This window comes from Amblyomma americanum, chromosome 1 (genome assembly GCF_052857255.1).
Source record: "Amblyomma americanum isolate KBUSLIRL-KWMA chromosome 1, ASM5285725v1, whole genome shotgun sequence".
Taxonomy (NCBI): Eukaryota; Metazoa; Arthropoda; class Arachnida; order Ixodida; family Ixodidae; genus Amblyomma; species Amblyomma americanum.
This window is the reverse complement of record NC_135497.1, coordinates 45,072,298-45,216,476: the sequence shown is the minus strand read 5'-3', so window position 1 is coordinate 45,216,476 and position 144,179 is coordinate 45,072,298. Positions and strand designations below refer to the sequence as shown.

Sequence of the window (144,179 nt, the reverse complement as noted above, 5' to 3'; positions counted from 1 at the left end):
CCGTTCTTAATGGCATGACATATTTTTGCCTCTAACGAGTATTAGGCATGACAGCCTGTCTGTTCTAGCTGTCTTTTTCTTGTCCTCAATTAAGTGAGCATTGTATATGCTGGTTTGTTCTGTACAGGTTACCACACTCCTCATTAAATTTGGTCTGGTACACATGAATAGACACAACTACGTTCAAAAGTATTTTCTGTGGAATAAGCCATAGCCATAGTAATGTGCAGAATTAATGCCCTTTCAGTATACTAATGCGAGGTGCCACGCCACCCCAGTGTGGCATCAAAATCGAGTTGTAAATCTTGCTCTCAGACCCCGTCAATCTTGTAGGCTGTTGCAGAAGCAATCAAATAGAGGCTAGTTTCTCTGCGGTTCGAGCTGTGATGACGAGGTCGTAAAAAGCTGTTACTTTTTGTGGAAATCGCTTGGTGCTTGTCCTTTGGCATTGCTGCTATCGAAAGGGATACCGGAGTGTGCCCTCATTTGAAAAGCAGTGCTTCTCAGTGATGAGCAAACCAATCTTTGTCAGCCCTCTTCTTCAAGGGCTCCTTCTTGAAAGCCTGAAATATTCTTTTGCATTACAATGAGCAGAGTATGGAGCCCCTGAAAGCATGCAGAGTGTTCCGTTTAGACATTTTCCAGAATTTTCTCAAAGTAGAGTTGTTTGTTTCTTTTGTGAAAGCACATGTAATGTCAGCACATATAGCCACCACTCTTATGAACCATTAAAAGAAAGCAAAATCTTATGAGCATAACTTTAACAAACTTCCAAATCTAAGACTCCGGATCAGCCAGGCACTTTTCGTCTAGTGATAAGGGAAACATCTGCTCAAATGCCTGCACAGATTCCTAGTTGAAATGTGCCAGCATCTGTGGGTCCGTTATGGCCAGGGATTCTAGTGTGGTGAAACCCATACACAAGAGTTAAGCGGGCCATGTCCCGTCAAGAATGCTGCATCTGGGGCAGCATTCCACAGCTGGAGGTGTCACAAGGTAGTGTGGAAGAGGTCGTCTTGTTAATGCTCTCACTCTTGTTTTAGCTTATGTTGCTGTTCATCGATTTTTTTTGTGTCATTATTGTTTCTCAACAATGCCACATCACGTTATACACATTTTTAGTGTCTGAACTCTGACAAGAAGAGCATCTCCACCGCAGCCGTGGCCTCGTGCTTGAGTGCTCACCTCGGCTACGGGAGGTCGTGGGTACAATTCCCGCGGCCTCCCATCCACCGCCAGCCGGTTAATCCAATGGGAACAGGCGGTCTCCGGCCTAGTGCTCGGCTCTCTAGGGGTGCACTGCGTGGGAAGGATAGCCTGCGCCTCAAAATTCCCGTCAAATGCGGGCACAAAAACGACTGCACGTGGTTAAAACCCACAGTCCAAAACTCTCGCCTTGTGCCAGTTACAAAACTTACAACGTTCAAGAAATGTTCACTTCTCTAGCCTCACGAGAGATGTGCCATAGAACTCTCCGCTCACAAACCCCCCTTCGAGCAAAGTGCAGCGGTATTTGCTCGCTACCGTTGTGGCTGGCTCACACGCATCGACAGGTGTGCATGACGGGTTAAAAAATATTGGCGGTAATTAGCTTTGCTTAAACCAGGAGTGATGCGACAGCTGCAGCTGGACGAGTGGAACTTGGCCACGTGACGAACGACGTGATCAGCCACGGCACCACGCCGCCGGCAGCTGCTCTGCACCACGTGACAGCATGGCGGCGCCACCACGCTGAGGGCTCGAAATGCTACCGTAGTGCAGCTATCACTACAAAAAGATGGCCTTCTACCGCACAAGGCGGATTTAGGGTTGCTTGGCGGCGGAACTTCTCAGATCCTTCAAGGCAACGGTTTGCTCGAAGACACTTTTCCTCAGCATCTCACCCTAGATCAACCGAGCACCATGCCGGGGGAAATCTTGTACCCATTAAAAAAGTAGTGGGTACCCGGCGGCACTGGGAATCGAACACAGCGCCTCCCGAATGTGAGGCGGATGCTTTACCACAAGGCCGCGCTTCGGTGCTATGATCTTCGCCAAAAGGCCAGGAAGTGAAACGCCGAAAGATTGTCGTTCGGCAGCATACAAAGTCAAGCTGTCATGTTTTTTTTTTCCTGAACACAGTTGTGGCTCAAACAAACTACCATTCTACATCATTTCCCCTCATTCATTGCGATGCTCAGTAAGCTTTGGGATGTGATAAATGATGAGGAGGAATAAAATATTCATGTGAAATGTTGCTTTTCATCATTTCATTTTGTGGAAACATGTTTGTATTGTAATTTCAAATATCTGCCTAAATATTTGAACTACACGAAAAAAAGCATATCGCAGTACTGGCCGGCATTTCAAAAGACCCTGGTATGCACAGCATGTGTACGAGAGCAGACGATGCAGCGGTCCTTGTGGCACTACTTTTGGAGCCCACATGACCAGGATTGCTGCTCTTCCTTGGGAGTGACGTCATAGCAGACCCTGACAATCAGAGACCGAAATCGCTCAGTATAAATAATGCGATAATATTTAATGCGCATATTTGAATCGCGGAGCACGTATCACGCGCCTGGTTGGAGTATGCTATGTTTGAAACTAAGAACACTGGAACCAAAGATTTGGTGTCTCCACCTCTTTAAGGCTTTGGGTTTAGCATATGGAGCCTGTGACCTCCGGTGAGCCAGCGTCAGAAGCATTTCAGAAACCCTTTCATTGCTTGTCTTGCCTATTTTTTCTTCATTCTTGGAGCTCTGCCTTGTACACACTTCTTTTTGTGTGTGGTTTCTCCGCCACATCTTGAGCAATGTTTCTTTTATCATTTTTTGAGGATCTTTTTAATTTCCATACGCAAAGCCACTACAGAAGTGCGTGGGCTGCTGCTATAATTAGCAATGTTTCTTTTATCATTTTTTGAGGATCTTTTTAATTTCCATACGCAAAGCCACTACAGAAGTGCGTGGGCTGCTGCTATAATTAGTAGGCAGATGTCCTTATCTTTTTCTCTCATATGCATTCCATTTTTTGTGTATTTGTTTGTGGGTTTCTCTCAGTGGTTTATTAGTTGCATTTTATTGTTCTGAGCTTGCATACTTTTTTCTCTTTTCATGGCATCCAATCCTGTGTATAACTTACACTAGTGGAGGGACTGCAGCAGCCGAGCTTGCATGGCGCGGCATTCTGTGGTCCAAGGCACCTATTTCCCGTTCCAGGCTACTGGCTCAAGAATGTGCCCACAAGTCTGCACCTTGGCCTACAGGCAGTTGCATTAGGCCCACGTCGGCCAGGACTTCTTGCCAAATAAAGTATACCTACCGACACGCCTTGTCAGTAATTAATGAAATGTATGAATTAATGAGTAACAACTTCCTTGGCCGTATCGGAAAACCGTGTTACAAAGCAGCTTTTTTTAACGACCATACCCATCCACCACATTGTTTCCTCTGAGTAACCTACTCATATTTGAGTTAAGTGCTTGTCGTGTGTTGCATCACAGTCTGAAGTGTTGCTGCAGAACCACTTATTGCCTTCCTATTTATACCATTGCAGTAGAAAGAGCTCCACAAACTAATGAGGAAAAGAAATTTCGCCAACATACTGCTTTGAGACAACTGCTAAAGGGGTGCTGAAGCCCACTGAAAATGTAAATCAGGTAATGAACAGCATGGTTGTGGGCACTGCACTGCACATGCCTACTTTTAATGCATGGGAGGGGCCAGTTTCATTCAACTCTTTTACAGGTGGGCAGGGCCTTATCTAATTACATCACCACTGAAGGTTGGATGCTTGTACCCATACCACCACCTTACTCAGCACTTGAGCATTGGCAGTGCTAGGGAAGCTCTTGCTGAACATTGTAATCGAGGCCCTATGAATTGAATGTTATTTGTAGGTATTTTACAACGGGAAGGTAACTGTCCTAGCAGTGCTACTGGGATTGCAACTCGCTGCAAACGAGGCGGATTCTGTAGCACTGGGCTCTTGCTGGCAGTTTGTGAAATTGGTACTACCCGAAACTGCACTGTAAGAGAGCATAAAAAAAACGATGTCTTCCACAGTAATACATGACATAGAAGCCATCACTTGGCTAGTGTATCCATTGCCTTCAGATTCAAGACATCTGCCAGTTTCTATACGGTAGCTTCAGACTTGCACTGGAAAACTACATTTCCTTTGAAGGCACTTTTTGAGCAGGAATTGGACTTAACCTGATTTTCATGATTTATGCTTCGGGTGCACAAACGGGGTAATATCAATCTTTAACTGCTAACAAGAGGCCCTAAATATTTGCTAAATTTGTTTTATAGTCTTCTCTTACTATTGTGACCGATCTTTCCTCAAGCAGAACAGTGGCCTGAGCTAGGTCGCTGAGTGAATTTGCATCACCTGTTAAAGTCAGATTAACTTTTGTTGTTCTATCTTTCTCAGCTGCTGAGGGCCATTATTGCCAGAGAGGTGTGTAAGGTGCGTACTGTATACAGACAGTGAAATCGCTTAATTCAAACTGCGGTATTTACAAACTGGCACTTTGCTCCCGTCAAAATCGCTTATTTCAGTGCGACAAAGCTGCCGGTAATATAAGCGTACGCAACGGCCGTACAGCTTAGCTGTCCTGACTAATGAAGTATGGCAATGCAGCGTGCTGCATGCAGCCATCGTGGAGAACTACTATTCTACTAGCCCCGTCACACGGTGCTTTCGAAGTGTAGTTTCTCTCCCCAGCTGCACTCCTGTTCCTGTCACGACGTGGGACCAGCTTATTTTAGCACATGCGGGGCCGATAGAGTGGAATCTGTGAGGCGCCGCTATTAACGCTGTCAATGCTGATGAGCGGTCGCAAAAGAATGAATAGACCTCTACCGACCCCTCTGGTCGGGCTCCCTTTATTCCGAACTCAGCGTAAAGAACTATTTTTCGGTCCCCTTAACCTTCGTTTCTAATCAGCATAGTTTGAACAAATTTTCGTTCGCTTAATAGTTTGAAGTATCGAGACGTCGAATGCCTGACCATAGGTACGATGCCATATATATATTTTCCATCCATGGCGCGCGCATAACTTGTCCCTAAATGTAATGATCGTTGGATATATTGTCTTCATCCTCGAAAGACTTGTCGCAAATCTTAAAAGTTTATTATAGCGACAAATTTATATAGAACACTGCTCAAAGAGAGCACGGCTACAAAACCACCGCCGCACACCATACGTTCACTCTTGGCGCTATTAATTCAGTTCCAATAGATTGACCGAAAGTTTTAGCTATAAAAGCGAGCACGAAACAACGAGAGTTCACTGTGTAAGCGTGTGTTACAGGAAGGATCGCGCATAAAAGGTTTTACCACAAAACGCTCTGATCATGGTGCTTGCATGCGGCACAGCGAAACGGCGATATCATTACGAGATAAAATTCCGCAGCTGGCACTTCTAGCCCTCGCAATGAAAAGATGGAGGATTGATTTTTCCGTTTCCAAAACAAACATCCAATAGAACCCCGCTGTTAAGTCTGCGGTTGCTGCGTTTTCCCGGTGCTACGTTTCTTTCTCATATGAGCCAGGTAGTCCAGCTGCCACAGAAACCAGTGCAACTGAAATTTGATCGCCTATATCTGTCACATAATGCAATTTTTGCATAATTTCTTTGTCGTACGTCGAGAAAGTCTTCTCACGATGGTAGTTTACACCGTCCCGGAATTCGTTCAATGCGCGCGTAATGGCGAAGCCGGTCTCAAAAAGCGAGACTATACACGTACGTACACTCTATATAGGCGCTTTTTCGCCGCTGCGTTCGGCGACTTCTGGAAAGAAGCACCCAGGCCAACGCCAATACACTTACAGACTATGTGATTTTTGTGCGTCTGTTGGCATAGTTACATCACCGCTGCGGCGCTAGCACGAACGACCCAAAGCACAAAAACGAAACTATGTCGCGGCAGACGGCACTATCAGCGCTGTACGAAATGCGGTTGAGTGAATTGGCTCCGACAATTTTGTTTCTACCATCCGCTTTATTCTTGTCACCTGCACCTTAAAATACACAATTTCTAGATTCCAAAAGGCGATGATTTTAGGAGATTAATGCGGCCACCGCGATAACAGCGAAGAAGCGCACGTGTAGCGCATCTTCGCACGCGTACCGCATCTTCGCACGCGTATCGCATCTTCGCACGCTCTAGGCATGCTCCCTCTTAATTGCTAAATTCCTTCCAAAGAGAGTTGCTCAGGCTAACCGAGACTCATCGCAGTGCGTTTCTGAAGTTTTGCGCATGCAGAACGATCGTGAGAACCACACAGCCTTGCTAATTCCAGAGAAGCATATGGTGCATATGTCACAATAATAAAAAACTGCAGGCAACGCTGCACATTTTTTTTCACGCTAAACATTCGGCTACCACGTTTCCTGACTGTTCTGTTTTTTTTTTCGCCGTCCCATGAAAAATACGACGGAAATATATTGCATTCAACACTATAATGTTCACATGGCAATATAGTTGGCAAAGTTGCATGCAATCGTTACTTGTGTGTTCAAAAAATGAATTGAAATATAGAAAACACAGTCTTTAAACAAGTGATAGTTACGCGATAAAATGTATGGCTTATTCTAGTGCTCATGAAAAGCTGAATCACTGCACAAGCGGAAAAAGGTAATGTTGTAAAAAAAGAAAAAAAGACTGACTGTAGTGTTCAAAACTGAATGGTAAAAAAAGAAAACAGGAAAAAAATTTACAGTAACGCAAAAAAAATAGCAGTATTCAGCCATGACAAATTTTCCGCCAAAGGACATTCGAATACTAAGAAAAGAAGCGCCAAAAGAGACAAGACGTAAGAAGTGACACGGACAAGCGCTTACTGACAACTGATTTTTATTCAGGGAAACACGCAATATACAGGCGAACAGTACCGGTGATAATCAGAGACGGTAAACGTCACATGGTGTATAGGGCCATAAAAGCGATAAAAGACTTGCATGGTGAATATTTAAAAACGATAAAAAGAGCAATGACACGTGGTGTACAGGCCACATGAAAAGGAAAGTATAAAAGGTTTTTAAAAACAAACATGAATTTCAGTTTTTTAGGCATGCGCAGATGCCAGCTTTTTACACATGTTCCAAATTCACCCGCGGCCTTCTAGGAAAGCCAGTTCACTTTCATAGAGAAATTTTGACGGGTCACTTACGCATTCCAAGCCCTTTCGTTTGATAAAAAACGCCTCTTTTAACTCGCGAGCTAAGCTGTCTCGACTTCTGTCTAAAACAACAGTATCTTCTAAGCGAGGCATGCACTTACATTTTTTACAATGAATCGGAAGACTAGATCCAGTGCCCTTGTCAAGTGATCGATCATGTTCCTTCAAACGCTAGTTTTCTAACGTTGGTGGAATTCTACCTAAGTGCCACGGTGGTCAAATTTGAAAATCGGGTCTACATTCAAAAGAAAGGTATTTGCATAGGTTCTTGTGTGGCGCCTATTTTAAGTAACACTTCTCTCTCAGCTGTTGATGAAGTTTTGGACACTGTTCTGGACAAAGGGAAAGTTCTGAAGGTATTTAGGTATGTCGATGATTTTCTAGTCGTCTTAAACAAACAGGACCCATCGACATACCCTGACACCATGAATGATATTCTAGAAGTATTTAGACAGCAAAGCCATGGATTGGAATTTACCTGTGAACATCCCGAAGGCAAAAAGTTGCAGTTTTTCGACATGGAACTCACCTTGGTACAAGATGGAAATTGCTGGGTGTACCACCCACGGGCTCAAAAAGACCTGTTGTCATATAAGTCATTCCACTCAAAAATAGTCAAACGAGCCATAGCCATATCAGCATTAGAATACTCGATTAAGAGGTCATGTGAACATTGTATGCAAAGGAGCTTTCAACTCCAGATCGAACGGCTGCACAGGGCAGGATTCCCGCAGACCGTCTTGTCGGCAGTAACTGAGTCCTTGCTTCAAAAACTAAAAGGCACAAAAAGGCATCACATTCCCGAGGATTACAGGAGGGTAAAACCTGTAGTCCCGTATTCGCACCGTGTGGCACATAAATTGATGAAGGTGGCGAATAAGCTCAAGGTCCCTGTAGTTTTTTCCGCCCTTTGTAAGCTGGCTTCCTTGTGTCCTCGGATTAATAACCAAAAACCAAAAAAGCAAACTTGTAGAACCAAGCATGCTCGAATGTTTGTCGGATGCAAGGAAGGGGTGGTGTACCAGATCCTGCTCACATGCGGCAAGGTTTACATTGGCCAAACAGGAAGGTGTCTTAACGAGCGTTTGAAGGAACATGACCGATCACTTGACAAGGGCACTGGATCTAATCTTCCGATTCAATGTAAAAAATGTAAGTGCATGCCTCGCTTAGAAGATACTGTTGTTTTAGACAGAAGTCGAGACAGCTTAGCTCGTGAGTTAAAAGAGGCGTTTTTCATCAAACGAAAGGGCTTGGAATGCGTAAGTGACCCGTCAAAATTGCTCTATGAATGTGAACTGGCTTTCCTAGAAGGCCGCGGTTGAATTTGGAACATGTGTAAAAAGCTGGCATCTGCGCATGCCTAAAAAACTGAAATTCATGTTTGTTTTTAAAAACCTTTTATACTTTCCTTTTCATGTGGCCTGTACACCACGTGTCATTGCTCTTTTTATCGTTTTTACATATTCACCATGAAAGTCTTTTATCGCTTTTATGTCCCTATACACCATGTGACGTTTACCGCCTCTTATTATCACCGGTACTATTCGCCTATATATTGCGTGTTTCCCTGAATAAAAAATCAGTTGTCAGTAAGCGCTTGCCCGTGTCACTTCTTACGTCTTGTCTCTGTGGGCGCTTCTTTTCTTAGTAACATGCACCAACAAGCCCAGCAAAAAGTTCTACTTGAAGATATTCGTAATGTTTAAAACATTTTGGCATCCTAATATCTCTTCCAAATTTCCGCAAGAATTGTGGACAATATTAGAATATGCGGTAAAATAATATTATTTTGATCCATGTTTAATATTAGTCTGCTGCTTTGCCAATGCCAAAGACTGACAAAATTTTTCTCAAAACTTGTAATATCTATAAGTACAGTTTGAAACACTTTACGTATAACATAATCATACTTCTCAATTGTCAAGTTGAGATTTTAGGGCATCGTCAAAGGTGTCTACCACTCATTTAATAAGAGAAAGAGCTGCATTACAACTATCTAACATTAAAATAATAATTAAACTCCAAAATCAATGGCCCCAGTTGAAGGATGCATTGTGCTTCTGTAAGTTCCAGTTGTTCCCGTTAAGCTGCTCCCATGACGTGATCCCAGCTCTTTTAACAGCGGTTCAACAAAACTTGACAGAAGCATAAAGTTAGTGTACCTAAGTGCCATGAAATTGTGGCTGCCCATGCGCGTGTCGAGGAGCTCGTTCGAATAGCCAGTACCATACATAAATATCGACACATTAGCAAGATTTATTACAATGAACAAAAGCTTTTCCTTGATGCCAACCAATATGAATTTGCCAATTTTGAGTATCTTTGTGACACTTATGGCAGAGTGAAACGTGCCTTCACAATTACTTCTGCTTATATGCATAGCTTTCAATGTGACTTATTATTGTGAAAGTTGGCTTAGATCTGAAGAAATCATATCAGTCTGAGCAGTTAAGGGCATAGGGTAAGCCCTATACTTCCCATGCATTTTAGGCCATGTTGAGGTACATGTTTCTCACTAACTAATAACAGTAGCCTAATAATACATATATCATTGTTTGCCAAATTTTGTGCTCTTTTTACTGAACTAGAATATTTGAATTGTGTTGAAAATTCGATTTTTAATAAAAATTTTTCCGGTAGTACACAAATATGGCCTTTTTTTGCGCATTTCAAAATTCATAACAGAATAACTGCTCAGTGAAATTCCTTAATTCTAGTTCAGTAGTTGGCAACACTTATGTAGATGATTGCAAAAAAAATCAGCCGTCTGTCTTGAAAGGCATTGAAAATAATGGTACCTTTGTAAGAAAAAACACTGTTTTGAGATAATAGAGCGTAAAGAGAAAAAAGATGTGAAAAACCATTTTTTATTCGCAGAAACGCCTTCATAGTAATTGGTTAATTAGCCCCCTGCTTCGTAGTCACTGTCGCTGTCATTGTTTCGCTTTTCGGCTTGTCGTTTTGACTGTCGGGCCTCTTTTGTAAGCTGTCGTGTTGCTCGGTCCGCAAAGTACATGCGCTTATGGTCAGCTTCCCTCAGCCACTTGATGGTGTTGCTCCCTGGGTTCAATCCACACGCCTTCAAAACGTTGGCCCGTGCGATGCTACCATCATTAAATGAAAGAACAGCATCCAGTGTTGCCATCCGTAGGGTCCGAAGCCTAACAAACACATTCTTTGGCGCGCGTTCCCAAACAACATGGTTGAACGAGTCATTTGCATTTTGAGTTCGCCCATGCAGGCACTTCTCTAGGAGCTCAGCCTTCGATAGCTCCCTATAAATGGGTTTGATAGCCTCCAAGACAGATGCAGGCAAACTCTCCTTGTGGAAAAATGGCTTGCCCTCTGACCGACTTCTGTTGAAGGCACACCACGTATCAGGTCCCTTTGGGCAAAGTCCATGGCATGGGTCATCATCTGTGGCCGATAAGTGGAAGAAGGTTGCCCAAACGGCCTTTCGCATTTCATCCAGGTTTCCTACATTTCTTCTGATGGCCAAACCATAGTACGTCTGGAGCTTGTCTATTACTGCATCAGTCAGTCGGCCTCGGCCCGAGAGGCTCTTTCCATCAGAGAGTTTTCCTGCTTTGTTTCCTTTTTTTAGCCTTCGTAACCTTGTGCCCATCCTTTTTTGCACGTGCCCTATGCACTCAACCTTGGATATTTCAACGGAATCACCATATGGCATTTGTGCCTTCACAGCCATAAAAGCCTTGCTGTCCCCATCCCCAAGGTATTTGACGTATCGAACGCCGTGAAGCTCCTCACTCCTGCCGAAAATTTTCAGTGCTCCTGCGACTTCCATTCCACCGCTGGTGTCTTGGTAGTTGCTTTGGCACACCTCTCTATGAAGGGGGTCACTGTTTGTACCCTTGATGCTGCACTTTGGACAACGTTTAGACAAAACCTCCACATCCAGCACTTTCCCAGAGTCTACACTGGTCGCAGAGACTATGCCGTTATTGGAAGTAAGGCCTCGCTTCTGCCAGCTTCCATCAAGAGCAACTGCGATGTCTTTATCCCCCTCATTCAGCTGCACAGCTTCGTCAGCTGCCCTTTTCATCGACTCCTGAACAGCAGCTTCGATGTGACCTAGAAGCTCTTGATTGTATTTCGCAAACTTTGTCGGCGGCTTAGGAAGGTTTAGCATAGCACAGACTATATTTCCTGCAGCCATTCCCTTACCAATGGACCTCAAGGCATACACTAACCTGAGGTTGGCTTCATAGATGCCAGAAGTAGTTTTCTTCGACGTCTCAAATCGTTGTGCGGCGCTACACACTTCACAGTTCAAACTGTAAACGCTTGCAACACCTACCCGTTTTGTCACAATTTCGATGAGCTCAACACTTCCACCGCACTCTCTGCACACACAAATCTGTGTAATTGCGGCACAAATGCCGTCCATGTCCATTAAGGCATATTGGCTGCTGCTCTGTAGCACATCCTCTTCCTGGAAGCACAGAGAAAATCTTGAAAGCTTCGATGTCGAGGAGCTGGCGCGTTCGGCGTTCGGGATCTCATTCGGTCGTGGACATCCTTTTGCTTTTTCACGATGAGCGTAGCGGTTGCCGTGAAATTCACGCCTGACGAAGGCCTTCTTTGCCCTGGGCATCTCAACTTATCAGCAGCAACCAACACCGGCACAATTTACAATACTGATCGAAAGGGATAGCACTCGGACGCAGCTGCATGAAGGTTGCAGAAACGTGGAAAAAACGTGCAAAGCGTCTCAGGATTGTCTTGGCTAAAAAAGAGGAGCTGTACAATAGTTGCCAGACAATTTTTTATATGTAGCTGATTTTAGACAAGTTTTGAAATCACGTGGTGGACTTTTTGGTTGAAAAAATTGACGTTAATCCTGAAAGGGGGCGTGGCCGCTCACTACTTGGTTTCGGAAAATGCGTTTTTCAGCCGTAAATATGGCTTTCTGAGGAAAGTGCGATCATGGAACATGTGTAGAAAGAATTGAACTTCTAAAATTCCAAAAGAAAAAAAACGATTTTTTTCTAATTTCACCTTACCCTGTGCCCTTAAGACACACAAACAAGGAATGAAAATATGATAAATGACCTGCAACAAACCAATTTATTTCATAATGAGACTGAGCACTCGTGTCTCGTTGTCCTCCTATGTGGTGTGATTCCCTTCTCTAGAATTTAGCCCTTCCCAGTCTCAGTATGCATGACCAACTATCCCCCTACAAAGCTTAACTGGCAATTTATTTCCTGCTCATATTATTACGCAATGATACCCTGTATTCTAATCTTTTAAAAGAAGTTCAATCTCACAGGCAAGTGAATGTGCTTTAAAGGGTGGGGGGGGGGGGACATACTCTGTTGAAATGCTATCTAGCATGACCTACTGACAGAAGTATCCCCACAGAACACCACTGCAGTACACCAATTTTCTGGAAGGTTTTTTCTGCCACCCGTGCTTTCTGCGAACACAAAAAGTGCGTGGATTCAGGTAGGGCAGTTTAAGAGAAGTGGCACAAAATGGATTCCGAACCTGCTGGCGAACCTGCTTTTTGACGTCAGTTGTGGAATATATTTTGGGAGCAGGGCACAACTGCTGTTAGCTTAGGCGCATAGGGCACCCTTTGTCGGTCGTGGAGTTCCCACTTTGCGTTAAAGGTAGAATGAAACTTCGGTCCCTGACCATGCAAACACGATGATTATATTTCGAAATCCTTACAGGTTTCTTGTCCACAATGAAGGACCGATCATGAAAGAAGCTTATGAAGCCTTAACTAATCAGCGCAATGACTTTGCATAGGCCTGGTGAAGGTTTCCCTTTGTTCTGTTCAGTGTATTCAGCATGGTCTGTAGTATTAAGGATTCAAGGTCCAGCCACGCTTGCGAATTTCTTTCAGTGGCAATGATTTCCACATCATCGCAAGCAATTTTACGCCCTATTCGCGCATGCTCTGCCAGAGCACTTGAGGTTGTTTGTTTCCTGCCGAAATCATTGCAGCGCTCTTAGCCGCCTTAGTAGATTTCCTGCCTCCCGATGTAGACTGAGTTACAATCGTCGCAGGATATCTTGTAAACGATTCCAGGAACTTCAAACAAGGCAGAGCATCTTTAACATTTGCAAGATCCTCGTGCAATTTAATAGTTAGCACGTGGGCGACATTCACCTAGTTCCTTTCGAAGACTCGTGCCCTTCGCTTATAACTACAATGTACAGGGCCTTCCACCCTTAGTATGAATACAATGAATGGATGGATGGATGGATGGATGGATGGATGGATGGATGGATGGATGGATGGATGGATGGATGGATGGATGGATGGATGGATGGATGGATGGATGGATGGATGGATGGATGGATGGATAAATGGATGGATGGGTGGATGGATGGATGGATGGATGGATGGAAGGATGGATGGATGGATGGATGGATGGATGGATGGATGGATGGATGGATGGATGGATGGATGGATGGATGGATGGATGGATGGATGGATGGATGGATGGATGGATGGATGGATGGATGGATGGATGGATGGATGGATGGATGGATGGATGGATGGCCTAGCCATGACTTGTGAAATTTTACTCTTGTCCTGATTTTAGCCACCAACCAGATATCCTTCGCTTCGGTACTTCTATCCGCTCAAAAACTACTTTCCCTTCAACGTGCTTAAACACCAATGTTTGAAAAAACAAACCCCGCTGCTAACCACTACAGGGCGAAGCCCTTTACAGAGAAGTATCAAGTGTTCAGCCATTTCCTCCTCCTCTCCGCACGCAATGCACAACATTTCTATCTCGTGGTACCTGACTCTATATGTCTTAGTCCGCAAAACTGTCCTGGGCTCAAACAACAAAGAGCTTCCCCTACAATTACCACAGATATTTTCTTTGGCAATTTTCTGCTTAAAGATCCTGTATGTTTTCAGTTGAGTTTGCCCTTTCAGGTGGCGATGAGAGGAAACACCTTGTTGATGATGAAATCGAGGTTTCTTGATGACCCGGTGGTTCTAAATCGCAAACATTCACATTACTCGCGGAATAGAAAAGGTTAACTGTTTATTTACAACATAAATAAAACCAGAAGAAACAAAGCAAGGAGAAAACAATTTACATGACTAAATCGTTGATCAGACAAATTCAGCCCCCGTTGTACACAGCGCGCTTGTTTTTAAACCCTCTGTCTCCGCCCTTAGCGGGGACAGACACCAATAAGATTACAAGTGACACATCTCACCAATCAGTGGTCAGGGAAAGGAAAATAAGGTTTCCGCCAACTAATCACAGGTTTGAGAAAGAGTGCTGAATAAACATTTGGGAAAGGAGAGGTTGCAATCAAATACCCAAACAGCACAAACGCGACAACACTCTCCCACGGCACCCACGGCACAGCGGTTACCACTTTCCTAACATATGTTTTCTCTTTCGCATATGCCGACGAGACGATCACTAAAGTTGTTTACAGAACACACCGAAAGAGAAGACAGTCGTTACGGTCCGATCTCTCGGCTAATACTCAGCCGCATCTCTTGCATTCCCGAAACCTCGGCGACCCCTTGACAACGAACACATGTCGACACCTGTACATGGTTAGGCTTCTTAAGACGGGCTATGCCCGTGACGGCGCGGAGTAAACGAGGATGTCCGCCGCAAGCAGGGGAGGCCGAGACGGGGACGGATCCCTTTGTTGGCAACTTCCGACCCCACTGGAGCGGCCTTCATTGAGAACACAAGACCAACGAGTTCACGGAAAGGTCAGGGAACTCCACATTCCCAGTGCCGATTTCGTCAGCATCCCGGTTTTCCACAGAGCTCTCTCTGTTCCTTTAACCTTTTTCTTAACCGATAATTGCTGATTTGTCCCCCTACTGCTGTCCAGATATTTGCTTGTCAATTTTCTAGTTCGCTTTCTCCATTTCGTGTCAACACGTTCCTTATGTACACGTATCTGGAAACTTTCCTAGCCCACTGCTTTTCCCCTATTTTTCTCAGCCGCTCCTCAAATGTCATCTTATTGCTAGCTTCTCTGCTCTCGAAGGACGCCCATCCCATATCACCCTGTACCCCCCGATTTGGTGTATTGCCATGTGCTCCCAAAGCAAGCCTCCCTACGCCGCTTTGTCTGATTTCTAACCTTGCTTGAGCATCTGGTCTCGTGCACAGGACCGCATTGCCGAAAGTAAGACTAGGCGCCATCGCCCCTTTACAGATCCCTCTTACCACTTCATACCTATTGTAATTCCACAGGGCACGATTTTTCATGACAACTAGCTGCATTCCTACTAGCTTTATTCATTCACCGTTTCGTCACCCCTTTATTCATCATTATTTATCCACATCCCAAGATACTTGTACTCATCCGCGACTTCTAGTGCGAGAAATATATTGACTAGCGCATACACAGATAGGGACCAAAGTAAGAGTAAGAGACAGGACACACGCGTGTGTCCTGTCTCTTACTCTTACTATGGTCCCTGTCTGTGTATGCGCAAGTCAGTATGTTTGACAGCTACAACTAACTAGCCCAAATGAAAGCCTCAGCATTTTCTAGTGTGAACTCTTCTATTGTATGCTAGCCGCCCTCAACATTAAATATCATGACAGCATATTTTTCCTTGCAAAACTTCAAACCTAATCTCCCTCGGTACCACAGATGGTAATCAACTTCTGACAATCTTCCTTATGTCAGCCATTAGCACTACATCATCTGCGTACATTAGTCCCGCTAATGACGTTTAATCCATTCTCCTTGCTTGAAAAAAAGAAGGGCAAACAAGTTGGTTTTGTTAATGTGATATAAAACACAAAAACTTGATAAAACTTATCTCTAGTTATTAACACAATTTGCAATATATTTACTCTTTGTCCAATCATCAAGCTCCCGCTAAGTGATGTCATATCCGCTGCTAAAAACCGCCACTGTATGGTGACACGGTCAGCGCCACAAATTTGTTTTTGCGACCTAATTAAATATCAAAAACCGCAGTATACGCGGTATGACCGATGCTAATAGCATCACTATAACTCATTCTATGCAACCAACAGGGAAAACAATGCACTGAAAATGTGTTTCGGGGCCCCATTAAAAAATTTGGCAGTGGCTTAGCTGTGGTTAAGCCTGGATATACAAGCGAAAAGCCAGTCGTACCACTAAGCCGTACCACGTGGTCATTGTAACGGCGAGTCTTGGGATTTTCCTCTTCTGACTCTCTTGTTTTCTCTTCCTCACTCGGTTGGCTGCTGCTGGCTGATGATGCGACCAAAACACGCTTTTCGGCTTCTTTCGGACATCGTTTAGCAAGGCGTATTTCCCGTTGTTCAGGCGTTTCGGCTGCACGTTTAGCTTTGCACGTGGCGCGTGTTTGTTTTTGTGCTCTCCTGCTGTCCTGTCACTGGATCTGCCCCATTATTTCGTTAAGCGTTTAGCTTTGGCTTTATCATTTTTTTCGCTGTTGTGCAGCCAGCTCCCAAGCGAGTACTTCTGGGTCGGACGAATTTAGTTTCTCAGCTTTTCTGCGTGGTCTAGCAGCAGCCTCACTCTCCTTCCGTTCCATGTCGAAGTGCGCACACCTATTCTCTGGCAAGCGGTTATATAGTCGACCTCCGCGATAAACACGCGCTCGCAGCGAACTTCAAACGATGACGCACAGCTCATGGCAATGGCCACCTGCGCCGCGCGTGACGTCACGCGTGGCAGTGGCGAAAGGTCAGGCGACGGAGTTGGCGGCGGCCACCAGCGCCGTGCGTGACATCACTCGTGCTCCGGCATACGCCGGCTCGCACGAAGCGCGGTGTTTACTAGCGTAGTGAAGCTTTTCGCTTCAAAAAGGACAAAGACAGAAGAGAAAGCTAGATGCAATCGTGGAGGGCTCCAGATTAATGTGGGCCGCCTGGGGCTCTCTAGCGGGTCCTGAGATTGAACAACACACGGGTGTCATGCATTTTGCCTCCAACGCCAACGCGGCTGGCATGGCCGGGATGTGACCTTGCTTGATATAGAAATCCAGGTAAATGAAAACTAACGCGGAGGCCTGCGTTACAGCCACTCGTTATCTCTTCTTTCATTCCTTCCTTCCTTCCGATTTTGGGGCGGGTGAGGTGTTGACCGAAAATTAGTTAGTTACTGCGTATTTCCTTTTCACATAACCGTATTTGTTTTGCAGTGGGCTGGAAGCGAAGCGCCCGATGCGGCGGGCATCACCCACATGTATTTGGCTCGCTAGCGCATGAGAAGATAGCACGTACCGAATCTATGCCGGCTAATAATGGTCAGCTACTAATCTGTAGCTGCAATCAGGCGCCAATATATAACGGTAAAAAAATTCGAGGGGGCGCTTAAGCTTCGCCTAAGGGTATACCACGACAGCCTAATTGTTCAATTTCGATATATGCAGAACGTTATACTGCTCTTGGCGCAGTGGTGTAGTGGCTAAACGATTCACCACTGCTCTACGATGGTACGTGCTCCATGCCGTACCATCCATGGGCCTACTTCGATGCATGTTACTCTTTCAGAGCGACAAATCGTTAGATTAACCGGCACCTGTAACGGTGGGCAATTTGTTAACTACCGTCTTAGCAGATTGCGATGACGCTGCAAGGTCGCGTGACCTATGTGGCCCGCCTGCTTCCCGTGTTCCTCTCTGACGGCTACCTGCTAGACCCATGCCCGTGATTATTACCTTCATTAATAATAATAATAATATTAACTGGTTTTTGGTGGAAAGGAAATGGCGCAGTATCTGTCTCATATATCGTTGGACACCTGAACCGCGCCGTAAGGGAAGGGATAAAGGAGGGAGTGAAAGAAGCCGACGCGCATTTTATGTGAACGGGGCCTAACGCTATCGTGTTAAAGGTTGGCAGCCTTCTTAACCACAATATTTAAGGAATAAAATTTCTATAGCCTTTAGGTGCGTGCTATGTTTTCTACAACGAGTTTCTAATGTTCTTGCGATTTTCCCGCCAAATCTCGGATTGGAACTGGTTTTCTTGACATGCTGTCGTGGTTCGCTCGTCTACTGAGCCGGATAACAAAGATTCGAGCCCGACCGTGGTGGCCGCGTTTCGATGGAGGCCAAACGCAAAAGGCGGCGTGTGTTGTTTGATGTAAGTCCACGTTACAGGTGCGCAGGTGGAAAATTAATAAATGTAATAATAATTGGTTTTGGGGGAAAGGAAATGGCGCAGTATTGGGCTCATATGTTGTTGGACTCCTGAACCGCGCCGTAAGGAAAGGAATAAAGGAGGGAGCGAAAGAAGAAATGAAGAAAGAGGTGCCGTAGTGAAGAGCTCCGGAAACATTTCGACCACCTGGGGATCTTCCGGTAGCCGGTAGCCGAGCGCCCTCACCACTGAGCCATCGCAACGGGTGGTGAAAAATTAGAAAAATGATTTTCGGGGAAAGAAAATGGTGCGGGTATCTGTCTAACATCTCGGTGGACATCTGAACTGCGCCGTAAGGGAAGGGATAATGGAGGGAGTGAAAGAAGAAAGAGGTGCCATATTGGAGGGCTCCGGAAACATTTCGACCTCCTGGGGATCTTTAACGAGCACTGACATCGCACAGCATACCGGCGCCCTTGCGTTTCGCGTCCATCGAAACGCGGCCGCCGCGGTCGTGTTCGAACCCAGATCAGTAACCGAGTGCTATAAGCACTAAGCCACCGCGGCGGGTGTGCGCAAAATTATTCACATCTCCACTTTGGCCCGTCTTCCCCACTTTTGCTTTCTTCTTTCAGTATCTCCTTTATCCCTTTCCTTACGGCGCGGTTCGGGGGTGCACCAACATATGTGAGACAGTTACTGCGTTATTTCCTTTCCTGAAAACCAGTTTTCATTTTTCCGGCGGTCTTGACCCTATATAGTATGCATGAGTCATCTTCTAAAACGTCGGTGCACCGTTAATCGAATTATCGCATAGAATTACAAAAATTGCACCACTAATCCACATTAAGTCACCCACTGATCCCCACTAGTGCGACGCAATCTATTTAGTGGGGTGGAGCTTCAGCAAAAGCCGTCACATTAACTGCGTGAGGAAGCCATAAAAGCCAGGATGTCGTATTATGGTTCTGAGATAAGGTTCGGTGCTCAGCGCAAACCGGATTAGCGACGGGAGACAAACCTGCCGAACCCTACGTGTGACGGGGAAGGGGAACTCTCCCAGCCATCCATAAAGAGAGTGCTGTGGATACCCTCGTATGCCCTACGAGGTACCCGAATGCCCTGAGTGCTCCAAAAAATTAACTATGCTCGATGCGGTCATACGCCTTTTTCTGATCTGAAAAAAAAAACAGACCTCTAGCCAAGCGCGCTTGAGTGTACGAGGTAATATCGCGAGTGACGAATAACAGTCTGTGAATGTCTCTGGCCGGAATTGAGCAGGCTTGATGGTTACCAATGAGGGTCGCCATCACACCCCTCAAGCGCCGGACTACATTAGCTGCAAAAGCTTTGTAGTCCACGCTGAGGACCGTTACTTCCCTCCGTAGTCTTCCGGTCGAAGTGACCCTGAATCGCGTTTAGCTATAAGAATAATTCCTCCGCTCCAGAAACTGCCGAGAAAATCGCAGCTCTCGAAACACCGGGGCAGAACAGATGTTAAAGATGGATCCAGATTTTCCGGAACACTAGGTAAAATTCATCGGCAGACCATCCGGGACAGGCGCTGATCCCCGCTTCATTATATTTGGAAGCAGCCTTCAGCTGCTCCTAAGTCGGAGGCGCACAATGAGCGTTATGTACCCCAGGGGCTTTTGCGGCAACGTGGTCAACAAGGAATGTGCTACAGCAGCCGCCTCATCTACTGCGATGGCTGTTTGTGGCATAGTCTCGAAATGCGCCAGAATTGTGCCTCCGACAACACATTGGGCGATTGACCACCTGGTCTTGAGCTATGTACTACATAGCTTGGTCTTGCGAACCGCTACATTTCGGGATGTGGACAAGGGCCGCGCCTACATCACCAAGCTGCAGCAGACGTGGACGAAGCAGCAAAGGGAGATTTTAAGTTTCGCTGCCGTGCCTACCAGGTCATCTGACACGCGACGGCGCAACGTGGGATCTTCCCCGGAGCAATTCCAGCGCCACTGCGTCTTCGGTGCGCATCACGTGTTGCTGCCACTGTCGACCAGTGTAGAGCTCAAAGCATGTGACACACTCGCATTTGAATGCGGGCCTTCCGGCAGGCGCACATCTAGACGCCACGGCCGACTAGTTCCAGCTCCAGGGAGAGACAAAACAAGCATTGCCGGTCGATGATCTGAAATGCAGTACATCGGCGTCGACGGCATAGCGACGACGTTCGTCCGCGCCACTACGCACAAAGAGCAGTCCAGCCTGCTGGCCTATCCACCGCGCCGCAATGGCAAACAAAATTGCGTGCTGCTTGCGGAGATCGTGAGAATCCACCTGCGATCTGCAGAGCCTCGCAAATGTCCAAATAACGAAATTATGAACTCGCTCTGGACCATTACGTAGTGACCTTATTTGCGCGCCGATATGCAAAATTATTTCAAAACAATTGGCAGTGTCATAGCTCGACTACGCCAGGATATACATCGTGAGAGGTACGTTTCTCTGCGTGAGCTTGTTGTGGACGCTGCATGTTTAGCAGTGACAGACATATAGGCTTCATCTCGGCGGCTATGCGCCGTCTATTACGATCGGCATTCTGGCATCTCCGTTTGGCAAGCCGTTCCTCTTTCTGTTCGGGCGTCTCCGCCGCTCTCTTCGCCTTCTTATGCTCGTTCTCTTTTTGTTGAGTAGACAAGTGCCAGGCGAGAACTTCAATATTGGAAGAGTTAATATTCTCTTGTCTATACTACCGCTGCATTATTACCGTTTAGCAGCGGCTGGTCTCTCCTTCTCTGCATCCGTGTCAAAGGTTGTCATACAGCCGCTCATTACATCTCCGCCTTTTATACGCAATGCTGCGCATGCGACGCCCGGTTCCGGTGATAGGGCGGCGTGTGGCAAGGTGGCCATAGAGAACCATACGTGAGTATGTTTCGCTATGAGGCGGCGACGAACAGCGTGGCGCACCTGTGTGGTCTCTCTGGTGGCCATGGTATCGGCGCATGCGCAAAACTGCTCATCCGCGTCAGGTCACGCGCGGCCTCAGCGACGGCGAAACGCACGCCGAACCTGCAGCTCCTCTCTGGTTGCCATGGTAACGGCACATGTGCACAACTGGCCTCTCCCGATCACCGCGAAATACTCGACTGGTAGCCCAGTGTAGCTCTCACTAGAAAACTGCTTCTCGATCACCTCCGAATGAGAACCCACGAAGGACAAAATGCCACGTTATCAAACAAAGCAGCAAGGCCTGATTTCAAAAAACATATCTCGTTGATGTCACAAACAAGCGGTAACGAAAGGTTGCCTTGACGAAGGCAAAAATGCAACGTTCTCAAATAACGCTTGCAAGACTTGAATTCAAAAACATTGCCGGTCGTTTAAGTTGGAAGTGGCGCCTCGTAATGTGTTTTTCAATCTTCGTCCTGTCTTTGCGCTCTAAATATTTCAGAATGAACAAATTAAGACATTAGGCGTCTGACGTAGTCGACACACCGCTGAGAAATCGACCCCACGATTTTCCAGCTGCAGAGGTCATTGCGCTCAACCACCAAACATGATCGCACTATATCGGCAAATAAGTTCAAATTACCATCTGGATTTTGTTCTTCAACCTTTCTCTCCAAGCCGTTAGATAATTCTTGCCATCCCACACAATATTGATATTCAAAAAAGGCAATAATACGGACAAGGCTGGATAGGACAACTGAATGAGCTGAAATAGGCATGCAGCCAGCCTGCCTGCCATAGCAGGAGAATTTCGGAAATAACCGAAAGGCGGGGTTACCCCCTCTTATTCTCAAGCAAACTCAACTTCAGCGGGCGCTGCAACGTCTGGCAACCAAGATTGTACGAGTAGTACGAGCTGTACGAACATAGCGTTGGGGTGTTGGTTGCGTTGGGCTGCATGTCATCGCAGCTAACCGCGCTCGGATTTAGGACGCAGAGTAACGCAGTCGCAGCGATTGATGTGGCGAAGAAGCGGCTTGAGTATTGGTGGCAGCAAGGAGCAATGCGCAGTGGACGTTGTGGGCTTGTCGATTCAATGCTCGAAAAAATTTGGAGGACGCTTAAGCTTCGTCTTTAAGCGTGAGACGCCACAGCGTGTAGCAGCGTTGGCGAGAGTATACGGAACGCCATCACCCGTTCGGCGCGACGCGTGCCCCGTTGGACAATTTAAGGAAAGGACGCCTGTCACACATCTCGGCGGACACCCGAACCGGCCCGTAAGGGAAAGAAAATGAAACGAACAATTGCTTCTAAGGAAAGGAAATGACGCCTGTCTCATATTTCTCGCTGGACACCCGGATCACGCCTGTAGGGAGGGTAAAATCGATCGATCAATCGGTCGATGAATCAATCAATCGATCAATCAATGAATCGATCGATCGAGCGATCAATCAATCAACCAGTGATCGATCAATCGATCAATCAATCAATCCATGACGCTGTCGCGTTAAAATCCCTTCCCTTACGGCGCAGTTCAGGTGTCCACCGAGATGCGCCATTTTTCGCTCCCGGCCAAAGACGCGGACGCCGACGAGACCGGCTTCTCTGCGACACGAGCTCCTTAATGCTGTCGCGTTAAAATGGGCTGTGGTTTAGCTCTGGTTAACCCTAGTTGAATTGCGAAAGCTTCGTTTCCTCGGCACGTCGTCTACGCAGCGTCTCATTCCGACGCTATAGAGAACTCAAACCGGTCTCTTCCGCAGTTTAAGTCACTCCGGGACGTGGCACGACTTCTTCTAGCCGCATCTCCGTTACGGCGTTTCTCGACTCGTGCGGCGCGTTCTTTTGGCATCTCTTGAGCGCGTTCTCTCTTCCTCGCTTCGTTTTGTCGTTGTTTCGTCTCTTTCGCGCTTGCCACTATGGCCATTTTTGTAGCGGGAGCTACACTAAGCTACCAGTCGAGCATTTCGCGGTACAAGCGAGAGGAAAGTTGTGCGTATGCGCCGTTACCATGGTAACCGGGGAGGAGGAGTGGGTGCACCGCGGGCTTCGTCGCCGCCGTCACCGCTCTTTCCGCTCTTTCTTCCGGAGTCCCTCTTATTCCTTCCCTCATGGCGCGGTTCAGGTGTCCGCCGATATGTGAGACAGATACTACGCCATATCCTTTCCCAAAAACTAATTTAACCTTACGGCCGCGGTCCGCGGTGTCAGACTCCCCTACAGGCGTCGCATGGATCGCACCTAACGTTCCGCTAAACGCATTAAAGTGCACCAGCGTTTTATGAAAATTTGGGTTTGGTGGAAAGGAAATGCCAAAGTATCTCTCTCACTGTATCGAAAGGCACCTGAACCGTGCCGTAAGGGAAGGGATAAAGGAGGGACTGAGAGAAGAATGGGGAAAGAGGTGCCGTAGTGGAGGGCTCCGGAATAATACCGACCACCGGGGATCTTTAACGTGCACTGACATCGCACAGCACACGGCCGCCTTAGCGCTTCGCCTCCATCGAAACGCAGCCGCCGCGGTCGGGTTGGAATCTGGGTACTTCAGATGCTGGACCCGAAGGATTGACCTTGTGTATCTGAGAGATATCAACCACTCTAAATACCGTGTAGCCAGCATTGAGACAACTGCCTGTTACATTACCAATCATCGGGCAGTGTTTATTTCTGTCAAAATAATTGGATAAATAAACGATGTGTCTCGCCGAATACTTCTTCAATGGTTAACATTTTAGTCACAACAACAAACTCGACAACGTGCGTATCCAGCGGAGAACTACAGTTCTCGCTACGTATATCCTGGCATAGCTGATCTAAGCCACTGCCATTTTACCAGTGTAAAAAAAGTGTATCTCCGCCCAACTACACGAACGTATTTCTTTTACGCACAGCGTAGCTCCGATAACTACACTTCCTACACCGATTTCTTTGGAGTTGTAGCCTGGCAAAAAAAAAAACAAGGCGCTCGTTTAAAACGCACCCACGTAAATGTCGCGAGCGGTTGCAGCGCAGCCTCGCAAGTTTGTGAAGTTCGTCCGCCTGGACGATGGTAGCGTTATGGCGGTGCACCCACGAGACGGAGAGTGGCAACCTTACCCTCTGCGAAGATAAAAACTGCTTACACGTCAGAATGTGTGTATATTAGTCTGCTGAACGCTACTTCGCATTTAGGTAAGCCGCGTTCGTTTCGTTGGTATCGGCGCTGAGCGACCCACGCGAAAAAATGTATTTAGCGTGCATGGTCATCCGCGTATCTGAGTATGTTAGTGCGAAGCTTCCCTGCGCTTACAGTGTCGCCTTTCACGTCTGTGTATTAATACGGCGGCGCCACAAAGCGGTAGGTCAGGCTGCTGGCTGAGAGCCGAGGAACAGCCATCGAAAGTAGCACCCCATATGCCGCGGAACACCGGTTTGAACGCGTCGCAGAATGCTGTTCCCCTAGCCACGACAGAAGCATGGATGCTTTGTATTTCGCACGAGGAACCCGTCCACGACCCGTCATCCGACGATGAACTTACTGTGCAAGAAACTTAGTGACAGCTGCATGATACGCTCCATGCATACGCCGAGCAGACGATACAAGTTTGTATGTTGCGCTCCATTTGAGGGGAAACAAAAAGGCCCTTTGCATTTCTCTACTGTAATAATCGCCACGCAGAAACGTTTTGCAGTATATATTTCTTCATTTTAATTTATAATAAATTACGACGACTCGAAAATTCAGACGTTGTCGTCTGCACCCGAGGACGGCACCGCTCCGTATCACGCTATTGGCTGATGCTCGTGCAGACGAGTGAGTGCAGCGCCTCACGTCATAACTTTAGCCCCGCCCTCCACTCACCTACACAAACTTGCACGAAGTGCACAGTGTAGGTTAAAAAACAGCCCTACTGAGGCGAATCGCTTATAAATATATATATATATATATATATATATATATATATATATATATATATATATATATATATATATATATATATATCCCCGCGAGGTGACAGCTCCTCTCGCTCTACCCCAGCAGAGCACATCTGGTGGAGCGTGCGGCGACGGCGGCGGCGTCGACGGCGGCGTCATCTTTTGGAGCACGGGTGCGGTGTTGCTAGGCAACGGCAACTCAAAGTCGTTCGTTAGCCACGGCATACGGCTGAAGTGCGCCACGAGCTGAAACGGCTCGCTGGCCGGCGTAGTAAAGCTTCCACTTTAAAATTCTCCCTTGTGGCCAAAGTAGTCCGACAAAATTTTTGTGTGATTCATCTTCTAAGCCATCTCCCTCGCTGTCGTGAGTTTGCCTGTGCTAACGCTAATGCTTAAATGGCAACCCTTCAGAGAAGGTTGAGAAAGCGGAGGTGGCGGAGGTCAGTCTAGATTGCCTACATCTGCGCGTACCGTGATTACGCTAACGTCAAAGACTCGTCATCAGTCCACGTGCTGCGTTGGCTTTTTTTTTGTTTTTGTGTATCCACAGCAGCTTTCGGAAACCGTAAACTCGATCCCGTGCGAGGTCATCGGGAGCTCTTTCTTGCGCAGGCATTTGCTCAGAAGCCCGGAAACAGGTCATCACATGCGACTCGAATGAAACACCTAAAAACACGTGTACATGCCGACAAAAGCTTAGAGAAGCAGAAGTCGATAGCCTTCATCGCTGGCCTTCGGATATAGTCTTATTTTAATTTCCTGAAACTTCACATAATTTTAGTAATGAAATTAAAGAAATAATTATTTCACCGATCTCCCTTGCCAATCCCGTTGTGCATCAATTGAATTTGTATGCATTTGATTTTTGTTAACCATGAAAGCAAATAATTTACGCACCTTAATTGTGTGCCAAAGGTTTCTTCACCTATAATATTATTTTTATACAATTTCTTCAAACTTTAGTGCCCTTCATTTATAAAGATAAAAAATTTTTCTGTCCTGATCGTATTTCCTTTCTTTCAAGAGTGTAGCTGAAGAGGCCTGTCATCTATGCCGAACTAGTTCGCTGGAGGTGCCCAGGCACCAAGCTAAAGAGCTCGTGCAGCAGTCTGGAAAACCTCCTCAGGCATGCATGGTGAAATATAAAACGCAAAGAGCGTGGAAAGGGGCAAATCGAGTCTGTGACATGAAACATTCTCTAAAATATCCTAGATATCAGAAGGGCCACTTCGCTGCAAGTACTTATACACCTCTTGTCTTTGAAAATACTCTTAGTGCAAAATTCACATCATACATTTATCCACTCATTAATGAAATCCTGAGAAGCAAACCAATATGCACACTAGCCATGGTTGCTTGAACCACTAACGATAAAAATGTGCCTGTTTCGTAGAAAAACGGCAATAAATAAGAGCCAAGGTTTTGAGACATGCAAGACGCGTATCGCTTCACACCAGTTGCCTTCCATAGGGTGCTCTCCTGATGGCATTTCCGTTTCTAATGTAAGTGCTACAGGGGCGAGTGATGTTTAGGAGACTGCGTGCTAAATGAAGCCACAAAATTTCTTAAGAAATTATGAAGCACGACTTCAAGAGCAGGCAGGTAACGCGGCTCGCCTTAACACAGTATAAAAGAGGCCACTTCCCTTTTGTAGTTACGATTATTCTTGCTGTATCATTCTTCATTATGAGGCCGCTGCACTCCGGGTATTGAAAGACTAGACTTATGAAATGCGCGACTCAAGTCATGTCACATTACCTTCAGAAACCATGTTGTTGGGCATTTCTAGTAGACACAGTTTTTCACAAAGGTAGTTCATAAACTATTAAATCGTCACTCAGCATCCAGCAGCTTGGTATAGCCTTCATGTTCGTAAACACTACATAAATTTTCCCTAGTATACACAAACCGTAAATTGGGGCTAGACTTCTACATAAGGGTTAAATATATGTACAGCACCCAAAAAACACAAAACCTCCTCAAAATCTCCCAGAAATATCCCATCAGGACATTTGGAATGTCCCCAGGAGGTACTAATTTTTCCCGAAAACATCCAAGAAACGTCCCACAACTAGCCGTGTCCAAAAAGTTGTGCGTCCCAGGGACGGCCCCAAAAGGTTAATGCTAGTTTTCTCGGCTCTGGCTCAATAAAAGTATTTCTTCTTTTTCATGCAGACTTCAGGAACATAAGCGCGCATATGTGCCAAATTTCAGGCACGCAGAAGGGATTCTGCAAGCACTTAGAGGCAGAAAATATGTCACAACCACATTACAAGAAAGGAAGCCGTACGTGGTCATTCCTTACAGTAATGACATTTCCCTCAGTCTCAAAAAGGTAGGCGCAAGAGCTGGTGTAAAAGTGCTCATGTCAGCACCCAACGAATTAAGAAGCCTTTGCGCCAAAGTCAACAGCGAGCAAAGAAATATCAATGAAAGAAAAATCACCTGAAAAAAACGTGTGAAATGTGTGAAAAGAGGGTTTGTAAAATACATCTGTCATTTCGACGCACCTACATTAGTCAAACAGGGCGCTGTTTGAATGAACGGCTTCGAGAGCACAAAAGATCCCTAAAGGGCGCCATTAGCAGTGAATTAGCAACACATTGCAGACAGCATGAATGTGACCTGCAGCTTAGCAACACAATGGTCATCACGTCATATTTTGATCAACGGACCAGGGAGATTGAAGAAGCCTTCAACATCCGACAAAAGAGCGACGTATATGCGTCAGCATACTTTCGATAGCGTTTCGTGACAGCGAAATTGATTATCTGCGTGCGTTGTCCTAATCTTTTACCACGTATACATCTTATGCGTTTGTCATGCTTCTGTTCTTTCCTTATTGCACGAGCAAGATATATATATATATATATATATATATATATATATATATATATATATATATATATATATATATATATATATATATATATATATATATATATATATTCGATTGAACGTGGATTAAAAATATGGTTGTTAGTCAGCATTGATTCCCGCCTCTCTATTGTTTGTTTCGTGATGCGCTGATCCCGCCACAAGAACATGAAATGTGGAAAAATTTTACACACAAAGGAAATATGAATTCAAAAAGTCGCCCGATCCCGCCCATATAACAGGAACTATCAGCGCAATACAGATGTAATTTCAGTTTCTTAGATGTGCTCTTTGCATTTAAATGAATACAAACAGGAGACGCATATGTATGCACCATTTAACACACAATGTACGGAGCACTACGGCACCAGCATATAATAATGGTCAAATTTTTCTCTAGCTCTGAGGAATCTGAAAAAATAAAGCAATAAAAACAAAATACAGGCTGAATGTTGATGCACCTTAAGCAAAACTTTCTAAAGGGTACAAAAGCATGCATGCACACGCAAAAGCAAACGCATGTAAAGAGCAACCTGGGTGCCAAAAGAAAAGACGATATGGGCGTACGATACAGATACGCGTTTTCAGGTCACGGATGTTCTGCAAGGTGAAACCTCCATATGGCTTTTCCTCTCGCGCGAGCCTCGAAGTAAGCTTGAGCGTGTTATAAAACAGGAAAAAAAATTAATTCTACGAGGCGAAAATAAAAAAAAAAGCGAGCATAAACCTTGACGACGTTGCCAACGGAAACCCGGGGATGAAATAAAATGCTGCAACTATATACATGAATTCAACGCAGCCTTCTGTCCTGCGCCTTCTCACGGCACAGCGAACGCTCAAGCATACGCCTTACATCTTCGTTACACCCCCGTTTTATTTTCTTGTGACTAGGTGTGGAGATAGGACTGCTTGGAGCCGGATGGAAAGGGAGGACGTCTTGAGGTAGGAGCCCTGTCGCGCCGCACCCATGGTATAGCAGACCGCGCGTGCGGCACAATACGGCGTGGGAGGCGAGATAAAGGGGATCAAGGCACAAGTAATCCTGTGGGGTTGGTTTAAAGTCAGCGACGCGAGCACAACACAAACTATACCGCTGCATGCGACAGGACGGCAATGTAGGTAGAGCAGGTTAATCCATGGGCACTCGCAGCAAGAGTCTGGCGGGCTTCCGAAGATCTCTACCGCCTATGACCGCAGTGGACGGCCGCGCTGCGCACCAACAACACGCCACAGTCATCGGAAGCGCTGAGGGATCCAGAGTGCGCGCTAGGAGTCGCCCATTGCCTTGAAATCCGCTGCCGCGGACGACGCCTGTAAGAGCGCCATTATGGTGTAGGGCCGTGAAGCTGCGCAAAAGAGTTGCGATGCGCCGCGCGCCGCTGCACCAGTTCCAAAAGGAAATATGTGGGCACGCAGAGGTGCGCGGGAAAGCTGCCATGAATTCGTAGCTACGAAGTTCACGACAGCCCAGTGATGAGAGCAAGAGCTGCCGCGCGCTGGGGCTTGCGCGCGAGCGGCTAGGGGCTGCGCGAATACGTGTGCGCAAGATGGCTTCCGTCCAGCGAGGAAGCGGGGCGAGCGACGGGAGGCAATTACTGCGCCTCTGCTAGACAGCGGCGCAACGAGGACTGCTGGTAGTTCGAGATGCCTGCAGAGACCTCCGCACCGTGCTGAAGTTGGAAACACTATGGAAGAGTGGCACGTTGGTGACCGCCGCTCCAGGCGGTGCGATGAAAAGGCATAGGATAGGAAAACTTTTATTGAATCATAAGTATTTAGGCGATCAGAAGTCTTCTTGCTTGCTTCGCGTGTCGCTGTCTTCACGCTGCGCTGCAGGGAAGGCTTCTTCAGCAAAGGGTGGTCCCTCAGGCCAGGGCTCCACTGAGTTTGGCTGCATCCCGTGCGTGCTCTACCATCCTCTTTTGGACGGCGAGCTCGCAGCTGACGAGCCGGCTCTCCCAGTGCTCCGCACTCGGGGGTTTGTGTTCTCGGAATGCGTTGTTTCGTTCGCATTCCCATGTTATGTGAAATAGTGTGGGTGTGGCCCCGCACCACGGGCATGTGCCCCTATATTCCGTTGGGAACATCTTGTTGTATATAAAGAGGTTGGGGAAGGAACCTGTTTGTAATCTACGCCAATCTGTTGCCTCCTCCTTGGTTAGTGCTTTATGCGGGGCGGATATTTATATTTCACCCCTCTGTGATGTTGGAGTAGTTATGAATAGCTCTCCCCGAGGATCATGGCGCTCAGACCACGGCTCTCCTGCTGCTGTCCGACTCGGAAACAAAAAGCTCGAGCTAGACCATCCGCCGCCTCATTGCCCCTTATGCCCTCGTGCGCAGGTATCCAGATTAAATTATGTTGGACTGTTATGCTCTCTGAGAGGTTGCACTCTCTGAGCACCTTAAGAGCAGCTTTGCTTATTCTGCCCTTCGTATAATTTCGACAGGTCTCTTTTGAGTCCGTGAGAATATTCAATGATTTGTTCTCCCTATACCCTTTTGCTGCCGCCAGCGCCACGGCTAACTCCTCGGCGTCCGTTATACTCCAGATTTCCGTGGATGCCCCGGAGGTTAGTTCCCCATCTTTGTTTACTACCACTGCCGTACCTATGTATTTGCTTCTGCCGCTCGCTACTTCCATAGCGCTTGCGTCCGTGTAGAAGGTGTTATCCTTCCCCGCTAGTGTTCTTTCAATGTGTTCTGCCCTGGCCTTCCTTCTGCCTTCGTGGAGCCTGGGGTCCATGTTCTTTGGAATGGGTCTGACATAAAATGTTTTCCTTATTTCGGTAGGCATGTCTTCGTACCGCTTTGTGTCGATGTATTCGCAGCCTATTCTGTCGAGCAGTGCTCTCCCAGTGTAGGTCCCTCCTAGTCTTTTAATTTGCGATTTTCGTTGCGCTTCCACCAGTTCTAGGAAGGTGTTGTTGACGCCAAGCTGCATGAGCTTTTCGTTGGGTGTGTTTCTTGACAGGTGTAATGCTGTCTTGTATGCTTTCCTTAGAATGGTTTCGATTTCTTCATTAGACGTTTTGGTCCTTACGTGGAAGGGAAGCGAGTACGTAACTCTGCTTACAATGAGGCTGTTGACCAATCTTAGGGTGTCTTCTTCTTTCATCCCATGTCTTCTTTGAGAGACTCTGCTTATCATTCTGCTGACACTTTCTGTTGATTTCTTGAGTAGGGAAATCGTGTGGTCGCATTTCCTACTACCCTGCAGCCACATGCCGAGGATGCGGATCATTTTGCATTCCGGTATGAGTTGTCCTTCGAGAGAGACTTCCAGTTTCGCCTTAGTCTGGTGTCGGCCCACTCTCAGGAGTTCAGACTTTTCTGTAGAACAGTTGAGGCCTCTAGCTGTCACGTAGTCTTCTACGCATCTTGCCGCTTCTTGCAGTGCGGCTTGCTTTTCTTCTAAGGTCCCTCCGGTAGCCCAGACCGTGATATCGTCCGCGTACATCGCGTGTCGGACTCCCTGGATTTGCTCGAGTTTTCTTGCTAGGCCAATCATCGCCAGGTTGAATAATACGGGCGAGATTACGGAGCCTTGGGGCGTACCTCTGCTAGGCGTTGCAAAGATATCGCTCCTTAGTTCTCCTAGGCCTACTGTTGCCGTTCTGTTTGAAAGGAAGTCCTTCACGTAATCGTGTGTTCTCTTCCCGCAGTTCGCGTTGATGAGACCTTCCATGATGGCCTCGTGGCTTACGTTGTCGAAGGCTCCTTTGACATCGAGCGCCATGACCACGTTTTCGCCTTTTCTTGGCATAGTTTCTAAGACCTCCTTCTCGAGCTGTAGCAGGACATCTTGCGTCGAGAGGTTGGCTCTGAACCCGAACATTGAGTTTGGGTAGTACTTTTCGCTCTCCAGGTGTTGTTGGATGCGTTTGGTGACTATCTTCTCGTAGAGTTTGCCCAGGCACGATGTGAGAGAGATCGGCCTCAGGTTATCGATTTGGATTTTCTTGCCGTGTTTGGGGATCATCACTACGACGGCGTGTTTCCATGCCGCCGGGACTCTCCCTTCTTGCCATAATTTGTTTAAGTAGCGGACTAGCTGGTCTATCGCTTCGTCGCTGAGGTTTCTAATGAGGGAGTTCCGTACTCGATCTGCTCCCGCTGCTGTGTTCTTGGTGGCTGATCTAATTGCCTCAATGACCTCTTCCCTAGAGATGGGTCGATCCATGTTCGGGTTTTCTTCGCCTCGGTATTCACCGTGGTATCCCTCCGGTTCTCCCGTTCCGTAGCATTTCTTGCGAACCTCTTCGAGCATCTGCTCGTCCGTTCCTTGATACTGGTGTATGAATCTTTGGGTAGAATTGCTGCTTTCCCGTTTGCTCTTGCTGGGATCCATCAGGCTTCTGAGTATTTGCCACGTTCTGGCTGTACTGAGGGTGCCCTTCAGCGAGTCTGTGAATTGTTGCCACCCCTGTCTAGCCAGTTGTGTAGCGTACTCTTCCGCCTTCTTACTGATCTCCGCAATCTTCCTCTTGAGTTTCTTATTGAGTTTCTGTTTTTTCCATCGTTTGGTGAGACCGCGCCTTGCTTCCCATAGCCTAAGGAGCCGCCTATCTACCTCCGGTGCTTCCTCGGTCCTGTCCACTTCTCGGGTGTACATCTCTTGGATCTGTTTTAGCTGGTGGCTCCATTCCTCCGGGGAGGTTATGTCGCCGGTCATCCCTCTGCAGTGTTCTCGAAAAGCGTCCCAGTCCGTTAGCTTGGCTGTGCCGATCTTCCTTTTCGTATGTTCTGCCTCCAGTTGCAGGCGTAGAATGTAGTGATCGCTCCCAAGATTCTCGAGCGTATTTTCCCATTCCACGTTTCTGGCATTCTTTACGAAGGTTAGGTCAGGGCAGGTGTCTACACTGACGCTGTTTCCTATTCTGGTTGGTTGGGCTTCATCGGTTAGGAGCTCGCATCCTACGTTTTCTGCCGCAGTGCTAATCTCTCTACCCTTTTTGTCGTCTTTCGCGTAACCCCACTGTGGACTCTTGGCATTGAAGTCTCCTGCTACGACTAGCGTGTTTTGTCCCACTAGTTTTTTAGCTTCGGCGAAGAGCTTTATAAACTCTCCGTTCCTCTGTTTTGGTGAACTATATACGTTAATTACGAAAGTGCTTTTCGCTTTCCTCTTCTTCTTCGGAATGATCTCCGTTATTGTGTGTTCGATGTTTGTGTCCTTAATCTCGTCGTGTGCTATGGTGACTATCTTGTTGCTTATGAGGGTTGCGACCTTGCCTCTCTCCAAACACGTGTAGCCCCTAAGTGTCGGAGTGGTGAAGGTTTCTTGTAATAGTATTAGGTCTGGCATCGTACCTTTGTGATTGATGAATTGTTGCAGGAGCCCCTGTTTACGCCTGTAGCCCCTGCAGTTCCATTGCCAAATTTCTAATTTGTTGCCTCCGGCCATATTGGGGCGTTGGTATTATTGTGAATATTAGCGTTAGCTATTCCTGGGGATTCTGCGTTCCCGCCGAAGCGGCGCTCGTTGTATAGTCTATCTCTAGAGTCATGGATCTTTTGCACGTTCTGGTTCTTTATGTAATTGCGGAATCCCTGTTCTTGTAGGGCTACTTTTTGTTGTGTGGTTTGCATTTCCTTCTGTATGTTCTGAAATTGTGACTGCAGATTTAGTAGCATGTTCTTGATTTCGCTAATCCCTTCCGCTGCCTGTGGCTCGGGGCTAGGGGACTTAGGCGGCGGAGTGGCCACCCTTATGGGTGCTGAGTATGGTGTTGCCGGTGTTAGACCCTGTCGCCTGATCTCTTGTAGTTCCTTGATTATGTCATTTAGCTGTTTCCTCAGCTGTTGATTTTCCTTTCTTAACTCGTTTATAATTTGTTTATCATTGTTTGTGTGGTCATTTGGGTTTGAGTGCGGAGTATCTGGGTGAATTGTAATGGGAGGGCCGGCTCCCCAGCTCACCTTCGTGCCGCCGCTTTTCTTCTGTTGCTGTTTCTCTGCCTGCTGCTGCTGCCCCTTGGGTGGCGGTGTCCATGATCCGTCCCGGGCTCGGCTGCGGCTGCGGCTACGGCTGCTGCTCCACCCGCTCTGGTCCCCTTCCTCCCTCGAGAGCCACCTCTGACGTCTGGCTCCGCCGCCTCGGCTTTTGCTCCGGCTGCGACTTTGCCTCTGCTGCTGCTTTTGGGGTCTCCCCCATCTGAGCTCGCTCGCTGTCTTCAGTCTTTGCTTGCAGTCCCTGGTTCCTGCCACGTGGCCACCGCCGCACAGCAGACACTTGGGTATGCACTCGTGCTCCTCGATTAGATTCCGTCCTCCGCATTGTCGGCAGGTTCTGGAATCTGGACTTGGGCAGACGTCCGTTCGATGTCCTTGCTGTCCGCAGGTGTAGCAGACTTGCCTCGTGGGTCGGTATGGGTAGCACCACATCTCCCCGCCGTAATAGATGACTTGCTTGGGGAGACGCGGGCCGTCAAAAGTTATGACTGCGGTACTCGAACGCCCGAGCATTCTCGCCGCCAGGATTTTGACTCCCTGGGTGCGTACTCGCAGGTGTGCCCTTAGTTCTTCGGCCGGGGTTCCCGGGTCTACGCCGTGGATGACCCCGCGCAGCGTTCCCTCCGGTGCCGCCATATGGCAGTTGACTGCGAAGGCTTTCCCGCCAAAATTCAGCTCGGTGATCCGTCTGATATTTCGGGCAACCTCTTCGTTGTTAGTGCTGATAATTATGATGTTCGATCCGTTTCGTAGCCGTACTATAAAGTCTTCGGTCTTGCAAGTCTGGCCGGTGGCAGTGATTACCGCTCGCGCCACTTGGTGCGTGTGTAATTCCTTGACTGGCAGTCCCCTCGGTCTCAGGACGACCTTTAAGTCTTCGCGTGGAAGCGGCGGCAGTCTTCGCCTTGGCGGCGTCTGCAGCTGCGCTCCTTCTTTTCCTCCTTCCCCGGGTGCGGGTGGCGTGTTGCCTGACGTCACGCTCGAGCTCTGTGGTTGGCTGTTGCCATGCGCCGGTCCCGCCGAGGCCGGCCCGCCGCGCTGGCGTCTCTTTTGTCTCTTCGACATCGCGATTTCCCAGTCTGCGTCCGTGTCTTGAACCGACTGGTGCGCCTGCGTGCTTGGCGCCGGCCCAGAGGCCGGCGCTGAGGCTGGGGTGCCGCTCAATAAAGCCTGAGGTGGTCTATGGCCCAGGCCTAGCGTGGCCGTCGCCGTCGACGTGGCAGCGTCGGCGGTGTCGGCGGTCGCTTCTTGCAGGTCTTGATCCATAATATCCTGGGTTTCCATGCCGGAATCCCTTGAACGTGATGGGGGGTGGGGGTCGTAACTCAGGTTGTCGCGTCGGGCCTTCGCTCGGGTCCGCTTCCCCGGCCGACCGTCGCCGGGGGTAGGCCTCCGGGCCCCGTACTCGTGCTAACCCTCGTTAGGCTTAACGCCTCGCCGGCCACGTGGGAAATTCAGAGGTCGGTAGATTCCAAAAATCTGGACGTACCGGCTTGAATTTGGTGTCCTCGGGGTCCTCTTCCTCTTATGCGTCGGATCCAGCACGAATTAGGTGGATCCAATAGGGTTGACCGGGTCAAAACACCCGAAAATTGCGGAGCGCATGTAACACGCGTCCGCTCGCCTCGGCTGCTCGCAGCGCCCCCCATGAAAAGGCAGACCGCCGTCGCCTGCCCGCCTGCAGAATGGAGCCGACTGCCCACGAGAGAGATGCGGGGTGAAATGCGCTTCCTTCGGCTGCTCGAGCAAAACTGTTTGATCTCTCAAAACGGCGAGTGCAAGAGCAAAACCTTCTCTGCCCGTAGCTTTTGGCGCGAGAGAGAGAGAGAAAAGGGAGCGAGGTGTCAATTTGTATTTTTTGTTGAAAAGCATTGGTCCTAAAAACGTTCTCCCAGTTACCTTTCTGGGATCAAAATGCTATGATTTATTCTTGTTTCTGCTTAACACCCTCGAGAAAACGTTTCCAGGCCATTAGTGGGCGCACTTCCCTTTTGCTTGTGCTTCTGTGTCCTGCCTCTACGGCCTGGAAATGTTCGATAAATGTTTTACTGGGACTGAGACATTCCATCCTTTCTGGGCGCACCTGGGGAGGTACGTTGTTTGCTGGGCATGCAGTGGAACGCCTCCAGAATGAATGACTGTTTATCAGTTAAACATTTTCTGGAACCTGACACAAACCACCCATTGTGTCTAGTCGGCCTCGGTTTGGTTTGATAACTTCAAAATGATTTATGCTGCCAAGGCATCATACGGCATTATGAAAGTCCATATCACTTTATTCGACCCACATTTCGTATCTCAATTAGATTATTAGCTTATTGCTTTCAAACCAGTTGTTCTTCGTACTCTATAGCCATGTAAGGATTCACAGGAAAAATGTTTTTGTGTAGGTGATCTGTAAATTATTGCCTTGAGGTTTCACTGCGCGTGGATGTTCAGCAGTGTTGTGTTGATACCATAGGTGGGGAAATGCCCTCATATTTACTTTTCCTCCATCACTGTCACTTTTGAATCCATGGCCCTCCCTCACCCTGGCTCTTATTTTGAAAAATTATCCTGTCCTCTCTCACCTTTACTCGATCCCCAAAACTTTCTCCCTCTCCCTCACCGTAACATTTTCGACCCTTCTTCGCCGTCACTGATAGCTGTTTTAAAAGTTGACTTGTTTTTTCTAGTCGGCAACTTCTGGCGATATTACTTAGTAATAAACGTATATGGCGATCCTTCAAGGCACTGCTCGACGAGAAGCTAGATGCTTATACTGGTGTGTGCGTGCGTGCGTGTGTGTGTGCGAGCGCGCGCGTGTTTGTGTGTGTATGTGTGTGTGCGTGCGCGCACGCACGTTTTGGTTTCTTTGTTTCCATGCCTGCACTTCCAACGTGGTAAGCAGCGTTAATTAAATAATGCCTTCCTTTCCCTTGATTCATGATTACACGCACTCCTTCGAATAGCAAGAAATACTGCATATTGTGGGGAGGACGAGATGCAGAGCCGAAGACCACGAAAGGCAGCGGCAATAATTAAGGTAGCGCACAAAATGCCACGGCAGCGAGACTGCCAGCGGGCCTTGCTCGAGCAAAAAGCGTGCAAGGCGCTCAATGGCATGATGCACGCGCGCACCAAGCAGAGGCGATGCGGCAGCGCGGGCTTGCACTGTTTCGCAAATCGCTCTGCGGCGGCGCACGGACGCTCGCGTTCTCAGGGTACACACACGTACAGTAAATGGCATGAGGCACGACCGTGGTGGTCGCGTTTCAATGGAGGCGAAACGCAAAAGGCGCCCGTGTGCTATTCCAGAGCCCTCCGCTACGGCATTTCTTTCTTCCTTTCTTTTTTCACTCTCTTCTTTATACCGCGCGGATCGGGTGACCAGCGAGATAAGTGAGACTGTCACTGAGCCATTTGCTTTCCTCAAAACGAATTTTCATTTTTAAGCTGTGCAGAGTACAGCCATTGCCTCCTCTTGAAAGATGCCTGCGGCGTCGCTCGCTCACCCATTGTAGCCGCCGTGCCCTAAGTTGCGGACGGTTGTTAAGAGATGGCGCTAGCTACTTTTCTATCTGCGCCATGGAGGAAGGAAAAAAAATTAGTTTTCCTTCCTCCATCATCTGCGCCATTGCGGGAGGCTGGTCAGGGTGGTGAGGCGCCGCGGCGGTAGCAGCCAGTAGCGGGCATCGGCGGCGCTGCTCTAGCTGCTCGACAAGCACGGCGCGACCCGTCTATTCAATTGTATTTGAGCGAAGTCGTTGTGTTCTGGCCACTTGCAATGAAATTTTAGTTTTTTGCACGTATCGCTTTTGTTTTCGTTTGCTTAAACAGTCGGAAACGCGCGGAAGGCGTCGTCTGGCGCAGAGACGTCGTCTGCTACGGCACGGGCGCGCCAAGACCTCGCGGTGATGTGCGCATGCGGGCATATGTTGCAAGCGGCCGCAACAAGGATCGCTAGCTACTACCTAAAGTGGAAATGAGAAAAGAGAAAAAGGTAAGGGCAGCAGGATTTTGGCGCACACTGCAGGCATCTTGCTAGAGGAGGCGATGGTACAGCAAGCCACGCAATATGCGAAATTTATAAACCGAAACCAGTGGAGCTGGCCAACATCATCACTCCATGGTTAAGTAAACTGCAGTTACCCTTAACTATAGTTAGCCGCGCTCACACGGAAAGCCAAACTGTAGTTACGCCACTAACCGTAGTTACCGTAAACCGAGCTGGCTAACCTCCGTTTGCGCTTAACCGACAAAATGGCGGCGTCCGTGCAAGGCATGGAGGCAGCAGCAGCAGTGTCGCAGCAATCGTCCTCCCAGAGGCGTGTCAACTGGCCTGATGTAACAACAGCGGCTTTGATTCGCATCTGGGAGGACCAGCTACCCGCTCTGCGGGGAAATACGCGCAATGCGCGTATATACGCTGCCATGGCGGCGGAGCTGAACGCCGGGCTAGCGCCGGGCGAAGGCCGCTACACTGCAAAGCAGGTCAAGCAAAAAATGGATAATCTGAACAAAAAATACCGGTAAGTGCTATCTTTATTCTCATCGCATTGCTCACCTAGTGCTGTTTTTATGGCGCGACGTCAGCCCCACGTGTGCGGCAGCAGTGTGTTGGTTCAGCAACGTGCAAACTTTTCGCCGTCGTCGCGTATTGTTTACCTCGCGAGCGCCCAAGATGTTTCAATTATGTATGTACTCATATAAGAACTGAGCAACGAGTGCCGTGTGACGGGAGCAGCGTATGTTACACAGCGCCAGTCCGTTTTTTTTCTTCGTAAACTGCGTAGTTGTTGGCCTAACAAAAGATGACACATACCCACACTGGGGGATCGGCCAAGAATCGGGTGGCTATTCACCTGTACTGAGTTAATAAAAAAGAAAAGCACCTTTTCGTCTTCGTTTGTGTACGCGTGCATGCACCGCTCTGCATGCAAACTTTGTCTTTCTCATTTTCGCGGCAGCTGTTGTCGTTCAAAGCTTTTGTTTCAAACTGACAGAACGCTGTACATAGTGACCTTGCCATACAGCCGCCAGCACGCATGGCAGCACGCATGGTCAGCGTTGTGATCATTACTTATGTCCTATTTAACTTGCACTGATTGATTGGCAGGCAAAATTCTCAGTCAATCAACTTCCGCTTAAGCGTAAGCATTGCGTGCAGAACCGAATACACGTGCTTCAAAATTTCACTCTTTTCTTTTTCTGAGTTAAGGTGTCTTTATAGAGTGCTCGGGTACTTCTAGCTACCAGCTAAGGTAACAGTTCAGCAAATTTCTCGATTTTCTGAAATATATAACTTTAGGCCTCACTGGCCTACTATGCAGATATTGCTAGAATGCTATCAGCTGAACCAATCACTTGAAAAGCTCCAACTGGTGCAGTTAAGTGACATTTTCACCAGTACCTACCAGTTGGTACCTGCATATTGATGTAACATTTGTCTTAAGTACCAGTGTTCACAGGAAGTTTGATGGCCTAAAGAGATCACCAAGAGCACATTTATTATTGAAATCATTTCTATCTTTCCAGGCAGCTGAGACGAACTGGAACTGCCACTGGCTCTCCTGGTGTCCCATGGCAGTTCTACTGGCAGCTGCACAGTTTCCTCGGCAGCCTACCCATCAATGATGATGGGCGGGTCGAGGAAAGTTTGGAGGTAATTTACAATTTCAAACATTATCCATTATTAGACCGCTCAGTCACTGTGGAATTACATCACTATGAATTTTTTAAATGTACAGAATACTGCACAAGGCACGCCGGCTGCGGATACTAGAGAACTGAGTAGAAAAGGGAGGGAAGAGATCAGGCAAGCGCGAACAAAAGGTTCTTAACCCACAGCAGTGCAATCCAAAGTGTCATACTGCAGTTACCGCCTCATCTCTATCTACTTTGGTTCATTGCTTTGGCCTCTTGCCAAGGTTATATACCAAGTTGTACGTAGTTGATTACTTGTAATCTGTTACTTGTAATTGAATACATTTTATGTAATTTTGCAATCAATTACTTTTTCAGACTAACATTACGAGTTATATAGTTATCCTTTATTTTTATAGCATTGTTTATTGCCTCTGGGCATAAGGAGAGTTGGGAAGAAAAGAGGAAGGATATAAGTGGCGAAATTGAGGCCACGTCCCAGTTACGGCAGGAGTGAGGGCAACCCCTACCCGGATCCTCCGGAGCACAATCTCCTCTGCACGGGTAAGCCCGTGAGGCGGAGGGTTATCGCACTCTGAGGGACAAGAGCACGTGTGTGGCGCCGGAGGTGTTCCTTGCGAGGAGGGTAGCATCATCTATACTGAGGAATTGAGGCATTGATGTGGGTAGGGTCGGCAAGCAGGTTGCAGAATCTGCAGAGCTTTGTGAATTGATTAGGTCACGTGGGACCCACTCAATTCGAATGGCTTGCGGGATGCGAGCCACCAGGCGATGTATATTCTGGCAGATTTCTGGGCTGCGGCTGACGCGTCGGAGTAGACGTATTGCTTGAAGGGCGTCAGTGCGGATGATAATGTGGGCTGTAGGGAAGCAAGGTAACTGCGGCTACAGAGGAAAGCGAGTCTTGTATAGCAACCAGCTCAGCACAGAAGGAAGAAGGTTCCGCGAATCGAAACCTGACCGTCTTGTCAAGTGCAGGCTTGCAGGGACAGTAAACTGCAGTTGTTGTTACACAGCCCTGGGTACTGACATCAACATATATAATAATTGAGCCGCGTTATTATTATAACATATATAATAATGTTAGCCGCTCAGTCGTGCGGCTAAAATACCTCTGTGAGCTTGCACAGTGTTGATTTTAGAGAAATAGGCCGGAAGTTGCCAAGATCCGTCGGTGGCTTCCCTGCTTTTGTAATTGGGATCACAGTGGCCAATTTCCAGGTCTCAGGAACAGAGCCTTTTAGCCATACTGGGGCGGTAATTGACCACTGTAATCAGTTACATTTCAGATGGAGTTATTGTAATTGTAGTTGGTAACTTATTTTATGCAACGTGTACAAGACTGGTTATATATTACCAATGACACTATCGATGTCTCATTCATTTTAAACATGCTATTCATTATTGCTGTTCAGTGATTAGTTTTTGCTAGACTCTATAATTAAGTTCTTCAATAATATATCTATGCAGCTACTAGACTGTGTTAAGTTCTTAAATAATATATCTATGCACTTATATGCAGATAAAAGATTTGAACTGTCCCTTTGTTCTAGCTGGCATAGGTTGGGGCAGCTGATGATTGCATACTATTACGGCAGCTTTGACCATTCACCTGGGAAGATGAAAAATGCAATATACTATGTTTGGTCGTGTGCAGCTGCCAGTCGTCAATGAGGTGCCAGGCACTGCCGAGGTACTGGCGTCAGGGGAAGACGAGCCCCTCGGAGACAGAGCGGACCCCCAACTGCTGAGCATGTCTCCCCTGGCTGTGCTACCCAGTACGAGTGGAAATATGGGCTGCAGCAACCGAGGTGAAACAAGTGGAGGCGGCAGAAGCCGACGCAAGCGGGACAGCAGTTCTGTTGTGCACCAGCTTCTTGCGCTTCATAAAGACGAAGCCGCACAGGCGGTGAAAGCGGAGAAAAGGGCCCACAAATTTAGAAAGAAAATGCTTCGAATGACGCAAGAGGGCAATGATATTAACGCCAACTTGGTTCGGCTGTTAGACAAGTACATTAAATCAAAAGAGGATAAAGAAAATAATGACAGGTAATTCAATAAAACTTTTTGCTGGGCAAGTTGGTTCATTTTACTTGAGGGGATGCTTGTAGCGCGACAAAAAACAAACAAGGGACAGAAGTCGAATGGGACAAGTGCTACTCTCAACTAGTTTTATTGAAAGATCGATGGCACACATTTATACAATTTCTTTCTTCCTTCAAGAACACAATCACCAGAACACTCATGTGAATGACACACAAATTTCACACGCATCACATCAGGCTATTTAAAAACTTATGCTCGTTAGAGTACATCTTTACTGAAGGGCTGGTGACGCACTCCAACCCTTTCTTTTTGATATGGAACGCCTCTATCAGTTACCGTGTTAGTGCGAGCATGAAAAATGCGTCGAGAATGGGAGTGGAACGAATCAGGTAGTTCACTGCAAGTCTTGCAAATGCTCGTCATTCCTAAAAAAGACAAGAGGTCATTGGTCAAAGCAAATGCGCTCTAAAGCGGGAACTGATATAGGCGTTCCATATCAAAAAGAAAGGGCCAGACTGCATCAGCAGCCCTTCGGTGAAGATGTACTCTGACGAGTATGTTTTTAGATAGCCTGATCTGATGCAGGCGTGTGAAATTTGTGTGCCATTCGCATGAGCGTTCTGGTGATTGTGTTCTTGAAGGAAAAAGGAAACTATGTAAATATGTTCGATCGATCTTCCAATTAAACTAGTTGAGAGTAGCGCTTGTCCCGCTTATCTCTGTGCCTTGTCTGCTTTTTGTCGCGCTACAAGCATCGCCTCAAGTAAAATGAACCAACTTGCCCAACAAAAAGTTTTATTGAACTTCATTTCTAGTACAGTGGGCCCTTCTTTCGTGTTTTCCTCTCCATCGCAAGAGTCTGTGTTAATCACCCACATCACTTGGACGACATGCAAGGCAAGACGCTTGGCGTATTGCATAAGGAAAGGGCTGGTGCCGGTAGAGTTGGCTGCCGCCATAGACGTTGAAGATCTCTACTATTCTATTCCCCACAAAGAACTGTTTACCTCTGTTCTTAAGTGCATTGAAGAGAAACCTAGTTTGGGGAGCTGCTCCAAAGACCACTCTTCAAAATATTTACCTCCTTCAGAAGAAGGCCTTAAGAATTATTTTTAACCAACCTTATGATTATCCTTCCGCAGCCCTTTTTCACAATAGTAACGTGCCGAGAATATTTAGTCTCTTTGATATACGTCTGTCCTTGCGCTACAAACAGGAAACTTGGGACAAAATTTCAACAATATCTCAAATCGCTAAGCTTGAGCTCCTTGTACCTACATACCCCCTATGCCGTCTGCGGCACTACAACCTTAACACGCCACGAACTAACTACGGGATACAGATGCTTAGATATTATCTACCCGCACTACTCAACCGCATCTTTGATGCAGGCATTGACATTAATAAATGCAGCAATGCTGACCTCCGGGCGTTCTTTCACTAAATAATTCTCTTCCTTTTTTATGGTTTGTGGCTGTTACGTATATGGTCGAAATATGCAGGCTCGTTGAAAGCTTAGCATAACCCGACAGCACGCCAATATCATGTTGTCTTCATTCATGTATGTTGAAAATTGTTCTTTTTTATACGTTGTCAATGTGTTCACTGCTGTGAAATTAAGTGCTATAATCTGTATATCCCCTTCAGGCGCGAATTAAGACAAGAAGAAGAAAAATTGTGATTCCTTCAAATATTGCCTATAAACAGCTACCCAAACTGAGTGGTATGAAGAAAAACATGTTTATTAAGTCAACAGAAATTTTTTGTGATGTGGACATTTGTACACATGGCGCCTCTAGGCCGTAAAGTATGTCGACAACCACTCACATAGGCAGAACTATTTCCAGGTGCTGTGACTCTTCACAAGTACTTCAGAATGAATTTTCAATGCCTCTCAGCTTGCCCACTTTGATTGCTTCTACTTTTTGGCATGAAATTCATAGTAACAATCCCTTGCGGCACTTAGGCAGAGGAAAACTGCGCATTTGCGACAGCAAACTCAAGACTTCGAAACACAGCCTGTGTTTCGGCACCTTTGCAGGAAGTTGGCATTCATGTGAATGGGCCAGTGATTGTTTCCGTCAAACCTTGTAGAGTTTGTCGGCATGGGCATGCCGATATGTGAGTTTCGGGCAGGCTTTGCAGAGCTGGTGCTCAGTCTTCCCCTCTTGTTTGGTGCAGTCCTGTTGCTTGCAATCAAGCTCCTTGCAATGTCGGACTGAAAGGCCATAACGTCCTTCACATCCTTTTTTGGCAGTTCCTCTGCATTAGCATCGCAAATGTACTCAAGCCAGCTGTCTTAAACTGCAAAGGAAATGAAGTGGTAGATTACCCTTACTGGCCATTTCTTCGTCTTTGTATGAAGGGGATAGAGCGACATCAAAAAATCCAACTTGTCAACGCCACCCATAAATCGATTGTACTCGGCGATTACCTGCGGGCAGTTGATGTCGACATGCTCCTTTGCTCCATCTCTTCACCTTAGTGATACTGCCTAGTCCTACAACTGTAGAGATCATGTTGACTGGACCATTGTCGTGCCAGCGAACAATGACCATGTGTTCCTCTTCAACATTCTTGAAGTCGTAGCTTCCGCGCCCTCCCTTCTTCAGCTCTTTTTCGCTTTTCAGCTCACAGCCTAGAAGTCTGTTGGCCCTAATCGTGCCAGACGCTAAAATTCCAAGCAATTTCAGCTCTCGGAAGAGCGACACAGAAGAAAAATAATTGTCATGTAGCATCTCATGTTGAGACCATGCAGGAGCGCTTCCATAAGCCGCATCACAACCGAACCACCAAGGCCCAAATGTGAATGGTCGTTGCTTACGCCAGTGCCTTTCCCTTGATAGAGCTCAAAGTCATGAGCCATGCCATCTGAACTAGGTGAAACTAGGTTTCACTAGTTGTTCACTTATAAGGCATTCATCAATGCTCACGTGGGGTGTCGGCCCGTTTGAAGCAAGGGCGGGAGCGCAAAGTGGCGCCAAATTTGATGTGTACAATTGTACACACCGCCGCTGAAGGGGATATAGAATGTTTAAATCATGCTTCCAGTGCATGCTTTGAATTTTGTATATAACTTGTTCTTTATGTTATATTGTGCACTTAGTTTGTGTTTCCGCTATTCATTCATGGATTGTGAATTATGCCTTAGGTTTATGTATGCCTTTCTTGTTTGCATGTGACCAATGGTGCCACTGTTGCTGGATGTTGTGGGCCTTGGGAGCTTGCCAAGCTATGGCATTTCTTCCCGGGGCCCACTGCTCTGTAGCAAGAAATAAATAAACAGAAACTGAAACATAAAACCCTTGGTGTTTATTTCTCCTCTCATCTACAGTGGGACAGTCATGCAGACTACCTGCGAAAGCTTTCGGCTGTTACTGGAATATTGTCACGTGGCCGAATGATCCTTCCTCAAACTGCTAAACTCCAAATATATCATGCCTTGTTTCTTCATATATAAATTATTGCATGTTAGTCTGGAGTACAACTAAAACAAAGTTCTACTTCTTCAGAAAAAGCAATCCTTCATGTAGCGAATATACAGCCAATGCACACAACTATGCATACTTTACTGCATGTAACATGATACGAGTTGATCGTATATATAAATTTTGATTACTACAGGTTATGTATTTTTCTACATCTGGTGCTAAAAAGAAAGGGTCGGACTGCGTCAGCAGCCCTTCGGTGAAGATGTACTCTTACGAGTATAAGCTTTTAGATAGCCTGATCTGATGCAAGCGTGTGAAATTTGTGTGTCATTCGCATGAGTGTTCTGGTGATTGTGTTCTTGAAGGAAAAAAGAAGTTGTATAAATGTGTGCCATCGATCTTTCAATAAAACTAGTTGAGAGTAGCACTTGTCCCATTCATCTTCTGTCCCTTGTCTATTTTTTGTCACGCTACAAGCATCCCCTCAAGTAAAATGACCAGTAAATGCAGTAAATATCATACATACTCCTATCATCAACTACCCTGACGATCGTAGCATTATCTTCGATCATCAGTGCTGTTTTCGCAAGGGCTACTCATGCGACACCCAACTTGCTGGTTTTATTTACGACATACATTCACTGACTGACGCTGGTTTTCAAGTTCAAGCAATATTTTTCGATTTTTCTTAAGCATTTGATTGCATTCCTCACCAAAGGTTGTTAAACTTTCACAACTGAACATTCACCCTTATATTATTGCATGGATAGCAGATTTCCTCTCATCTAAAATCCAGTTCACAGCAGTTAACAACTCAAACTCATGTTTTGCTAATGTTACGTCTGGAAGGCAGTTTACTTTTTCTCATCTATATTAATGATTTACCCAGTTACGTGACGTCTATAATCAGGCTATTTGCTTATGATTGTGTGCTTTATCGATGTATAACCTGCAACGCTGACAACCAATTACTGCAGTCTGATCAAGAAGCGATAAGCACATGGTGTTCTAATTGGTTAATGCCATTAAATCTTTCCAAATCTAAGGTCATGTAATTCACCAACAAGCCACATGTTCCTACCACCTACTCTCTTCATAGCTATAGTGTAGAACTCGCCACAAGTTACAAGTATCTTGGCGTGAACCTTCAGTCCAACTTATCATGGAATCATCACATTAATCTCACTCTTGCCTCCGCTAATCGTACTTTCGGACTTCTCAAACATAATTTGAGAGGCCGCAACAAATGTAAAAAAATCTTGCGCATACCACATTATTCAGTCCGAAACTCTTCATACACGTATGCCATTTGGGATCCTCATCAGACTTATATCATAAGTAACATCAAAGCCTTGCAAAACCGTGCTGCGTGATTCATCTTTTCTGATTATTCATGTTACACCAGTGTCACCTCATTGAAGCTTACAGCCGAGTAAGAAAATTTCCTGCCTATCACTTTCCGTAACCTTTATCACCATCCTTTCCTTCATGGTGAATTCTGTCAGCCACTGCCTATTACCTTTCCATGTCGTGATCATCCCCACAAAGTTAAACACATTAACTACCAGTCATCCCATTATGCATATTCTTTTTTACCCTGCACAATAACTGAACTTTACCATCACACATTGCCATATGCGACCTAAATAAGTTCCAACACCTTAATCACGCATGTTTCAACAACTAAAAAGGTTTTTTTCAGCGTACTGTCTTCTGCATTGTCTTCTTTTATTTTTCATATGTACTTCAGCGCACTTTTTCCGGCGTTGTCTTTTCCTTGCGGTGCTGTTATCTGTTCCTAAAATTCTGCTATGTGCATTGTTCAGACTCTTCTTGTGGATGTCTATTTTTCATTGATATTTGTGAAACCACAGCGGTGGCCAAGCTGTTGAGCATCTGTCTCGTATGCGAGAGGTGCAGGGTTCGATCCCCAGTGCCGCCGGGTGCCCACCGGTGATACAATGGGTACAAGCTTTCCCCTGCCCTGGTGCTCGGTTTATTTAGGGTGAAATGCTTGGGAAATGGGTCTTTGACCCCACCTTGAGAAAAAGAAAATTACCTTGTGTCATGGCGCTCTTTGGCCATAGATGCCTTTGCACCATAAAAAAAAGATGTTTGTGATTTCACCGGTTTGGTTTAGTGCATTATTATAACCTTGAAACAATGCCTTGTACCCACTCCCCCCCCCCATGTAATAACCTCGAATGAGGGCCTTTGGGGATATTTAAATAAATAAAATAAATAAACTGAACATTCTGTATGAATGCTCAATATTTGTTGGTTTGCATTCATGATACAACAGCTTGTGATTAGCAGTAGCAGTAAGTGTTTATTTTAAAATTAACAAAAAGGAAGGAAAAGATTTTTGCCAGCCCCGGCATCTGTCATCGATACTGAAGCACCTGAGCTGGGGCAGCGGAAATACAGGACAGCAGGCAGTTTGAAGAAATGAAATGAAAGAGGTGAGCGGACAGTAAGAAAGGATAGAGGATGAGGTGATAAATACACTATTTACATAATACATTTGTACAAGTCCCGCGCGTGCAGAGTTAATAAAAGAACGGAAAAACACGCGCACAACAGTTCGCACACAACAGCTGCAGCAGGGTGCCCAGCTGTTAATCGTCCGAGGTTGCACACGCGGAGCGTTCGGTCACTGCACGGCACTACTTGATGCAAAACAGACGGGATGTCAAGCCCCTCTGTTCGAGAAGTGCACAGAGGCTCACCAAGGTTCGCTCACGGGTGTGCGCACTGCCCTGCAGCCATAATACCGATATTTTACAGGCATAACTTCAAAGCAGTAAGCATGCATATGCACTACAAGAGTAGTATGTGAATAAAGAGTGGGTGCAGGTAACCAGTAACATCACTGTAGCTTTCAGAGTATTTAAGAATAGAAAGCACAGTGCAAAACACAGGATATGAAAGATTTGTGAAAAATTGTATTTATTATTTCTTTGCAACTACCTTTGTAGCTATGCTCAGGTCATTCAAACAGGTTACTACTTTAGCTCAAGTGTTTTGCAATCTGGTCAACATCGGAGTTCAGTTTTGTGTAATTTATATGTAAACAATGTATAAGAACATAGCACACTACTAATACAGCACACACAGCACACCACAGTAATAAGCACAGCGTCACGAACAACCAGCGGAACCGTCCAGGCGCAGATCAGAGACCGCGTTTAGTCCAGAGCACGCACGAGCGACCGAGTGTTCGGCGCTCGAGCGCCACAGTGTTCGGCGGTTCTCGTCGTCTTCTTCGTTGAGCGCCAGCGTCTAAAGATTCTAAAGCCCGTGTCTAGTCTTACAATTCCCCCCGGGCGAAAGGGCGCCATCCTGGCGGCCTAGGGCGATGTGACGACGGCGGGGTTGTAGTACGGTTTGAGGCGGGTCGTGTGGACAATTTCGCGGCCTCGGCGGCAATGATCAGAGGATGGCGTAAGGGGTTCGATGAGGTAATTGACGGGGGATGTCTGCTGAAGAATACGGTAGGGTCCCTGGTACTCGCTAACAAGTTTGGACAAAAGGCCGGGACCTGAGGAGGGTACACAGAGCCAGACCAAAGAGTCAGGAAGGTAAGCGGGAGAAAGTGCAGGGGGATCACGGGTGCTTTTCTGCTGCTGCTGGGCGTGAGAAGTGAAGGACCAGGCAAGCTGTCGGCATTCTTCGGCATAAGTTGCGGCTTCAGAAAGAGTTGTAAATTCAGAAGCATCAGGGCGGTAAGGTAGAATGGTGTCCATTGTGCAAGAAGGCTCACGGCCGTACAGGAGAAAGTACGGAGAGAATCCGGTGGTGGCTTGAGCAGCGGAGTTATAAGCGTATGCGACAAAAGGGAGAACGCGGTCCCAGTTACAATGGTCGGAAGCAACATACATGGCCAGCATGTCGCCGAGGGTGCGATTAAAACGCTCAACCATGCCATTTGTCTGGGGATGGTAGGCGGAGCTGGTGCGGTGAACAACGTTGCATTCCTGAAGGAGAGCTTCTACAACTTCTGAGAGGAAGGCCGGACCTCTATCACTGAGCAGCTCTTTGGGCGCACCATGGCGAATAATGATGCGATGGAGAATGAAGGATGCAATGTCGTGGGCTGTAGCAGATGGTAAAGGCGATGTTTCAGCGTAACGTGTAAGGTGGTCGATGGCAACGATGATCCAGCAGTTCCCGGCTGATGTGCTGGGAAGAGGGCCATAGAGGTCGATGCCAACACGCTCGAAGGGCTGTACTGGGCAAGGCAGCGGCTGCATAGGAGCGGTGGGTCGGCGACGTGGATGTTTCCGTCGCTGGCATGCAGTGCAGAACTGAACGTACTGGCAGACGTAATGGGCCATCCCACGCCAGTAGTACCGCTGTCGTAGATGGATGAAAGTCTTCAAGAATCCGGCATGGGCACACTGGGGATCATCGTAGTAGGAAGAGCAAATGAAGGAGCGCAGATGTGTCGGAATGACGAGAAGCCACTTGCGACCATCCGGGAGATAGTTGCGGCGGTAAAGGAGCTCGTCTCGGATGGCGAAATGGTGGGACTCACGACGGAGAGCACGGGAAGGAGGTCGAGACGATTGGCCAGATAGGAGATCAAAAAGGCAAATGATCCACAGGTCTTTGCATTGCTCGGAAGCCATATCAGCGAACTCAAACTTCAAAGAAGGCAGGGCGGATATACAAGGCGCTGCCTCAGATGGTACAGGGGAACGTAAGAGGGCATCAGCATCGGCATGTTTGCGGCCGGAACAATAGATAACGCGAATGTCGTGCTCTTGGAGTCGCAGAACCCATCGCGCCAGTCGACCAGAGGGATCTTTCAAAGAGGACAGCCAGCAGAGGGCATGGTGATCGGTGACAACGTCAAAAGGGCGCCCGTACAGATAGGGGCGAAATTTGACAATCGCCTAAAGGATGGCTAAACACTCCTTCTCGGTGACAGAATAGTTGGCTACAGCTTTTGTGAGTGTCCAGTTAGCGTAAGCGACAACGTATTCGTCAAAGCCTTGCTTGCGTTGAGTGAGTACTGCACCGAGGCCGACGCTGCTGGCATCGGTGTGGAGTTCCGTCGGAGAACGAGGGTCGAAGTGACGCAAAATTGGTGGAGTGGTGAGGAGGCGACGGAGTGTCGTAAACGCTTCATCACAGGCTGGCGACCAGGCCGAAAGGTCGTGGCTGGAAAGGAGCTTGTTCAGGGGGTCGACGATAGTGGCAAAATTGCGGACAAAGCGGCGGAAGTAGGAGCAGAGGCCGACGAAGCTGCGGAGGTCTTTTACAGAAGTGGGCTTTGGAAATTCAGCCACAGCTCGCAACTTGGCCGGGTCCGGGAGACCGCCATCTTTCGACACGACATGACAGAGAATGGTGCGCTGCCGAGCTCCGAAGCGGCACTTTTTCAAATTAAGTTGGAGGCCAGCGTCGGCCAGGCAGCGAAGAACAGCCTCGAGGCGCTGGAGGCGAGACGGAAAGTCCGAGGAAAAGATTACAGTCGTCTATATAACAAAGGCATGTGTGCCATTTGAGCCCTTGGAGTATGTTGTCCATCATGCGCTCGAATGTGGCGGGTGCATTGCAGAGGCCGAAGGGCATGACATTAAATTCATAGAGCCCCTCGGGTGTGACGAATGCAGTTTTTGGGCGATCGGCCTCCGTCTTTTTTCTTGACCAGAACCACTGGTGATGCCCATGGGCTGTGAGACGGTTGTATCACGTGACGCTGGAGCATGTCGGTCACCTGGGCGTCAATGATGCTGCGCTCAGAGGCTGACACGCGGTACGGACGTTGGCGCAAAGGGGCATGCGTTCCAGTGTCAATACAGTGGGTAACGGTGGTGGTGTTGCCGGTAGTCAAACGAAGCTTGAAAACGCTGCAGAACGGCTACAAGCTGGTCTCGTTGAGTAGACGTCAGGGCAGCGTCGACGGAATGGTGAAAAATATCGACAGACGACTGATTCGTGATGGGAACAGGCGTAATGGCGCTGACGTGAAGGCCGGCCGTGCTAACGACGAGGGGGTATGCAGAGGCGGGATCGAGAACAGCAACGTTACCAAGCGATTGGCCACGGAGTAAAGTGGTAGGGCAGGAGAACGGGTTGGCCACATAAATAGCGCTGGAGAAACGAACAATTGTCAGCACAGCATGAGGAAGCAAAACAGACTTCTGGTCAGTGCATCGTAAAGAGGGGGTATAAGTCACAGTTGCATCTGAGAGCACAGCACAAGAAAGAGGCACCAGCACTGAAGAGAAAGGTGGAACGTCTGTGTCCTCTGAGACGACCACAGTAGTGGCAGCAGCACCGGTTACGTCCAAGGGGGCGTCACTGTAGGGCAACAAGTCAAACTGAGCACGGGCGCAGTCAATAACAGGGTGATGTGAGGAGAGGAAGTCCCAACCAAGGATAACGTCATGAGAGGAGCGGGCGAGGACGATGAACTCGATTGTGTAGGGAACGTTCCCGATGAGCAGGCGGGTGGTGCAGGCGGCTAACGGTCGAATGTCCTGAGCGCTGGCCGTACGGAAAGAAACGGGAGGAAGGGGCGTCGTCACTTTTTTGAGTCTGCGACAGAGGGTGTGACTGAGAACCGAAATGGCTGCGCCAGTGTCAACAAGTGCTTTGACAGCGACTCCTTCAACGAAAACAGTAATATTGGCAGGTGCAGAAACAGGTCTTGAGTGAGCCGCTGATGACGCAGTTCCGCGTGGACGGCGGGTTGGCGACGGAGCATTGGAGAACGGGAACGACGGCCAGGAGACGGCGAGCGGTGGGAGCGGGGATGGGAACTAGGAGAGGAATCCGGAGGCGGCAAGTGTGACGCAGGCGAGGACGACGGCGGAAGGTCGTACGTTGGCTCACGCCTATAATCGTAGGGACGGTGGTCACGACTGCGACACAAACGAGCCACATGACCAGCGATGCCACAGGCGTAGCAAATAGTGCGGTTGTCTTGTGTGCACCAGGGGTTGAGTGGCTGCAGCTGTGATCGGGGGTGGGCAACCGGATGGTAAGGTGGGGTTGCAGGTCGCTGGGGTTCTAACTGCCGGGTAGGTGGCCTGTAGACGGGCAGCAGGTGAGGGCCGCGACCGCAGGTGGTAGGCAATGCGCGGGTGCGAAGCTCCAGGGCGAGGGATCGTTGGCACCTCCACCACTTGTAATAAGAACACAGCACACTACTAATACAGCACACACAGCACACCACACCACAGTAATAAGAGCACAGCACAGTAATAAGCACAGCGTCACGAACAACCAGCAGAACCATCCAGGCACAGATCGGAGACCGCGTTTAGTCCAGAGAACGCACGAGCTTCGGAGTGTTCGGCGCTTCTCGTCGTCTTCTTCGTTGAGCGCCAGCGTCTGAACATTCTAAAGCCCGTGTCCAGTCTTACAACAATGTCTTCTGATATCACTCATTTTAGGTTATTTGAATATGCATACATTACCATTCATCTCTGTTGCCACTTTTCTCTTAACTTTGCTATGGCCTGTTCAGAAGTGGACGCCCTTCTTTTATAAACTGGTAATGAAACAACCAAATCTCTGCCGATCAGCAAAAAACTAAGCGTCTGTTTTTGTAGCTCTCATGAAAAGCTAAAGATTGTGCCACCTTATGCCAGATTTGCCAGATTTATGCAAAATGCTTCAGTTGCCTGCAAGGTGGTTCGCCAGGGCATTCCTTATTGCTACTCCTGACGGCTCTAATCGGCTACTCGTGTATACTGGTTGGGGACGCCTTTCGTTTGCACTTTGCACCGCACTCAGCCATCCTGCATCACACCCATCACTGAATTGCTCGCAGACATTGTGTAGCACACAAGCAGCTCGGACCACAATGTTCACATTGTGAATACTGCACTCGAGGCCTTTCAACAGCATTCTGAAGCGTGCCTTAACACGTCCAAACGCATTTTCTACGACACGTCTGGCACTTGACAGATGGTAGTTGAAGGTCTGTGCGGGCGACCCAGCAGTTCCAGAAAAGGAGTAGGGCTTCATTACATTCCTCTGCAGGGCGAACGCTTGGTCAGCAAGAAGCACTGGGCCAACTTGCACCCCTTGAATTGTCCTTGTTTCTAATTGAAACAGGTCACTGTCTAAAATACGCGGAAGTCGTGAGGTTTGAAACACTGCAGAGTCATTATTTTTGCCAGGACTCCCACTGTTGGTGTACAAAAACTTGTACTTGTGGTCAACCACAGCGAGGAGGATGATGCTGTACCACCCTTTATAGTTAAAATAATCTGCCGCCTCTTCCTTTGGAAGGCACACCTCGATGTGGCAGCCATCCAGGGCACCAACACCTTGAGGAAAGCCACAAACTGCAGCGAACTGGCGCATGTGCTCCTGCAATTCATGCAACTTCGGGAAACACACAAGTTGAGCTTCTAAGTTGTTCACAATTACGGCGCAGAACTCGCGAAATATCATGTTCACAGAGGCAGGGCTCACGCCAAAAAGGTTCGCTACAGTCCGCTCTTCAGCTGACGTTGCGAGGCGGTAAAGGCCAATCGCCACGCGTTTTTCCAGAGCGATTGCCTTTCGCATGCTGGTGTCTTGCCGACGCATGTTCTCGCAAACGCCCACAATATAGTGAAATGTGGGGCGGTTCATTCTGAAATTATCGCGGAAGCCGCTGTCCGGAAGATGGGGCAGCGTCGTCTCGTACCACGAATTTGGGCGTGGATACATCCATAACGCTCGCTGCCGCGTGCATTGAAGAACCGCCGCCAACAAAAGGCGTTTCGATCGCCTGCGATGACGCCTACTTTTCGCTTACAGCATGTCGATTTCGGCGCTCAGAGCAAGCCGCTGCATGCGGAGACGTTGAAGTGCTGCCTGATGCGCCGCAAACCCAGCCCAAAACTCAAACGTCGGCGTCGTCCCCACCGTCCGCCACAGGCCCGCGTGAAGCCATCGCAGCCTGAATGCTGAATGTCGACACACTCACAATACACGATATTGCACACACAGAACGTAAGCAGGCAATTAGACGCCGCACGTGACTGCACTGATCACGTAAACGAGGTGCGCTTGCAATCAAAAGAGGCACAATGCTCCCACGACGGTTCGCGGCACAGTAGTGGCTACAAGTGGCTATTATTCATTCTTGTTGACAGCGCGTTTAGAGCACAGGGACAGAAGAAGGAAACGCGCTGTCAACAAGAATGGATCATTACCAACTAGCCCGGCAATTTGTCCTATTCAAGTGGCTATTATGCCGGCTAAAAAGTCAGCTAAAACCATTGTTTGTAGACTTCTGTTTGCTTTTCTTTAATGTCCGCCACATGCGTAACCAAAGCTCTGCCCCGCAGGGGGTAGTGCGATAAACAACCTTTTTTTTCTTTCATTTATCCTTTTTAAAGTAACCGTATTTTATAATACACAGGTATACGTGCAGTCACAAATTCGCAATGGAGGTGATCACATGGTGGTTTCCGTCACACTAACCGACATGCCTAAACCGCGTGTAAGCGTCGCCAACTACGGTTTGCGCTAACCATAGTTAAGTCCTATAACCACAGTTAAGCTTAACCATGGTTAAGGCTTAAAACCCTTGTCACACGGGCACTCCTAACCGCGGTTATCGAAACCGTGGTTACCGCAAACCGTAGTTGCTGCTGTTCACACGGCAGAACCGACCACGGTTAGCCCGCTAACCGCAGTTAGCACAAACCGAGCTTGGCAACCTCGGTTTCGTCGTTCAAACCGTAAACATGGCGGCGCCCATGCCAGTGTCATGCGTTTCGAGTCAAGAGTCTCGGGCCGATATGAAGAGTGTCGTGGTCGCACCATGCGACGATGACATTGATACGGCTCTGGGAAGAAAACTTGCCTGCTCTGCGTGCATGCTCGAGAAACGCGCGTATTTACGCGTCGATTTCAGCGGAGCTGAGTGCTGGGCTTCACGGCGAGGGGCCGTATACCTCCAAGCAGGTCCGCCAAAAAATAGATAACCTGCATAAGAAGTATCGGTAAGTAAAGTTGCAATCTCTATGCATGCTGCTTTCGAGTGCTGGTCTGTGGTTTGAACGCTGCGTAGCGGCATGCAGCCGTGAGGGGGCTCTAGCTTAGTGCGAGCTTTGTGTGGTTCACCACAACAACAACAAAAGAAAAACGTGAGGCCTAGGCTCCGCTTGATGCACGAAAAATTGCGATCCGTGTTTCTTTTCGTTTAAGACACATGACTAGTGTGTACCTGTTCCAACTTGACACCCGCAGTCCTAATGTAATTACGTTGCTGTTGCGTCACCAACAGTGCGCTGTCATTGCCACTATCGTCGCATCTTTTCGCTACGTTCACAGTATCACTGAAATTCCACATGCGAGATGAGCATTGGTTTGATTTTATACGGCAGATACATTCATTTACTGAAGGTTTTCTTTTTCAGTGAAATGGCAGTTTTGGATTTTTTTTATTTGCATATGTGCAGTAGTGGTAATTCTTATTCCAGGAAGATCAAGCGCACTGGCACCACCACCGGCTCAGGCGGACAAGACTGGCCGTTCTATTGGCACCTCCACCAGTTTCTGGGATCGCTCCCAATGAATGATGAGATGTTGATTGAAGAAAATGTGGAGGTAGGCTGTGATTTACATTTCCTCAAATAGCATGCTAAAGGGTCATTTCGCACACTGTTGTAACAAATGCAGATTACAAAACTAGATTGTGGGTTTAAGATTGTATGAGCTGTTTACATGCTAATGTCAGCGAGTTTTTATTGTAAACACATAGTCGTTGACAAGGGTAGACGTGCGGGCTAGTTTAGTTGATGGCTTATGCTTCTTTGAACAGTGAGGAAGACTGACGCAGACAGGACACACACACAGCGTAAACTTTAAGCTATGTTTATTCTTGAAATCGACAGGTGTAAACACATGGCTTGATGTGCTCGAGATGGCAAACAGGTACAATGCGGAAGAAAAATTATCCTAATCGTGTTTTCCGCGCCTTGCCAACTACGAAAGTTCTTTGCCTGGTAAAGCAAGAGATCAGCCGGAGCTGTGATATAAGACACTGTCGTGTCCCATTAATATGATAGCCACTAATATGAACAACTTGAGATATAGTGTTTTATTGGGTACCAAACGTCTTCAATGTATTAGGAGCCTGGTAATATGGAAACTCATTTGCATGGATATGGAGGGTGGAAAGGCTCGGAACCCATTTTGGTCCATGTATTTTAGTTGTGTTAACATGTACAGCAACATAAAGGAAACACTGCTGATCCAGCTATGCATTTCTTGTTTTCACCGCAGAACAGAATTGAAATGCAGTGAAAAGTGCAAATGAAGGATTATTTTTCATTTTATGCTTAATGAGGGCCAAGCTACTCTTGACATTCCTTTCCATTCGCCCATTGCATGCAGCTTTTACTGAATTGAAACCCATATTTTACAGCTGTCAGCAAAATGGGCATAGATATGTACTTGTGGATAGTGGACAGAGAATGTTTGCTGTGGGAAAGACATCATCATGCCTGCAAATGCCCTGGTGCCTTTCAATGATTGATAGGCACAAAGCATAGTATACTTGAAAAAAAAAGGACAAGTTATGTCACACCTCAAGAATGGAAGGCCAGATGCGACAGTATTAATGTCTTTGCCTAGCCGCTGCATCGGCCTCTGTGTTCCCAAGAAATTTTATATTATTTTCAACACCATTGGCCGGCCAACGCCATTACAGGGTACAACATACGTATTGTTGAGCATAACATAACAGGAATGCAGGCAATAGATTTCAGTGCCAATTCTTTATTAGATGTGGCTGGAACTTAAGAAGGCTATTAACACACTCATTCTGCATAAGCATTTTGTGCTCACGTGCAGTGTCAATATTTTTTCATTTGTAATGCAGTGAGTTTGTACACTCAACACCAGTTATGGGTGCAAGAGAGCACTATAAAGTTGATTCTTGCCTCCAGTAAGTATTGCACAGCATAGCAAGAATTGCATCCTAGGAACAATGCTATATGTTATGTGGTTGTCTTGTGCAGGTGCCAGTGGTGGCTGAAATGCCTGAGGATGCGGAGCTCGTGTCATGAGGAAGAGTCGCATTTGCTGAAAATGATGTAACTGCAAGTGAGGCTTTTATAGGAAATGAGGCGACCAGCAGGTTGAATACCACTGCTGCTGATGTTAGCAATAGAGCACTGAGCAGCTCTGCTGACCCTGGGCCAAGCAGCGTTTCCCCAGCCAGTGCCCGGCCCGCCATCACAGGTGCAGACAAGGCCAGAAAGAGAAAATCGTCATCTGCAGTGCAGCAACTGCTACACTTTCATAGTGAAGAGTCAAAAAGATCTTTAAAGGCAGCCAAAAAAAATAGAAAACTGCAAAAGAAAGTAGTGGAGCTCCTGCAGGAGTCCAACAACATTCAGAACAAAATGGTTGACATGATGGGGGACTTCTTGGCTGAAAAAAAGAAATAAAAACAAATGTGCACATTATCATCATCTTGTGATGTTGTATCATGCTTGTTTTGTGCAACAGTGCACCACTGAGCGAACTGCAGATTAATTTCATGCATAAAATCCAGTCTTCTATCGCAACACACAACACTGATGGCATATTTCAATTTGAAGCAGCAATGTGTTTTGCTAAGGCATCCCGAACTGCCACCCCTGGTGCATCACATCGGCTGCTGGTGCATACTGGCTGAGGGCGCCGCTGCTCTTCAGCCTGAGCTGCATCGAGCCAAGCCACATCACAGCGATCGGACATCTGCTCACATATATTATGCAGTACGCAGGCAGTACGAATGGCAGTGGTCACGTTGTGTATGTCGCACTCTAGTCCCTTCAACAGCATGCGGAACCGGGCCTTCAATCTTCCGAACACATTTTCCACAACGCGCCTTGCAGATGAAAGGTGATAGTTAAATGACTGTGTCGGAGATCCTAGTGCACCCGGTTGCAAGTAAGGCTTCATCATGTGTGTCTGGAGAGGAAACGCTTGGTCGGCGAGCAGGACAGGCCCAACTGGCACGCCATCAAGAATTTTTAGTTCTCTGCTGAACAGCTCGCTGCTCAACAGTTGCGGGAGCCTTGAGACTTGAAATACACCAGCGTCGTGATTCCTACCTGGCGCACCAGCATTGACGTACAGCAATCTGTACTTGTGATCGGCCACTGCCAAAAGAATGACACTATACCATCCTTTGTAGTTGAAGTAGTCGACTGCGTTTTTTTTAGGTGGGCACACCTCGATGTGGCATCCATCTAGGGCGCCTACGCCTTGCGGAAATCCAGTCACTGCAGCAAACTGGCACATGTGCTCGGCCAACTCGTGAGCTCTCGGGAACATCACAAACTTCGGTTCCAATAGCAGCACAACAGCATGGCAGAATTCCCAGAAAATTTCGTTTACTGTGGACCTGCCCACACCGAAAGCGTTGCTGACGCTTCTGTCTTCGCCCGACGTGGCAAGACGGTAAAGGCCGATTGCAACACGTTTGTGCAGCGGTACAGCCTTTCGCATGTTTGTGTCTTGTCTTCTCATGCTCTCGCATGCGGTCACAATGTACCTAAATGTACTGCGATTCACCCGGAAATGCGTCCTGAATTCGCTGTCTGGAAGGTGAGGCACCGTCGTCTCGTACCAAGAGTTCCCTCTCGGGTACGCCCACAACCTCCGCTCGCGTGGACATAATTGCACAATAGCAGCCTCGAGCTGGCGGCACCTCATCTCGGCACATCGTCGCTCCTCCTCCGTCCGCTCAATTTCGGCTAGGAGCGCTATAAGCTGAACACGCTGGCGCTGAAGGGCAGCCTGTTGCATCGTAAACATTAGCCAGAATTCAACTTCACGCTGTCGATTTTCGGAAGCCGGTTCGCTCGCAGCCATCGTAGGCGCTGCGATCCCGTTGCGTCTGGATAATAGCGTCTGCTGCTCGAATCCTGTGGGCACAAGCAACGATGCACGCAAAAATGAACTCGTACAAACCACGCAGGTACTGCGAGGGTCGTGAGCGGAAACGCGGGAGAGCCGGCCGTAGTTGGCTACAATAATGTCTACAAAGCCGACTAGACCCAGTGTTAAAAGACTGCGCGACTGCGCTTAGTAAACGGCGTCATATTGATGTTCATGTGCACTGAAGTTACCTGCAGCTGCTACACACGCATAGTCAAGCAAATAAAAATGCCGCAAATTGCTATTAAGCAATTTTTCAGAAACAAATACTGCAAATGTTGTAATTTTAGTTATGTCGAAGTGGGAAACACGTGATCATGGTCAAGTCGTCGAGTGGTGGGACTAATTTCTGTATGGCAGGGGTGGTTTGACGGTTTTCTTTAACCGCGGTTAAGTCGTCTAACCGCAGTTAAGCGTAACCGCGGTTACAATGCCCGTGTGACAAGGTATTTAAAGAGGGTATAAATGCGGTATTACGGTGAAATAGCTAAAGCCTTAGAATCAGATAGTGCCGCCATGCAACGACCGCGGCTCTCTGCCTGAGCCCAGCTGCGTCGCCTGCAGCTACTTCGCGCCACGCTTTCGAAAGCTTTCGTTCGCAGCGCCGCCAGGAACAGCTGGTTGCGATTAGTCACATTTTTTTTACTAGATCACTAACCATCAACTGCTTTCGTAATTCAAACAAAATGTAGCGTCGTTTATTGCACCACGCATTTGGCAAAAATAATGCTACCAGTTTTCTTTTAAAGCGTTTTAGTTTTTGCGACTTCAGCGCCGCTTTTTCGTTCGCCGGTTGCGAGGTTGAGCGCCCCATGCTTACTATCGGCCGTGTGCTACACTACCTCTTTTAGTACGCTTTAATAGAGTCTTTGTGTCGAGATTTGGTTTCTTCAGCCTTTTTTGTTGAATGTGCGGCCCCGTTAATGTTGTGGCAGTGTGGCTGAACTCGGAAGCTGACAAATGGCCCCTGCGCTGCGGAAGACGTTCTTACGTGCATGGAGTTCTCAAAAACTGCTCTGACGTACCGCACCCAACACCACGCCGGAGCGGCCGGCCCCCGACGCCCGGTTGGAGAAACGGCTTACCATGATTGCAGACGAATGTAAGTACAGAACTGTAAAATGACTTTTGTGGTGTGTCGTGGGGATGCATGAGGGCTGCGAATGCATTTAGGCTTGGTCTTTACGTCTTGTTAGCCGTGAGGTGCGAAATGCGAGCACGACACGATCGCTTGCAGATAGGTGGTGTTTTGACACGCTCGCGCGTCAGCTATGCGCCTTTTAGATTCGCCCCCTTGCGCTCTTTGCGTCAGCATCGTTGCGAATAAGTTATGTGATAGAATTTGGTTTCACGCTGAGAACTCAGGCGCAGCTTGATTCGTTATTCTGACTGTACAGGAGCAACGCGTAAAAAGTAGACCATTGGAAGGAAAAGTGCTTGTAGCGGCGTGCGTCTTTTGATTCTGCGGCCTGAGTGTTTACTCGATATGTAAAATTCCCGGTTCCATGTCGCAGTCGTATGAAGTGCTGCGTTTCTTAATACCTTTGGTCAACGTAACTACGTGTAAAAATAGCAGAACCATTCCATTACAGTGCACCTGAGGTAATGGCACACTGGAAGGTACGTTGTCGTTTTATTTGAATTACGTTCAATATACTGAATGTCATTCCCCATTTTCAGTCTGAAGCGATTACAGTATAACGTGATTCGCGATTAATAGTTCTAAAGAAAATATGACTGCCTTTTTAAACCATTTTTATGCAAGCTAATGGATCATAGGTAATTACTCATTAGCCTCCACTCCTGAACACATTGGACTGAACCGCTAGAGGCTGTAATGGGATGTTGCTTCTTTGATCACATTTACGAAAGCATCTCTCTAATTCAACCTTTCTTCAAATGTGTCCGCAGTGAAGGACTGTACAGCTACCCCACCGGTATCATCACGCTGCTATTGCATCTCCTTTCGTCCATCATTGAGCCAACGCTACCTCAACCTGAGGTAGCCTATCAGCCATTGATACCGGATATCAAGCATGTCACCTGTAAAAGAATAGGTATGTGTGGGTATGACAGACAGTTGTTTTTTTCTTGTCTTTGCTTGTAGCCTGACAAAAGTCTTCTGGTCTGGCATCTCTCTCTCTCTTTCATTTGTTTCTTTTTTATCTTTTGAAAGAGCATCAAGAAGAAAGCAAAAAGGCATTGTGGGCATCATGAGAGTATTGCTCTAATCAAAGACTGTGTTATAATGTGTAATGCTTTTTTTTACAATTTTTATGCTCATGCTTCTCCTGCTTGGGAATTTTGAGCACTGTATAGACCAAATACAAAAATATATATGTGCTTCATGGCCTTTCTACAGTAGCTTAAAAGCAGCGATTCAATTTCATCATTGCTTTATTTCACCAGTACCTACCTGTGTCAAGGCACGGCAAGTTTGAAGTGAACCAGTGGTGTGATAACATTATTGAATATTAGCGTTCAAGTGGAACAGTGTGCCATAGAGGCACAGGTGCGGCTAGCATGAATAATTCGTGCCGTACGAGATTATCCTTGCATTACGTGAAATCCTGTGAAGCTTATATTGAAGCTGTGCAGAAGAAAGGCATTTGTTCTGTATGTCATGAGTGTTGCTAGGGTTATTGTTCTTTCACACTCCTTTTGTCACAACTGACTGCACTGTACAGTTCAAATGCATTTGGAATCTTTTGAATATTTGATCATTCTTGTTTTTATTCATACCGACATTCAATTACTGGTTGCACTACACTAGCTGAGCTTATTTCAACAATTATTTCCATGACCTTAACCAAGCCCCTTGTGTTACTTGAACCGACGCATTTGTCGTTGCCCCCCTCCTGAGACATCAAGTTTTGTTATAAGCTGTGCAAATGATTTCATTCACTTTCAAGAGGCATTGCTACAATTAGTAGCATGTAATTGGCTAATTACCTGGGTACTCATTCTTATCTTCTTTGGAACACATTTTTTGTTTACTTGTTTCTCTTGTATTGAGCATGCCCCAGCACTGGAGTGATGTGCTGCGGGACAAGTAAAGAAATGTCAGTCCAGCTGCCTCCGTAGGGGCATGTTGCTGAGGCTCTTTGCACTCGTAGGTCTGTGTGGCTTTACTTACAAGCATTTTATCTGACACAGTGTGTGCCTTAATATTTTTATTTATATGTTTTAGAAAGGGCCACTCTGGCACTCCGAAAACTTTGCTCACCTGCGTACTATGTGTTCATCCATTTTACCCCCGCACACCTGCTATAGCTCCAAATGGTGATACATTATCTGCAGACAGGTAAATAAACTGAACAGCAAGTAAAGTTCAGTTTTTTTCTCCTAGCTACTCAGAGACACAAAGGGGCGCAAGTTATGTTGCAGTGTGTTTCGGGTACCGCTTTTGAGAGCAAAGCCTGCCTGAAGTTTGGTATATACCAGTCAAGAAACATGAAATAATCTTCACTTTTGGTGGCGTGCAAGTTATTTTCAAATGACTGGAATGGCTAAATATCTTTATAGTAGCCAAATTAGGCATAACATGTTAATGTCAGTTCCTGTGTATATCAGTCTTCTAATGTGGGAGTAGAATTGAGCACAACAGTATGTTATGGCCCGAAGAGTGCATCAAAATAAACTAACATGTGTTATTTAACCAGCAGGCTGGAAATCTAATATATGATTTAATTTTTTGCCATTTACAGTAACGGGCCTTATTTATTGAAAAGTTAATTATAGCTGACCATAATATCCGCATGAGTTTTTAGATTTTTCAAAATATGATTCCCGTTGTGGCTGCAGCCCAATGAGTTTACGGTGCCCAAATGGGTGAAACCGCATAGACCAGAATGGCTTGCAGCCACGCTTACAAGTGCATACCCACCCATCTCCTCTAGCAGTTCCTGCCATGGGCACTAAAGTGTATTCCCTGTTACTGTTTCTCGAGGTTCAGCCGGTGTCAAAAAGGTCTCTTTAAGAGCTATTCCTTATAAAAGAAGAACTAATCAAAACTAGGACACATCTCGCACAGAAAGATTACAGCAGAAGCCTTAACACTGCAGCAATGCATCCCTGCAGGCTTTTGACTGGTACCAACTGAAAATGTAGACAGTTTAATCTGACATATCCCAGCTGAGACCACATAGAACCCTGTGGTTTCCATAGCTGGAGACCATTGGAAATCTGCCATGCTTATGAAGTTGACCTACTGTTGGGCCAAGACAGAAGCTTTCATCTTCTATTAAGTCGCTAACTGGAACTATTTGCCGTTGAGTTTCAGGTGCACCTGTTTTGATTTTAGATTCACTTAGTTCCAGCTGGGACAATGCTTAGGAAGAGAAGGTGTGCCGTCACATATTAGCAAACAACTATGATTCTTTGTTTAAAACTGTGGCCAACAGGTTTCTGGTTGAGACTGGGTGATCTTGGTTCATATGAGCTGCAACTACGCCAAATTCTCAATTTAGGATGTTTCTCTTGCGTGTATGTAAATCCAGATGGCAATTACCCGGTGAAGGCAAATTATATTTCACGTTAACGAGCTGATATCATATCTTGTCAACCGCAGAAAAAATAGGTTTAAAGCTCCTTAAGGTAAGTGCTGTAGAAATACAGGACCCATTTCATTTTCAGTGAAAAGTATGGAATTTTTATCAAGCAGAAAGTTACAGTAGGGATTAAACTGTAATGCGGGACATAGGCCATTTGATTACGTGGGCATCACAAAGATGAAGTTTTTTCATTAAATAGAAGTAGAAATAATTTGCTTATTATTAAGATGTCAGGTTGAAAGCTCTTGACATTTGTTTTATCAAAGCCGCTGAGGCAAGAAAACTATGTAAAGCATACATTGTACCCCGTTAAAGATGAAGCATGGAAGAATATACATCAGATGAACCTGAGCTCAGTGCAAAAATGATGCAGACAGCACAAAAAGTGCCAGTAGGCCCTGTAGAAGAATTTAAATCCCCAGATTACAGTATGTGTCAATCATAAATCAATATGTTTGTAACAATGCTTGTGTACAAAGCTTCAAATCAGGTCATTTATTGAGCAGAACAAAATAAAATGTACATCACTCGTCCTGTCTATACATTGATGAAAAGGCATGATATGCCTGACAATGTACCCAGACCTCTTTCCTATTCATCTCCCAGTCTGACAGTTGTAGATTGTAGATACATCAGATAAGGCAGACTATATAATTACTGCAACAGGAAGCAAAAGAAGAATGAAAAGAAGCAAAAGGTACTAGAAACAATTATCCCAGGCACAACACAAGCACAGTTTTTTTTTTCTTTTAGAAATGTTGCAGTCAAACTGATCATAGTGCACTCACAGTGGGAATGTGATTTCCCAAGAAGTGTGCTATCAAGTAGAATTGCTTTTACATGACATGGTTTGTAATGTGCCATGGTTAAACATTTTCAGTCTCACCTTATCTATGCTCTTTCCGAAGATGCAGTCTGGGAAAGGCACTTTCATTTACCTTCCACATACACCTGCACACAGACAACAGCGGCTTTTTCACTGTCATTAGACTGCGAGTGGTAATGCAGTAAAAGTTGAAGATTAATACAGCAATTTCAGTTGCACCTTCAGGCTGTGCACAGATGTCACAGTAAAGAGCTCATTGGGTGACCCATCAAAGTTGTCAGGCACATATAAGCCAGCGCGTTGTCTTCATGTGCCTACCTATACTTTGCAGTTCCGAAACTTTCGATGAGAAGTAGATTTTTTTTTTAAGTTTGATTTCTAAAAGCACTGATGAGTAACTGTTTGTAAAAGAAGACAATGGAAAGATGTAAGACCTAGAAACAGGAAGATGCGAGCAATTGATGACATAGGCTAGCTATTAAAAACACATTTCAAACATTCTTCAAGCTATATTGTCCACACGGCAATATCGTCGTGAAGGACATGAAACAAATATTGTAATACCTTATCTAAGAGTGCTATGTCTGAATTTTTGCATTTTCCTTCATAGATACTAGCGAAAAACTTCACATTAAAGAGCAACCATGGAATCTTCCGTAATGTGATGCAAACATAAATGAAGTGGTCACACCATAATAAACTACTACTATAGTATCAAAGAATATGCCAGGATATTTGATTCAGTTCGCATGTTCTATTGGTATACAGCTGTAGTAGAGAGAACGATGGGTAAATAAAAATACCACTCTATATATAAGCCTTCCTGAAACAGATAATTTTCTAGTGTGTTAACTGAAATTCCATTGTCAGAAAACCATTTAATCACACAATTTACGTTCTCCTGCAACTAATGCATTGCTGTCTCAAAGTGTGCTTGATCTGTGAGCAAAACTGTACTGTCCATGCACTGGAGGACCAAGCACCTTAAGTTATTGAGCTGAAACCATTAGTTACTAAATTTTTTAAAGAATACAGACGGTGAAATAGACTCCAGTGGTTTACCTGCCTATAAATATTGGCAGTTTATCACCAGGTTCGGTTTGGTTATTTAATCTAATAATAAATGATCATGCAAAAAATTCTTCAGGATAGTGAAAAGGGGACCTAAAATCCAAGTGAGTACAGTTTGCTTGGTAAATTCTCATAGCTCACCGCATCAATGATTTTCTGAACATTGAGAAAGAAAGCGCAGTTAAACAATGTCTCAAATGACGAATACAGCGCATCTGTAAATTTGCCAAGAATTAACGCAATGCCCTTTCCTGTAATATAGCGATATTGATGATTCGAAAGAACAGAGAATGTTAAAAATTTTGTGATGCATTCAGATAAGAATTTTTCCAGTATTTGTGATGGAATCAATAACAGGTAAATTTATTAGTTCTCAATGCATTCTTTTGCCTTCCCTTGAATAGTGACTCATATAGAAGCTTTGCAGGTTATAATACAGTATTTTCCTGAACCTCATCAATAAAAAATATCAATGTTTGCAAAAGCATAATGAACCCATGGTAACAGTGAAGTGGGCCTATTTCACCAGAAATTGCACTAACCTGGCCAGATTCCCTTTCGAGAGCCTCAGAAGATATATTAAACCAGGTTGTAGGGATACACGCGAATCCCCTGTCCCATAGTAACGGCCGCGTGTAATTATCACGCGATGTTATCCACGCGCCGTTCGGGAGGTTTGCGAGGGAGGGCACTCACGCCGCCCCGCATCCTTTCGCATTCCCGCAGCGACGCTGCCGCGGAGACTTTCCCTCTTTCCCCTCTTAGCACGGAGAGACCTCCTCTCCACATCTCGGGAGAAGGCGTGGTCGCGCGGTTCTCCTGGGGCCCGCTGGTCTTCTGGCGGGAGGCGTGGACACGCACGGACGCAGATCTGCCACGGGGACCGCTGCCGTTATCGCCCGGCCACCGTGTGTGAACTGACCTTCGTGAGCGAGGAGCCACGCGGGGTGGGCGGAACCTTCCTCCCCCACCATTTTGTGTGCGTTCCACCCTTTTTGTGCATTTCACCCCTGTACGAGAGCGGAACGCTCCCTCAATGCGGTGGTTGCTTTGTTGCTTGCTGCTAATTGTATTGCTCGGGAGCAATAAACGCTCATCCGAGTAGAATACTCGTGTTTGTCCCCTCTGGGCCGAAATCGCCATGGTTGCAACTTACCACTCCACGGGTTGGGGGTCACAGCTCTTGCTGCTAGAGCTGGCATGCTGGTGCTAGAGAGCAACTACTGCTTCTAGCCCTTTGAGCGTTATTACAAGAATAACCCCCATATTCTTGGCGCCCAAAGTGTGGCCAGAGGTGTGGCAAACCAGGTGTCTGTGTGACCGGCTGGCGACACACAGGCCAGCCATGGCGGCCAGCGGGATTGACTTCCAGTCCCTGCTGTGGTTGTCCGATATGGCATCTCAGCAGCAACAGGTTGACACCGCAGTAACAACTACTGCTGGCGTATTGGCAGAGGCTGACGCTAGCCCCTGCGATCTAATGTCGTTTGAGCCGAGCGGTGATTCACGCGACACACTGGGTCAGACGAGCGGCGACGCTAGGCACTTCTCGCCAAGCGCTATGCCGCCAGGTACGGAGAGCACGGTGCAACCTGCGCAGCCTTGCTCGTCCCACGCGGCCCCTCAGCCAGAACTTCCTGGCCAGGCCAACTCCCAAGAGGCTGTGTTGCGCAATGCTTTGCGCCTCATAGAGAGCCTCACGGGTATTGTGCAGAACAACCTGCAAACACTCGCTCCAGTGTCGAGACCGAGGCTACGGGTGGACCTTCCCAGCTATGGTGGCTATCATGATCTTGTAAGCGCCAACGAGTACCTGGATCGCATGCTGAACTGCCAGCAGGCGACGGGGCTTACCGATGGCGAGGTTTAGGTACGTGTCATGCCAGTCTCACTGACAGATCAGGCTGCCCGCTTGTTCCGCCTCACTGGCCACCGGTCACGCACAATGGAGGAGTTCCGAGCGAGGTTTCGCGAGGAGTTCTTGCCCGCAGATTACGACCGTCGTCTGTGGCGCGAGTTGGAGCTGTGTACTCAGCATCCGGACAAATCCTTGCTTGAGTACATGAGGGCAATGGACGAACTTTATCGTATCGCTGGAACGGAGACACTTTTCGCATTCGTTCGCGGGGTGCCGAAACGGTTGCATTCAGTGACGGGCAACTGAGAAATGGTTGGGAATTGTCTGACCGAGCTCTCGACCCGTACACGTATGCTATGCGGGCAGCACACGCTGCACCTGGCTAAGGTACGCAAAATCGGGACCGACATACCGATCCGGGGAGGCTAGAGCAAAGGGAAACTCCGACGGTACGCCCGGCAGGGAGGAACGGTCAACTGGCGCGAGGCGACAACTGCCCCGCCCGGCAACGGCCGAACACCCTCTGCTACTGGTGCAACCAACGAGGGCACTACGCCTGGGAATGCAGAAGCCCCGTGAACCGAGAGCACGTGCTTTCGGGAAACTAACGGAGCCGCCGATAAGCAACACTGCACAGCTGGCGGCATCAACAGCGGTGCTCAGTGAGTCACACGAACTCTTAGCCCCGCTGGCTTGTCGTTTGGAACCACCCAGCGACACGGCAGTCCCGCTTATTGAGCTTACGGTTGCTTAATGTAAGTTCATGGCTTTGCTAGACACAGGAGCGAGCGCATCCCTGTTTGGCAACGAGGTATGTGAGCATCTCTGTCGGAACGGACTCCGACTGCGAGCGAGCAACCTCACTTTCCGATTAGCCAGCGGCACAGCGCACGCGAGTAGTGCCACGCGGCTTGTGGTGCGGTGGGAGAAACGAGTGAGGCGCCAGCGCTTCGCTCACCTCCCCAGCCTATCGGTTTTGTTATTCTTCGCGGAGACTTCCTCGCCAAGACGGGCATTGTTATTGACGTCTGCAACGGAGGATATAGGGAGTGAGCATGTGGCACCCTGAAACCGTTCGCTTGTGACCTGGGCTTAGGAGCAATCCTGCCTCAAGATCACGAAGGTAGCCTGAGACCGGTGGCGTTCGCTAGCCGATCATTAACTACTGCAGAGAGAAACTATTCCGTGACAGAAAAGGAATGTCTCGCGATTATCTTCGCTCTGCGGAAGTTCGACTATTACGTCGACGGAGTTGCCTTCGTGATTGAGACTGATCACATGGCACTCGCGTGGCTGAGGCGCCTAGGCGAGCCGAGCGGACTCCTAGCGCGATGGATGCTACTCCTCCAGGGTTACAACTTTACCGTGCGCTACAGGAGGGGTAGAAACAACGTGGTGGCGGCGGACGCACTTTCGCGCGCGCCCATTGATGGCGTGGGAAGTAACAACACTGGCCACTGCGCCGTGCCCAACAGCCGGAGCAGCGCGACTGCCGCGAAGCTCACCCAACGCCCTGAGGGAAGGGACTACCCGCCTTCCCAGGGCGAAAGCGTGAACCACTTGGAATTCATCAGTTCAGTGGTGTGCGTTTTCAGCAGAAAGGAGCTATTGGAGGCACAGCGGGAGGATCCATTTTGTCGAAAAGTGTTCGACGGGCTCAGGGAGCCAGGCGGCGCGGCCACGGCGCACATGGAGGCAACTGGTATTGTTGTCCGTGCGGGGCGCTCGAACACAGCTAGTAATGCCGTGAGCGCGATGGATTCCTATCTGCTCGACTCCGATGGCATCCTGCTGAGATATATCCCCTCCGAGAAGGATACACACGAGTCCTTCAAGGTGGTGATGCCACGCACGACGGGAGGAGCACTTTTACGCTACTTTCATGACACGTGCATCGCTGGGCATGCGAGTGGCCCTAAGACTTACCTCAAGTTGTGCCGCCTCGCTACCTGGCCTGGCATGAAGCGGGATGCGATTCGCTACGCCCGCTCGTGTGACGTGTGCCAAAGGGTCAAGCTGCGTGGTGGACGCACACCTGGGCTTATGCAGCCGATCAATAGCTAGGGTCCTTGGCAAATTGCGGCTTGTGACGTCATGGGACCTTACCCCAGGACTCCGAGTGGAAACCACTTCCTGCTCATTGTGAGAGACCATTTCAGCAAATGAATGGAACTGTTCCCACTTCGAAAGCTGACGGCACGCGTAATCATGGGGAAGCTGACCGAGGTGTTCACACGATTCGGCTACCCTGGGGAGTTGATAACGGACAATGCATCGTACTTCACTGCCAAACTCTTCGTGGACTCCTGTGCGGCCCTTGGCATTAAGCACAGAAGAACAACCACGTACCATGCCCAGGCGAACCCCTTGGAACGCGTGAACCGCAACATCAAGAACATGCTCGTTGCATTTGTGGAGACGCACAGCGACTGGGACACCTGTCTCCCCGAGATTGTGTTTGCTCTCAGGTCAACCGTGAACCACTCAACTGGGTACACACCTGCCGCTCTCAACCTTGACAGGGAGCTGGCGAACCCGGTAGAACTTACACTCCAGGTTCGCAGCAACACCCCGATTGCTCCGTTGGCACACGCCGACTACGCGACCGGGGTGCGCGCGAGGATGACGGAGGCTTTACACAAAGCCCGCCGGAATCTGAGCACTGCTCGGGCCCAGCAGAAGGCGCAGTATGATCGCTCTCCGGGAAATTTACTACAAACCGGGTGACCTGGTGTTGAGGTGCAATCACGTCCTGAGCGACGCCAGTAAGAAATTCTCTGCTCTTCTGTCGTCGAAATGGACGGGTCCATATGTAGTTCGGAAGAAACTTTCCTCTCTCGTCTGCAGGCTGGCGTTCTTGACGCTAAGACCGATCGGCGGACCGGTGCATGTCTGTGATCTCAAACCCAACTGTGACAGAGGAAATGAGTGGCCAGTAGAGAACACCCTCCCCTGCCAGCAGGCAGCCGCACTGAGAGGCAAGGCTCGACAACAGAGCCCAGCGCCTCGTTACAACTTTGTGCCCACGGCAGAACTAACTCTGGCCAACGTGCAGGGAGTAATTTCTCCTGCTTAATATGGATGGAACAGCCCTTTCATACTTTGCACTGTAGCTTCCAGAGCGAGCACACGCTTTCTCTTCGGAAAAGACCGAGCGGGGTTAGATTAACTTAAATGTTAAATGTAAAAATAACTAGAAAGAAAAGACAGCCTTGCAGCCACAGGCCAGCCTTCGCAGCGAGCCCGGAAGAGAGCTGACGGACGCAGAGACGACCGTTGCTGCTTCGAACATCCAAAGCCAGGCCGTTCTCCGAACGGCCTCATTCCAGAGTCAAGAGCCCGCTGTCACCACCGAGCAACCAGGCTGAAAACAAACAGCTTCCGGTCGGCCGCAGGAGAGCGAGCGAAAATTTGGGGAAGCTGGCGCCACTGTCTTCCACAGCGAATGCTGCAGCAAAGAAGCCGCCTTGGAGTTCCCCGTTCCCCGCGGCAGAGGTTTCGCCCACGAAAGCAGCTTGGTACCCCGCTGGGCCTGCCTCGCAAGCCCTCAGCGGCCGTAGGAAAATGGGTCGAAGCCCCTTTGCCGGCCCCGCCGAGAGGAAAAGAAGGCGAGCCAAGAGCGAACAGTACAACGAGCTGAATGGAGGCGTGCTGCACGCTGTGCAACGTGCATATTTGCCCCGACTCTGCCTGCCGCCCGCGCCTCTCGGGAAGGCTGCCCTGGCCGAGTGACCCTCTGAAGCGGGACCTGCGGTCATCGACCCCCTTCAGTGCTTGGCTCCACGGGCGTCCATGGTGGTCGTCTGCACTGCCTTCCTGTCCTGTCATCCACAGCCTTCGACAACGGCACCTGTGGCTGTGAGCTGAAACTTTTCTTAATTGGTTTTAAAGTTAAACGGCGTGTCGCCGGCCCTACTCGGTACACCCCTCGGTGAACGCGGTCCTTCTCGGCCGTAGGGCAGTTCTAAGGAGGGGGATGTGGGGATACAGGCAAATCCCCAGTCCCATAGTAACAGCCGCGCGTAATTATCACGTGATGTTATCCGCGCGCCGTTAGGGGGGTTTGCGAGGGAGGGCACTCACGCCACCCCCGCTTCCTTTCACGCCCCGCAGCGATCTTCCCCTCTTAGCACGGAGAGACCTCCTCTCCCCATCCCAGGAGAAGGCTTGGTCGCGCGGTTCTCCTGGGGGAGGCATGCACAGGCACAGACGCAGATCTGCCACGGAGACCGCTGCATTTATTGCCCGGCCACCGTGTGTGAACTGACCGCCGCGGGCCGTGAGCGAGGAGCCACGCGAGGTGAGCGGAACCTTCCCCACCATTTTGTGTGCATTCCACCCTTTTTGTGCATTTCACCCCTGTACGCGAGCGGAACACTCCCTCGTTGCGGTGGTTGCTTTCTTGCTTGCTGCTAATTGTATTGCTCGGGAGCAATAAATGCTCATCGAAGTAGAATACTCGTGTTTGTCCCCTCTGGCCCGAACCCGCCGTGGTTGCGACTTAGCGCACCACGGGTTGGGGGTCACAGCTCTGACTGCTAGGGCTGGCACGCTGGTGCTAGAGAGCGACTACTGCTTCTAGCCCTTTGAGCGTTATTACAAGAATAACCCCCATAAGGTAAAGGTTTTTTTTAGTGTGCAGATGTTGTGTTTACTTAATCCCATTCCTGCTGCAAGCCTGAAACATTGACCGAAATTATCAACTTTTTATGCAGGATCATGCAGCAAACCATTGGTGCAATGAGAGAGTCTATCTCTTCGAGGAAGAGGCTAATCTGTGACATCTTTGCAGGGTTTTTTTTTCAATTAACAATAACAGTAGCAATAATAATGCCTTATATGCATTAAAATAATGTTATGTCTAAGAAAGGCTTCTAAAATACTTTTGATGCAACTGCAGCAGAAGCACCCAGATTCACATAAAGCCGATAAAAAATAATCGTCTTGTGGCAACATGAGAGGATCTCTTTTGTAGCCTTCCTGTTCCAGACAAACCTCTCACTGCCCCCCAACTTCGTATTCTTCAGTGCATCCTTTTTAAGGTACACTTCTCCCCCCTGGCCATTGTTTCGTCTACCACCTCAGAGCCTTTCCTGCAGGCCCCATTAGCACCAATCCCTATGCTAACCTCGAACAGTCCCTTTCCTCCTGGCCCATTGCCTTTCAATTACAGCATTACCCACAGCCTCGGACAAGCTGATATTGAACAGTTGGCTTTGGTGACCCTGGCACAGGATGTTCATGGCGCTTCGTGTTGTGTTGTAATAAAGCTGTTTCTCTTTCCCTCACACACACACATGTGGCTGCTGCAGCATCCGTCCATGGGTGTCTTCCTTAATTGGAATGTGGATGTTGGTGCTGCAGTTACTTTCAAAGTATCAAAACAACTTGCCTGAAACATTGTTAAAAAATTATGTATTATAATATTTCGTTCCATCACCTTGTTTACTCTCAAGGGAATTATTAAGAGAAATGGGTGAACAGAACGAATTATTAGCACAACAAATCAGTTACAATTTTCTTTAAGGTGGTGCTATTGACGATCACAGCGATAAAGGCAAAAAAGGTGCTTGTAATCGTTATTCTGTGTTGAAAAAATGAATTGGAATATATATTAGCATGACATGAGAGAACACAGCCTTTGAACATGTGATCATCACATGATAAAATTTAGGGCTCGTTGTAGTGCTCATGAAAAGCTGAACGTCGGTGCACAAGCGAAAATAAGTAAATGTTGTAAAACAGAAAACAATACTTACTGTAGTGTTCAAAACTGAATGGTAAAAAAAAACGCAAAAATTTATTGTAAAGCTAAAGAAATATCAATATTCAATCAAATTTTGTGTCAAAGGACATTTGTAATGTATGAAACATTTTGGCATCCTAATCTCTCTTCCAAATTTCAGTAAGAATTGTGGACAATTTTAGAATGTGTGGTAAAATAATATTTTTTGATCCATGTTTAATATTAGTCTTTGCTGCTTTGCCAATGCCAAAGACAAAATTTTTCTGAAAACTTGTAATATCTATAAGTGCAGTTTGAAACACTTTACGTATTACATGATCATACTTCTGAATTGTCAAGTTGAGATTTTAGGGCATCGTCAAAGGTGTGTACCACTGAGTAAAGCAGAAATTTGGGCAAGTTGGTACGTATCCATTTTGAAACAGCGCAACAAAGACGGGACGTGGAAACTGAGGTGTAAAGACAAACATGCGCTGACTAACAACTGGGTTTATTGAAAAAAACACACAAAATATATACAGAGTTAGGAAAGATTAATCGCCACCATAGTCAACTCATGCCACATATGACGCCAGATATCCAATCTCCCCTTCGGAAAGGGCAACCGATGGGCAACTAATGCACGTTGCGCCTTTCTCACGTATAAGAAAAGCTTCAAAAACTTCTCGCGTCATCTTATCACAATGGCGAAACACGATATTGGTGTTCTTATAGTCGGGGGTACATTTGCATTTCTTGCAACGGAATGCACCTTTAGTGAGAGGGTCTCCTTCTGTTTTTCTTTTTTCGTACTCTTTTTCGTGTTTGCATTTGCACCTTCTGCAGTGGACCGCCATGTGTGACAGGGGGTCTTTTTTTCTGGTGTTCTCATGTTCCATGAGTCGCTTGTTGATGCATCTTCCTGTTTGGCGAATATATGTGGCGCCACACGAGAAGGGAATTTGGTATACTACCCCTACCTCGCAAGGTACATAAGGGGAAACATGGCGCACCTGACAAGCCCTTTTGTTTCCCTCCTGCCTCTGCCTTACCTGTCTACACATTCTGCCTAATTTCTTCGGGGCAGAAAATACGACGTCAACGCCACATCTGCCTGCCACTTTTTTGAGCCCATGGGACATGCTGTGCGCATATGGAACCTCTGCCGGCCTTTTATTTTTATTTTTATTTTCGTTGCACTCGGCCGAGCCCCATACTTCACGTGCCTAAGCAATTTCTCCGCTGCCCTGGAAATGAGGTGAGCCGGATAGCCATTCGCGCATAATCTGTTTGATTGGGCTGCAATGCTCTCCCCAATCATTTCATGGCAGGACTTCTTGAGTGAAGATTGGAGGCACGACAAGATAATGCCTTCTTTTATAAGCTTGGAATGACCTGACCTGAAGTTTAACAAGGGCTTAGCCGATCTTGGCCGATAACACCAGCACACGTGCTTGTCTCGGGAAAACAAAACCAAATCTAGAAACTGCAGTTCCTTGTTCGTGGGTACCTCTGTTGTAAACTTCAGCCCACGCCCGTACTCGTTAAACACCTTAAGAACATCGACTAACATTCTAGGCAGGCTGTCTGGCGGGGTAAACACCAAATAGTCGTCGACATAACGAAAAATATGCACCCCTAACTCCTTCGAAGCTTGCTCAATCGCCCTGTCCACAAAACTAAAAAAAATGTTAGCCAATACAGGTGCAACCCTGGAACCAGTGCATACACCGGATGCTTGCACAAATGACTTGCCCTCCCACTCAACAACTGTTGCCGACAGGTAGAAGGACAAAATTTCTAAAAAACTATCAACAGACACACCACATTTTTCAATGAATGCACTTTCGTCATTGTCCTGTGTGATGCACATTTTAACGGCCCTCATGAGCTCTCCGTGTGGCAATGAATAGTAAAGGTCCACTACGTCAACGCTGAAAAACTTGCAGATCCCAGGGTTATCCAGCTTAAGGTGCTCCACCAGCGCATCCGAATTCGGAATCACGAATGGGTCTGGCAGGGCCAGCGCCTCCAGTTGCCTTTGAAGATAACCTGAAACTACATGCTGCCAGGTCCCTCGTTCGGAGACAATGGAACGGAAAGGTTGGTCCGGCTTGTGTGTCTTAATGGTGAAAAAAACTTCGAGCTTCAGTCCTGCCGACTTATTCGCTGCGTCCGCCAGCTTGCTCAAATTGTGGTGTCTCAAAAGTTCGACCGCCCGCCATTTCACCTTAGAACCACTGAAGTCAACTTCCTTGAAGTTTCTCCCCAGTGCTTCTGACGCTTTATCCGCATAGGTGCCTGCCGGAAGGACCACAAAGCAACCCTCCTTATCGGCCGTCATCAACGCGAGCCCACTTTCAGCCAGGAAATCAACCGTGTTCTTCATGTTCCCGCTCTTTCGTTGCATACCATGGGTTCTGCTCAGCACGGTAACACATTCCACAGTGCACCTCGGGCGCATGTCCTCAGGAGCCAAACGAATGATGTTCCTTAAACAAGCTACCTTCTCTGCAGGATTCAGGCGAGGTTCAAAGGCGAATTTTGGCCCCATCCGCAACACTTCTTTGTGTCTCTCAGGTATAACCTTGGTGCTGAGGTCAATGAACCGTCCTTGCTCCGTGCTGGATCGCTCCCTTTTAGGCAGAGTTGGCCGAACTGCATTCCAGAGGAATTCCGTGACTGACTCCGACGTAGTGCACCACTCCCGATAATCCCGCTGACACCTTTGTCTTTACACCTCAGTTTCCACGTCCCGTCTTTGTTTCGCTGTTTCAAAATGGGTGTGTACCACTCATATTAACAAGACAGCAAGAGCTGCATTAAAACTATCCAACATTAAAATAATCATTAAACTGCAAAATAAAACAGCTCCAATTGAAGGACGCATTGTGCTTCTGTAAGTTCCAGTGGTTCTCGTTAAGCTGGTCCCAAGACATGATCCCAGCGCTTTTAACAGCGCTTCAACAAACCTTAACAGAAGCACAAAATTAGTGTACAAAGTACCATGAACTTGTGGCTGGGCATGCGCATGTCGAGGACCTCATTCCAATAGCAAGTACCACGCATAAATATTGACACAGTAGTAAGATTTTTTAAAATGAATAAAAGTTTTTCCTTGATGCCAACCAATATGAATTTGCCAATTTTGAATATCTTTGTGACACTTATGGCAAAGTAAAACGTGCCTTCAGTTACTTCTGCTTAATGCATTTCTTATAATATGACTAATTATTGAGAAAGTTGGCTTAGATCTGAAGAAAGCATATCAGTCTGAGCAGCTAAGACACAAACAAGGAATGAAAATATGATAAATAAGCTGCAACAAACCAATTTATTTCATAATGAGACTGAGAACTCGTGTCTCGTAATCTTCCTATGTGGTGTTGTTCCCTTGTCTAGAATTTAGCGCTCCCCATTCTCAGTATACACGACCAACTAGTCCCCTACAAAGCTTTACTGGTAATTTATTTCCTGCTCATATTATTACGCTACAGTAAAACCTCGCTAATTTGGCCCCCGTTAATTCGGATAATTCAGCATCCCCACTCCCTCCCTTCAAAAATGTACATAGCCCTATGGCAGCAAACCTTCGTTAATTCGGCGCAGAATTGCGCACACACCGGTTAATTGTGACTGGAGGCAGGCCAAGAACGGTGCTGGTATCCATTCCAATCCAAGCCAAGCCAGCGTACGAAAAGTGGCACTGCTATGGACCTCCTGCATGTTTGTAAACAAACGAGGTGGCGCTGCAGTCGCTAGCGAGCTCGTGGTAGGCAAAAGGTCGGGGAGTGGCGTCGCGGATAGGTGTTGAGCGCGTGTTTTCAAGGCTTGTAGGCGCGTTTCCAGTTTCTGCGAATCATAGCAATGGTCGATGCTTCCAACTTAGTAATTTGTTGAAGTACACGAGCTCGCGTTGGCCACGTGCGGCCTATAAAGAGAAATAGTTTGCCACTGTATTGTATATGTGGTTAGTAGTAAACATGACTAGAAAGCGTTCCTGCCGTTTATTTATGCGCAAGGCATTGAATAAAACAAGTTTTGACACTCTGCACTAGCCGGAATGATTTTACTTCGGGACAATAGTGAGGGGAAGTTCTGGCCTTGTTTCGTCGGAGCAGACGTGCGCTCATCGTCTGCTGACATATGTACGTGTCGCGCTGTGCGAAAAGTGGGGACAGCGTCGTGTCCCTGATCTCCTCTGTCTCGCTTAGCGCTGTTTTTAGCCGCATGACCACGCACCAGCTAGGCCGACTTGTCCTCTTGTTAAGCTGGTCAATTTGGTGAAAATTTTTTATTTCTAGAATTATTTCTTTCTTAGCCCTGAAGTCTAGTTTCGTGACGAAAAATTATAGCAAAATATTGAGTACAAATTTATAAATTACGCTTTTTAGAAGTGTGGTCGTCAAAAATTGTGAGGTAATTTCTTTGATTTCAGTGCCGCATTTCTTTGACCAAAGCGAAAGCGAAGATGCCATAAACTTTAAGGTTCGTTTTGTGACCTCTCACATTTTCTGCGACTGGATCACTCACCTTCGTAATTCGCATGAAAATCAAATGATTCCATTTGTCGCAAACTATTCCTGAGACGTTGAGGAGCGTAATAAACCTCTCGATTTTTTTCCCTACACGTGCAGTACTGTGTTAGTTATTTCTAAGAAACGTTTTCATGTAACTATGCATGCATAAGTACTGATCATATAGAAAAAGAACTAATCGCGTCATCGTACAGAACAGGGGTTTATGTACAGTACTCACGGATTGAAATAGGACATTCGGAGCGCTAGCCTTGCAGTGCCACGCAGGCATGTGGTAAACCACAGGCCGGCTCATTGGCTACTGGAAGGAACAATTCTGCTTTGTAGATGTTCTCCCTCTCGCGCCATACCACAATGCACCACATTGGTTCCATGAGCGTCTACGGGCGGCGCTCCATGAAGCGACGGCCACGCGCTCCGAATGTCCTATTTCAATCCGTGAGTACTGTACATGCTGGCATAAAAAAACTGCGCACTATCTACTCAATTATTTGAGACCTTGGGGGGACTTGACGACGGTGTTAATTATAATTACCCAGAACTGCACCAGGTATAGCTATAAATAAAAGGAATTACTGAAACTAGCGTAGGAATTTGGTATTTGCACCAAGTTTAGTTACATATCGCATGCATGAATAACGAAAACACTTTTCATTGCCGCGTCCCCTCTCAATCTCGCCACGTGTCTGTTAGTAGCACTCCTGCGGCTGCTTCTTTCCAAACAAGCTTCGCGATCATGTACTACCTCATGAAACATGACACATGCATGATGCAATGAAAAAGCATATGGCGTTTAGCATACTTAAGGTACGCTATTCTAAGCACACCAACGCGACCGCGCAAGATTGACACAACTTACCAGACTTCTTTCTACTCGAGTGAAATAATTACGTCGTCATATCAAGAAACAGTTTCAAGTAAATATTAAATGTCATAAAACGCGCCATTAAAACATGGTGTGCTATTAACAAAAAAAAAACGCATTCCTTGGGGGTGAGTGAACCTGTCGGCGCCCCGTGCACACCGGCTCAAGGTGATAAGTACGTGTGCAGCTGCACATGTCTTTTTTTTCCTTGAGCAATTATTAGCCTGCTATCCTGAAGTTCAGGTGAATGAACGCAGTAACTTGCATGCTATTAAGTGCATTGAGTGGCAGTGCCTATCGAATCCCAGACTTCGCGCTTTACTACCGTGGCCCAATGCCTGTTAGCCAGTTTCCGAATGCGGCATTTATGCGCGAGAAACCTATCGAGGCTAATTTAATATTTTTTATGCTACTACGCGGATCCAGCTGTGACGCAGCTGGTCAATACATGCTGCTTCTGCAGTTCACAGGCTTGAAGCAGCCACCGGTAGCTGCGGCAGCTGCGGTAGGCACGGGCAAGCGGAATCTGTTTTGCCTACCATGCGAAAGTCGCTGCTAACATCAGCGCCACCGCATCTTCGTGACGTCGCGGGGTGAAGGAGGTCCATACGTTCAGTTCATCATCATCGTCCAAGGATCATCGCCATCACTGGAAACGGCTGACACCACTCTCCATTCCGGAAATGCATAGCTACTGCAGTCACTTCTCAGTTAACAACAAACGAGAATGACCAGAGCGGCCATTTTGTGGTTTCTTTACGTGGTGTGGTGTGTTTTGTCGGTGCGTGCGGTCGTGGTGCTCTTTATTACGATGGCAGTACCGGCAAAGCACGCGAAGTATGCGGCCAAGGACTTATCAACCAAAGTGAAGTTCCTCAAGGCACTGAAAGACGGCGCTTCCAGAGAAGTTATGCGCCAGTTCGATGTGAAAAGAAGCATGCTATCGACATACGTCGAGAATGACGCTCAAATAGTGGAAGCCTTTGAGGGCGAGAAATTTCATGCCGGTCGGAAGCGTCTACGAACTGCTGCCCATCCAGCCCTGGAGGAAGCATTGTTGCGGTGGATTGCCGCTGTCCGTGATTCGAAGGTGCCGTTGAGTGGACCACTCATCTGCACGCTGTGGGATACACAGGTATCCCCTCCTCGTCCCCCGCGCCAGCGGCGACCAAGACTTACACGGGCACGCTGGCCACCAGGAATGTGGAGAGAAGGCACCCCCGCGTCTCTGCTCATTTCCACCCCAGCACTGACGTGATGTCACGGCAGCGCGCTGCCTTCTACGGAGAGGGTAGCACGCCTAAGCTTGACGGCAACGATTTGCTGCCTGGGAGGCAGTGCCCGAAGGGATAAAAGGGCGGAACGCACGGCGGGAAGGGACTCTCGCTGCCAGACCCTACCTAAGTGCCCCACGGACCCCGAACACCAACGCCGGTTGACGTCAACGACTTGTTGAGCTACTGAACATCTATTTTACGGATAGAACATTCTTCCGCAGTGTGCTTTACCTCGCGTTCGGATAATAAACTATTTCCTAGCGTGCCCTGCCGTTGCCTATTTCGTCCGGACCTGCCGTGGCTGCGACTCTGCGCCACGGGTTGAGGAAACGTGTTGCATACTTGAATAACGCCTGCGTGTAGCTTGCACGGAAGCTCGCCTTCCCGGCCGACTGGACGCAGAGGGACCCCATAACGCAAGCAGAGACCTATGCCCTCCGAATGAATATTGATTCATTCAAGGCGTCAGGGTTAGTTTTCCCGTTTTAAAGACCGGCATGAACTTGTTTTTAAGACCGTGTGCGGGGAGAGGGGTGAGGTGGAAGAAGTCGTAAAAGATTGGCAAAACGTCCACCTTAAAGAACACGTGGCAGCCTACGACCCCAACGACGTCTTTAATGCAGACGAATCGGCACTCTTCAAAGCACTGCCAGATAAAACGATAGCATTCAAGGGGGACCCGTGCACTGGTGGTAAAAGGAGTAAGGAGCGGGTGACAGTGCTGTTGTCAGCAAACATGACGGGCACGGAGCGGCTTCCAATTCTCGTCATCGGGAAGGCTCTGTAGCCAAGATGTTTTAACAACATCAAGCGACTTCCCGTCGAGTACCGTGCAAACTGGAAAGCATGGATGACGTTAGAGATATTTCGTTCCTGGTTGCAGGAGCTGGATCGACGCTTCAGTGCCAAGTAATGCAAGGTGCTTTTGATAGTGGACAATTGCACCGCACACTGCAACGTTGCGAATTTAAAGGCGATCCGGCTAGTGTTCCTACCTCCCAACACTACCGCTGCTCTTCAACCGATGGACCAGGGAGTGCTCCAGTACGTTAAGAAAAGGTACCGCAAGCAAGTGCTGGAACGAATGCTTCCCTGCATGGAGCGGAAGCAGCAGTACAACATCATGCTTCTGAGTGCGATGCATATTTCGGCCCACGTGTGGGCGAACATGCCGCCAGAAATGGTGTAGAGCTGTTTTAGGCACAGTGGATTTGTGTGGCCCGAGACATCCCAGAGCCTGGAGTCTGCAACGCCAGAAGAGGACCACGATGGGGCATTCGTTGGCCTGCTCCCCACTGAATTTCCGCTCGCCGACCACGTTGCTATCGACAACGGCGTTGTCGTCGCCGGCCAGTTGAGCGATGACGAGATAATCAGCGATGCTCTCGGTGTGGCAGGTGAGGCTTCTGATGAAGATGACCCGTGCGATGTACTCCCGGTGCACCGTACTGCAAAAGAAGCCGCAGATACTCTTGCTGTTTTAGAGTAGTTCTGCTATGGTGCTCCATGCAACACGCTCGCACTGGACGGATTGTCGCACATACAGAAGCTAGTCCTTTCTGCCCAGCTATCCGCGAAAAATCAAATGATTATCACCGACTTCTTCTCAAAGTGAAGGTATGCAATAAAAGAATTGTAAATGTGCCATTTTTGTTGTCCATTCGATAATTCAACATTCGGACAATTTTTTTACTCCCGCAAGATCCGAATTAATGAGGTTTTACTGTATTATACCCAGTATTCTAATCTCTTAAAAATGTCTCACAGGCAAGTGAATGTGCTTTAAAGGAGGGGTGTATACTCCATTGAAATGCCATCTACCATGACTTACTGACAGAAGTATCCCCTCAGAACACCGTTGCTGTACACCAATTGTCTGGAATTTTTTTCTGCACACAAAAAGTGCGTGGATTCAGGCAGGACAGCTTAAGAGAAGTACAAAATGGATTCTGAACCTGCTCGCAAGCCTGCTTTTTGACGTCAGTTGTGGAATATATTTTGGGAGCAGGGCACAACTGCTGTTAGCTTAGGTGCATAGGGAACCCTTTGTCGGTCGTAGAGTTCCCACTTGCGTTAAAGGTAGAATGAAACTTGGGTCACTGACCATGCCAAACACGTTGATTTACATATTGGAACCCTTACAGGTTTCTTGTTCTCAATGAAGGACTGATCATGAAAGAAGCTTATGTAGCCTTAACTAATCGGTGCAATGACTTTGCATAGGTGTGGTGAAGGTTTCCCTGTGTTCTGTTCAGTGTATTCAGCATGGTCTGTAGTATTAAGGATTCAAGGTCCAGCCACGCTTGCGAATTTCTTTCAGTGGCAATGATTTCCACATCATCGCAAGCAATTTTACGCCCTATTCGCGCATGCTCTGCCAGAGCACTTGAGGTTGTTTGTTTCCTGCCGAAATCATTGCAGCGCTCTTAGCCGCCTTAGTAGATTTCCTGCCTCCCGATGTAGACTGAGTTACAATCGTCGCAGGATATCTTGTAAACGATTCCAGGAACTTCAAACAAGGCAGAGCATCTTTAACATTTGCAAGATCCTCGTGCAATTTAATAGTTAGCATGTGGGCGACATTCACCTAGTTCCTTTCGAAGACTCGTGCCCTTCGCTTATAACTACAATGTACAGGGCCGTCCACCCTTAGTATGAATGCAATGGATGGATGGATGGATGGATGGATGGATGGATGGATGGATGGATGGACGGACGGACGGACGGACTAGTCAAAAAATGTAAGTGCGTGCCTCGCTTAGAAGACTGTTGTTTTAGACAGAAGTCGAGACAGCTTAGCTCGTGAGTTAAAAGAGGCGTTTTTCATCAAACGAAAGGGCTTGGAATGCGTAAGTGACCCGTCAAAATTGCTCTATGAATGTGAACTGGCTTTCCTAGAAGGCCGCGGTTGAATTTGGAACATGTGTAAAAAGCTGGCATCTGCGCATGCCTAAAAAACTGAAATTCATGTTTGTTTTTAAAAACCTTTTATACTTTCCTTTTCATGTGGCCTGTACACCACGTGTCATTGCTCTTTTTATCGTTTTTACATATTCACCATGAAAGTCTTTTATCGCTTTTATGTCCCTATACACCATGTGACGTTTACCGCCTCTTATTATCACCGGTACTATTCGCCTATATATTGCGTGTTTCCCTGAATAAAAAATCAGTTGTCAGTAAGCGCTTGCCCGTGTCACTTCTTACGTCTTGTCTCTGTGGGCGCTTCTTTTCTTAGTAACATGCACCAACAAGCCCAGCAAAAAGTTCTACTTGAAGATATTTGTAATGTTTAAAACATTTTGGCATCCTAATATCTCTTCCAAATTTCCGCAAGAATTGTGGACAATATTAGAATATGCGGTAAAATAATATTATTTTGATCCGTTTAATATTAGTCTTTGCTGCTTTGCCAATGCCAAAGACTGATAAAATTTTTCTCAAAACTTGTAATATCTATAAGTACAGTTTGAAACACTTTACGTATAACATAATCATACTTCTCAATTGTCAAGTTGAGATTTTAGGGCATCGTCAAAGGTGTCTACCACTCATTTAATAAGAGAGAAAAAGCTGCATTACAACTATCTAACATTAAAATAATAATTAAACTCCAAAATCAATGGCCCCAGTTTAAGGATGCATTGTGCTTCTGTAAGTTCCAGTGGTTCCCTTTAAGCGGCTCCCATGACGTGATCCCAGCTCTTTTAACAGCGGTTCAACAAACCTTAACAGAAGCATAAAGTTAGTGTACCTAAGTTCCATTAAATTGTGGCTGCCCATGTGCGTGTCGAGGAGCTCGTTCGAATTGCCAGTACCATACATAAATATCGACACATTAGCAAGATTTATTACAATGAACAAAAGCTTTTCCTTGATGCCAACCAATATGAATTTGCCAGTTTTGAGTATCTTTGTGACACTTATGGCAAAGTGAAACGTGCCTTCACAATTACTTCTGCTTATATGCATAGCTTTCAATGTGACCTATTATTGTGAAAGTTGGCTTAGATCTGAAGAAATCATATCAGTCTGAGCAGTTAAGAAACACGAACAAGGAATGAAAATATGATAAATGACCTGCAACAAACCAATTTATTTCATAATGAGACTGAGCACTCGTGTCTCGTTGTCTTCCTATGTGGTGTGGTTCCCTTCTCTAGAATTTAGCCCCTCCCAGTCTCAGTATGCATGCCCAACTATCCCCCTACAAAGCTTAACTGGCAATTTATTTCCTGCTCATATTATTACGCAATGATACCCTGTATTCTAATCTTTTAAAAGAAGTTTAATCTCACAGGCAAGTGAATGTGCCCTAAAAGGGGGGGGGGACATACTCTGTTGAAATGCTATCTAGCATGACCTACTGACAGAAGTATCCCCACAGAACACTGCAGTACACCAATTTTCTGGAAGGTTTTTTCTGCCACCTGTGCTTTCTGCGAACACAAAAAGTGCGTGGATTCAGGTAGGGCAGTTTAAGAGAAGTGGCACAAAATGGATTCTGAACCTGCTGGCGAACCTGCTTTTTGACGTCAGTTGTGGAATATATTTTGGGAGCAGGGCACAACTGCTGTTAGCTTAGGCGCATAGGGCACCCTTTGTCTGTCGTGGAGTTCCCACTTTGCGTTAAAAGTAGAATGAAACTTCGGTCCCTGACCATGCCAAACACGATGATTATATTTCGGAATCCTTACAGGTTTCTTGTCCACAATGAAGGACCGATCATGAAAGAAGCTTATGAAGCCTTAACTAATCAGCGCAATGACTTTGCATAGGCTTGGTGAAGGTTTCCCTTTGTTCTGTTCAGTGTATTCAGCATGGTCTGTAGTATTAAGGATTACAGGCCCAGCCACGCTTACGAATTTCTTTCAGTGGCAGCGATTTCCACATTATCGTATCGCAAGCAATTTCATGTCCTGTTTGCGCATGTTCTGCCACAGCACTTGAGGTTGTTTGATTCCTGCCGAAATCATTACAGCGCTCTTAGCCGCCTTGGTAGATTTCCTGTTTCTCCGATGTAGACTGAGTTACAATCGTTGCCGGGTATCTTGTAAATGATTCCAGGCACTTCGAACGAGGCAGAGCATCTTTAACAATTGCAATAGTTCACATGTGGGCAATATTCACCTAGTGCCTTTCGAAGACTCATGCCCTTCACTTATATTTATACCGTACAGGGCTGTCCACCCTTAGTATGAATACACTGGATCGATGGATGGATGGATAAGGCTGAACTCTCTAAATCGTGTATTGGTTCAAGCCACAAAGCATGACTTGTGAAATTTTACTCTTGTCTTGATTTTAGCCGCCAATCAGATAACCTTCGCTTGGTTACTTCTATCCGCCTAAAATGTAATTTTCCTTCATTGTCCTTAAACCCCACTGCTTTGAAAAAATCAGCCCCGCTGCTTACCACTGCAGGGTGAAGCCCTTTACAGAGAAGTATCAAGTGTTCAGCTGTTTCCTCCTCTCTGCACGCAATGCACAACATATCTATCTCGTGATACCTGACTCTATATGTCTTAGTCCTCAAACCTACCATCCTGGCCTCAAACAACAGAGCTTCCCCTACAATTATCATAGATATTTTCTGCCTAAAGATCCTGTGTGTTCCCAGTGCCGATTTCGTCAGCATTCCTGTTTTCCACAGAACTCTGTTTCTTTAACTTTTTCTTAAACGATAATTGCTGATTTGCCCTCCTACTCCTGTCCAGATATTTGCTTGTCAATTTTTTGGTTCGCTTTCTCCATTTCATGTGAACGCGTTCCTTCTGTACACGTATCTGAATACTTTCCTAGCCCACTGCTTTCCCCCCATTTTTCTCAATCGCTCCTCAGATACCATCTTACTGCTAGCTTCTCTGCTCTCGAACGACGCCCATCCCATATCATCCTGTACCCCCTGATTTGGTGTATTGCCATGTGGCCCCAAAGCTAGCCTCCCTATGCCGCGTTGTTTGACTTTTAACCTTGCTTGAGCTTCTGGTCTCATGTACAGGACTGCATTGCTGAATGTCAGACTAGGAACCATCACACCTTTCCAGATCCCCCTTACCACTTCATACCTATTGTAATTCCACCGTGCCCTATTTTTCATGACAGCTGCACTCCTACTAGCTTTATTCATTCACCGCATCATCACCCCTTTATTTATCCACATCCCAAGATACCTGTACTCATCCACGACTTCTAGTGTGAACTCTTGTGTTCTATGCTGGCCGCCCTCATCATTAAATATCGTGACAGCAGATTTCTCCTTACTAAACTTCAAACCTAATCTCCCTCTGTATCGCAGATGGTAATCAAGTTCTGCAAATGTTCCTTATTGTCAGCCATTAGCGCTACATCATCCGCGTACATTAGTCCTGGTAATGACTGTTTAATTCATTCTCCGTGCTTGAAAAAAGGGTTGAAGCCTAGTCCGCTTCTCTCTAGTTTGGGCTCGAACCCTTGCAGGTACATGAACAACAAAGGAGACAGAGGACATCCTTGCTTAAGCCCCCGCTGTATGTCTACATGCCGCAACACATTTTTTTCAGATTTTATAAGCACTCTGTTACCTTTATATATACCTTTTGAAAGATTAATTACTCCATATCTTCCACATCCAATGTGCCCAGTATGTCCCCCGAATCCACTTGAATAATGAATAATGTGGCCGTAGGCTCGCCTGATATCCAGAAATGCTAGCCATAGGGGCCTGTGTTCCTTTTCAGCAACTTCCATATACTGTGTCAGTGAAAACAGATTGTCCTCCAACCTCCGTTGTTTCCAGACCCATTTTTGCAGCTCCATAGCACCCCCTTGTTCTCCACCCAAACCTGCAGCCTGTCCTTTATAATCTGCATCACCACCACGTACACCACAGATGTCACTGTTATGGGACGGTATTTGCTTATGTCAGCTTTGTACCCCTTTCCCTTATATATCATGTTCATTCTACTTGATTGCCATTCATCGGGGCTTTGCCATCCACTATCATTTTGTTCACTAACTCTATTAATGTTTGCTTGGATTTTGGTCCTAGCTTCTTTTTTAACATAATCGGAATACCATCTGGTCCTGTTGACGTGCCACTGGGAACCTTCTTCTCTTGTCCTAACGGGAGCGCATGGTTGCGCTCTCTGGAGGGCCACTGTGTCCGACACGGCCGCGCATCGAAGCGAAGTGGCAGATGATGCGAAGTGCCGCGCCCAGGTCCAACTAATGCTGCGCCACTCGGCTGCGATGAGTGGCCATGTCGGACGAGTGGCCATATCAATAAAGAAGCTTGGACCAAAATCCAAGCAAACATTAATAGAGGTACTGAACAAAATGGTAGTGGATTGCAAAGCCCCCAGTGGATGGCGATCAAGTAGAATGAACATGATATATAAGGGAAAAGGAGACAAAGCTGACACAAGCAAATACCGTCCTTCAGAAACGCACTGCGATGAGTCTCGGTAAGCCTGAGTAGCTAATTGTGGAAGGGATTCAGCAATGAAGAGGGAACATGTCTGGAGCGTACGAAAATGCGGTACGTGTGTGCTTCTTTGCTGCTGTCGCGGTGGCCGCAATTATCCGATAGAATCATTGCTATATTGGAATCCAGAAATTGTGTATTCTAAGGTGCAAGCGACAAGAATAAAGCGGATGGCAGAAACAAAATTGTCGGAGCGAACCCATGCAAGTGCATTTCGTACAGCGCTGTTTGTGCAGTCTGCCGCGGCATAGTTTCGTTTTTGTGCTGTCGTTTGCGCTAGCGTCGCAGCATCGGTGTAACTGTGCCAACAGACGCACAAAAAATCACATAGTCTGTAAGTGTGTTGGCGTTGGCCTGGGTGCTTCCAGATGTCGCCGAACGCAGCGGCGAACAAGTGCCTATATAGAGAACGTGTATAGTCTTGCTTTTTCTGGCCGGCGTCGCCATTACGCGCGCATTGAACGAATTCTGGGACGGTGTTAACTACCATCGTGAGATGACTTTCGCGACGTACGACAAGGGAATTATGCAACAATTGCATTATGCAATAGATATAGGCGATCGAGTTTCAGTTGTAAGGGCTTCTGTGGCAGCTGGACTATCTGGCTCATATGAAAAAAAAAAAACTTACCGGGAAAAATGGAGCAACCGCAAACACTAACAGCGGGTTCTACTGGATGTTTGTTATGCAAAGGAAAAAATTAATACTTCCTCTTCATTGCGAGGGCTAGAAGCGCCAGCTGCCGAATTCCATATCGATATCACCATTTCGCTGTGCCGCATGCAAGCACTATGATGAGTGCGTTTAGTGGTAAAACCTTTTATGTGCGATCCTTCCTCAAACACATGCTCACACTGTGAATTCTCGTTGTTTCGTGCTTGCTTTTATAGCTCAAACTTTCGGTCAATCTATTGGAACTGAAGAGCGCCAGGAGTGAACGTGTGTGTGCGGCGGTGGTTTTGTAGCCGTGCTCCCTCTGAGCAGTCTTATATATAGATTTTCGCTATAATAAGCTTTTGAGATTTGCGACAAGTCTTTTGAAGATGAAGACAATGTATCCAACGGTCATTCGTTTAGGGAAAAATTGTGTGCCCGCCATGGGTGGGAAATATATATATGGCCACATACCAATGGTCAGGCATTCGACGCCTCTATACTTTCATCACATTAAGTAACCTAAAATTTGTTCAAACTATGCTATTAGAAACAAAGGGTGAGGGGACCGAAAAATAGTTCTTTATGCAGAGTTCGTAATAAAGAGAGTCTGACCAGAGGGGTTGGTACGGGTCTATTCATTCTTATGCTACTGCTCATCAGCACTGACAGCATTAATAGTGGTGCCTCATAGTTTCCACTCTATCGTCCCTGCATGTGCTAAAATACGCTGGTCCCATGTCGTGGCAGGAACAGGAGCGCAGCTGGGGAGAGAAACTGCACTTCGAAAGCACTGTGTGACAGGGGTAGTAGACGAGTGGTTCTCCATGATTGCCGCATGCAGCACGCTGCTTTGCCATGCTTCATCGATCAGGGCAGGTAAGCAGTACGACCTGCGTATGCTTGTATTACCGGCAGCTTTGTCGCACGGAAATATACGATTTTGACGGGAGCGAAGTGCTAGTTTTTAAACATATATAATTGGTTTTTTGAGGAAAGGAAATGGCACAGTATCTGTCTCATATATCGTTGGACACCTGAATGGTGCTGTAAGGGAAGGGATAAAGGAGGGAGTGAAAGAAGAGAGCGGTGGCATAGTGGAGGGCTCCGGAATAATTTCGACCACCTGGGGATCTTTAACGTGCACTGACATCGCACAGCTCACGGGCGCCTTAGCGTTTTGCCTCCATAAAAACGCAGCCGCCGCAGTCTTGTTCGAACCTGGGAACTCCAGATCAGCAGCCCAGCGCCATAACCACTGAGCCACCGCGGCAGGTTTGAATTTAGTGATTTCCGTCTGTGTACAGTAAACACCTTGCATACCCCTCTGGCAATAATGGCCCTCAGCAGCTAAGAAAAGTTAGAAGAAAAAGCTTATTGAGCATCTCAATGAAGGAGGGATAATCATGTAGAATGGTACAATTAGTCTGAGCCATAACTGTGTTCAGGAAAAAAACATGACAGCTTGACTTTGTAAGCTACCGAACGACAGTCTTTCGGCTTTTCACTTCTCTGCCTTTTGGCGAAGATCATAGCACCGATGCGCGGCCTTGTGGTAGAGCATCCGCCTCACATTTGGGAGGTGCTGTGTTCGATTCCCAGTGCCACCGGGTGCCCACCGGTTTTAAGATTCCCCCGCCATGGTGCTCTGCTCATCAAAGGTGAGATGCTTGGGAGAAGGGTCTTCGCCCAAACCATTCCCTTGACAGATCAGAGATAAGTTCCGCCATCAAGCAACCCTAAATCCACCTCGTGCAGTAGAAGCCCATTTTTTTTTTAACCCGTCATGCACACCTGCCGATGCGTGTGAGCCAGCCACAACGGTAGCAAGCAAATACCGCTGCACTTCGCTCGAAGGGGGTTTGTGAGCGGTGAGTGCTATGGCACATCTCTTGAGGCTAGAGAGGTGAACGTTGTAAGTTTTGTAACTGGCACAAGGCGAGAGTTTTGGACTGCGGGTTTTAACCACGTGGAGACGTTCTTGTGGCCGCATTTGACGTTAATTTTGCGGCGCAGGCTATCCTTCTTACGCAGTGCACCCCTGGAGAGCCGACACTAGGCCGGGGGACCGCCTGTTCCAATTGGATTAATTGGCTGGTAGACCAGAGGCCGCGGGAATCGTACCCACGACCTCCCGTAGCCGACGCGAGCACTCAAGCACGAGCCCACGGCTGCGGTGGCGATGTTCTTGTCACAGTTCAGACACTGAGAAGGCGTATGACGTGATGTGGCATTGTTGAGAAACATTAATGACACAAAAAATCGCTGAACAGGAGCATAAGCTACAACAAGAATGAGAGCATTAACAAGACGACGCCTTCCACACTGCTTTGTGACACCTCCAGCTGTGGAATGCTGCTCCAGATGCAGCATTCTTGACGGGACATGGCCCGCTTAACTCTTGTGTATGGGTTTCACCACACTGGAATCCCTGGCCGTAACAGACCCACAGATGCTGGCACATTTCAACTAGGAATCTGTGCAGGCATTTCAGCAGCTGTTTCCCTTCTCACTAGATGAAAAGTGCCTGGCTGATCCGGAGTCTTAGATTTGGAAGTTTGTTAAAACTGTGCTCACAAGTTTTTGCTTTCTTTTATTGGTTCATAAGAGTGGTGGCCATATGTGCTGACATTCTATGTGCTTTCACAAAAGAAACAAACAACTCTACTTTGAGAAAATTTTAGAAAATATCTAAACGGAACACACTGCATGCTTTCAGGAGCTCCATACACTGCTCATTGTACTGCAAAAGAATGAATCAGGCTTTCAAGAAGGAACCCTTGAAAAAAGAGGGCTGACAAAGGTTGGTTTGCTCTTCACTGAGAAGCACTGCCTTTTACTGCCTTTCCAATGAAGGCACACTAGCATCGCTTTTGATTGCAGCAATGCCACAGGACAAGCACCAAGTGCTTTCGACAAAAAGTAACAGCTTTTTACGACCTCGTCATCACAGCTCGAACCGCAGAGAAACTAGCCTCTATTTGTTTCTGCAACAGCCTACAAGATTGACGGGGCCTGAGAGCAAGATTTACAGATCGATTTTGATGCCACGCTGGAGTGGCATGGCACCTCGCATCAGTATACTGAAAGTGCATGAATTCTGCACATTACTATGACTACGGCTTATTCCACAGAAAATTCTTTTGAACGTAGTTGTGTCTATTCATATGCACCAGACCAAATTTAATGAGGAGTGTGGTAATCTGTACAGAACCAACCAGTATATACAATGCTAACTTAATTGAAGGCAAGAAAAGGACAGCTAGAACAGATAGGCTGCCATGCCTAATACTCGTTAGAAGCAAAAATATGTCATGCCAATAAGAAAGGACCATGTGCTGGACACTCACAGTATCGTTAAAACTCGCAGCAGACCTCGGTTAATTAATTTCAGTCTGTCCTTTTCCCAGACTTGACCACTTTCTTCATGGTATCCCTCACAATTCCCCGAATGTTCCAGGTTATCGAAATTCCTCTAGACAATTATAGGTTGCTAGACACCCTTTAAAACAGTCACAGCCCTTCAAAGAAATACAGTAGAACCTTGCTGTTCTGTTCTTGGTTCGTGTAATCTGCAGTATCACAAAACAAAAAATTATGCGTGTTGTGCTATTTTTATTCACAATACAAATCCTGGATAACTTTTTGAAGCGATTCCCTGGTATACATGTCCATAATTTTGCCAAATTCTGATCATATGATGCATTCAGAGACCAAGAGAAAATGGTAGCCAAGCTAGTCATCTTTTTTTTTGGATGCTTTGCCCTAATGCACCTGAGCGCTGCGAAAAAGACGCCGCTGCTGCCCTGCAGAAAGGCAAGGACACAAAGCATCTTAAGAGCAGCTGCGGCTCTTCCAGAATGCACAAGTGTAACCGGACAAAGTATCTGAGAACGGTAAAAAATAGTTGAGTGATTGTACATGCCATAACTCTTCACCTTCATGGGAAACAAAAATATGGAAACAACTTGCAAGTGCTAGAAAAGGAACTTTTCAAAATTTGTGCCACCACATTCACAAAAGTTCTAATAATGAAGTGAAAGTGCCAATAGATGCCAGGGACTAGGAAATGGCGCAAAACCTGGACATAGGAACAGTCATGTGCAGACCGGCAAAAAAAATTTTTCATAGGGGCTAATTCAAGCTTGTTGCTAAAAGATTGCATTCATAACATCCAAAAAAAATTGTAGGGGGAAAAAAGGGGTGGGGCGAGACAACAAAATAAAAGGGAAGGTGGCACAAACCTTTGCCTTAAAAATGCAAAATGCCTTGTTTCGTACCATTTGCAGAAGCTACCATGTCAGGATATCACATTCATTGAAAAGCAGTGTGCAATCACCTTGAAATCTGTGTGTGGCAGACTAGCCAGCAATTAAATTGCTCTAGTAAAATTACAGTAATTAAATTTCTTTTCTTGGTAATTTCTAATGTAATTCGTCACTTTTGTTGCCTCGTAATTTAGTAATGTAATGAACCACTTTCCAGCATGATTTCATGGAAAAGTAATTAATTACTAGCGATATTACTTTTGCTGCATACCGAGTCCATGCTTCTCGTTGTTTCTGCAATGCTTCGGCCACGCGTTTGTGGAGATGAGAATATACACAGCAAAGATGCAGTTTATGGGGTTTAACGTCCCAAAGCAATAGACTCGGGCTATGAGGGACGCCGTAGTGAAGGGCTCCAGGAATTTGGCCACCTGGGGTTCTTTAACGTGCACGGACATCGCACAGTATACGGGCCTATAGCATTTCACCTTCACCGAAATGAGACTGCTGCAGCCGGGATCAAGCCAGTCTTTCGGGTCAGCAGCTGAGCACCATATAACCAATGAGCCACCGCGGCGACCCCCAAAGCAAGAATAAATTACTACTTCCATGCTTTGAAGGCGAAAAACATTCACTTTTTAATTTACATTGCTTCCTTCTTTTCTAGTGACACACCTAGTCATTAGCATACAGTCTTAGGGCAACACATACAATAAATGAATCATTACTCGCCACGAAGCAATGCGGTTTTGTAGCCCATGGGTTTGCGCGATCGTCTCACAATCTGAAGGCCCTTGGTTCAATTCTCTGCACCCTCGGAAGAAATTTTTCTCTTTGCTGATGTCACTGGGGGTTGTGGACCACTTTTCCTGGACATCGACAACAATGCCAGGTATTGACGTTAATGTGCCACTTAAGGCTTTTGGCTTAAAAGCGCGCAATCAGTAACCTGTGCCCCTGTGCACTTCTGGGTGATGCGTGGATAAGCACTCAATGTACTCCCGCTGTTTACGCGGGTGACAAATTCTTCAAAACCAGGATGGTGGGACGATATTACACATTGAATGATGTACTTCTGATTAAAGATTGATATGAGAAAGACCATCTATATCAGCACAGTGGCTAATCAAATTTACTAAAGGGGCAAAATTTCCAACGCCCATTTTCAAGCTCAGTGGCGGTGCAAACAAAAACTAGAAATTTTGCACAATCTATGCAATGCGCAACATTTTAGCATCAAAATCAAGAAGTAATGTTTATTACTTAAGGCAGGTAATTGTAATGTCATGTCATTACTTTTTGATAGCAAAATTTGTGATGTAATTTAATTACTGCTGTGAGATTTCTAGGAAAGTAACTAGTAATGAAATTTAATTACTTTTCAAAAGTTATTTTGCCATGTATGACGTGTGGTCAACGGATGCCTAGGGAACTTGTCGGTGTCCTTACGTTCTTACGCAAACGATGATACACAACCCAGTTTCCTATATGTGACAATGTTTATGGGGAAAAGGAATATTGTGACTGAGACGACAAAGCTGGCCGTGGTGCGGTACAGAGCACTCGGCCATTCTCTCCATGCAAATCATATCCCTGCCATCGTTCATCACGCCTCTCTGTCCGGCCACCACATAACAAAATATTATACACTCAGCATTTGCATGAAGGGAATGGCCAAGAGCATTTTCCATTTGGTTTTCTTCATGTTAAAGGAGTATAGGCACGTAATTGTGGTGGCAAGTTTTCTTCTCTACAATGATGTGGAGAACACTACTACACATTAATCACCATGTAATATTTGCCCACTTCCATTAAATAATTTATAATTTTTTCTGTCATGCTGTTTCGGTTTCAACAGCCAAACAATGGCGGTGACGTCAGAGAGTGCTTTTGTGTCATGTGAGGCATGGAAAAACACCCATATAATCGCTGCTTAATCGTTATAATTTACTCAATACCGAAAACGGCATGAAAAACGGGACAAGATAAAGAGAAGCAACACACACAGCACTGATCGGTGCTGTGTGTGTTGCTTCTCTCTGTCTTGTCCCATTTTTCTCACCGTTTTCAGTCCTGAATCATGAACCAACTGGTCCCACAATCCTCCCTTTTGATATAATTTACTACAGTGCTGAAGCAAGTCTTTCTCAAGAGCCGGAATGACAACTAATGTGGAAGCAGCGATTATATTGCAGTTTTTTCATGCCTCACGTGACCTGTAGGCACGCGGCGTCACAGTCCTCATTCGGCTGTTAAAACTGAGACCGAAACAACGAGAAAGAAATGAGATTATAAATTATTTTGTGGGTATTGAAGAATACCAGGTGGTAATCCATGTTTAACAATGCCTCACGCATCATTACAAACAAGCACTCGAAATTTAGGTGTCTATACTCGTTTAATTTTTTAGACCCACCATTCTGCTCACTGATCTTACTTTGCAGTTCATCTCCTGAGTGACTTAGCTATATCACCTGTGAATTGCAGATTATAAAGGTGTTCTCCATTAACTCTCATCCCCAACTGTTCCTAATCCAGGCTTCGGAATAGAGCAGGTATTCCTAAATACCTCCTGTTTACAGGAGGTATTTTGTTGCAGAGGAGGCATTGTGAAGACTCATTTTTTTTTTTGCATGATTGGTGATGTGTTAGACACTGCAGTCCAAGACTTCTTCAGCACAGTTTGGTATCGACACTGTTGCTTCCATCATTGGCAAAGCGCCATCCAATGAAAGTAACGCCTACATGGAAGCTGAAGACAGCTAACCATGTACAGTTGGAAAAAAATGCATGCGTGCTAGACACTTGCTTGTTCACTCAAATATGGCCTAATAGAGCAGCTGGGACACTGGACATGGCTTATATGCCTTCGAGGATGCGCTAGTAGCGATGTGATCAAAAGGTTTCACCTGCACATTCTTTGAAATGCCTCAGGTATCATCTTTTACCAGGTCAACAGATATACTCAGGCTGCTTACAGTTTGGGCATATTGTTATGTGGCGACCAGCCAAATAATAAGCGGCAATAAACGATGGCAGTGAGATGATTTTAAGGGCCGCTCGCATATAGCACGACCTTTCTATTCCCGCGGCACTGCCAGCTTTGTCGTTTTCGTGACACTAGCCGGGGCTGCCGAGCGATCGTCCCGATAGTGATTAGAAGAACACACCGACAGAGAGATGCGCTCGGTGGAGATGGGTTCAGAGGACGGTACAACAGAAATGGCATGGGGGGAAGTGCTGGCCGCCACGATGAAAGATATGTGTGAATGAATCCTGGTCCACGAAGCTTCCAGATCACAGGTTGCCAGGAGCCAACGGCCCAAGCCCTTGGACGCACCGAATGGCATGGGCAGGGGGGTGGTGTCCTCACATGTGGGCGGTGTCTCGGGTCGCCACAGCGTAGTCATGTCAACATGTCTTGTGGTCAGAGCAGGGGACGGGGCTGGGGTGAGCAGCGAGGTCGGTTCAGGCCCGCAGAGCTGGGGCACAGCCGGGCGGGGCTTACCAGGTGCACACGGCCAGCGGAAGACTCTGAATATCCAGAATGGGGATGATACCCCGCATCTCACATCAAATGCTACGTAGCGACCAGCCGAATAATAAGTGGTGACGAATGATGGCAGTGAGATGATTTTATGGCCACTCGCCTATAACGCGACCTTTCCATTCCCGCACCACTGCCAGCTTCGTCGTCTTCATGACAATATTGCCGCTTTGCACATAGTTTTTCCGCAGTGCCACGAGGTACGCTTTAATGAGGTTTTACTGTACCTGTGAGTGCTAAGGTTGCTGAATTTGATGCGTCTCAGTGTGAAGTCTGAACCGATTCATACACCTCCTGCATTCATATGCCCATCAGCCAGCTATAAAATTGAAGTTCTAATCTATTGCTATGCGATGCGTTCAGAACAGGTGCTGCCCTTGATGGTCTCACAGATAACTTTTACCACAATGGCAACACAGGCATCAAAGGTTGCCTCCAAACTATAGCTCTCCACCATTCAAGACATGTTTTCCGCTGCTCTACTGTCTTTTTCCACAGTGGCCCACTTATAACTCACCTCAGTTCTGACTGCGAGGCCAATCCAGCAAACAAGCCTTACGCAGTGCTTTTCGGATGGACATTATGGCCATGCCACTGCTTTAATTACACCACAACACTTTCGCTTGGGCCCGTGGCGAAATTCCTAATAGAGGTGGTGGAAGGAGGAAGTTGGAGCACCACGAAATCCAAATGTACAAGGACGTAGTGCAGTGGCCTCGCTCAAAGCTCTTGCCCTGAGCTTAAACAGCACAGGTACTTCTTGTTGAGCTTACAACTTTGTCATGCCCGAGCTGACAGCTCACCAGCCACACACATTTAAACAAATTTTTAATTACACATGCCAACAATGCCACATCTATTAAGATATGGAAGATTATGTTAAGCCTTCTATGCTCTAACCAACCCAAAATTCTTACCACGGTCAAGTAGATGACCTTGATTCTCTTTGGCAATACATCCAGCTCATTACTGTTCACAGCTGTGGTAAATTGTCATTTTTACCTCAGATTTTCTCATCAAGAGGCACAAGGGCAATTGGTTGATGGTCTGGTTCTTAGGACCAAGTGACATTGAGCAATCGCTACAAGCTCTGGGCAAACACCCTGAAGGGGCCACCGAAAACCTTGCACCAAAGTTGCAAATTATACATTTTGAAAGGGCATTACTTTTTTTTAATTGTACCTCAAAGGCCCACAAGGGAGTATTATATGAGGGGTGGGCTGACATGTATTAAAAGCTCCTGGCACAGAATTTTTTCAGAAAAAGCAAACTGAAGAGCTAAAAACATAACAGCACGGAAAGCGGGGACTTCAAGGGTAGAAAACACAGGACAAGCGCTTGTCCTGTGTTTTCTACCCTTGAATTCCCCGTTTTCCACGCTGTTAATTTTTTAAATTTGTATCATCAACTTGCCTGCGCTTCTCCTGTGTTTACTAACCTTGAAGTCCCCATTTTCGGCACTGTTAAATTTTTAATTATGTATCACCAACTCGTCTGCCTTGCTATCGTGTTGAAGAGCTAAACTACTCATCCACATCCTTGAGGTTGTTTTGCCCCCATAATTCGTACTGCTCTAGAAGCTGTGTGTTGGTGCTTGAATCTGAATGCCACACACCCATATGCATGCAGCACACATGCTTTACCAGCATAGCACCACATAACATCATGTCAATGCCCCATTTGGGGACAAATGGTGCAAGCACACAGAGCAGTAGGAACAAAATGCAAACACTAATGATGTGTGAGTCACTCCTGTGCTCTGTCTTTTGGGCTGCATGTCTCCTGATGAACAACTGCCTCCCCATTTTCCTCAAAAAGTAAAACTACAACAAACATCTACTCCTAACTTGTGAAAGCAAATTGACAAACATAGAAGAAAGAACGTAAACATGTCTCGTCCTTGTCTTTCTGTGTATTCAATTATGGGAACTACTTCCTTGTTCAGCTACCTCTCCTATCTACATTCGTCTGTGACTTCTCGCCTCTCGCCACTGCTTGCCTCTAGGGGCACAAACGTTGACAGTTTCACAGCAGGAGGCCCACTTTCAAAATTATAATTTGCTAGATCCATGACAGCCTAGTTGCTTGCTTCAATATTCAGGCAGGCTTTGTTCATTTCGGGACTACAAGTGGAAGCTGTTTTCTTAATAGGGAATGTTTCCACGTTTCCTTTTTGTTTCTTCTTTCTATGTAATGGCTAGGACAAAAAACTGTCACCCACCCAATGCAAAGGAAGTGGCCACATAATCATAGTCTCTTCCATTTGACTGCACTTTCTGCACTAGTTCAAGAAGTGCAGCACGAGTTCCAGGCTGGCTTGCACTCGCCGAAATGGAAGTGCAGCTGCAGTGCAGCAATATGGCGGTGCCCATGTGTAGGTCAAAGAAGCGGAGATGGCACTAGTTATTTAAAGAAATGATGACAGTTCCTTGTTGAAAGGTTTATGGCTTATGGGGGTTTAACGTCCCAAAGTGACTCAGGCTTTGAGGGATGCCATAGTGAAGGGCTCTGGAAATTTCGTCTCCTGGGGTTCTTTACAATGCACTGACATGACAGTACACGAGCCTCTAGAATTTTGATGGAGGCAAAATTCTAGGGGCTTGTGTACTGTGCGATGCATGCATAGAGCATGCATGAATCACCATGTGGTATTCGCCTACGACCGCTAAATAATTTATAATCGAATTTTTCTGTCACGCTGTTTCGGTTTAAACAGCCGAATGAGAGCTGTGACGACAAAGAGAGGTTTTAGGTCATTCAAGGCATACAAAAACTGTGATATAGTTGCTGCTTTATCGTTTTAATTTACTGCACTGCTGAAGCCAGCCTTCCTCAAGAGGAATGACAACAAATGTAGTAGCACCAATTATATTGCAGTTTTTCATGCCTCACATGACCTGCAATCTCTCTTTAAGGTCACAGTCATAGTTCAGCTGTTGAAACTGACAGCACGAGAAAGAAATTCAGTTATAAATTATTTAGCAGCCGTAGGAGCATACCACACAGTAATCTGTGTGTAACAATGCCTTACATATTATTACAAAAAAGAATGGTTTGATTTATGAGGGTTTAATGTCCCAAAGCAACTCCGGCTATGAGGAACACTGTCGTAAAGGGCTCCGGAAATTTTGACCACCTGGGGTTCTTTAACGTGCACTGACATAGCACAGTACATGGGCCTTTAGAATTTCACCTCAATCAAAATTCGACCCCCTCCGCCGGGATCAAACCCAGGAACTTGGCGTCAGCAGCTCCCTTAAAGAACACCAGGTGGTCAAAATTTCCAGAGCCCTTCACTACGGCGTCCCTCAGCCTGAGTCGCTTTAAGACGTTAAACCCCTATAAACTATAACCTTTTAGCAAATAACTGTCATCATTTCATTAAATAACACGTGCCATACCTTCTCTGCTTCTTTGACCTACACATGGAGGAGTTGAGAGACTGTTTGAGGCGTCGTAATGAAAACCTAAGCGGTCAAGTTGAATCGCATGGGCAACATTTCTGCGCTAATTCACAGGTCGCCTGTGGGTATACATGCAACGATTTGTTCTCTGAAACAACGATTTCCTAGAGCAGGTTCATGGTAAGACTTCTTTGCGATTTGCTGCTTGAAAATTCTTCCAAGTGTTTCTGGATTTTGGTGGTCGTTGGTGTCAGCGGCACGCAGTTGGCTTCATATGGCGCTCAATGGATGGAAGCTGAAACGCCGCGGGGAGTCGCTGGCCTGCAGGGGCACAACCCTCATATTTAATCTTGTTCTTAGAACTTTGCGAATCGCACGTCTGTTAAAATCTTGCTGCGGAGCATTGCGAGAGACGTTTCGATCGGGTGAAGCAGATCTTGGAGGTCAAGGCAGCCTAGCTGTGCTAGCTGTTTCTGGTCATTTTTCCAACGAGCTTTCGCCGAACGGTACCTCCTTGAATAGCGTTGACAAATTTCAAGTAAATCCATGCCCATCTTCTCTATTCTTTTTGCTAGAAACACAGCTTACTAGGTACCTGTGTGATGCACATGCGCACAGTGACGGGAGTAACACGTACAGCAGGCCTGATTGACTGGATTTCTTCAAATGACAAGCACGTGCGTTGATGAAATGACAAGTGGAACAAGGGGAGTATCAGACATGGTGAGCGACTTGTGCAAATTAAAACACTGCGCTTGAAGGCACAGACACTTGCACACTTACAAGGAAAAATGGCATGCGTCGGTGCAATGAAGGCAGCGGAAATCATTTCTTATACTGCAGTTTCAAGAATTTTAGAGAAAGAGGTTTCTTGTACATCTTCCTAACTGCGTTCTTGCCTGTTATGTCAAGTGCATGGTTTGTTAGCAATGGTTTGATGAACTTCTTGCATATAATATGCCGCAGTCCTTGTTCTCTTACAGGTCAGGACAGGCAAACCCACGATTTTATTCACACTGTAGAGCAAGCATGTGTCCAGTGGCCTTTGAAGTTGCGTTCTGTCTTTGAGCATGATATTGATGAGCTTCTTGAGACCCTGTAACACTCTTAGGAGCGCTGAGATCGGGTAAAAGAGTCCACTGCAGTCTTGGTGGTCAGTCAAACTGTCTACAGTAGTATTTCCTTGTCTGGAAATGCAAGCTGCGAAGTGCAGAATTATTTGATGTTGTGTTTGCCTGCCAGATTCTTCTTCAAATTATCTTGACCTGTCTTTCTCGGAGTTCTAAGTCGGCAGGAATTTCATTGTACGAAACGCCAGGCTTCCGCTCCGCCGTTCCGCTGACTGGACAATCAAAACGGAACGCAACAGCAATGCATTTTCGCTTGCTACTCCCTCCAGCAACTACAGTCATTGATGCGTCACTTCTTATACGGTAACACTAAACACACCACGCAAATCATATAAGAAACAACACTCCAAAAGGCATACTTTTTGCTGTAATGGCAGTGACAAGAAAATTCTGTGCCCTCTCCGTGTCGTCGGCTAGAGGGTCATCGGACAGCACTGCCATATGGCTGACGAGTGCTCTATGGTGGGCAGAAAACCCCCTGATGCTTCAGGCATGTTGTTCTTCAGGAGGCATTGCTCAAACAACAAAATAATTGCCGGACGTGACGTCTTCAACCCGGATGTGACGTCATGGGTTGATAACGCTTGCGTTATTTCGACAGGAAAAGAAAAAATTTCATATACCAAACCATTCAGGTTGTCAGCGAAAAAAAGCTACCGTAAGATTAAATACTTCTTATATGTTTTTGCCGTTGTGCGCCTTTGCAACGTTAGCGACGTGAGCATGGACGCAAATACGCGAATGGCGCTATGAATTTCCCTTGCAGCTCTGGAAATGGCAAATGGCATGGCTGCGCGCCAAACTTCTAGACATGCTTGCAGAGGTGTATTGTGGGGTCGGTGCCAACAGTTGGAAGTTTAATCGACTGAAATTGTTCAAGGAAAGTCAGCGGCACTGCATTTTTATTGTTTCTGTGCATTGCGAGGGACTTTGGCGGCAGCCACACGGCAACGTCTCCGGTTCAGCGAACTTGTGAGAAGGTTAGCATTTTCTCAAATTTTGAAAGCGGTTTTTTGTTTTTATTATAACCCTGCGTCTCGTCGCATGTTCACGATAACATCAGTACAACGTGAATGCGCTTTCTCTGTTTGAAGTAACATTGGTCGATCAGCGTAAACTTTTGGATTCAATTAAACACAAACTGTCCCCGTTCGTACTGCATGTCGAATGTGTCTTTGGATGATTCTGCGCAAGAGATGTTGTGATAATTTGTGTACTACCAGATATAGTTTAGAGGCTTGGACCCATTCATCCCACTGAAGTAATGTTTGAAAGCTATTTTGTGTTCATGCATCTGCTGTCCATAAACTCAACTTTTCGGTAATCATTCACATGGTTCCTTTAGATCTGGGCAATCGGCTACTGTTGCTAAGGCACCTGGTAGCAGAGCCCCTGGTGACACCCAGTGGCCAGTTGTTTGTCCAGGTGCCAAGCACCAAAGGTACCATTCCTAACTTTTTTCCCAGTCCATCAACCTCATATGTCTTGCAAAGATTACAGTAATCAGGTTGTAAAAAAATTGGTAACATGTGCATATTTCAGAACAGTTGAGAGAAATGCACATGCAGCATCAGTATTCTCGGTAGATTTTCTGAGACCCGGATTCATTTCTTCTAGGACAGTGGCAAGCAGTAGGTCAACTCTACACAAATTTATTTTCCCCTCGTGCAAAGTAATGAATGCAAACATCATAAGACAAGTCTCTAGTCTGTTTCATTCTCACTGCATTTGATCAAAGCATAATATGAAATGCTGTATTTCTTATACGCTAGTTTTCTTTACTTTGAGCAGTAGATATTGACAATGAACAGCAAAGCAACTCCACTCGCTGACGATTTTTCCTTCGGCAGCAAAACAGGGAATAGCTTACCCAACGTGTTATCTCAACAGACTCAAAACTTCAATGGACAGCTGCGTCCACAGCTGCAATCACCTCTCAGGTGCATGCACTCGTAAGACATAAGGGTCATTCAGTCTATAAATTCCTGTTCTTTGTCCAGTGAATCCTCTTGCGTCATTTTCAAGCCACTGAGTCATGGCTCCTTTCACTCGGCCACCCCGGGCCAATACTACAGTGTTTCTCAATATCATCATTAGCAGCAGCCTGACTACATCCGCTGCAGGACAAACATATCTCCCATGCCTCTCCGGTTGTTCCTGTCCTGTGCCAGCTGTGGCCCCCTTTTCCCCACAGACTTCTTTATCTTATCCACTTAGTTATCATGCTTTCTGTCAAGATGCACCACACCATGACGAACTTCATGTACAGTGCAGATTGGCTGATATTTAATGTGTCCAGGAACCTCGAAGTGCCAGGGGATAGATTGATGTCAAACAAGTGCAACATCATGCTGGATGCTGTTACTTCTTAGTACTTTGACATGGAAGTGCATTGAGGGCTGATCACAGTTTAGAGTGGAGCTACCAGTCAGTCCAATGCCAGGGAGAAGGGCACTAGAATAACTTCCTCCCTTTTAGTTACTCAAAGTATAGACATTAAACCTTTAAACCATAGCTAATTTAAGAATCATTGACTGTAATTGCCTGTTCGTTTGATAGAAAAAATGAAAAATGCAGTGATTTTTTCTGTGGCCGCACATGATACTCTTCATGATGATATTTCAAGCATTCATCTCAGCTCGAAAGAAGTTCTGTAGAGCCGCCGCATTGGCTCAGTGGTTATGGCACTCGGCTGCTGACCGGAAAGACGCAGATTCAATCCCGGCCGTGGTGGTCGATTTTCGATGGAGGTCAATGTCTAGAGGCGCCTTTATTGTGCGGTGTCAGTGCACGTTAAAGAACCCCAGGTGGTCGAAATTTCCGAAGCCCTTCACTACGGCGACCCTCATAGCCCGAGTCGATTTGTGATGTTGAACATCCATAAACCATAAATGAATTCTGTAGCCTTCTGGGAGCAAAACAAAACACTTGTGCTTTTTTTAAATTTTTCGTTCTGTTCTCAATCAGTTTTAACACCCATCTTTCTTGGTGACTGATGCCTTGATGTTTGTGCACAGGCAGTGGCCAGAAAAGGTCCCCGCACAAAATAAATATCAGGTGAATGGAATGAGCAAGAAGCATGAACTGTCAGGAATTGTGAAAATCACTCAACTGGCCCGATATCACAGCATGGCAAATAAAATTTGAATAATGACCTCATGCCTTATCATTGGTTGCTAAAGGACTATGAACACCTAATTTTAATGTGCAATTTCTTCTGTCAAACGATGTGTTAGACATTAGAATACATGGGTTACTGGGTGGTACTTGCCTACAACAGCTAAATAACTTATGGTTGAATTTCTTCTCTTATGCTGTTTCGATTTCGTCAACTGGACGACGACTGTGATGTCAAGTTATTGTTTTGGTCACGTCATGCACTAGAAAAACATATTTGCTAATACATAGTTTTAATTCACTACGACATATAAAACAGCCTCTTCCAATACCTGGAATGACACAAACTGATGTGTCTGCAATTATATACTCCAGTTTTTATGCCTCATGTGACCTAAAGATCAACTATGCATCATAGTTATCGTTCGACTGATGAAACCGAAACAGCGTTCAGAAGAAATTCAATTATAAATTATTTAGCAGTCGTACACGAATACCACAGAGTACTCCATGTATACAAATGTCTAATGCATCATTTGAATGTAGAGAACACGCAAGCAAAAATTTGGTGTCTGTACCTAAGAAGTGAAACCATGTAACCATCAAACTTGTCCTATTTTACTTCACATGCTTACAGTTGGTTGAAAGATTCAGGCTACTTTTAGCACTATCTTGGTACATGGTATAGTGCGGGACTTGCAAAGGGTGAAGCTATTCTGTTTCAGTTATGATTGGTACCATATCATTTTGTTTCTAAAGTAATGGCGGCCATTCCACTCAGATCTCAGACAAGGTCTCAATTGAATTGCAGTTATTTCTGATTTTCTGCAACTCTGGATTACCAGTTACATAGCCTTGCTCATTGCAGTTGCTGATAAACACCTCATAAGTTGTACTATTATGTACTCTTTTCTTTGGCACTATGTATGAACTTCTGTTCTTGTGCTTTCTAGAAATAATGCATGCAGTTTTGAAGTGCAAAAAGGGAATTTACGTTTAACTAGATTGTCATATTAGAGCCGTATGTTACAACCAAATTGTACATTGATGTCAATGATGGTGGTTTCTTTTCACTATTGTAAGAGAATGTTATAATTTCACCTATAGCAAATAATAGCCCTCACTAATTAGCTGTTTTTGTCATGTCCAGTATTTTTACACACTAAGCCACCAAAGCATGATTCAGAATGGTCAGGACTAAAGGTGCTGAGCCTTTCGTGTCACTAAAAAATGTGTTTTAGTGTGGTATGGCTGCTTGAACACCTATCCCTTGTATCTCACAAACTTAATAAGGGAGGGAAAAGCCTCAGGGGGCTTGCGAAATTTCGACAAGAGGAATTGTCTTCTGGAAAAGCCTTCATCATTGGTGGGGTTTAAGCAAGGTTTTCACTTCGAGGAGAAATGCCTGGTGTGTGGGACGAAGGTGCAATATGGGAAGGCCATTAGGATGGGGAGCGTGAACCTTGTCCAGACATGATGGCTGCTAACGAGGATTAACCGGTTGACCTGCGAAACTGTGAAAAGAAAAGGCCAGCTCAGTAAAAAGGATTCCTGGGGTATGGAGAGGTAGTGGGCTTGAAAGGCTTTGTGTCCAGCTGCAACAGGTGACTTGGTATGGCTGGCTGCCTTTACATAAAAACTAGGATAAAGGAGTTAAACAGCATGGCAGAATAAAATACCAGGGGCAGTCAAAATAATGTGAAAGAAAAAGAGAAAATGAGGGCGGGATCGGAGAAAAGGCAAAAAGAAGGGAGGAGGGAAGAGGGTGGAAGCCAAGGGTCCCCAGAAGTGACATCAGGAGGTGCAGGGCTTAAGCTAAAAGTATAATGATAAATTAAAGGAAAAAGGAAAGGAGGGGGATTCAGGTGGAAATGATGGGTTGGGGGAGGGTTAGGGTGAAAGAAACGATAAGTCAGCAATATGAAGTGCTTGGAAAACCTCTTGCCTTGTGCAAGGCCTTTTTAAGTAATTATGCCAGTGACGGAATGTATAGAGCTGGCCACTTTAAGTGCAAACATGCGAGCATGTGGCCGCAGTGTTTAGAGGTCCACTGCGTGCGACACAGCCACTTATCGCTGCAAAATGGAGCTGGAGGAGGTGCACCTGGATGTGGTGCTTCGTGCTATCTGTCACTTCACTTCGATGTGCGGAAATGTCGAAAGCAGTGGCCCTCCAAAGAGCAGAGCCATGCGTTCGCGTGTTCGCACTAAGAGTGGACAACCCTGCACTTGAGAGATTTTAAGTTTCCTCAGGATATGCTGACTCCAGACGAAAACAGGTCCTTTTTTTTTAAACGTCGGCAGGCACCCTGAGGTTTTCCCTCTTGTTCACTTTGCGAGTGTCAAGAAACCATCTGCCTACTCTCTCTGTATCATACAATCCTTGTATGGCGAGTTACCTCTCAATTAAGCCCTTACTATGTACAGATAACCACATCTTTTACTGTTATCTTTGTATGGATGCGCCAGTGGTAAATCAAGAAATAAATCAAGAGATTTGTATTGTTTAACACTTACTTTAAAGCTACATCATGAGGATATGGTTGAAAATATGCCATTTTCCGGCTACAGGGGCTTGGTTGTGTGTAGTGACTGGTTTCTCTTTATCAGGGCTACTTGACAGTTGCCATGAAAAACAGGCTTTTCAAAAGTCGTTCCTCAAATAAGAAAGCGTTTCCAATGTTACAATGGAAATGTTATTTGTTAAAACTTCAATCATTGCAGGTCAGGGATTGATAGTTTTCAAATAAGTTCAAAACCTGCAGAAGGAATTTTGTAACTTCTTTCCTGCCTTAAAAATCCAGTATTTATTTGCTGCTTTCAGCAAGCAGAGGTCTGTTTTATGGCACATACTTTTCACTACCTTGAATGAAAATTGTGCAGTGCAGACCCACCGTAAAACTAGGGGTGTAGTATACAAATTGCTTGTTGCAACTACTTCGCCGTTAGAGCATGCATAGTAAGGCCTTGAAGTCAGATTCTTTACATTTGCAACTGTTTCATAAAAAGCCTATTCTGGCAAATGGCATTTAGCAAAACTGTCTTCCTCTGAATGCTCCTAAGGATAACTTTAGTTCATTCTGGAACATGCATATTTAAAATATCTCTTTAAGGCATGATTGCTCATATTGGCTCTAGTTACCTCACAGTATTTAGTTTTGTGCCTCCAGCATCACTGACTTGCATCATATGTCAAATAGAGCAGTAAAATGCTCGCTGTTAGTTTAAACCACAACTCATCATGGGGCTGTGCACTTTTTGTTGTGTTGCATGAAATATACTTATGTATGAAACAATTTCTTTCAGCTGCACTTCACATGATTCAAATTTCACCAGAAGAAAGGCTGTAACACAACATTGCTCACTTCTGTTTCTTTCCCAGCACATAACTGCCCATAACAGCACATATGTAAGATATGAACAAAAAGAAGTGCATGTATATGTTCCGCACATGCATTTTGTGTACTACCAACACTATGATATGATTAACTGATGTCATGTAGAGAGAGCACAAAAATAGTTTTTTTGCATATATTGCAGCATGTTTATTTCAAGTTTTAAACTAGCCATTTAAACGACCCATTTCTCAAGCATTTCATGCTAAATAAGCCGAGTACCAGATCAGGTTAAAGCTTGTACCCATTGTATCACCGGTGGATACGCGGCGGCACTAGGGATCGAACTCCACACCTCCTGCTTGCGAGGTGGATGCTCAGACCACTAGACCACCGCTGTGGTCACCCCCCCTGATGTTGCTTACACCAGGCACTGTTAAAGCCCGTATATATATGTTAAATGCATTTTAGAAAGCTATCCGGTTCCCAAGTACCATTTAATTTTTATAGCAAAACCACAGTTCACCTAGCTGGGCAAACCTGCTGCATACAAGCCAGCAGAACAGTTGCATGTACTTGCTTCATTAGGAATCATAAAAATCAAGCAGAGCCTGCCCTTCATGGTGCATTATACCCTGATTTCGAGCAATGATCAAGATGGGCAGATGGTCATTTCATTGAACACTTGCATGTTACATTCGTAGAATCAAAAAGACAAGTATTAGTGCAAAATCTTCAAGCAGAGTTTATTTTAGAGTTTATTCTTTATATTATGAAAAAAGTGTTGGATCAAGATATGGTACACCTTGTATGGTGAAAGGGGCTCCCAATTTGTGAAAGGCTTAATTTTGGAATAACGGCAGCGTTTAGGCTAGTTGGTTAACCATTGTTTAGATCTTGGACGTGCTCAAAACTACACTGAGATTAAGAGCAATGTGTGTGGCCATCACTTTGTGTATCCTTGTCTTTTTGCTTTCTTTCACAATCTAAACTTGATTTTGCAAGAGAGCAAGGAAAACAAGGATGTTTAAATTCTGATAATTAAGGATAAAAGATCATGTTTTATTGTTATGTTTAAAGTGTACATTGTACTGCTGTTGCCGTGTTGCAACACTTCCATTGTGCCTTTGCATTGCCTCACTTCCGTCGTGCCATTGCATTGCAGACTCTTGACTTTTGTTTATAAAATAGGCAATCTTTTTTTGCATTCGATTACAACACTTTAGGTGTTATCTCAGAGTTGCGTGGTAGCAAACTCTCAGATTTAGCGGTTTGCATTATTATGCCAGCATAACTTGCTAAGCGTTTCACTGCAGTCTTGTTACTAAAAGTCACTTGAAAGCATTCAGCCTGATGGTCATTGAGGGTTACTGTCCATATATCAAAATGCCGGAACAGCTGTACTCTTTACAGCTACCGGAACTAAGGTACATTTCATGACATGCTGGCTGATGAGTGCTGGAGCACCAGACGGGATTTGGAAGAAACAATTTTCAGATGTGTGCTTGGTATCACCTTGTTTTCTTCCAGTTGTGGAGAGGTGTTCTTTTCATCTTTGTTGTGTTAAACACTCATGTTTTGGGCAATTTGTGATTACCTTTAGCTTGTGTTCTCTTTTTTGTTGAGGCACAAGCACTCCACTTTATTACATTTTAGTATAATTTAAAATTCATAGGGCACACCATGAATAAAACTTCTACATGAATAATCTACGTGTGTAAGTTCTTCATTGCTGCTATACAAACTAAGCAGAGACAACTTGTAGTTTAGCTCTTGCCAGGATTTATAGGAGAGTCTCATTAACATAATCACATGACCAATACAAACTGGGTATTGTTTGTGCAATGAAAAACAGTTTTAGAATATTTGTTAGCAGCTGTCAGTGTAGGACTGGCCTCAAAATGCTTGGTGCTCTATATAGCTCTTCTTTTAGGCAGGATTACTTTTTCTGCACCTGCAGCCTGATACTGCCGCCAGTTCTTGGGTGAACTTCTGATTTTTTTTTGTCACACTGAGCAAACTTCCCTCTTGAGCTGGTTCTGAACAGCTCGAGCACGAGTGTAACGGATTTCATTATCGCCGTCGCTTAGTTTACATTTACCTCAGGACAATGGACTCTTCTAGTGATCTTTAAGTATCTATGTCTTGCACCAGCTGCATGCCACACTCCGAAGAAATCTAATCTTATCTAGTGAGCTTATAATAAGCTATCTCTAGCTGTATTTTTTCTTGGGTTGAAACTCATTGTTGTGATATAATGTGCACAAGCTGTTTCCTGGCCTCGTGCTCAGCTTATCTGGAATGAAATGCTTGGGAAATGGGTCTCTGACCTCAGCTTGAGTAGACGAAATTAACTTGTGCTAGGCACTCTTTGGCCACAGATGCCTTTGTACCATTAAATTTATCAAATTCATTCTGTTGCCCTAAGAGACCATTGGTGATTCATTCGCTGCATCATATGCCGTGACCAGGTCCATTTTCTTTTATTTTCTTCCAGAATATTGACAACTCAGGCTTGTTCTGAAATCAGCGTTGCCACAGACCAGTGTTACTGCTAACATTTTCATCTCTGTGGCTACTCTATTCTTCCTGAATTCAATCTCAAGCCTCTTTGTTAGCCTTCAAGTTTCAAGATGTGGCTTTTCTTTTTAGCAAAATCACTAGGCTCCTTCAAAACACAAGAATGCCCACCGAGTTCACTGCAGGCACTTCTGAATCTCCTGATAATTTCTCTCTCATGGTCTAGATCTCCGAACTCTACTTGGCTTTCATAGAGCTTCCTTACACTTCTAATGTTCCTTTACTCATCGTAGTCTGTTATTTTCATTGGAGACTATTGGACTTCTTATGTGGTTTCTGCTTACTCTCTGTGCCCACAGTTCTTTCTCTGCTAGGGACCCCAAGCGTACACTGCAATTCATCCTCGTGAATACTTAACAGCACCATCACATATCAGAGCTTACTTGCTGTTTGTCTCCCACTGCTTATATTTTGCTCATGTATGCTCTCATTGCTTGTTGCTGCTTTTAGGTTTCCTCGATGATTTTCTGTTTGCTCAATCCTGGCCTTGATATATTTTCTTCTGCTGCTTAGCTTCGAATTATTGTTTAGGTTAGATGGTTCTGCTACTTCTGATGTTCACTTGAGGTTTGACAGCTTCATGCTTTGTTGTTTCTTTATAACTATCTTTGTCTTCTCGATGTTGATTGGCACGCCGGAACAAACGCACATGCATCATTTATGTTAAGATGATGAGATGATAGCCTAACACGTCGCATCGTTGCTATTGGAACCCCACATGTACTTGCTTCGTTCCACTGTGAGCAAAAAGTTTGGTGGAGGTCGCGATGAGGCACACTTTTGATTAGACTAGTGGCGAAGGTTTACTGTTGCTTCGCAGTAAAGCGCTCCCATCTGTCGCGCACGCGAGCATTTAGACGGCTGTTAGATACTACTATCAAGGATTTAGCCACTGTACCGTCGCTGGTTCGTTGTGTAGGTTTTCAGATCAGTCTCGCACTGTCACCGAAGCCTTTCGTGTGTCAGTCATGCACTGTGCTGCTGTATTTCTGTCCAGTGTAAAAATATTTTTCTGTGATTATGCTACGTGCACTGGTTCTTGTAAAAGTAAATATTTTGTGTCGCTTCAACCAGACGACACTTTAGTGTTGCCAAAACATGAACTGTCTACCTGGGGACGGGCTTGGCTTTATTCCTTGGTAACAGAGCGTGTAAGCGCACTGTTTTTCGGTAAGATCATGTACCAACTGGCCCGGCAACTATCCTTAATGCAGTTAATTTCTTATAAATCAGGCACCTCTTTTAAGTGGTTTCTCCTGGATTCTTCTGTCTACACTTCTCTCGTCATTGTAGCAACATGCAAGGCGTACCTCTACTCAGTTTCTATCAAACGTCACTTTATCCCGCACGAAGTTTTCTGGATAGTAGGTCTCTTACCACCGTCAGGGAAGCATGGCGACAGATTATGCCGTCTTCTCTGCTCTGAGGCCTGGCACCAAGTGGAGTACTTCAAGGAGTGCCTCAGAATAGCCTGCTTTCGCGAAGCTCGCCGGGAGAAGCTGGGAAACGCCTGCAACAAGCTTTTCCGAATGATTCACAGATGGCAGACTTCTTTTGGAAGAAGGCTCTAGGGCGCTGACCGATTGTCAGTTCGGATTCAGAAAAGGCAAATCTATGGAAACGGCGCTCCTTGCAATAAAATAAAATATATTCCAGAGCATTGAAAACAGAATATATACGCTCTGTCTTTTTGTTGACTTCAGCAAAGCTTTTGACCTTCTCGACCATAACATATAAAACTCATTTCATATGGCATCCATGGAAAATCTCATGCTTTCCCTAAGTCGTATCTCAGCAATAAAAGCCAGTGTGTCTGTATTAGCAACTAACAGTCATCGTTACTACCAATATATTGTGGTCTACCACAGTGGAGTGTATTAGGCCCGCTTCTATTTAACTTATACACAAATGACATAGTTCATATTGACAACAGTGTTCAGTTCATTATATATGCTGATGACAGTACTGTGCTTATTTCTGGTAATGATCCCAATGCCCTTGTGCTTCATTGTAATGATGTACTTGAAAAATTGTCTGCCTGGTCCCATTTAAATCGCGTAAAAATAAACAACCAGAAAACGAAAGCCATTTTATATTGATCCAGAAATAAGAAATTCATTTTAGAAAATTCTCTAGTGATTCAAGATAAAAATATTGACCTTGTCGATACTCACAAAATTCTTGGTGTCTATTTTTCTTGCCATTTGCGTTGGGACACTCTTGTCAACTATGCTACAAAAAAAAAATCTCTTCAGTGACTGGAGCTATGTCGCGATGTCGCGTACTGTTCTGCCACAAAAAGGTTAAACTTCAGTTATATAACGCATTATTTGCCCCGCACATGAGCTACTGCAGTTTAGTGTGGGCAAGCACCACAAGAGCAAATATTGAAAATATGACAGTTCTGCAAAAAAAGGTACATTTGCTACATAGCTAATATTGATCGTCACTCGACAAGACATCTTTTTGCAAAATACAATAATATTAGCTTTGACCATCACTATGAACACCACTTGCTACATGTTTTTTATGTATTTCAGCATGACAGCCAGAGTTTCCTTCGTTCGATGGCATTGCGGCAACCTAAAGTTACTCCTTTATAACTTGAATTTCCAAACCCTCGTTAGTCCCATACTTTCGCACTCAGTACAACTTGCTATCATTAAAGGTTCTCTGAAACGCCTTCTGAGTAGAGCACATTAACTCACTTAATCACTGCACTGTGTTGCCATGAAAACCAGAGCCAAATAATACTCTTCTACACGTAGCAGACGACCCACAATCACGCATCAAAGTTGGAGAGCCCTTCCCGGCGACTTTTTCGTGCTCGCACCCTCTTCCGTCCCCCGCATCTGCGTAGACAAGGTGAGAGGTGGCCATTGGTTAGATTCTTTCAGATGTCAGGCAGTTACCATGGCCACGGCCAATAAGCCGTTTAGCTCCGGCGAGTGGGGAAGCTCCGCTCCCGGGGGGGGGGGGGGGGGGGGGGGGGGGTCGGCGAAGAAGCGCCTACCTTCCAGCATGCAAAAAGTGACGAGAGGAGAGGGAAAGGCGCGAAGACGCTGAAATTCAAATTTTAACTACAGATAACTCAGCTTCTACAAAGCGCATTTAAAAAATTCTTGCTGGACACTATTCGTGAAGCGTCGTGCTTCAATATCCCAGGCATGCCACAACTTTATTAGAGCCTCCTTCACAGCCTCTTTAAAACACACTCTGCCAGCCTTATTAAATAAACACAGACAGGTAGCCTTCAAATCCCAAAAGAACTATGAGCACACTTTTCTCAGTTGTAAGAATTGATTGTCGTGATGAATCTTGCAGCAGGTCTGTATTTTCTGATACCTTCTACTACACAGTGTTGTAATTGATGTTACCGTACTCTGTCATCAATGGCTGCTGTCGTTTTGTAAACGGCTCCAGGGCCCCAGTCAAGTTGTAGGCAGCAACTTTTAGCCCTGGAGACCGTCCAGTATTCTGGTAAATGAAGAATTGAATATAAAAACTTTGCCATCTCCTGAGCAGTGGGGATGCTGAGGTCAGTGACAGCAAGAAATTCCACGTGCAGCTGTGCAATGTGCAACTTAAGGAACCTTTCTAGAGAGCATTGGATCATTTCCTGGAGAGAAAAGCGGGGTTGTAATTGCAGCCACCCCCACAACCACTGTTTTGCAGAGCATATCACTTCGCCTGTATGGGCGGAAAAAGCAGCATGCCAGAAAATTGAATATTGATTAGGGAACCATTCTGCAGCACTCAATGGGTTAGTCTTGCAGGCGTTATTAACAAAAAGTAGGCCTGCACAGTAAAACAAATGCACCGCCCATTTGTGAGTATATCTTGGATTGCTTAAGTGCCTTGTATTATCACCTGCGGGACAGGTACCCCTTCTGCTTCACGAGAAAGGAGGAGGAGACGTCGTGGAGGAGCTCTATCCGCCACGCGCTTTTCCAGCGATGGTTCGTGAAGGTCCAGCCATTCACGACAGACCAGAACAGCGGTGGTGGAAGGAACAACTTTCGGTGGGTTAAGTACAGCAACAGGTACGCATCACCTCAAGTGCGTCTGCGCAGTGGTGTTCTGTGGAGGCTGCCGTCATAGAGCTGCGACGGCTGACGCCTCGTCTGTATGCTATAGCATTAGGTGCTTCATCGGGAAGACAGTGTTACGGTGATTGGCTGAAGGGAAGTGACGCCGCCAGATCGGAGCATTCCTGTTGCCTGGAATTAAGTAACGTCACAAGACGGTAGCAATTCCACCTGCTGTAGAGAACGAACGTCACCACCAGACCGGTAATGACGTCACTTTCGGTAAAGACATCAACAGCTGGTAATGCTATCGCACTACCAACACAGAGTGGAATTAGACATCCCTGTGAATTTTTTTTGTGCCGGTTAGACAAAGCAGTTCCGGCAAGTAAAAATCCCTCTAACATCATTTTTAATTCTCTCGCTCGCTGGACTTCCGGCCTGAAATATCAACTACAATTTTGTACTCTTTTTTACAAACTACCAGCTATCTTGAATCAAGCGTGGGGTCTTGTGTAGTCCGAGTGACCATATAAGTATGCACATGTTTCTTAAGGCAAACGTGCTAATTAGGATAGCTTTCAGGTGGCCCTCACTTTGAAAAGCATAACTGATACATCATTCAAAGCATTCCATTCAGAGTTGCATATATGTGTTGGAAGGATATTTATTTATTTTGTTTATAATTCTGTGAAGCCTGTGAGATCTCTTACATAGTTGGAAAAAACACTTCTGACTCATTTACATTAAAAGCATTTCCGGCCTCTGCTGAAACATCTCACCGAAAAACAGCGTGCTTTCATGGTACGAAAAAAGAAGACATGCACAAACACAGCGCTGACTTACAACTACAGGTTTATCACATTGCTCGCAATAAATACCGAAAAGGAAAACAAAACCCAAAGGAAGGCGAGGAAGATTTCCTTTTATCGCGTCATGTCGTCACGGTTATTCAAGATATTCAATCTCTTTTCTTGTCAAGCTATTGATGGTGTGCTAATGTATGACACGCTTTTCTTATCTATGATGAATGCTTTATACAGCTTGCGCTTGTGCTGATGATTATACCGCCTCAAACTCTGGCTTCATCCAAGGATGGGTGTGCAATGACAGGCAGGGACGTGTTTTACGAGCGTGCTGCCGTATCCCATGCGGATGCTATTGGCGTGCACTCGTAAATGGTCGTTTATGCAGCGTCCGCTTTGACCCACATAAGATGCACCACATAGATACGCAATTTATTAGGCATAAGTAAATGATCTTTTCTAGTCCTTTGGAGCAAACAGGTAATATAGAAATCGGTCGATAATTTGCTTCATTTCTGTTTCCACCTTTAAGATTTCAGCGACTCTTGCTCGCATCATGCCCCCAGGAAAGGTAGCCAATTCTATTACTAGGTTAAATATACAAGACAGTACTAAACTCAAAAATTCAATCGCATACGTTATCGGCTTTTTTTGTATGTTGTCATAATCAAGGGCATTGCTGTTTTTTATGCATAGAAATGATCTGCGTACTTCAGTTTTGGCCGTCGGCCAAAGGAAGATGGTTTCATGGGTACTGATGCTTATTTCAGGCAATGTTGTTAAGCTGTAGTTATGATTTTAGACATTGGTAAAGTGATTATTAAAATGATTAGCAAGAGCTTGACGAATTAGGTCGGCACCATTAACCATTAAAGTTTCTGGAGACGAATCACTTTTACCTCTGCCGAGTACATTATTTATTGTTTTCCAAATAATATGTGGCCATTTTTTGCATTTGTCAGAAAAAAAGATGCTCGTAATGAGCTTCCTTTGCCCGTCTAAGCGTAGTATTTAGCTTATTTCTAAAGGTTTTAAATTCTTTAAGGTTTCCCTCCGTCTGTGTTCGAAGAAACTGAAAGTACAGACGGTTTTTCTGTTTGATTTGTTTCAGGTGCCCATGTGTAACCCATGGTTTCTTCGCCTTCTTGGAATGGTTTAGTGTTCTAAATGGGAAATGTCCTGTATACGCTCCCGTAAATATTTCTATGGATTAGGAGTATGCTTCGTCAACATTAGTTTCCTTAAACACAGGGCTCCAGTCATACCTACTGATACTATTTTTAAACGACTTGAGCGAGTTGCTCAAGATATGCTGGAAACTGAATGATTCTGCGAGTTTTTGGCTAAAGTTTGTGTTTTTGACAGGTCATAAAAACAGGACAGTGGTCACTGATGTCACTTGAAATAGGGCCAGCACTGGTAACAATGCATGTGTTCGTGGTAATTAGAAGGTCAAGGGCAGAGCAGCTTGAAATTGTAATATGGGTTGGCGAGGTGAACGGTTTGTGAAGCCAGAAGCTTGAATTATATTTCTTAAGTTTATTGCACGATTATTATCTGATAAAATGTTAATACTGAAGTCACCTCTGCCAATTAAACAAAACTTGTTTCTGCTGGCATATTCCAGTATGTCATCAAGTTTATTTAGAAACGCTTTTGATATTTCCTTGTGGAGGAGCCATGGAAAAAACTTGTCATTGGCGTACTGAATACGGCTTATATTATGGGCTATAGATGCGATTTCATTTGTATAGACGTTAAATAGAAATGGACCGAAAAGACTACCTTGTGGGACACCGTACTGAATCAAAACGGAACGAGACTTGTGGATATCGACTGAAATATCTTGTTGGCACCTGTTTAAGTATGCAGGAAGAAGTTGAAGGGAGAGACCATGGACACCATAGCTTTCAAGTTTGCAGAATAGTATTTAAGAAGGTCGAAAGCTCTTGTAAAATCAACGAAAATATCAAGAGTCAAGCTTTTAGCTTCAATATTCAAAATATTTTCTTTTTGCAAGAGTAAAGCAGGTTCCGTGGACATGCCCTTTCGAAATTCAAACTGACTATCATTTATTAAGCATGTTTCAAGAAGAACCCATCGATTCTTTTGAGCATTACTTTTTCAAGAGCCTTCGAAAACAGAAGGATAGAAATTGGCCTATAGTTTGTCAACTTATTTCTATCCCATCCAGTTACTCTTGCGTATTTATTCATGCAGGAAATATACCTGATGTGAGCGGCGAGTTAAAGATATAGCTTAAGCATGGTGGTAACAGATCCGCAGCTAACTTAACTGGTTTTATTTAGAAGCCATCAAAATCGATGGAAGTCGATTTTAGGTTCATTACAGTGCTGAAGACCTCCACACTTGTCGTTACATGGAAAGAAAGTCTCTAAACCTACATTTAGAAGAAAACGAAGAGCTTCAACAGGCAACTACTCTGTCCAAATCTTGTAAAGAACTAATTAAATTTATCTGCTAAAAAAGGAAAGAAATAGGGCAAGCCATTGATCACAAGCTGGCCCAGGTGCATATTTTTATTCTCATTTCGAAATGATTGATTTAGAAGCTTTCAAAATGCTTTCGAACCCTTTTTACTAGTGACGTAATGTGAGTGGTCGGCAGATTTAGAACTGCGCATCTCGCAAGTTAGCTTGTTGCGGTATTTTTTAAAAGCGGCTAGGTGCTCAGTTACGACTAGACATGAAACGTTTGAAAAACCTGGACTGCTGTTTCATCATTTTGATGTGTACAAGAGTCACCCAAGGCTTACGGAGCTGAGTGTCTGATTTTTTTTTCTTCAAGGGAAAAGACTTATTGTAAATTTCTTTCAAAGTACTTAAAAACAGCTAATAAGACTCATCAACAGAAAAACAGGCAGCAACACAGTTCCAGTCTGCAACAGATACTCATGAGATTGAGCAAGTATCACATCAGTTATACATTGATAAGCAAAACTGTTCAGTTGTGCGCAACTTGGTGGACAGACATGTAGTACGGATACAAAAATGGCACCATGGTCACTCAGATCACAAGCAATAGTACCAGCAGAAATAACGGGCGAAGCAATGTGTGCTATAAAAACGTCGGTGGTACTGGATGACGTAGGTGTTATCCTTATGGGCGTGGCATAAGGTTTTTAAAACCATTGGAGGTAATTGTATAATTCAACTGTCCAATTATACTAGAAGGTATGTTGATATTGAGGTCACCACCAATAATAATGGAGTATTGAGCTTCCGAGGTAAAATAAAGGAATATATAGAGGTGTGTTAAGAACGTAACTGGATCACCTGATGGCGGCCTGTAAACAACAGAAACAATTCTGTCCGCAGTCTGAAGCGCAAGCATATCACAGTCGAGTCGTTATAGAGAGGTCAGATAAGACATGTCTATTTAGGCTGTTTTTACCCAAATGGCAACGCCTCCTCCACAATTAGGGCGATTAAGGAAACAAGAATCATATCTGGGCAATTTCACAAAATCTGCATCACACACAGCCCACGTTTCAGTTAACAGAATTACATCAAAATTGTGCTGCCTACTGTAGACAAAATGTGAAAAGCCATCAGATTTGTTACGTAAGGATCGTACATTAATATGTATGATATAGAGGAAAGTGTACATTAGCTGTATCTTACCGGTACTCACCTATGGGCCAGGGCCAGAAACGTGGAGGCTAACGAAAAGGGTTCAGCTGAAGTTAAAGACAATGCAGCGAGCCACGGAAAGAAAAATGATAGGTTGACGTTAAGAGACCGGAAGCGGGCGGAGTGGGTGATGGAACAAATGCAGGTAAATGGTATCCTGGTCAAAATTAAGAGGAAGAAATGGGCTTGGGCAGGGCATGTAATGCGAAGGCAAAATAACCGCTGGTCCTTAAGGGTAACCGAATGGATTCCAAGAGAAGGCAAGCGTAGCAGGGGCGGCAGGTTGGGGAGCGGATGAGATTAGGAAGTTTGCAGGCATAGGGTGGACGGAGCTGGCAAAGGACAGGGTTAATTGGGGAGACATGGGAGAGGCCTTTGGCTTTCAGTGGGTGTAGTCAGACTGATGATGATAATGATGATGTAGGCAGAGAAATAATTTAAGCCAAGGCAACCATTTACTTGATGTGGAAGCAGTAATTAATGACAGTCCTTTACATTGGGGAGGGGGGATACTGGGCTAACAGAGCAAGGTCACACTCTGACTGAATGGCAAATGCAGAGACCCCTCTCTTCTTTCTGAACTGTATTATTCTACTTACATTGCATGCGAATTTGAAGCCAAATCGTTTCGCCCGTTCTTTCACTATCCTAAGCAGGTCTCGTGAATACTTAGGCATGTTCTCTTTGACGACAGAACTATCTGCATCGTGCAGGGCACTCTTTTTTGCAACCTATTTGTCCCTAAGCTCCTGACGAGAAAAGCGGACAAGAATAACTGGAGTTCTGTCCCTTTGTGCGGGCAACCTATGCACGGCCATGGCATCCTCTTGCATTAGTAGTTCAAGAGAAACATCGGCACCCACCTCTTTAATCTTAGCCAGCAGTATAACAGAACCAGAACTCAATGGCAAACACTGGTGTAGTACGGAATTCCCCCGCATCAGAAGGAGAATGATTGAGCTGCGGTGAAGCTAGATGCGGGAGGATTTCAGCAAATGCAAGCCCGAGTGGTCTGCATTTGGTTAGCCCCGTGTTGCGCGCTTCACGTTTCACCACGACAGCACAACAGAACGTCATTTTTAGTGAGCTTGGACTCACTAAAGCTTGCACTTGGTCCTGTATTGCCTATAAGATTCCTCTCAAGTGTAGACATTCATACATAGGCCAAACGTATCAGAGAGCACAAAAATAATCTTTGCACATGCAAAGGTTGCTGGCCCATCTTTTTCAAAATGGTTATCTTGTTTTGCCATTTATAGCACCACTAAGGGACACAATGGAGTGTCTGCTCAGCTACGAAATGTGTAACCAAGCTGTCTCTCACGCTCTCGTAGAAAGAGACTATCTTGAGATTTTAACACTCATGGTTTTGTGAGCTTGTACTTATACAGGAGCAGTGTGTTTCTTGTTGTCTTAAGTTTTCATTCACTTTCCTAATAAACCAGTTGCAAGACTGAAGCATGTCCTGTCTTGCCTTCCCGTGTCATTGAGTTTGGGCCTACTTATCTTCAGCAACCGCCATCTCGTCCAGTTTTCTGTTTTGCTGAAGCAGAGAATTGGTTTGCTTCTGAGGCAGAAAAGGAAAAACCTTCACATAACTCTTTTTCATTGATGTAGGCCACCACTTACAAAAAAAGAGGGGTGGCTTGCATTTCGTATAGATGGAACAGCCTCCTAAAGTTCTGTCCAAAGGCAGCATTTACTGGCACTTCAGTTATGGCCACACCAGGACCTCCTTTCCGCTTAGGACTGATCCTCAGTGCTGAATGTCCTTTCAGGTCTTGATCAGGCCAGCACGAGAACGTAGCATTGCAAGATGTACTATGTACATTGCTGCATAGTTTTGTTTTCATACTTATTGCACCTTAAGCGGTTAGGTTTGGCTTGGTTTGTTTTCACACAAGTGATAGTTACTGTTCTTTCCGGACATAATTCCGAGAGCAGTTATACTTTTTTCTTTCAGAATGCCCATAACCCATTTTGCTGTCACGCTAGGCTTTCCACGAGCAAGCAACATGTGAGCAACGTATAATGATAAAATAAAAACTACTGAAGATATTGTGAAACTTTGTAGCTGTCTGATGCTATTTCAAGCCAGTGTGCCGAATTTCATCTCCAAGTCAAAAATTTAAGAATTTCCTCTGATCTTCTCATCCCCTCTTATGGCAATAGCTGTGTGACGGTGTTCGCATGACATGCACCTGGGGTCTACGGAACAATATAATACCTGTAGAGTTCTGTCCCAATGAACGACATCATAAACTGCACCAATATCTCCTGCTGAGTGGTTTTTGCCTTGCAGGTTTTTGTTGTCATGGGGGACTTAATTTAGTAACAGTCATTGTTCCGTGTGGATGTAACTAAGAATGGTTTATATTATGCCTGGAAAGAACACCAGCATCAGTTATTGTACTGTCTGGCCGGAACTAAAGGCATAGAAAAAAAACATGGTCAAATTAGAATTTCGAATCATTTGAAATGCTCGGAGGTGAAAGGGCTAGTGGTAAGCCGCATTTGAACTGCTTGACCCGGTTGTGCAAAACTTAGTAAAACTAGTGCAGCCAAACAGAACACACCTGAAAAATAAACGTTCGGCTAGCGGCAGCAGCTGGCCACGTCAGCAAAATTTGAATGCCTTTAGAAGTACACAATAATCTGCAAGATGCATTCCCTGCTGGGTAAGGTTTCGTGAGATGTACCTGTCGTCATCTGCTATTCCAGTGTTGCCAGATTACAAAACTTCCATTGTTGCCAGCTATCCTGACTATAAGGTCCAACCCAGTGTGGCCAGACTGCCCCATACCCCCTCTGTCTTACATTCTTGCCTCGCTCTCGTTCAATCGCGCTGGAACCGCCAAGCGCGTTAGAGCAGCGCAGTGTGGAGCGGCCGTCGCCTGTTCGCCAAGCGAGAAAGCACGTCCGTGGCGGTTGTCTAATTAGTTTCTTCTGAGGAAAGGAAATCGTGCAACTTGGTTGTCATGTTAGAAAATGATGTCTCGTGCGGGACCATGCTCACTTGAAATAGACTCGATATGCGCGCATTCACGCAACTCAGTTGGTGTGTGATGTCTCGTGCAGGCGGGTACCCCTGGCATAATCTGCCGGTGCATGGCCCTAGCGAGCGTATTACGCCATGTTAATCGCGTGCTATACTTGAAATCAACACATTAAAATGATGTCTCGCGTAGGTGGGTACACCTGGCCTAATCTCCAGGTGCATGGCCCTATAGCGAGCGTGTTGCGGCATGGCAGTGCCATGCTGGGCTTGAAATAAACTCGATATCTGCGCATTCACGCAACTCAGTTGTGTGATGTCTTGCGCAGGCAGGTACACCTGGCGTAATCTGCCGGTGCATGGCGGCAGCGAGCATGTGACGGCATGTTAGTCGCGTGCTATTTTTTCAAATGAACGTGTTATGCACACATTCACGCAAAATTGACACTTTGACTCAATTAGGCAGTGTTTAACTGAATTACTGGTGAGAACAAACTTCAGTTTAATGCAGTATAAATGAAGTACATGATATTTAAGCCAATCAATGAGAATAAAAAAATAACTTACAGTACAGAGGACATATCGTAGAACAAGTAAGTGTGCAAAACTTCCTTGGGGTATGGTTTAGTGAAGAGTTGTCTTGGACCCCTCATGTTAATTATCTGCTGTTCGAACTCACGGAGTCTGTTGGATGCATTAGAAAAATAGCTTCTCTTCTACCTCTGTGGCTAAAGCAATCATTATATTACTCCCTGTTCTATTCTAAACTTTTGTATGGCATTCTGGTCTGGGGAACAACAACAAAAGGGAACTGTGATAGGCTACAACTACTGCAAAAACGTGTCCTCCGAATTTTTGTGAACCACACCGGCTGTATTAGATTGTTGTCAGCGCAACCACTTTTTCTCAGATTTGATGTTTTACCAGCAAGTAAAGTCTATGGATACTGGGACAGCAAGTATATAAAAAGAAACTTCACAGTGTTTACTCTCCTGTTTTGCTCAATATGATATTTGTAACCCAAAACGCAGAAATAAAAAAGTCAGAACAAATTATGGAAAACAAGATCTGGAATACCAAATATTAGACATGTTAAATAACTCTGCTTCTATTTTAGATTTCTGCCTACCCAGAAAAAAGGTTCTAACGTGAACAGCAGGCAATTTCGTTTTCCATTGAGATTGTTGAGTAACAATGATAAATGTGAATTTTGTTTTCAACTGTTGACTTTACGTGTTTTTGTGATATTTGAGTGAATCTTCAATGTGATTTTAAAAAAAACTCTATAGTGCTTGAGTACAGCCATATGTTGTATGTATGCATGTACTATCTGCAACGCAGCTTCTCTTTTTTGTACTAGCTCTGCTGTACTGCTGTAGGTTGCTCCTTTCGTTACGGGGGCAGAGACATCGTCAGGCAACCATGCCTTTAGTCTCTACCACCTGCAGGATGATGTGATTTTCTTGCAAATAAAAACTGACTGACTGAAGCAAGGAAATCGCAGAATGTGAAGCATGGTGGGCACTTGAAAAAAGTGCGACATTTGGATGTTGACAGAAGCAGCGTTGGCAATACAGTTACGTCATGTGCGTGCATCCTTTTATTGCCCAGTCACTGCACAGTGGCTAGATTATTTTTTTTTCTCTTGGTTAAGAAAGCTCTCTGGAGCTCGTGCTGTGTTAAAATCCACATTAAGAAGCTGTCAACTGAGTGTAGAAAGTACTAGCGGTTCGTGGAATGTGAACACTGGAGTAGTAGGAATTCTACGTGGTCACGCCCCTAACAGGTTTTGCGAACATCTGATAGGCCATTTGGACATTCAAACTGCAAAGCATTCTTTAAAAGCGAGTGGCAACTAGGATAATAATATTAGAGGTCCGAAGATTCTTCTTAATTTCAATCTCTCAATTCCCACTAGTAAGTTCTTTATTCCAAGCATGTGTACATACTTGAGGGGCAGGGCAAAAGGCATATTAAGCCTGACGAAGCCCGTCCCCCCTGGTGCACCTGGCACAGCAACACAGCATAACATGTAACATATAAGCGTAACATGTAACATAGTGTAACAGTAACATAGTACAATCAGATATGAAAAATTACCTTTACTTTTGTGGCCAGTTTTTCACGAATCGTTATTGTGAACGACTCGCTTTATCTGCGCTGTTGCTCGGGAATCAAACTGTCCACGTTAACGAGGCAAAAGTAAAATAATACAGCTCAGATCGCCTAATTCCGAGCACTTCATAACTTTAATGACATATTGATCAGTGAGAAGAGAGGGATCACCGGTCCACTGGGACGCAAATGCGATTTCTGCCAAGTCACCAATTGGGTGGCCCTGATAAGGGCAGTTTGTGACATTCCTTGTGGTTACGCTTGGGGGTACTAGAGGGCAAAGGCCTCGGCCAGTTGAAGGAATGGGTCCTGGCACTTTGTCCGGCCGTTTACGCTTGCCCACCAGACCCAGTTCAGGTGTGACTGAAAGAGTGCGCGGCTGGTTCCACCGGTGCGCACCAGCACGCGCTTAGCTTTCTGCCACGCTTGCTCGATGTTCTGCGTGTGCGCACCGGTGGTCGGGTCGACGAAGCTGACTTCGTGGCACACTGTGTCATGCTCGAGGTCCATGTCGCAGGCCGCGTCCTGCAGAGCTTCCAGGTGGTTGTTGTCGCCCCGCCATTCGTCAGTGACTATTTTCCTCCGAGGCAGCGCGTTGTTGGTGATTATTGCCTTGAGAGGGCCGCTTCTCGAATTGAAAAAGTCTGGTTTTTCCCATAGCAACCCAATGCAGGCAGACAACCCAAGGTCGGCGATCCTCCACACCGCCGTAGTTTCCTTTGAAACGGCCTGGAACGCCGTCCGCAGCCATCAGACGACCATGGTTCACCTTTCAGCGACCGCGGAACAGGGATTCGTCGACCTGGACTTCCTCCCCGGGGCCGCCCATGCGTGGCCTCTGTAGCAGGTCCCTGGCCACAACTTCACGAATGAAGTTTGTCCAATCCGTGCGGGCCTCTCTTTCGATCTTAAACCGCCCCTGGCTCCACTCAGAAGCTAGCCTGGCGTTCATTCCTTTGGCTGTTGCGTGCATAAGCCAAATGATTTCACATCGCGACATCTTCACTTGGGCCCGGTGGACGGCATCCCTGAAAGCGAAGAAGCTGGCCGTGGCCTGACGGCCGTGAAGGACAGCTTCTTCGTTTTGTTGGGAGAGCTCTTTCCGGCAGGTGCCGCAGCGGAAGGTGGGCCGAAGACCCTTCGGACACTTTCGCATCCGTGTCACGACAGAGCCCGTGCAGGTTGGCTTACCGGGGTTGAAGCCCAGGTCTCCGCAGACCCCCAGAAGTGCTCGGTGTTCAGGAGTCTTCCGCGGTGCTGCGGGTCCGATGGCGGGGCGGTTGGTGCTGGTGGGAGCAGCCCGTATTCCCGGCAAAACACGTCCACGGCCTTCTCATCGTTGAGCATACAAGCAAAAGTGATGATGTCCGAGTCCACCCTAACAGAAGCGGTAGCCATGTCGCTCTGGACAACTCGCACCACCGGCTCACTTAAATATGGTAGCGTCAATTACTCTCACGCTTTGAGACGAAGACAGAGGTTTCTTCCAACCAAAAACCCTCATTCACAGCCCGCGTTTTCACTTTCTGCTCTGCTGACTGAAGCTAGGTGCTAGCACGAGGGGAGACGAGTGAAATGCTACTGTATGCTTTTTCGAAAACGGAGCGGCTGCCCCGTGATGAACCTGCATCCCCCACGGCCATCACCATGCAGCTTTCGAGATACAGTTTAATGGATCAAGTTGTCAAAAGGTTACATACATTTCCTTGACCAGCACCTGTCTCGACTCATTGTTCCCGTTCACACCCCCTTCTCTATTGTGTCCTTTCAACAGATTCCTTTTCATACAAATATAGGGACATCCCCCCTTCCTTTCCGAAGAAGAATACGAGATTTCTGCCTGCAAACGCACGTTTTCGGTTGGAAAATTGTAATTCTAATTATAGTTCTCTTTAATTCTAATTCTCCAGTAACACGCTCGCTAGGGCCATGCACCGGCAGATTACGCCAGGTGTGCCCGCCTGCGCGAGACATTTTATTGTGTTTATTTCGAGTATAGCACGCGATTAACACGCCGTAACACGCTCGCTATAGGGCCATGCACCGGCAGATTGCACCAGGTGTACCCGCCTGTGCGAGACATCATTTTAACATGTTTATTTCAAGTATAGCACTCGATTAACACACTATAACACGCTCGCTATAGGGCCATGCACTGGCAGATTACACCAGTGTACCCGCCTGCGCCAGGCATTTTAACGTGTTTAATTCAAGTATCATCATCATCAGCCTTATTACACCCACTGCAGGGCAAAGGCCTCTCCCATTTCTCCAATTAACCCTTGCTTTTGCCAGCGTCATCCACCCTTTGCCTGCAAACTTCTTAATCTCATCCACCCACCTAACCTTCTGCCGCCCCCAGCTACGCTTACTTCCTCTTGGAATCCACTCCGTTACCCTTAAGGACCAGCGGTTATCTTGCCTTCGCATTACATGCCCTGCCCAAGCCCATTTCTTCCTCTTGATTTCGACTAGGATGTCATTAAACCGCGGTTGTTCCCTCACTCACTCTGCCCACTTCCGATCTCTTAACGTTACACCTATCATTTTTCTTTCCATGGCTCGCTGCGTTGTCCTTAACTTAAGCTGAACTCTTTTCGTTTGCCTTCACGTTTCTGCCCCGTAGATGAGTACCGGCAAGATATAGCTGGTGTAGTACACCCGCTATATCTTGTGTCACTTTTCTCTTGAGGGAAATTGGTAAGCTGCCATTCATGATCGGAGAGAACCTGCCATATGCGCTCCACCCAATTCTTATCCTTCTAGTTATCTCCCTCTCATGATCCGGATCAGCTGTCACTACCTGCCCTAAGTAGACATATTTGTTTACCACTTCCAGGCACTCACTGCCAATTGTGAATTGCTAGTCGGTTGAACATTACTTTGGTTTTGTGCTTGTTAATTTTTAGACGCAGCATTCTGCTCTGTATAGTACGCGAAGTATACCACGCAATTAACACACCGTAACACGCTCGCTAGGGCCTTGCACCGGCAGTTTACGCGAAGTGTACCCGTCTGCGCGAGACATCACGTGCCACATGAGTTGCGTGAATGCGTGCATATCAAGTCTTTCAAGTATAGCACGGTACCCGCCTGTGCGAGACATCATTTTCTAACATGACAACTGAGTTGCGCGATTTCCTTTCCTCAGAAGAAGCCAAGTAGACAACCGCCACGGACGTCTCTCTGGCTTGGCGAACAGGCAGCGGCCGCTCCAAGCTGCGCTGCTCTAATGAGCTTGGCAGTTCCGGCGCGATGGCACGAGAGCGAGGCAAGAGCGTAAGAGAGAGGGGATGGGGCAGTCTGTTTACACTGGGTTGGACCTTATAGTCTGGCAACACTGGAAATTTTGTAGTCTGGCAGCACTGTAGTATGGCGCAACACTGGAATAGCAGACGACGGGTACATCTCGCGAAACCCTACCCCCCACTGAACGAAAGTATTTGCGGTTACTGAAAGGTAAAGCAAACCTGTCATCGGAACAGCAGTCTTCAAAATGCAAGCGTGAGAAAAACACCACCACTAAAAAAAAAGCATTGCGCAAAAACTGTGAACATACAGCACAGATGTTTCCACACAAACTTTAAAGGAAACCATTCTTTAACCTGGGAGGAAACGAAACCTCCGACCCATGGATGCAGCCATCAAACCAAAAAATTGTGGCGGCAAAAAAGTTTTGTGAAATGTTTTGGAAAACCTAATTTTTCCAAACTAAGCATAAAAAGTAGCGCCTAATCTATCAAATTAGATGTAAAAATTATTGAAACTACTTTTTTAAATGGCTCGCTCAGCCTCGTCGCCTCGTATCAAAACACAAATGCTAAAAATTGAACCAATGCCTCCTGAAGAACATGCCTGTAGCGTTTTCTCGACTTCGATGGGCCCTGAGATCGCCACGAAATTGCACAGACCCACCGCTAGGCAGCGCTAAAAGATGACCCTCAATATCGGTCTCAATGGCTGGGAGACTGATGTGCGGCACCGGATCATGCGGTTTCATCCTAATTTTCGGGATTTAATCAACAACTTTTATTTTGTTAATGACAAAAAACATGTTTTTGAATATCTCAGAGTGCAGCAAATGCTTAATAAGTTTGAGCTGACTTCCATATAATACTGAAAGAGGGCCATCAGTTTCGATTTCGAAATCTGGAAGCGTGCTACGCATGCCGTTCTATCATGCCGTTAGGACCTTTTGTCTGCTGCATAATCAGTAACTTTTAGACGGTTTACAACAAAAGGAACGTGTTCGTAACATCCATATTGCAGCAAGTGCTGGATGTGGCTAGAAATGGAGCAAAATAAGTATTTACAACTGCATGATGCGTGCTTGTATATTGTACTGCTGCCAATGGCAAGAAATCAATTACTACTTCGGACAAGCAAAAAGGGAAAATAATCCATGTCATAGAATAAGGACCGGTGGAAGTCTGGAATTACCTGACCTCTCAACTGTAGCCAGGTGACCCGTGGTAAAGGAGGACTGCATGGCGCTCAATGGATGGTAGCCGGAGAAGTCGCGGTAATTAACCTGCCCGGTTAGCCGTTGGCGCGCAGGGGGCACATCCATCATATCTAATGTTCTTAGAACACTGCAAAGCGCTCGTATGTTACAATCTTGCTGCGCAGCATTGCGAGAGGGTTTTCGATCAGGTGAAGCAGACCTTGGAAGGCCCAGCCTGCGCTATTTCTGGTCATTTTTCCGTCTAGCTTTCGCTGCATGGTACCTCCTTGAATAACGTTGACAAATTTCAAATAAACTCATGCCCCTCTTCTATATTCTTTCCATAAAAAACACAGCTCACTAGGTTCCTGTGTGATGGTGATACACACACACACACGCACATTGATGTTGGGAGTATTACAGCAGGCCTAACTAACCGCAGATTTCTCCAAATGACAAGGATGTGCGTTAATGAAATGACAACTGGAACACGGGGAGTATCAGACATAGCGAGCGACTTGTGAATATTAAAAAAAACTGCACTTGAAGGCACAGACACGTACGTGCTTACAAGGAAAAATGGCATGCGTTGGTGCGATGAAGGCGGTGGAAATCGTTTGTTACTGCAGTTTTAAGAATCTTCAGGAAAGAGGTTTGTTTTACATCTTCGCAACTGCGCTCTTGTCTGTTATGTCAAGTGCATGGTTTGTTAGCAACGGTTTGATTAACTTTTTGCAGATATTATTGAGTAGTGCTTCCCTTGCTGTGGCCGCTATCATGTTCTCACAGGTCGGGGCAGGCAAACCCGCGATTTTATATTATTAGTTGTGGAGCAAGCATGTGTCCAGTGGCCTTTGAAGATGCGTTCGGTTTTTGAGCATCATGATATTGACGAACTTCTTGAGGCCATGCAACACTCTGCGGAGCGCTGACGTCAGGTGAAAGAGTCCACCCCTGTCTTGGTGGGCCAACTGTCTACAGTAGCATTTCCTTGGCTGTAAATGCAAGCTACAGACTGCAGGATTATTTGATGGGTTTGGCTGCCAGTTTTTTCTTCTAATTACCTTGAGCCGTCTTTCCCGGAGTTTTAAGTTGGCAGGAATTTCAGGGAATGAAACGCCAGGGTTCTTGTTTCGCTGACTGGACAGTCAAAACGGAACGCAACAGCAGTGCAGTTTAACTTGCTACTCCCTCCAGCAACTACAGTCATTGACGTGTCACTTCTGAAACGGTAACACTAAACACACCACACAAATAATATAAGGAACAGCGCACCAGAAGGCATACTTTTTGCTGCAACGGCAGTCACAAGAAAATTTTGTGCTGCCTGCGTGCCGTCTGCTAGAGGGTCATCTGAGAGCGCCGCCATATGGCGGACGCGCGCTCTACGGCGGCCAGAAAAACCCCTGACGCTTCAGGCATGTTCTTCAGGAGGCATTGAGTCGAACCATCGCCTCCTTTAGAAAGATGCCTGCTGTATGCGCCAAAAACCTGCTGCCCTTACCTTTCTCTTTTTCCTCCTTTCCACTTAAGGTTGTTGCTAGCGATCCTTGTGGCGGCCGCTTGCAACACATGCTCGCATGCGCACATTACCGCGCGGTCGTGGCGTGCAGTAGCTGTAGCTCACGTCTCTGCGGCAGACGGCGCCTTCCATGCGTTTTTGATTGTTTAATAAGCAAACGGAAACTTAAGTGCAGAAAAATGAAAGTTAAAAGGCCGCGAATATATGCAAGTGGCGAGAACACAACGACTTAGCTCAAATACAATTGAGCAGACGGGCCGCCGCGCTTGTCGACCAGTGCCGCCGATGCCGCCACCGGCTGCTACCGCCGCGGCACCACACCACCCTGACTGGCAGAGATAGGGAAGTAGCTAGCGTCATCTCTTAACAACCGTCCGCAACTCAAGGCACGGCGACTGCAATGGGTGAGCGAACGACACCGCAGGCATCTTTCTAGAGGAGGCAATGGTCGAACGAATCCAAATCCAAACCATCATGAACGCTCGATCTCGGGACAGAAGCACTGGAAGTTGATTTTCTACTTTATTGAGGAATTCAAAATAGTTATTGAAGCTAACAAGGGCTCACACATTCTACTCATTGTGAAGTTAAGACCAGCGACGATCTTCGCAACCAAATCAAGGATTTCAAGGGGAAGATTCACGCTTTGAGTCTTGCCAATACGCATCAAAGGAACCGAAGCCCAGGCACGGTGTGCAACGTAGGCCCGATGTGCATCATACAGCAAACCAATCGAGTCTGAATTTCGTAATCGCAAGAGGCATCAGCAATGAAGCACAGCCCTTTAGTTCGGACATGTGAGCGTCATCGCCGGAATGCAGAACTGCCAGCATAAGTCGGAAGTCGCAGCTGATAGACCACATCAGGTGCGCTCGTCTGGCGACAAGGCTATGGCGGTGTGTGAAGGTAGCCTAGCGGAAACCCAAAACTCAGCTTGGGAATATCTAAAGTAATGCACTTTTGGCAAACCGGGCAGCGTCTCGCAATGTTGAACGCGTCAAATATAAGAGTAGGCGCAAATCAAATGTTGCAGTAATGTTATACGTGGACGCCAAAAATGCAATTAAATGCACTCACTAGCTCAGGAATTCCGGAGTTTGATGGCAGCCGTCAGTTTTCGGATAGGCATGAATACAGAAGAATTGGAACACTGGGTGTAAATAAACCAATTTGAAGCTGGAGACGCTTCAGCTTCCACTCAGGAGCCGTGTTCACGTACTGTGGGTTGAGGTCGATAGAAGACCTCGCCCGCACCAATAATGTATCGAGGGGGGCCTTGTTCATGTGGAGTGGTGCATGATGAAAATGAGTAGCAATTTGTGGCTCAGCATGTGTCATAGACGTCGGGCACAAGCATGCAAAAAGGCGGCGTTGCCGAGACTACGGTGTGCCTGGTGGTTCGAGTAATCCTCGATTCCAGATATGTCTGGCACTGCAGGTTCCTTTCCTTCTTTAATATGCATTGCTTGACCAAGTCTATCACGGCCTTTGGCTTCAACATTTTTCAGCAAGCGCATTTGAGGACCTGTTTTTGTAGACGTGGCAAGGTAAGTCTGATAGAAGAGTCTACTCAGACTAACTCATACAGTAACGGTCCCGATTTACACCTATGAGCCAACTCACTCAAAAGTATTTAGCAGTGGTGTATCAGCCTCGGCACTGTTTATTTCTGTTTCACAAATGTATACTTGATCAAATTCTGTACACAGGATACTCTAAATCACGCCTGAATGTGTGTCTCTTGGTGGCATACCATCAGCTGTTGTACATTCAAGTTTGGTACCTCAGTATCCCAAGACCGTGGAATGTCGGCCAATGACTCGCTGCTAGGTACATCAGGTGTTCACGAGTTTCTTGTTCTGCCACTTTTCATTGCAAAGAGCCTGGCAGCTGCCGTTCCGGTTAGTTAATGACGGCTTTGAGGCCTCTTGCGCAAAGATAGCCGCCGCGGTGGCTGAGTGGTTATGGCGCTCGGCTGCCGGCCCGAAAGACGCGGGTTCGATCCCGGCCGCGGCGGTCGAATTTCGATGGAGGCGAAATTCTGCAGGCCCGTGTACTGTGCGATGTCAGTGCACGTTAAAGAACCCCAGGTGGTCGAAATTTCCGGAGCCCTTCACTACGGCGTCTCTCATAGCCTGAGTTGCTTTGGGACGTTAAACCGCTACAAACCAATCTTGCGCAAAGATCTTTGCAGACATTTTTCTCGTTACCTTTTATGTCTTCTGGCCATGTGCTTGTATTTACTCGAGGGAAGAGGAGTGGCAACTGTTTTTTTAGAGACCGTGTGTGGGCACACATCCTGTACACATTAAATGAGAGTGCGGCATTAGAAGGTTGTTCAAAAAAAGAACTGTCTATTCACTTCTCCCTCTACTTTGATACGGGTGACTTTTCGATGCTATTCGGATGAGTTATGAAAGCAGGTAGTTACACCTTTCTGACCTGCAAGGGTCATTGGTGTAGTCCACAAAAACCTCGGGTGGTGGGATTAACCAAGTGTGTGCTCGATCTTCCAGCTATTTCTTGATGACATTGGGAGCAGTGACAGGAATGGATGCACTCATGGCTGAATAATGAACCTATTTATAATGACCTGGGCAGGAGCATCTGAAGACAGGGCATGAGAGTAGCATTGCAGATTCTGTTCAGTGTGCTTACCAAATTCTTTGGAGGCCCTCTTGCTGTTGTGACCTGGCTATTGTCAGTACCAAGCAGTGTGCTATTGACACCAGCTGCTTGTACACTGGCAGAGAGAATCACTTTACAGCTAGAGCTTTCACATTATTGAAGCTGATGCTTGCACTGAAACAGGGATGACTGCCAGATTTTGTCACACTTTCGAGGCCTTCCTGCAGTTCTGGCCTGCACATGGTTGCAGTTGAGTAAAGAGCATAATAGCACCAGATGTGCACTTTCTTTCAAAGGATGACCCTGTTGTCTCCTGCAGAGGCAGCTCTCTGGGCAAAATTAAGTACCACGCAAACACATACAGAGATTTCATCCTGAGAGTACTGTAATGGATGTGAACAAAGCCGCCTACCTCGGTGGCTGTGGCGTTTGGCTGCTGAGCCCAAGGCCACTCGATCAAATCCAGGCCATATTTTGATGGAAGAAAAATTACATGTGCTGTGTCATGTCAGTGCACACACAAATTTGCTACTTTCTTGCCTCGTGCACATTTACTAGAAGAGAATTGCTTCAAACAAAAATTATAACCAGCAATTTCGAAAACATATAGTGATAGCCAGACATTCATGTCCTTCAGAATATCATCTGAAACCTTTTACTGCAAGCTGTTTTGTTTTATTAGAAATTCTGTCTCAGTCTTGTGGATTTTCCAAGTAATATATCCCTTTAGGCACTAATTATACTCCAAGGGCCACTGCGTTGGCTAAGTGGTTACAGTGCTCGGCTACTGACCTGAAAGCCGCGGGTTCGATCCTAGCCGCGGCAGTCGAATTTTGATGGAGGCCAAATTCTAGAGGCCCGTGTACTGTGCGATGTGAGTTCACGTTAAAGAACCCCAGGTGGTTGAAATTTCCGGAGCTCTTCACTACGGCGTTCCTCATAGCCCGAGTCGGTTTGAGACGTTAAACCCCCATAAACCAAAGGGAAGAAAATTTGCAACATTTATAAGGGGCATACCAGAGTCCACAGAAAAAAATTTTATCTTCTCCAGTGATCAATTATGCTCTCTCGCAACCTTGTGATGACTGGGTCTCCCATGTTTGTTCACGCTCGTCGCCTCGCACTGTATTACCTTGCTATTGCCAAACATAAATTTGGACACATGCTGGACCTTGGCTTCATGCATCTCTTCCTCCTGCAGTTCTTGGGCATCGCCCTTCCACGTGGTGCCGAAAAAGAGCAGTGACTGACGACCGTGTGGTGATTATCATGCGCTTAACAAGGCCACAGTCCCTGAACGCTACCCAATTCCCTTCTTATTGGCATCGATCTTATCGGCCAGCTCAGCCAGGAATTCTAGGGTCTAAGACGAAGGCACGCTCAGGATCATGCGCACTTGCGGAGGTAGGCGCTGCAAGAGGAGCTCCCGCAGGAGTGCGCTGTTGTGTGCAGTAGCCACATTTCCAGCCAGGGCGTTCATATGACGCAGCAGCTCGGTAGGCATCACGGACAGTTGTCGAGATGGCGACAGCACTTGCAGCACTATGGTTCAGTGAAGGGCATGCAAGCTTTGAATGGTTGTTAGAGGAGCTTGCTGGGCTCCCTTGTCACCAGCTGCTAATGTTTACAGACTCTCGATGTGAGAGGCGGATCAAAAAGACGTCTGCCTGCCAGACTGCTGAGGCACGAGCCCTCTGTCGCAATATAGCAAAAAGGGCTCTTGTTGAAGACTCGAGTCGCAACGACCAGGAGGGTCTTACGTACAGTGCTGGCCAGTTCTTGTGATGGTGGACATTTAAAGGACAGCCCATTTCTTATCTTGGGAAAGTTTCATGCATAGCCAATTGATTTTCAGTAAATGCACGTCTTTGAAACTTCCAATTGCTGTTTTCTCCTTTCCAATTCTTCGGCAATTTTCAAAGTTTGTGCACATTTTTTCACACTTCTGTCAAAGTTATTTTAACGAAACTTGGCACACTTGTTCTTTAATATGTACAGCACACCGGTATCTATTTATAATTACAATATACTTATATCATTATGGTAACTGGAGGTAACTTATTAGAAGCATAGAAAATAGAAGCACTGCAAATTAGCAAATTTTTTAAAAATATACTGGCTGCTCGCAAAGAGAATTGTGGCTAGTTTTCAGTGTTCGGCAGTTATTATGGAGAAGAATAAGTTGTTTTTCTATGTTCCTTGTGAAAAATTAATATGTAAAAAAGTGTGCACAAAAGTCCCTTTGTCTTCCACTTTAAGAGAACACAAAACACTCTAGTGAAGCTACAGAAAAACCAATTAGGGTTTTTGAAACGAACAGAGAAAGCTCTAAGCACACAAAATTGCATTGCTCTATAACACTTATTTTTAAAAAATGTCTTTGAGTAGCATCTCCCCTTAATTTCGACTAGGATGTCATTAACCCGCGTTTGTTCTCTCACCCACTCTGGCCGCTTCCGGGCTCTTAACGTCACACCTATTAGTTTCCATGGCTTTTTCTATAACAAGACAGGAAAGCTACGATTGATATTCTGCCAGTGTATACATCAGCTATTCCCATCTGTGCGCATCACTTCGTCCTATACAAGCAAAATTTATCCGACTCCTCCATGCCTTGCTAAGGTATTCGCATGGCGAGCGGTTAGCCGCCAACACTTCACTAAAGCTCTCCATTGGCCATGTGTTCTCTTGCGTTATCTATCACTGCGTCTTATAATAAAACATGACTAAGGCTCATAAAACGGGGGGGGGGGGGGGGTGGCGGCCGAGATGAAGTCGAAGCCTGCGGGGATGATTGATTTGTGGAGTTTCGGTCGAAAAAACGGGTTGGCGCCAGGGAAAGAGGTTTATGCGGGAAAAGAGATTGCTGCAACGGGGTTGGCTGTGGTGCGGCGTGACTGTATTGTTGGTTGGCGAGGAATCGAAGACAAACATGGAGAGCCATAGAAATAGAAGGGAGGGGGGGGGCTATTTTGTGCCATGACAAAAGGCTTGTGTGCAATAACTGAAGGAAGAGGTCCAAAGAAGGTCGTCACTCCATCTGACTTGAGCGGCACTTGCTGCAGTGGCATCGGCAATATTTCTTTGGCACTGTTTTAAACGGTTGTATCCTGAACAATGGGAGTAAACTGCTAAACGGCTTCTCTATGACTTCGCATTGCAAAAATAAACAACACAGAAGAAGGAAAGTTTTGGGGCATAAAACTTCAGTGCATGTACTGAGGAAAAGAAACCGTAACGGAGAGAAGAAATAAAAATTGTTCTTTATTTTCTTAAAATCAGTTGCTGGGCGAGTTGGTATTTCATGCTTTCGTTCACACAGGGCAAAGACGAACACGGACAAGAGGGGAGGCACCACAAAGCGCCGTCATGAAAGCGCCGTCTTTCTGTCATGAAGTTGTCTGGCTCGATCGAAATTCTCCGGCCGCTTTGTGAGGGATTTTTCGACCGTCGCCACTTCGACCCCATTAAACTTGATTTATCTTCAAATCTATGTTTTGCGCTCCTTCCTAGTAAAAGTTCTTTGGGATGCTTTGTTTTTCTCCAGCGGTTGAACAACTTTGATGCGCTGACACCACGGGCGACTAGCCTGGATGGGGGAATCTTTTTCAGCTTAAGTTTGTCGACGTACAAGTTAGTTTCGGCGCTTAGAGAGCTGGGTGGCGTATGATTCCCGTCTTTGCTACGGGGTGCACCGAATTTAACACCGCGTTCGGCACCAGTCCCGTGTTTCTTCCGTAGTATCGGTTTAAAGTTTGCGCGCGCTCTCCATTCTCGAGTTTTCGGAAACGAACCAAATAAGATGTTTGATGTTTACTTTTATTGATTTATTTTATCATCAGGTCTTACACGCGGCAATGTGGAGGGAAGAGGGCAAAAGTGAACGAAGGAAGGAAAACGTTTATTGAGCACTAGAGAGTAGGTGAGCAATTTGGCAGAGTCAGGTGTGTCGTCCCGTCTTCTTAGCAACGGTCGTCTGCCCCTAGTCCAGGGCTCCGCTGGATGCCGCTGCCAGCTGTGCTTGCCAGATTAGCCCAAGTTGGACATCCTGACGGTCGCTGGAGAGCATTCCTTCCCATTGCTCCGCACTCGGGTTTGGTATTTTTGGTGCCACCTCTGTTTTCTGGCAGGCCCATGTTATGTGATAGAGCGTGGGTGTTTCATGGCACCATGAGCATTTGTCTGTGTATTGTGTGGGTTGTATTTTGTTGAGTGTATTTAGATTCGGGTATGAGCCCGTCAGTAGCAGCCTCCAGGCAACGGTGTCTTCCCTGGAGAGAGATTTATGTGGTGGCGGTACCGTTTCCTGCAGCCCTTGTAGTGGTTTAAGATTGCCGAGTAATCTCTAGGGACAGGTTCGGCTTCCTCGAGGTCGCTTGTGGAGGGAGCTCAGTAGAAAGTGTACCCTCGAGCTACCCTGTCGACCGCTTGGTTGCCTTCCACACCCGCGTGTCCCGGCGTCCATACCATCGTATGTTTTATTGGTTCTTCTTCTGTGCTTTGTTTGGGTCGGTCCCCAGAGCGGAGTATGCGGAGCGCTTTGTGACCTATTCTGCCTAACATGAAGTTTCGGCATGCCATTTGAGAGTCGGTTAGTATTGTTAAGGATAGCTTAGTCCGGTTGCCCTCCGCTGCCGCTAGAGCGACGGCCACTTCTTCAGGCTCGACTACCGTGCAGTCCCGTAGCGACGCGCTGATGATTTCCCGCATGTCCGAGTTTATCACAGCCGCTACCGCGTTGGGGTTGTTTTGTCCTGTCCTTCTGGGATATGTGGCTGCGTCCACATACACCGTTGTTGTCTGGCGGGCTAGTGATTTTTGGATGTACTCGGCTCTCGCCTTTCTGTGCTCTTCGTGTAGGTTGGGGTCCATGTTCTTGGGGATGGGGGTCACTATAATTGTGCCTCGTATGCCGTCCGGGATAGTCGCGGTTCGCTGGATTTCTTGTATTTGTTCGTTGCATCCCAACTTCTGCAGAAGCTCCCTGCCAGACGGAGTCTGCTGTAGTCTCTGCAACTGGGCGACCTGTTGTGCCTCTCTCAGTTCTTCAAAGTTGTTATGAAGTCCTAGTGCTAAAAGCTTCTCTGTGGATGTGCATTGCGGTAGATGGAGTGCTGTTTTGTATGCTTTGCGTATAATCGCATCAATCTGTTGGATTTCGCTTTTGATTGGGTTGTAGTATGGAAGACTGTAGGTGACTCGGCTGATCACCAGGCTCCTGACCAGCTTTAGCGTGTCTTCTTCTCGCATGCCCGAGCGTTTATGGGAGACGCGCGTGATCATGCGGGCAACTTGTAGGGTGGAAGCTTTGAGTAGAGCAAGTGCATGTGTACACCGTTGGTTTGATTGTATCCACATGCCCAAGATTCTTATGAGTGTTTTCTCTGGTATGGGTTTTCCCTCTAGGTAGACGTTGAGCCTAAGCTCGTCGCTGTTCGGGACTGTGCGGTTTTGTTTCCCTCTCCAGACTCTGAGCAGTTCTGATTTTTCGGTGGAGCATGCTAGCCCTCTCGCTTTTACGTAGTTCTCTACGCAGGTCGCGGCCTCCTGTAGTCTTTCTTCCTTTTCTTTCAGTGAGCCCATATTTGTCCAGATGGTGATGTCGTCAGCATACATGGCATGGTGTATTCCTTCGACTTCCTTAAGTTGTTTTGCAAGGCTGATCATTGCAACGTTAAAAAGCGTAGGTGAGATGACCGAGCCCAGGGGAGTTCTCTTGTTAGAGGTGTGGAACTTCTCCGAGCGGAGTTCTCCCAGCCTTATCATTGCTGTTCTATCTGAGAGGAAAGCTTTGACGTAACCGAAGACCCTCCTGCCGCAGTTCAGGTCGTCCAGGCCTGTCAGAATGGCTTCGTGGCTTATGTTGTCAAAAGCTCCTTTGATATCCAGTGCCATTATTACGTTCTCTCCATCCCTAGGGACGTTACTTAGAACTCCTTTGATTTGTAGAAGTACGTCTTGGGTCGACAGCTTCGCCCTGAATCCGAACATACTGTGGGGATAGAGTTCGTGATCCTCCATGTATTGTTGTAGCCTTAATGTTACCACTCTCTCGTGCAGCTTGCCGAGGCACGATGTGAGGGAGATGGGTCTTAGGTTTTCGATTTGTATCTATTTACCCGGTTTTGGAATCATAACCACCTCTGCATGCTTCCAATCCTCGGGAACGGTCTCCGCTGCCCAGTGCTTGTTGAGGAAATCGGTTAATTCTGCGACTAGCTCGTCACTGAGGTTGCAGATGAGTGCTTTGTTGATTTTGTCCGCACCCGCTGCAGTATTCCTAGTTGTGCTTCGAATTGCTGCATAGACTTCTCGTGTAATGGGTCTATCTAGGTTTGGATTTTCTTTCCCCCGATAATCTCTTGCATAGGTTCTCGGGTTTGTGTCCCCGAAGCACTTGATGCGCACTTTGTCCAGGAGTTCCTCGTCGGTTCCTTCGAACTGGTGGATTAATCGGTATATTGCTTTATTGTTTTCTGCTTTGGTTTTGGCCGGATCGATGAGCGCTTTCAGGATATGCCATGTCCTAGCTGTGCTCAGAGTTCCGTTGAGGGAGTCACTGAATTGCTGCCAGTTCGTTTTCGCCAACTGTACTGCGTACTCCTCTGCTTTTGTTGTAATTTCTGCTATTTTAAGTTTGAGCTTCCTGTTGTGTTTCTGTTTCTTCCACCTCTTGATTAGACCACGTCTGGCTTCCCATAGCCTAAGGAGCCTGGCGTCTACTTCTGGTGTCTGTGTTGTTCTCTTGATCTCTTTGGTGTGCTCATTTTGCCTTTGCTTGAGATGTTTCCCCATTCTTCAATCGACTGAATCCCTCCTTTGATGAGGTGTTCGTCGCATGCTTCTCTAAAGGCGTTCCAGTCTGTGATTTTAGCCATGCCTAGTTGCCGCTTTAGTCGGTCAGAGGCCACTTGGGTTTTGATTATGTAGTGGTCACTCCCCAGATTTTTTATCAGGTTTTCCCATTGCGCCTGTCCCGGACCCTTAATGAAGGTGAGGTCCGGGCAGGTGTCGGTACTGACACTGTTGCCTATTCTGGTCGGAGTCTCTGGGTCTGTGAGTAAATTGTAGCCTGCGGTTTCTGCCGCTTCCGCTAATGTCTTTCCTTTAAGATTGAAATTCTTGTATCCCCAGCTTTTATCCCGGGCATTAAAATCGCCTAAGACGACTAGCGTGTTGCCCTTTGCCAGTTTGCTGGCGCCTTGTAAAAGCTCTTGGAATTTGGCTTTCCTCTGTTTCGGCGGGCTGTAGGTATTAACGATGAAAATGCTGACCCTTTTCATCTGGTTCTGTGGAATAATTTCTATGATCACATGCTCTATGTCCGTTTGAGCTATCTTGTCGTGGCTTATGGCTATGATCGCTTTGTTGACTAGGGTTGCCATCCTTCCTGTTTCCTGGGTTTCGTAGCACGTGTATCCTCCTAGGGGTGGGGTGATGCCCGTTTCCTGAAGTACTATAATGTCGGGTGGCGTTTGCTGTGTGTGAATGTACTGTTGAAGTAGGTCTTGCTTCCTCCTATAGCCTCTGCAGTTCCATTGCCAAATTTCTAGGTTTTCTTGTTTGCTTAAGGTATTGTTGGCCATGTTTAAGCTTCCGTGTTGGTTGTCGTGTTGGCGAGGGCCGCCAGCGCGGGACGGTGATATGCCTTCTAATATTCTCAGTGAATTTTTGCTTGCGGATTGAGCTCCGTATCTCTATAATTTGCAGCTGCATCTGTTGCATCATCTGCTGCATCATCTGCTGCATTTTAGCTTTGAAGTTGTTGAAATCCTCATTGCCTGCTTGCGGCGAGGGTGGCAGTTGGATTTGCTCGGGTTGCGGCTGCCGAGGGCTGTTTGGTCTCTGTTCCCTAACTGCCTTCGTGAGCTCGGCTACCTGGCGTTCTAGCTCGCTCTGTCTGACACGGGCGAGCTCTAGTTCGCGTCTTAGGGCTGTGATAACTTTGTTCGCGTCCTCCTGCTGCTTGGGCGCGTTATTGTTGTTTGTATTTGTGTTCTGTTTAGCTTCCCCACCCGAGTGCGAAGCAAACCAAGGATTTCCTGCTCCCCAGCTCACCTTGACTCCGGTGTTCCTTGCGGGTTTCTTCTGCTTTTGCTGCTGTTGTTGCTGGCCAACCAAAGGGACCAGGGGCGGTAAGGACCGTGAATGGCTCCGTGACGCCCGATCTCGAACGGCTCCGCGAGGTCTCCCCCTCAGAGCTGAACCAACCGCGGTCGTCCCGACTGCGTCGTCTGCCGTCGTGGCTGCCGCCGCCGCCTCCGCTGCCGCCGTGGTTGTTGCGCAGTTCTCTATTCTTCAGTTTGTCCTTGCACTCTTTGGATCCGGTGACGTGGCTGTCGCCGCAGATCAAGCATTTGGGTGTGCATTGGTGGCCCTCCGCCGGATGTTGCGTGCCGAATTGCTTGCACGCCTTGGCTTCCGTATTTGGGCACACGTCTGACCGATGGCCTTGTTGACAGCAGATGTAGCATACCTGCCGCGTGGGGCGATACGAGTAGCACATCTCGCCTCCATAATAGATGACTTGCTTCGGGACTATGGGACCGTCGAAGGTGATGGCGGCTGACTTGGATTGTCCTAGCATTCGAGCGCTGTGGAAAATTTCAGCTAAGAAAATTACAAAAAAAAGCATAAGCTGAGAAAAGGACAAGAAAAATGTCAATTGTTTGGGGGAACCATTTATGTTTCGAAGCACGCGGGCGGGCATATGAACTATTGCTGACCTGCGAACTCTTACAGCGTTGTCAGATAACACGAGAAAGTTTTGGTCGCAATAGATTTTTGAAAGTTTGTGCTAACAACTGATTTTTTTGTAGCAACAGAGTTTGGTTTTCCTATAACAGAAAAATACTACAGAAATGCACTACAGAAAAAACTAGAGTACTATAAAAAAACACTACAAAAGAGAAAATTCTGTTTTACGACAAAACTACCAAACATTTTTCGGATTTCTGACACGATTCTATCGTATTTTTTTTCTGGGATGCGTTGCACCTTTAGTTAGGCCATCGTCACTGAATCACCGATATATAATTTTTCTATTGGAGAAAAAGCACCAGGAGGAACCACTCGTAAAAAAAGGACAAGATATTTCTTTCCTAGTTTGTCTATCATTGTGCCTACCGTTATGTGGCGCTAAAAACCACTGCATGATGATCGCGTGCATTTTGTATTTTTCATGCAAGAAGTCATGCATGCAATTTACTCTAATCAAGTAACTAAAAGGAAAAGCCCATCTTTTGACATCTGATACTAAGGCCTGTAGAGCGAATGTAAGCTGTTTTGAATTTAGTTTCATTGTTCTTTCGTATCCGCTACATCGGTCCAGTGACGATGCCGGTACGCTATTGAGCACACAGCCGCGGTCTCAGCAGTGGTTCGAGCATCTTTATCAATACTAAAATACAAAAATAATGCACACGTACTGTAATGTCCCTGAAAGCTCCGGATGGCTGTAATTAATGCGGAGCTCGACCGAATACCACGGGCCTGAAAGCCATTTCCCCGCGTCTCATGCGTGAAATTTTAATTCTTCGTTAATATAAAATTCGCGTAGCACTCTTTACAGCGGCGATATTGTCTCATTGCGGCCCTATTTGCTCGTTAATAAAAGTGTCCTGCCTGTTTAAATTCTCGTTGCCTCTTGAGAAAATGAATTGCACAGAGTTCATGGGCATTTAGAAAAAAGTTCCATTTTCTTCGTATCGACTTTTTGCCTGCAAAAACAAAGTGTTGCCTACAGTCTCGGAATGCTTACCAGCGCGGAAACATTTCAGCACGTATAGACGACTAAAAAAAACGGAAGCCAGACACTTCAAACTGCATTCAATCTTTGTCTATTTTTTTGGTTCAGGCACTGCAAAATCTCGCTGCGCTTCTTGAAATTTGCTACAAGCTATCTTCTCAACTGTTCCTTTTTTCCGGTAGTTTACCAAACTACCGCCTTCCGCCAACAATTGAAAACAGCGTGTTCAGGGTGCATAATATTCGGTTAGCGGTACATGGTACTTTTGACTAAAAATATTTATATCGTCTACGCGTGAGCTAACCGCCTGGAAGAAAATCGCCACAAGCATTCCGCTGTCCCGCTGAAGTTCGCGAAATATTTTTCAGCAGCGCTTTTTGCAGAAGGTTTTTACGTCGCACATAAACGCTGTCAAAACGCTGGCGTGAAATTTCTGTTTATGTTATTTTTGGTTGCCCACTTTTTCTAAGGAGTGACGCGCTGAACTTGCAGTGCTATGTATAGTATTTTTTTTTGTTATCTATCGACGCTTGCGCCCAAACAAAGAGTTCCTAAACTCTCGACACTCATTTTTATCCAACGCAAAGGTTGTCTTTTAGGTGGCTGCAGTTAAAAAAAAAAGGAAACCCTTCAAAACAGCTTGACAGAGCTGCGGAGATTGTCGCGCACTAAGACAACAAAGGAATAATCTAACACCACAAACGCCCCAAGTTACGTTATAAAAACTGTCCGTCAGGAACAATGAGTAGCAAGAACCATAACGCTTGCAATGCAAGCCCGTAAATAAACAGGAAAACTGGCGAACAGAAATGAGAAATTCGTCACGTCGATTCTTCGCTGCTGAATATGGCGGCCACCTCAGTACGAGAAAGCACTAGTCATGGTTGCGGTGCTGGACGCATGGTGTCGCCAGGGTCGTTGTTTCCTTTCTCCTGATGCAGGCCTGGTCCTCTTTATGTCCTCATTCGCATAACTTTTCTTCTCGGTATACTGATGCACAAGACATGAGAATACATTAATCACGATGCTGTATTGCTCTGAACAGTTTATACTTGAGTTGCCTCTTCATTGTCCTCATATGTTTCGGTTTTAACAACCAAACGATAACTTTCACGATCACAATATAATCGCCGATACACAGTTTAATTCATTAAAACGTTCGATTCAATCTACTTCAAGAGCTGAAATGACAAAACGACAATCAGCGATTATATGGCAGTGTTCACTGTTTCAATACTTACCAGCCATCATTCGGTTGTTGAAACCGAAACAGTGTCAAGATAAAATTTTATTATAAATGTATTTTGTGGCCGTAGGCGAATATCACGAGGTGATCCTCGTATTCTTATTTCTTATGCGTCATCATAGAGAAGAAAACATACGACTAAAATCAGGTGTCTATAGTTATTTAACCGCCAGGTTTTCATAAATGCAATATAATCCTGTCTATGTCTCTCAATAGAAGGAACGAAGAAAGCTCCGTCTACATCGTCATTTTTATTGCTATACGGTTAGAGAATTCTTTATTGATATAAAGGAATCCAATGGAATTTAGCTGCCATGAATATAGAGTTACATCTTAAGATAGGAAAAAGCTGTCCGCTATCTGCCTTGCTATTATCCTCGGCTGCTTCTTAGTTCTCAACGTTGCCGTACAATTCGCTAGCGAGTGTCTTCGTTAACACATTAGACTAATGGGTTTTGTAACTGGTTTTAATGAGTTTAATGGGTTTTAAGACTTCTGAGAAAATAGCAGGAATGTTATTTTTTAACAGGAAAGTTTTTGTTTCGTTTTATGCAACTGATTGGCTCAACACCGATCAAGCGACCAGTTGATGCGGTTCTGAATGGGAAACTCAGGAAAGCGTCATCAACATTTGAGATCTTGAATACTTTGTCTTTCGTTGCTTCACCACCATTTATGCAGGAGAAAAAGAAACATGTGGTTTTCCGGGAACAATCAATATCAAAAGATTGGCCTCCTTCATCCCTGCATGCTTATTAGAAATGCGCTTGAGTAGCCGGCACGTCTGGCTGGTACTCGCTTCAAGTCTCATGATAGTTTCTGTGGCTTTGCCGTTTGCTTGTATGCGCAGCCCTAGCACTCGAATACTGTCTACCGTCGGAATGGCTATGCTATTCACTAGTAAAACAATATTGTCACGGGTCGTTCAGACGGCGCGGGTCGAAGGCACAATGGGGGACCAGGACCACAGGAGCAGGCGCCAGAGAGGCCAAGCGGTCGCGGCCGGGCTCACGAACGAGTTCTGCCGAGCTTCTACCTCTTCAGCATCGATCTGCACCCCGCTGGTTGATGATGACGTTAAGTGCAAAATCAAGGGAGAACAAAAACACACAGGCCACTGCTCCCATCCCGAAATGCGCATCGTCCCGATGCGTAGAGAGGCAATATTAAGGCTGAAAAACGTATAGAGCGCGAAGAGTTAGGCCACGTGCTCCGAGCGGTCACAGTACGCTTTCAGGAGAGCTACGTGAACAACTTGGGAGGCAGGCGGGCGGCGGGACGCCCGCGTTACGATCGGCAGCACTTCGTAATTTAACTCGCCTATACGGCGAATCACTTTGCACGGGCCAAAGTATCGTTTCAGCAGCTTCTCGCTAAGACCACGGCGTCGAATTGGAGTCCGCACCCACACTCGATCACCAGGACTGAACATCATGGTGGCCTTGGTTGTATCGGCGAGCATCGACTTGCTGGTGGGCTTGGATGCGAAGGCATGCCAACTGTCGGGCTTCTTCCGCAAGTTGGGCGACGAGTTGAGCATCGGCGTGAGCGTAGACGTCTGGCTGGTGGCACACCATAGCGTCGAGCATGGTAACGACTTCCCGGCCACGCACCAGGCGAAATGGGGAAAATCCGGTGGTTCTTGAAATGCAGTGTTGAACGCAAAAGTTACTTTCGGTAACACTTCGTACCAGGTTCGGTGCTCGATGTCGACATACATTGAGAGCATGTCAGCCAAGGTCTTGTTAAAGCGCTCGGTCAGCCCGCTTGTTTGCGGGTGGTATGCGGTAGCTTTGCGGTGGGTGGTGTGGCTTGAGCTCAGTATCAGTGAGATAA

General features: G+C 46.3%; 2 protein-coding genes across 15 annotated transcripts; both read left to right on the top strand.

The window, feature by feature from the left end:
• Window positions 1-38,168: 38,168 nt before the first annotated feature.
• Window positions 38,169-57,081, top strand: LOC144129585 (uncharacterized). Its single transcript, XM_077663737.1, has 5 exons — window positions 38,169-38,437; window positions 39,444-39,570; window positions 41,230-41,621; window positions 55,492-55,618; window positions 57,034-57,081. The coding sequence occupies exons 1-5, from the start codon at window positions 38,169-38,171 to the stop codon at window positions 57,079-57,081; spliced, it is 963 nt and encodes a 320-aa protein (XP_077519863.1).
• A 2,676-nt stretch (window positions 57,082-59,757) lies between these two features.
• LOC144112717 (uncharacterized) lies at window positions 59,758-134,787 on the top strand. Of its 14 annotated transcripts, none has more exons than XM_077645549.1 (5): window positions 59,758-60,047; window positions 60,857-61,002; window positions 88,529-88,657; window positions 113,040-113,201; window positions 134,672-134,787. In XM_077645549.1, exons 3-5 carry the CDS (start codon window positions 88,617-88,619, stop codon window positions 134,742-134,744), a joined length of 276 nt encoding a protein of 91 aa, XP_077501675.1. In that variant the 5' UTR covers window positions 59,758-60,047; window positions 60,857-61,002; window positions 88,529-88,616; the 3' UTR covers window positions 134,745-134,787. The 14 variants fall into 14 exon arrangements, 3 of the variants coding, with proteins under 3 accessions (XP_077501675.1, XP_077501676.1, XP_077501674.1); XM_077645550.1 differs by having other exon boundaries at window positions 113,040-113,180; window positions 134,672-134,785; XR_013310396.1 differs by lacking the exons at window positions 88,529-88,657; window positions 134,672-134,787 and adding exons at window positions 111,930-112,023; window positions 115,104-119,131 and having other exon boundaries at window positions 59,767-60,047; window positions 113,040-113,180.
• The last annotated feature ends 9,392 nt before the right edge of the window (window positions 134,788-144,179 follow it).

Coding starts and splice junctions, on each gene's coding strand:
- LOC144129585 (XM_077663737.1), top strand. CDS start 38,169: ATGGCGGCGTCCGTGCAAGGCATGGAGGCAGCAGCAGCAGTGTCGCAG. Junction 38,438..39,443: donor AATCTGAACAAAAAATACCG/GTAAGTGCTATC, acceptor CTATCTTTCCAG/GCAGCTGAGACGAACTGGAA. Junction 55,619..57,033: donor TGATTGAAGAAAATGTGGAG/GTAGGCTGTGAT, acceptor TGTCTTGTGCAG/GTGCCAGTGGTGGCTGAAAT.
- LOC144112717 (XM_077645548.1), top strand. CDS start 59,941: ATGGAGTTCTCAAAAACTGCTCTGACGTACCGCACCCAACACCACGCC. Junction 60,048..60,856: donor TACCATGATTGCAGACGAAT/GTAAGTACAGAA, acceptor ATGTGTCCGCAG/TGAAGGACTGTACAGCTACC. Junction 61,003..72,426: donor TGTCACCTGTAAAAGAATAG/GTATGTGTGGGT, acceptor TTTCAATTACAG/CATTACCCACAGCCTCGGAC.